Consider the following 144,179-nt stretch of genomic DNA (forward strand, 5'->3'; position numbering starts at 1 on the left):
GAAACCTTTCCCTCAGCTAAGAAAACCACCAGCTGAGCTCTGCACCATGGAAGCAATGGGACACACTCATTAGCACACCAGGAGCATTTTTGAACAAAGCTTTTATACAGAAAGATCTGTCACAGGCAAACTTTTCCCATTAGAACCTAAGGATATTCATCTTGTTTCTGCTACAAGTATTCAACTTTCAAAACTATTTAAATGTAGCTTCAGTGACCTGAACTAATTATTTCTATATTGCTTAATTTACAAAGCACTTACATAATTTATTATCATGGACTCCTAATCTCTCTGTGTATTTCAGTCACACACGAGGAATGAGACAAGAGTCCAAAGGGCATCGGGGAATCATAGAATTTCCGAGCTAAGAGATCATTTATTCCAACCCACTCATTTTACAAACGAAACAAAAATTCAGGAGTGGTTATACAACTCATTCAAGGTCACACAGCTAGTTACTGGCATAGCTGAGATTATAGCTCTGGTCTCCTGAATCCTAGTCCAAACCTCTTTCTATGTCAGCATCAGATGACATAATGTCCTAAAAGGGCTTTGCAAAACTTTAAAGAGCTACATAAACATGATTATTATCACCAAACCTCAATAGCAGTATTAGAACTCAGAATGCTGTTGGCTCAATACTTGGCTTATTACCTTGAACAATGGTGATTTCTGATTCACCCAGTCATAAGCTAGAAGTCAAAGGCATAAGAATCTGTTCATACAACTCACAGCTAGGGTGTCATCCTAAAACAGGGTGTTGAACACACCCTTCATTCTACTGGGAGCTGTCGGCTGGAGTGTTACAAGACAATATATGCACTTGTGCCTGACTACAGCCCAAGGTGATGCTGAACATTTTGCCAATTGTGTTGCCTTGCTATAAACCATAAGAGGTAGCAGAGTGCCACCTACTGCTCTATTTCTTAAATACAGAATTCTTTACTCAATAGTTAATCATACTTTTAAGTCACAGGACAAAAGGACATCAGAGCCAGACAGAATCTTACGAGATGACCTAGGTTGACTCCCTCTCATTTTAGAAATGAGGATACGGATGTTCAGAAAAGTCTGAGGTGCCACAGCAAAACTATTCAGCCTTGAACAATGAAATATTTACAAAATAAACATTGTTGGGGGAATGTGGTTAATGGTCTTCTTTTCTATCCAAAAAAAGAATTTGTTAAAAGCTACTCTATGTTTTTTCTGTGTTTTAGAGACAATACAGGAATCTAAGATATTTGTCATATTGGATATTAAACTGAGAAGTGAAAAATATATTAGTGCTTCACACTGTATCAATAGTGTCAGAACCAGCATCACTTCACAGCACTCCCTAAAATGGTGCAATAGATCAAAATGCAGATACACTTACCTTTGGACAGAGATGGAACAACTGGAACCAACAAGGGCAGACTAACTTTCCCTGACTCTAATGATGGTCTGCAGTTCCCAGTCTCAAAACTGCCACCTGCAGGACAGCAGCTAGAAAGTTAACACTCCCTTTGAAGTATACCTGAGAAAGCATTCCCAATAATCTTTTCTCTGTAAGAGTTGAAAGGCGATCTTCCCTTCTAATTTGCAGACACATACAAATATGCCCAGAGGCTTGTATGATGAGCACAGCCTTATAAATATTAATATAAAACAAGCAGCTTCCCTCAGGCTAGATACACAGTACTGCAGAAGCCAATGACAAACCACAAAAACATTTGTCTTTGTTTTTTATTTATGTTTTTGAGAAAAAGTAGAAGGAAAATATACATAGTAGGGTCTGAATTCATCACAGTGAATTAATGATGGTCCGATTCCGAAGCTCCTGAACATATTCCTTGGCATGGGCAAAACTCGTCTTTGGTTGCTCAGGCGGAGGAGGGGGTCCTTCTACCAGTTTCACAAAGTAATGGCAATAAACCTTCTCCATAATGCCATGAAAACCTCGGCCATGGTAGCGAATGCGTTTCAGACACTGGCCTCGTCCAGAGGTGGATTCAGCTAAAAAGGGGAAGAAAAAGAGTCAACTTTAGAAGATGCTACTGTCTTCTATTCGGCAGCAGCATAGGGTTCAATGTCCTTATCTCAGCTTGACTAGAAAATGAATGTTTACAAGACACCAGAACTGAGACAAGATATCTGTGTGCCCATGGCAAGGTTTGAAAATCTGCCCCAAGATGAGTTATTCTCCTCCAGATCATCTGAACCTTCACTCTTAATCTAAGTAACTTAACACAAACCAAATACCAACATGCCATGAAGATTTTGATTTTTTTGGTATTAAGGATATGTGCACTTAGAACAATAAGTTATTTAAACATCCCCTGTCAAGCCACCCTTTCCTGCCCCTTCTTTCCTCCACATGGCCTTCTCCAAAACATGACCTGGGAATGGGGCAGCTGGGTGGCTGATTGAAAGCCAGGCCTAGAGACAAAAGATCCTAGGTTCAAATACGGCCTCAGACACTTCCTAGCTATGTGACACTGAGGAAGTAATTTAACCCCTTTGGCCTAGCCCTTACTATCTACTGCCTTGGAATCCACAGTATTATTGGTTCTAAGATGGAAGATAAGGGTTTGGTTTTGTTTTTTTAATGATCAGTGCCCAAATCAGTTTATCAACACACAGATTGCTTTTAACTGTGTTTGTAAGCCCAGCACTTAGCACAGTGCCTGGCACATAGTAAACACTTAAATTCTTGTTGACTGAAAAACTACCAAATCTGAAAGAACTATAAGCTGATTGGTCATTCATTGCAGAATATGTCCATGAATGCTACTATGGATATTCAAATATATTCACAAATAAATTACACAGTTCCCTAAATTAGAAAAGAAGATATTAGAGCTGAAAGAGATATCTTAAAAGATATCTAATTGAATCAACTGACTTAATATTAATGGATGGGAAAATTTAGTCCCATAATGATTTACCAAGGTGACAAGCTGAAACTATTATTTCCCAGGTCTCCTGACTCATGCCTGGCATGGTACTCTTTCAATAAACATTTGTTATGTATCTACTGTGTCCCACTATACCACAATGCCTCTCACATGCTACATCCTGTTCAGAGTTGTAAAATGCATGAGTCTCTTAATAGTGTACAATTCTATTAGTTTAGTTCAATTTTCTGAAGCAATCCAGTCACCCAAAATACTGGCCTTCTCTTAGTTCCCTTTCCAAACTAATACATTAAAATATAATTTCTTTTTCAAAAATATAATTGCCTCTTGGAACTATGCCCAAAGGGTGCTAAAAGACTGCCTGCCCTTTGATCCAGCTATACCACTGCTGGGTTTGTACCCCAAAGAGATAATAAGGAAAAAGATTTGTATGAAAATATTTGTAGCCTCAGTCTTTGTGGTGGCAAAAAATTGGAAAATGAGGGGATGCCCATCAGTTGGGGAATGGCTGAACAAATTGTGGTATCTGTTGGTGACAGAATACTATTGTGCTAAAAGGAATCACGAACTGGAGGGAATTCCATGTGAACCAGAACAACCTCCAGGAATTGATGCAGAGTGAAATGAGCAGAACCAGGAGAACATTGTACACAGAGACTGATTCACTGTGGCACAATCAATTGTAATGGACTTCTCTACTAGCAGCAATGCAATGATCCAGGACAATTCTGAGGGAGTTATGAGAAAGAACACTATCCACATCTAAAGAAAGAACTATGAGAGCACAAAAACAGAAGAAAAACAACTGCTTGATCACATTTGTTCGATGGGGATATGATTAGGGATGTACACTCTAAATGATCACCCTAGTGCAAATATTAATAATATAAAAATAGGTCTTGATCAATGACACTTGTAAAACCCAGTGGAGGGGGCAGCTGGGTAGCTCAGTGGAGTGAGAGTCAGGCCTAGAGACAGGAGGTCCTGGGTTCAAATCCGTCCTCAGCCACTTCCCAGCTGTGTGACCCTGGGCAAGTCACTTGACCCCCATTGCCCACCCTTACCACTCTTCCACCTATGAGACAATACACCGAAGTACAAGGGTTTAAAAAAAAAAATCAGTAGCAAAAAAAAACCCAGTGGAATTGCTCATTGGCTACGGGAGAGGGGTGAGAGGAGGGAAGGGAAAGAACATGAATTATGTAACCATGGAAACATATTCTTAATTAATTAAATGAACTTTTAAGAAAATACAATTGCCTCAACTCAGGTTTCTCTTTTCCTTTGAAACCACAAAATCTATAGTTCAATTAAGGAATTTTAAGTAATTCAACTCATATCAATATTCAAAGCTCTCATGTTTTTATTGTGACATAATTCAGCATCATGTGAATTTAGTTTATGGTAGGAAAAAGAGATACTCTCTCAAAGTATCAAAGACACTTCCCTAGCCACAACTATCTCATGAGACAGATTTCAGAAGTAGTATTTCCACTTTGCAAAAGAAAAAGCTAAAGAAGAGTCTGAGTATAATAATAAAGGAGTTTCTGCCCTGTAGATCTAAATTCGAATTTCCTACTGGGTCTTCACAAATTTGTTTAAAGGTTCCAGAAAGAAAGCTGTACTACACAAATCTTTATAAAATAGCACAAATGGGAACACTGGGGCTCAAATATAGCCTGGGAAATCCAGTATCAGAATCTGCCCAATGCTTATAAAAATAGTGGTTTCTTTAACCTAGAGTCCCTATTCTAATCTACTTCTGCACTTACTACAAAATAAATGATGGATAAGTACACTATGTCTAGCCTCAAACCAAATCACTAAGCTACTCGTCAAAATAGAGTGGGGGCAGAGGAGGTAGGTATTAGAGAATGTGTTCACTATTTCCCTTCCATATCCCCAAAGTACCTAATTCAAACTTTTGTGTGTATGTGTAGTACTAGCTACTACTATTGTGTAGTAGCTCAGATGCAGTCACCTAATGACTCAATTTTACCCTCAAGTCATGAAATATCATCTGTAACTGCAAAACTTTAACCATTGCTTTCTTATAACAAAAAAGGACAAATCCTTTCAAAAGGAAGTTGCTTCAAAATACTAAAGGTCTTATTTGGCACATGAGAACAATAGCACACTATATACATCAGAGATCTAAAAGAGTCCTGAACTATTATAATATCCTCATAACTGGTCTTTCAACCTCCAGTGTCTCATCAGCAATCCTGAACTTTGGGGCCAGATTAATCTTCCTAACGCAGTGACCCTGCTCAAAAACTTTCCAAGGCTCCTCAGTGTCTCAAGGAATAAGATCAAATTTCAAGACTTGATAGTCAAAGTCCTCTACAACCTGATCCCCAATATTTCCAACACCAAATCTAACATGAATTCTATACTTTAGGCCAGTGATGGCGAACCTTTTAGAGACTGAATGCACAAAATACAACTCTCATGCCACATGTGAGCCACCCTCCATACCCCAGACAGGGGAGGGAGGAAGGGCTTCCATTGGGCTGATGGGCAGAGGGGTGGGTGATGTGAGAAATGTCCTCAGGCATGCATGGAGAGGAGGAAGAGAGCAGACCCCTCCAGCACACGTGCCATAAGGTTCACCAACATGGCTCTAGGCAAACCAATTGTCTCATTGTTCCTAGACCTGGCAGGGGGGAGAAGTGCTCACTTCTATCTTCGCTTACGTTGTCGGGGAGTGGGAGACCCCTACCCAGAATATCTCCCAAGTTCTTCCTGACAGACCATCCAAATGTTACTTGTCCTATAAGATCCAATTCCAGCACTTAAGCCTACACTACCCATTACAATCTACAGGGATGAACTCTTACAATTCTGCTAAGTATTATTCAATTTAGTACACTATCCTATTATCCTGTATTGTTATGCTTTATCTCCCCAAGTGGATTATAAATTCCTTGAAGGTAGACAACATATCATATCTATTTTGTCAACTATGTCATATTTCACCAGTGCCTAAATCTGTGCTAGATATTCACTATATATATGACAATGTATAAATAAGAGTTAAGATCCCTCAAAAAGTGAGGAACATGAAGATTTTAGATCCTGGATTCTAATAAATAACCACTTTCAAATACAAACTTTTCATAGCATTTTACCTTAGTAGCTCTCTTTTCATCATTTTCTGCCAAGAAGATTAACTCACAAAGTTAATCACTACAAAACTCATCACTTCAGATGCCATGAATCATTAAAAAGTGACATTTGATTCATCCTTGTCCACTTGTTATGAGCTATTACCAATGCCTTTGGTCATCATTGTAAGTTTGGATAAGAAATGAACTTTCTAAGTCTGTGGTCATGCAAGTCTAAAGTTCTTCCTGACAGACCATCTAGATGTTACTTGTCCTATAAGATCCAGTTCCAGCACTTTAGCCTACCTCATTACAATCTACAGGGATGAACTCTTACAATTCTGCTAAGTATTATTCAATTTAGCACATTATCCTATTATCCTATATTGCTATGCTTTATCTCCCCAAGTGGATTATAAATTATAAATAAATATTTATAAAATGCATTTATCAGACTGATGACAGCCATCTGAAGAAATTAGGTTATATTAGTCCAAACCCCTCATTTTTATAAAACTGAGAATCAAGACAGCTAACCAGGTCACTGATAAACTTTGGCACAATCAAACGTAATAGACTTCTCTTCTAACAGCAATGCAATGATCCAGGACAATTCTGAGGGCCTTATGAGAAAGAACACTATCCACACCCAGAGAAAGAACTATAGGAGTAGAAACACAGAAGAAAAACACCTGGTTCGATGGGGACATGAATGAGGACATAGGCTCTAAATGTCATTCTATTGCAAATATTAATAATATGGAAATAGGTCTTGATCAATAATACATGTAAAACCAAGTTGAATTGCTTGTTGGCCACGGGAGGGGGAAGGGAAAAAGGAGGGAAAGAATATGAATCGTATAACCACGGAAAAATATTCTAAATTAATTAATTAAAAAATTAAAATAAAATAAAATAAAATCACTCTAGATGATTAAAAAAAGAATTCAATTACCACCTGCTAAGAAACACCAATGGAACTGAATAAAATTATTTCAATCTGGTTTTGTATTCAGATTTGTAAAGCAAAAAAGGTCACTAAGGAGGTTTAAGAAATTCTTTTGCTCCTCATCCACCTCATCTCCTGCTGAGTTTCTGGGCATTCCCTAACATTATTTATTCATGCTGTTCCTATAGGAAACCGCTTATGATTAACTACCACAGCCCTGCAGTCATCTGAGTTGCCATTTTGATTTCCCCGTGCATGTGCCAGAATATAATTAGTAATATGGGAACCTGATTTAAAATAAGATGTTTCAGTGGAAAGTCACAATTTAATTGAATTCCAGAAGTAGGTGTAGTTACCTCTATCAATTCCAGGTTAGCAGAAATCAGATTTCATTTCACCCAGAATAAACAGCTCCTTTAGGAAAGAGGTACTAAGACAAATAAATGGAATTTTAGATTATTTTTCAGTCTATTTTTGAAAAATTCTAACAAAGCTTCTAATTTCCTCATTGTCATTCATTCTATTTTCATGTTGAGAGGACCACACTTTTGGATTATTTTTTTGAAGCTCAAATATCTTTCAATAAAAATTCTTCTTATAGTATAATATAGCCTTGGCAGATTGAGAAATTTTTGCTTAGGCATCAACATCTTTGTTTGATTACAAAACTGCTGAGGTCAGTGGTAACTGTTTGCTGAAGTTAGGGGAAAACAACAGCTTCAACTACTTTACCTAAGAATGGTAGTAAGAGGCCCAGGGCAGCTTTGTAATAAATGTTGGACTCCTTAGAGAGAAGGAGCTTGCTGCAAAACATCCCTTACAATTATATAAGCACTTTATGGTTTTCAAAGCACTTTCACTTACATTATTTCATTTGATATCCATCAAGAACACAAAATCAAAGATGATGCCTGAATATCTGACCTCTTATCATAGCCTCCTGTCTTCCTCATCAATCTACCCTACACGCTACTACTAAAGTAGTGCTCTTATAATATAACTCTTATCATATAACACACCCTAGCTCAAAAACTTTCCACTGGTCCCCTTTATCTACCAAATAAAGTCAGAAATATTAAGCCTTACATTTAAGTTCCTTCAAAATTCGGGGTCAATCTACCTTTCCAACTTTATCTCTCACTATTTTTTTTACAATAGGATCACAGACTCATATTTTTAGAGCTGGAAGGGACCTTAAAGGTCACTAACTGCAAGTCCCTTATTTTACAAATGAGGAAACCAAGGACCAGAGAGATTAAGTACTTGGCTGGTGTCACATAGCTAACAAGTATCTAGGACAGGATATGAATACAAATTTTTCTGACTCCATGCCAATGCTCTATCTACTATATCACACTGCTTCTCCATATCATAAATTCTAGGCAATACTCTAAACATACCAAGTAGGTTTCCCACCTCTGTGCTTTTTTTTATAACCCTCCAGATTTTTGTACATGTTGTTTCTTCCACCTGTCTAATTCTTACCTGTCCTTTGAGGTACTGTTTAGATGCCACTCTCCATGAAAACATCCCTGCTCCCAAGTTAGAGGTTCTTCCTCTAAACCAAACTAGCATTTTGTTTGTCTCTTATTTAAGAAATATTTATCAAATAATTAGTGTATGTAAAAGGTTCTAGGGATACAGTGAAAAATCATAGACCCTATCTTTTGCCCCAGGAAAATTTGAGGAAGTAAAGATCACTTAAAACTGCATAAGCAAAAGGATGAAAGACAACATCAGGAGAAATAACTAGAGGACTAATTTGACAAGAACATGAAATAAGTAGACTAGGAAGAAGCGGCAGTTTGTGGAAGGCTCTTGATATCAGACTAAGCAATCTACAAGTAGTTCTGTCAAATATGAGGATTAAAGAGAGACTGGAGTCAAGGAGACCAGTAAGAAGGCACTAGTTTAAGTAGGTATAGTAAAGGCTACTCTAAGGTAGTACAGTGAGGAAGGAAGGAAGGGGACACATGTGAAGGGTGAATCAAGAGGTCATAGCAATGATGCAGAAGAAGGGATAAAAAAGAAAGCTGGTTTTCAGTTCAGATAATGGGTATGGTAGTGAATTATTGTAATACACCACTAACAGAAACAAGGGAGTCAAGCAAAAGGAATGATCTAAGGGAGAAGATGACTTCAGTTTTGGATATTTTGAATTTCATATACCAGTAAAACATCTAAGTTCCTAATTACATTTTCACATATTTAGAACCTATACTATGTTTTTTATGAAGTGGTTTCTCTCCTCTACTAGACATTAAGTTAATGCCACAGATTCCTTGCTGCCTTTTTATCTCATGTCTTCCACACATCACATGATTAATAAATGTTTCTCAACTGAATAAATGAAGTATCATGATTTGAGAGAAGAAAAATACAAACCTAACTTGTCATTTGGTCATTCCAAGCCACAGTAATATTTAAAATCTAATAGATTTTAATATTCAAATAGTTAAGTTCATTGTGTAAGCTGATGCTGCTAACTGAAAAAATTATAATTAAAAATAAAAAGAACTTTTACCTCTGGTACTATTCCTACTATGGGCCTTATGACAAATTATTTCAAAATAAGTTATGCTTTAACTACCTTTTAAATCACATCACAGTGGAGAGTAGTTATATTAATGGCCAAGAATCAGTCTGAAAGATCTAAATCCTATTTGGTCTCTCTTTACCTTCTTAGTAACAGACAGTCTTGAGTTCTGCTTTCCTATTGATGTTTTTGTTTCTCAGGAATCAGTTTGACCGCAGTCTCTGACTTTCCCAAGAAAAAGAGAAGACATGTACTACTTGTCCTAAGTTCATGTTTCCCTGCTTTCTGCAAATGGCCTATGCAAGACAGGCTAAGGAGGATTTTATCTTGAAACATTAATAAAACATCAAGCTCTGGGTTACTAGCTCAGCGATACTCCTCTATCACATAGGCCTCAATGAAAAAACAAAAATAAAAACAGTAGGGTCACTATTTTTCTACCGAGTCCTTGAAGAGCATAAAACATTTCCTGCCAAGGGGGTAAGGGATCTGGGGGGGGGGGGTCTTTGTGTCACTTAATGTTTAGAATGGTGATTCTTAATGCTACAAGTATATTCCTATTTTATTTCTTCTCTTTTTGTTATTTTTTTTTAATCAGTGGGGCCTATTGTATCTATGTCTAGAATCCAGGGTGATGCACTGCTATTTAGGCTGCTGGTCCACAGCCTGCAATTAACTAGACTCAATACTGATGGGATTGGTCACTAACACTTATTCCTGTTTTTAACTTTCAGTAAAACTTTAAGTCATTTCCTGCATTTAGTTTGATCCTGGGAACTGAAGAGCACATGCACACGAATATGCATGCACTACAAGCCCCTTCCTTCCAGGAGTTTAAAAATAATGGTTCTTAACTTGCGTCCATGAATTATTTTATAAAATATTTCAATAAATTGCATTTCAGAAAAATTGGTTTGCTTTGTAATATTATGTATTTTTCTTTATACACTTAAAAACATTATTCTGAGAAATTTGGAAGCTTCACCAGACTGCCAAAGAGATCCATGACACAAAAAAAGTTAAGACCCCTAGTTTTAAAAAGCAGACCAACTAAAATGGGCATATCCTTTGACCAAATATTACCACTACTAGGCATCTTGGTGGTGCAATGGATAGAGTGCTGGACCTGGAGCCAGAAAGATCTGAGTTCAAATCTTGCCTCAGAGACTCAGCTGTATAATCCTAGGCAAGTCACTTAATTTCTATCAGTCTCAGTTTCTTCATCTGTAAAATGAAGACAACAATAGCACCTATTCCCCCACATTATTATAAGGATCAACAAGATAATATGTAGGGTACTTTTCAAACCTTAATGCACTATATACATGCTAACTATTATTTGTCATTATATATTCTGAGATCACAAATATTTATAACAGCAATTTTTGTTGTAGCAAAGAACTATAAAAAAGCGGGTACCATAATAAGCACTGGGATGTAACTGAACAAATTATAGTACATAAATGTAAAACAATATTATTGTCTGTAATAAATGACAAGAGATGAGTTCATAGGAACCTGGGAGGTATTCTATTAACTGACCCAGAATGAAATAAGCAAAACCAGGAAAAAAATGTAGACAATAGAAACAACTGGAAAATAAGTAAGGACTAAGATCAATTCAATGACTACCCACAGCTCCAGGAGACTGACAATTATTCATGTTTTCTACCTCTTAACAGAGGTGATGGACTAGAGGTAATGAAAGAAAATATATTTTTTAAACACAGTCAACATGTGGATATTCTCTTATTTAACTCTTACTTTTTGTTATTTTTTAAAAGGATTTTTATTGGAGTGAGCATAAGATTTAACAAGGAAAATTGAATGGGAAGTGATACTAATAGCAAAAAGAAGAAAAAAGATTTAATGAATCATTTAATAAATACAAAAAGAGTAGAAGAAATTTCAGAAGTGGACACAATAAGAAGGGTAGGGTTTGGAAACAGTATATTAAATGAAAAAAATACTCCTCCCTATCAAAAAAAAAAAAAACTTCCATTGTACACAGTGGAGATTAATGGTTTCATACATAGTCCTCTTTTTCTGTTCTTCTTTATATGGAAAAATGTTCATGTTTCTTGATATTTGTCAAATGCATAATAATTAAAAGGAAAAATTCTTAAAATACAATCAGCTAATCTACTTAATAGAAATGCCAGACCAGTACTAATTATTTATCATAATTATTGGCTACAGGTTTCATGGCCTTCATTGCCTCAGATTAAAAGAAGAATTATGCATTCTAGTTATTAACATTTATATCTAGGTAACATTGGCATCCTTCTGAGATTAACCCTTAACTACAATTTTCAGTGGCTCTACTCAGTCTTGAGTTACCAGACATAAAAAAAATCCTATTAGAAAAAGCACCTAGAGGGGTAGCTGGGTAGCTCAGTGGATTGAGAGTCAGGCCTAGAGACAGGAGGTCCTAGGTTCAAATCTGGCCTCAGACACTTCCCAGCTGTGTGACCCTGGGCAAGTCACTTGACCCCCATTGCCCATCCTTACCACTCTTCCACCTAGGAGCCAATACACAGAAGTTAAGGGTTTAAAAAAAAAAGGAAAAAAAAGAATAAAAAGAAAAAGCACCTAGAATTACTAGCAGAAGGTATTTTTCAGTAAAAAATATCAAATCATTTACCTATATACAAATTGGATCTGAACTCTACGTTGTGGTCTCTCACTGCCATGTCTTGTGCTTCTAAGAGAACCTACAACAAAGAAAAGAAAAGAGTTAATACTGGTGACCCTTACTTAAAAGAGAATATAGTTTCTTGGCTCCTGTTATCTCTATAATAGCATCATTAATTATGTACTTCCCCAAAGTCAGTTTGAGAAAGGGACTCTAAAATAATAATAAGAGGAGGGGCAAAAGGAACTTTTTTCTTTAGGAAAGATTTGCAAATGCAGGGAATATCAGCTATACTACTTAAATTTTCAGAGGAAAAGACAATCTATGAAGGAAAAGATAGCAGCAACTTCAAGCAGCACTCTTAGGTTCTGAACATTGTGTCTGTAAGTTAGGGACTTACCAGAAAGTTAACACCACAGCTTGAGAAGTCAAAAAACTAAATAATAGCTTTAAATTATTTTACATTCTCCCTTAAACTTTAGGTCCAAAGTAGCCATTAACAGCAGTTCTCAAAAATTATATTTAAGAATTTTTTCTTAAAAGCTTGAAATTAAATAAGAACTGCAGAAATATTTTGAACTGATAATTTTCTATAGAACCAAAATCATAACATAGATCAAATGTGGTGATGAGTCCCACAGCATGATCCTTTGTTCCTTTTAAACATACCACATCTATTTCATGATTTGATGCAGAGAGAAATAAACAAAGTCAAGAAAACAATATACAAAACAATGACAAAGTGGAGACATCACCACAAAACAATCCAGAGTGAATGTTGTAAAATTACAAAGAACCAGCATGGCCCCAAAGGAGCCTGGAAAAAAACACCCCTTCCTCACTTCTCTGCAGAAATAAGAGGTCCATGAGTGGGGGACAACACAAGGATGTGTACTTTTTTTGATGTATCGATGAATTTTGTTGATTTATTTGCTATATAGGATGGCTGTTTGGCAAAGGGGAAGGAGATACTGGGAGAAATTCTGGTGATAAATTCTGGTAAAAACAAGATACCAGGGACAGCTGAGTAGCTCAGTGGGGGCAGCTGGGTAGCTCAGTGGATTGAGAGCCAGGCCTAGAGACAGGAGGTCCTAGGTTCAAATCTGGCCTCAGACACTTCCCAGCTGTGTGACCCTGGGTAGGTCACTTGACCCCCATTGCCCACCCTTACCAATCTTCCACCTATAAGTCAATACACAGAAGTTAAGGGTTTAAAATTTAAAAAAAAAAAACAAGATACCAATAAAAAATTTTTTTTCGAATGATACAACATCCAGTATAGACCTTAGCATAGATAGTACATATTCAATAATATCTTTAATTAATACTACATGTACTCCTCTATGAAGGCAGGAATTATCATTTATTTATTTCAATATCTCCCTCAAGACCTAGCTTGCAAAAATGTGCTTCACAAAGCAAATACTAAATTTCACTGAATAAATAAATAATATAGAAGACAAATACTTTTTAAGTGACTTCTTAAGAGAAGGTGCCTGGTTAACAATGTTCTCAAAACAAAGCAGATGCAAAATCAAAAGAATGAGAACAATTCTGGATTAAAACCAATTAAAGAAGTAGAACTTAATGCTGCAACCTGATGTCTACAGATGGCAAGGAATAAAACTAAGAAGAGTACTTTAATTTCATGGGAACTAGTATGCCAAAGATGACTCAGTACAATTATAATAAGTACTATAAATATAAGTTTCCATTAAAGATACCAATTCTTCATTAAGGAATTTCTAAAAACTGTACCTGTAGAGAAAATGTCAGTAGAATATAAGGATTTTAGCTCTCTCTAATGATTATTGGCATAAAGAAAGGTCAACATGTAATATAAAGAAGGTATATGCAGAAAAATTTACAAGGCACACAGAATAAAAGTCTTCTTAATTCCCACAATTGCCAAATTCATCACCAATTTAGCATTCTTTAAAGCATTTATAGTAAAAAACTTAAGGACCTTAAGACTCAATAGCATTGGTATTAAGATTTCCTTTTTATAAAGGAAAAAGAAAAGCCATATTTACCTCTTTGATTATTTTTTTATTTTTATTATCAATGCAAAACACATTTCTATATCAGTCATTGCTATAAATACCTCTTTGATTATTTTTGCTCCCTTTTTGTCACTGAATTCCATTTGGGCCACCGCCTGGTCAATGGACATTCCTCTTATCTAGAATTGTAAAAAAGCAAAGAAAACAAAAAAGTACAATTAGAAAAGGAAATCATCCCTTCCACCATCATTTACTTCCAAAATCTAATTACTATCTCTGACTGGAACTTTAATTAATCACTCAACAAATGTTTAGTAAGTGCCCAGTCCGTACCTATGAACTCCAATAGAGAACCAATATGGCCTCAAAGAGGAGATATGGGAAGACACCCCAATTTCATTCCTTCAACAAAAATGAACCCAAAAAAGGAAGTTTAAAAGGGGGGTCACAAGCCTTCATTTTATAAACAGGCCCAAGTTGGCCATGTTTTTCTTGCATTTTTACCTCTCTGAACTTCTTTCTCTACCATGACTCAAAAGCCTTCTCACCCTGGAAGATTACTCCAATCCAAGGGCCCCTTCCTCTGGCCAATTTCTCCCAGAACCTCCCATTTAAGGACTACATTCACACCTTCATTCTCTCAGTGCTCTGCTCAAGACTCTCCAGAATTATTTTTCTACCTTGTCTCTCAACTCTACCTTTTCAGCTTCTTTCATGTGTTGTCTTACTCCAATAAGCAACTTGAGGGTAGAAATGTTTTTTCTTTCTGCTAGCATCTGATATAATGTCTGGCACATAGCAGAGATTTAATAAGCCAATTTAATTTAAGCCCTCTCTTCTACCCAGACTGGCTAACTCTAGTTTCTCCCCTCTCCAATCCCTGAACATATCATTTCTCTTCAAAACCCTTCAAAGATTCATTTCCTATTCAATCAAAAATAAACTGGCTTTTTTTAAGGCCTCTATAAGTTGGGAAGACCACACATAAAATGAGCTAGGAGGAGGTAGAAAAGGGAAGAAGGGGGACAGAAAGCAAGGCTAAAAAATCCAGAGTCAGGAGCAGAGCCAGGAGAGAAGTAAGCATGGAAGATGACACCTGGCATTTCCTTAAATGGTGATCCCAGGCAGGAAGATTGGAAGCTCCCTGAGAATTGAGTCAGAGCTTATCTTTGTATCATTAATGCTTACCAAGTATCTTATACACTGTACGTTGCTGCATCAAATTACTGAGTAAAAAGTGAAGGTCTTATTTAATGCTAACAACCCCTAAAAGACAGAGATTTAATCCTCCAAAAAAAGAAAAACAAAAGGAATGAAAAAGGAACATTAGCATCCTTATTTCAAAACTGTTTTACTAGCTTATATATTTTAGGGATAAACTTTGCTAGTATTGCTAAGATATACCTATTAAATACTAAAACAAAATTCATAGACTCTTAGGCAGACAGTGCACACAGCTATCAAAGAATGGCAAAAAATGCTAGGGGTTAAGAAATAAGCTAGTTCCTCTCCTCAAAGAGAAGAGAAACTGCCTATAATTCTTCCTTTAGACACCTTTACACATAATCCTCATTTCTAAGATAACAAATCAGAAGTATTAACTCTGGGAAGATTAACTTCCTAGAAGTGAAGCCTCCTAAAACTGTTTTCAATACTCTCTGCTAACTCACCAGGATCTTCAAATAGTTTTTGCAGATCTTTAGTTTAAATACTAGATCATGTCTGGTTGAATATGTAAAGTCACTGTGGCTTAGTTTTTCATAAGAAAAATCATATCTAATTCTTAATTTTAAGGCATCACTAACAATAAACAAGAATTTTTTTCAATTATCTACATAAAAACTTGTCTGAATAGAACTAAACCTTCATTTCTTCAGGTTTTTTTTAAAGAAATAAATATCATTAAAGAAAAGATATTTTCTTAGGTTAGATTTTTTTTTTAATCGTCTTATTCTAAAGTAGTAATTTTTCAAAACACATGCATTAAAATTCATTGCCTCCTTTCTTAAATACTTCACATTCTAGTTAGTCATTTTTATCTTACCAATTTTGCTAAGTACCACATCTTGTCTTTGCTGTATTTTATTTGTCTTCGACAGTGGTAAATTTCCTGTGGAAAAGATTTTTTAAATCTTGGTAAATTTTTCCAAACAACAATAACATACATAGCTGTTGTTATTATAAGGAAACATGGTGTAAATGAATGGAACATTAATACCATACCTTGTGTTTTAGACATGTCTGACAGAAACATTTTAATTTAACATTAATCCAATATTCAAGCCATTTCTAGCTCAAAGAAAGATGTTGAAATGAAAATAGTCATCCTCCCCCATACCCTCAGACATGTCCCTCTTCCAAGGCAGAGTAAGGTAACATATTATAGAATCTTGAACAAGGAAAAGATGGTAATATGTTAGAATACCATTTGGGGTTAACATTTTAGAAGTCTCCTAACAGTAGTCACACTACCCCATTTCCTTCTGGACTTCTTCTTGTGATCAATTTAATCATTGTGAATGGAGAAGACATCATCTCTAAGGGATATATCCCTCTTCAGGAAAAGGGGGAAAAGGAATTGGCCCTTAGATAAGTCAAGAGTTCAACCACTTGGGGGAACTGGGTGGCTCAATGGATTGAGAGCCAGGCCTAGAGACAGAAGGTTCTAGGTTCAAATCCGGCCTCAGACACTTCCTAACAGGGTGACCCTGGGCAAGTCACTTAACCCCTATTGCCTAGACCTTACCATTCTTCTGCCTTGGAACCAATACACAGTATTAATTCTAAGATGGAAGGTAAGGGTTTATAAAAATAAATTTTTTTTTAAAAAGCTCAATCACTTCAGGAGGTGAGGAAGGCACTAATCTTAACAAGACAAGTTTATTAAATATTTACTTTATTATTATTATTTATTCATAATTATTTTGATATTTATATCTTCATTTTAATCGTTTGTTTGTCTACCTTTATTCTACATTTGGTTACCACATTCATTTCCTAAAGAATGGCCTTTTGTCCCATTATGCACACTTCTAAAATGAGAGAGTGAGAAGTAAGTTGGAAAAGGGCTTCTAGACCAGAATGATATTCAGTTGTATGAAAAGTCACATAACTTTTAAGAAAATATATATATCAAAAATGCTTCTCTACTGCCTTTGAAAGTGTTGTCCTAAAATTAAGAAAAATAAAAAGTATCTTCAATCTAAGAAAAAAGTACACAAGAGGAAATGTAGCATAGGGAATAGAGAAAGGCCTCAGAGTCAGAAAGATCCAGGTTCAAGTTCCTCCTCTGACACATTGTGGCTGTGTGATTGATCCCTGACAATGCACTTGACCACTCAATATTCAATACGCTAAAACTGAACAGTGTGGAAACAACTGATATGCATTGGTGGAAGGCTTTCTTTACCAGAAGTTCCCTATACCTATAAATCCACAAATCTAAACAAATGTAAATAAATATATACCAACAAATACACACACAAATGTGTGTGAAAACTAAATGTAAAAAAAAAAAATACCTATTGTCCAAACTATGACATCAGGTTGGACAGCAAGTCCAATGAGTTGTTCATGAGTATATATAAGATGGTTAGAAATAGCAAGACAGTCCTGGACTGAATAGAATAGAGAGCAGCCTGGATTTCTTTTGGGAAATTGTGGACAACACCAAGGTGGTGGTGCTGCTGCTGTTGCTCCTACTGCTGCTGCCACTACCTTCCACCCATCAAACAACAATCACATTTTTGACAGTTTGTTGATGATACTGTATGATTCTGAATTTTGGAATAAATATGACACTGCAGTTTGGAGGACAAGAAATATGTGATAGGAAAAGTAGTTGGGCTGGTCACATAAGACAAGAGGCAAGGGATACCAGACTACCAGATGGACATCCCATGTGATGAAATGATAATCACAAAATATTAAAAGAGTCCTAGGAAAGAATCATGCATAATAAAAGCTTCTCTACAGTACAAGAATCACATAGGATAAGAGGATACAAGTGGAAAGTATGGGATATACACTGACAGAGGGAATACCTGCATTGAGAAATCATACATAGATCTGTATGTTTAAGTATATATAGTCAAGAGGGGCAGCATAGTATAAAGAATAGAGAGTGAGTAATGGAGTTTGGAAGACAGGTTAATTTTGACTCTGACACATGCTAGTTGTGTGACAGTGGCCCTCAGACAACTAAGACTACATATGACAATAATAATAGTAATGCACTTACTATGTAACAGGCACTGTGCTAATTATTATTTATATTTTTTATTATTATTTCATTTGATTCTCATAATAATCCTGGGAAATAGCTATTGTTATTATTATCCCCATTTTACAGATTAGGAAACTGAGGCAAATAGAGGTTAAATGATCTGCCCAGGGTCACACAGCTAGTAACCGTCTGAGGCCAAATTTGAATTCAAGTCTAACTCCAAGCCTAATGCACTATCCACTGTACTACTCATCTGCCTCAAGTTAGAGATGCTATCTGTATTAGTTGAGGGAATTTCCACACTGGAAGTTCCCCACACAAATAAAATCACAAATTCAACCCCACTAGGGGGAAAATATACGTATACTATATAATAGTATAACATATACACATACATATGTGTGAATATATGTGTATATATACACATATATATATGCACAGGCAACCCTTCACATCACATTTCCCCACAGCAGTTTCGATATAGAAGGCCAGGATAAGAAATTAAATGGAAATTTTGGAGGGGTGTTACAGAAGCTGCAGACAACACAGAAAAAGTTTAGAAACCCAAAAATGGATAAAATATGTGGATATTATTGTATCCACATATTTTATCTTTTAATATCGTAGATATACACAATTTCTTTTTTAAATTTAAAATAAGTAAAAAGTTAAGGTTTACAAAAAGAATGCAAAATTCAGCAGATGGCACACAAAAGCTAGAAATGTAGAGATATCTTTAAAAGTTTAGTAACTCTTCAACTAAGGAATGGCTGAACAAGTCATGGTATATGACTCTAATGGGATAGTAGTGTGCCATAAGAAATGACAAACTAGATAATCACAAAAAACCTGGAAAGACTTACATGAACTGATATGAAGTGAAGTAAACAGAAACAAGAGAAGATTATACACAGTAACAGCAATAATGTACAATGACCAACTGTACATGACTTAACTATTATCAGCAATGCAAGGATCCAGGACAACCCCAAGGGATTCATAACAAAAAAAAAGGATACCCACCACAACAGAAGGAATACACAGTCTAAATGCAGACTGAAGCATACCATTCTTCACATTATTTCCTCCACGAATTTTTCTCTAAGTAATATATTTCTTCTTTCACATTATGATGAACATGGAAATATTTATTGTGTGGTAATACATGTATAAGATATATCTTATTAACTGCCATCTTCATGACAGGCAAGGGTGGAAGGGAGAGAGAGAACAAGGATTGCAAAATGTCAGAATGAAATTATTAAAAATTGTATCAACATGTAATGTGAGAAAAAAATAACTTTTTTAAAATCAACAATAATAACAGCAAAAGTTTAGTCATTCCTAAATGCATATAAGGTACAACACCCCGTGGAATAAAAAGAAACAATTCACACTTCTCTGGTACAAAGGAAAGGCCAAAAAAAGCTTACATAGTGGGACAGCTGGATGGCTCAGTGGATTGAGAGTCAGGCCCAGAGACGGGAGGTCCTAGGTTCAAATCTGGCCTCAGACACTTCCCAGCTGTGTGACCCTGGGTGAGTCACTTAATCCCCATGGCCTAGCTCTTATCACTCTTCTGCCTTAGAAAGGCAGAAGGTAAGGGTTTATTTAAAAAAAAATCTTATACAGATTTTCCAACTAGTGTGGGTGTCTGTAATAATAAAAAAGCCAGTACCAGATGTTATGATAGAGGGGAGATAAAGAGAAGGTCCATGGTGACTCTCTCCTCCAGCTCTCCCCTGGGGCCAAATATATACTGGGAGACTTTAAGGGGGTGTCACCCCGAAACTGGGTGACCTGGATGGTCGTGCTGCCCCACAGGAGTTGGGGGTGAGGCTTCCCTATAAGACAAGGTATGTGGTACCCCAATCCGATTCTGAATAAGGGTGGGGTTCACACAAGCCTCCCCACCTCAGGTCAGTCAACTTCACAGCAGGTGGTCTGATGAGGAGGGGAGCGCATTCCAGGCATGGGAGGCAGCCAGACCAAGCTGTGGTTCTCCTCTCCCTTGTTGTCTCTCAGGCACTCTGGAATGCTATCTGACTAATGAATGGCTTTTATTATTTGCAATTTAGGGGATGGGGAAAGGGGTGAAGGAAAGAGGGATTTTGGGGTGCCCTCTTCTCTATTTCTATGGGTTCCCACTCCCAAGCTTCTTCTCCCCTCCTTCTCCTTCTGATTCTATTTCTATTATTCTATTTCTATCCCTTTCTATAATTGTAAGTTTTGACTGAAAGGGGATCTCTCAGCAAGTTTGGGTAATGGGAGAAGGAGACTAAGAGATCGCTCTCAAAATGGAGTCCAAACACTTAGCTGACTCGATGATTGAAGTCTTGCTGGGTGAGATGCGATGGAATTTTGACCAGGGAATCAAGATTTCAATGTCCAAAGAAAGATCCTCAGGAAGCCCTCAGGAATGGATCTGAGCTGGGATGTCCACCTCCTCCCTCTCTCAGTCCTCCACCAGAAGCCCTCTTCTTCTCCTTCCTCCTCCAGAGAATTACCCAGAATTCTCTCTGGTATCAACTGTCAGTAACTATCACCAACTGACTGCATCTCCTTCTCTGGCTCATTTCATCCCACCCCCCTTGCACAAATCCCATCCTTACATGACACAGTCAACTCCCAAAATGTGGAAGGGACACCTATATATATATGTGTATATGTAGATATATATATATATACACATATATATATACACACACACACATATGTGTGTGTGTATGTGTAGATATATATACAAATAAATATATCTCAGTGTCAATTAACATTTTTCAATTAAACAGTTATATATATATGCCTAGCACTGTACAAAGCACTGAGGATATCAAAAAAATAAGAGGCAAAAGCCAATCCCTGCCCTCAAGAAGCATGCAATATAATGGAGGAGACAATAAGCAAACAATAAATACAAATAAGCTATATATAGGAAAAGTAGAAAATAATTTAAAGATGGTACTAGAAATAAGAGGTATTGGGAAAGCTTTCTGTAAAAGATGGGATTTTAGTTGAGACTTAAAGGAAACCAACAGGTGAAGATGAGGAGGGGAGCGCATTCCAGGCATGGGAGAGAGCCAGAGAAAATGAAAAGATGAAAAATGCAGTGTCCTGTTCAGGACAGTACTACTTGCCTGAAGAGCACTTGGAGGAAATTAAGGTATAAGAAGACTGGAAAGGTTGGAAGGGGGCAAGAGTTCTCAATTATGAAGGACTTTGAATATCAAAAAGAGTATTTGATCCTAGAGAAGATAAGTAGCCACTGGAGTCTACTGCATATGGGGATAACATGGTCAGACCTATGCTTTACAAAAATCTCTTTGGAAGCTGAATGGAGGATGGATTGGAGTGGGGAAAGACTTGAAGCAAGCAGACCCACTCACCAGCTGATTTTTCTAATAGACCACCTATAAGGTTGATGAGAAACTGCGTTAGAGCAATGTGTCAGAAGGGTATATATTCAAGAGATGCTGTAAAGGTAAAATAGACAGGCCTTGACAACAGCTTGGATATGGGGAGTGAGAGTCCAGGATGACTCCTGGGTTCTGAGCCCAAGGGATTGGGAAGATGATGTTGTCCTCAAGTAACAGGGAAGATTTTTCACTTTATTTTCTTCAAGAGTTTTTCCTTAAATGCACAATATGAGTCTTCCTTCATTACATGACAAATATGGAGATATATATTGCATGATAGCACATGTATAACTTATATTACATATGTATTGCATGACAGCACATGTATAACTTATATTACTTGCTGCCTCAGGGAGTGGGGAAGAGGAAGGGAAGGAAAGAATTTGGATAGCAAAATGTCAGAAATTATTTCTGTATGTAACTGGGGGAAAAAATACAATTTTTAAAAAGAATTTTAAAATAGTAACAGGGAAGTTGAGGGCAAAAGGGGGTACAGTTAAGGCGGAAAGAGAATGAGTTCAATTTTGCATGCTTAAAGATGTCTACTGGGTATCCAGTTCAAGATGTTTAGGGAGCAGCTGGGTAGCTCAGTGGATTGAGAGCCAGGACTAGAGACAAGAGGTCCTAGGTTCAAATCTGGCCTCAGACACTTCCCAGCTGCATGACCCTGTGCAAGTCACTTAACTCCCATTGCCTACCCTTACCACTCTTCTGTCTTGGAACCAATATACAGTATAAGGAAGATAAGGGTTTTTTGTTGTTTTTTTTTTTTAATGTTTAAAAGTCATTTGGAGACACAATTCTAGAGGTGAGTAGAGAGGTTGGGGCAGGCTAGGTAGCTCTGAGAATCATCAGAATAGTGTTTATAATTAAATCCACAAGAGTTGATGAGATTATCAAATGTAGTATAAAGAGAAGAAAGTCAAAGGAAGAACCCTAAGGGATTCTTTTGGTTAAAGGATGTGACATGGTTAAGGAACTCATACTATAAATAATAATAAAGAGCAGGGTCCTCATCTCCACAGGGAATATATTCCAATACCTACTGCAAATGGCTAAAACTCTGGATTTAAGTGAACACCTGCTGATCCCCACATATATGTGATCTTTCTGCTCATTCCTGTCCCTCAGCTTAGCACTCTGTGACTCCCATTCCCCTCCTCAAGAAAACCCTTAAAAAAAAAAAAAGTGAAAATGGAATCAGCAGAGATTGCTGCTTGGGAGCAAAGGGCTGCCTCAGGAGGACTTCCAGAACTTCAGGGGCAGACCTCCAGTGCTTTAGGTTGATCTCAGATAACTAAAATCTCAGAAAGCAAAATCTTGGGGTCCTACTGTAATGTGTCATATTATAGCTAGAATTTATTTAATTCTTTAAGGTTTGCAAAATACTTTACATATACCATCTTATTTGACCTTTACAACAGTTTTGAGAAGTAGGGGCTATTATGATTCCCTTTTATACAAAAGGAAACTGAGATTGAGAGAGGTGAAATAACTTGGCCAAGGTCACACAGCTTGTAAACATCTGAGGATGGATTTTAAGTCAGGGCTTCTAAGTGCCAAGACTCAAGTTCTACTCATCCCACTACCCACAGTGGAAAGAATGACGAATCTAGAACTAAAGAACCTTGGTTTGCATCCTGCTGCTGCTATTTACCATCTTGTTACCTTATGCAAGTCATATTTCCTCTCTAAAAAGTTTGACTGATAATTTCAGAAACCAAAGAATCACAACTCAATTTGCTACATGAAGAACTATGGGGAGAGGAGGAGGGAATTTAAAAAAAAAAAGCCCAAAGACTAAAGGAACCACAACTATATAGGGTCCTAAACCTTATCCAAATTTAGCTGTCAATTGCTGCCCTTCCCAAAAGAAGATTTATCAATGGGGCGAGACAATCAAGTACTCCTGAAGTCCTACTCTGATACCTCATGGTGGCACAGAGATGACTATGGGCTCACAAAAGTGATGGCAATAAGTACAAATGGGAGCAGTTCCTTCCAAGATGTTGAAGACAGGTCTGGAATGGTATTTACTGAATGTCTGCTAACACCTACATGAGCTCAGAGAGGTTCATCACTAGGTTGCCCAAGAAGTAAGAAATTTTTTAGCCAATGAAATTCTTGAAGAGCATTACTAAAATGTGCATCAATGGACAGAACAGCCATACTGGTGAACTTAAGAGTTCCTTGAAGTATTTAAATAAGAAGGCTATTAAGTAATTAATATAGCTGGTTTGCTATTTTTAACATATATGGGGCAGCTAAGTGGCACGGTGAAGAGTATCCAATCTGGAATCAAGAAGACCTAAGTTCAAATACTATCTCAGACACTGTATGACCCTGTACAAGTCACTAAACCCTTTTTGCCTCAATTTCCTCATCTGTAAAATGAGCTGGAAAAGGAAAAAAAAAACAAAATATTCCAGTATCTTTGCCAAGGAAATCCCAAACAGGATCATAAAGAATCAGACAGGGCTAAAATAACTAAACAACTAAAGGAATTTATATATGTAAGTATTTTATCCTTCCAAGTAGCCACCTTGACAATTAAAATCAAAGAACCACACAGACTATGGGAGCTAATAAGACATCAAAATAAACTTATCAACCAAAAAACATTTATTAACTGTCTATATGATACCAGACACTGTGCTAAGAAATGAAGATACAAAGTCAAAAGAGTCAGACTCTGGCCTCAAAGAGCTTACATTCTACTGGGGGAGAATCTTTATACAGTAGACAGAATGGTGAATTTGGAATTAAAGGACCAAGTGTCAAATCCTGCCACTTCAATTTATCATTCATGTTATCTTTAGCAAGATATTTTTGTTTTCTAAATCTCAATTTCTTCTTCAATAATATGGTAAGGCTGAAAAGAATGATCTCTAAAGTTCATTCCAGCTCCAAATATAGAATCCAGGGCCATATATAAGTCTACACAGAACAAATACAAGAAAACTATGATAGAAAGGTCACTAGCAGCAGAGATTGAGTTAGAATCAGGAAAGATTTTTTTGTTTAAGCAACATAAGAGAAATATAGGACCTTGGTACAAAACCTAGAAAATGTCAGACCTGAGTTATGTCAGAAATATAAAGAGGTCTTCTAATATAAATGATGCCATATGGAAGGACTCTTAAAGTTCACCTAGTTCTCCTCTCTCAATTTACAGGTAAGGGAATTGAGACCCAGAGAGTTGAAGACCTTTATCTACGAATGTAGAGCAAGATACTAGCAATTGAGGAAGCTGAGAATTAGATAGCCTAATTTTCGATCTATTATTCTTTCCATTACCCCATGTTACTTCTCAAAACACTCTTGGATCTTTCTTTGAGAGGTATCAAGAGAGTCAGCAACAAATTCTTTTAAATACCTTCGATCTTGGCCAATTTTCATCCTTTCTAGGTGAACCTGATTTTTTATGCCTGCCAAAAAGTATTTAGAGACAAATCTAGTGAATAAATTGGAATGACTAATTTGTTTAATACTATGTTTTTTAAACCCTTATTTTCTTCTTAGTAACAATTCTAAGACAGAAGGGCAAGGGCTAAATGAACAAGATTAAATGATTTTCCCAGGGTCATACAGCTTAGAAGATGTCTGAGGCCAAATTTGAACCCAGGTCCTCCTGGCTCCAGGCCTAGCATTCTACCTACTGTGCCATATAGCTACTTCTATAATACCATTTTTTAATAAAACTGATTTTTCTGTGTAGCTTGAAGTGACTCTAAGGCAAGAACCATGTGCAAAAAAAATGATTATAAAAGGACACAAAGAGAAACACTCAAAAACAATGCCAGAACTTAAACCTCCAAGTGCTATTGTCCTATAAAGAACTTAGGAACTTATGAAGGCTCCATTCCAATGGTCATTGCTAAAGTAATTTTTGGAATACCTCTTTTTGAATTAACTTCAGAGCTTATCTATAAGCCACACATGAAAACAGGTCTTATGGGCCTCTGGAAGGGGAAAAGGGATATGATGGAGAAAGCAGGTGATATAAAAATAGTATATTAACAGGTCTTTTTTTAAAGAGTACAGTTTCTGTTGTCCCTCACTAAAAAGAAAAAACAAATCAAATACCTATCTAGTCACATGTCTGTACAGTTATAACACATTTCAGTATCCTTAGAGAATAATGGAAAGAAAACTAGATTTGGAATCAGAAGGCCTGGTTTCAAATCTTTACTATGCCACTCACTGGTCTGTATGGACACATAAGACCCTTAACCTTCATAATTGGTAGCCAGACTATTTGCATTAACTACCTCAAAGCATGGTTGTAAAGAAAGTGACTTGTGAATTAAGTGTGAATTAGTACAATAGTACTATAATAGAAAGGTAGTTTTTCACACTTTCAGTCTACTTTAAAAAAAAAAAAAACAAATATAGGGAAGAACTGAAGGATTTCTAAGTGAACTGGAAAGATCTCCAGGAATTGATGAATGAATGCAGAATGAAATGAGCAGAACCAAGAGAATATTGTACATAGAAACTGAAACACTGTGGCACAATCAAATGTAACAAACTTCTTTACTAGCAGCAATGCAAAGACCCAGGACAATCTTAAGGGACTTATGAGAAAGAATTTAATCCACATCCAGAGAAAAAATTGTGGGAGCAGAAACACAGAAGAAAACCATATGACTGATCACATAGTTTGATGGATATATAACTGGGGTTTTGGCTTTAGAAGAACACTATTACAAATATGAATATTATGTATGGAAATAGGTTTTGAACAATGACATGTACAACCCAGTGGAATTGCTTGTCAGCTTCAGGAGGGAGGAGGGAAGAGGGGAGGGAAAAAACATGAATCTTGTAACCATGAGAAAAATATTCTAAATAAACTATAAATAAATAAATGAATGAATAGATAGACAGAAAAATAAACAAATAAATAAATGAATGAATGAACAAACAAACAAACAAATAAATGAATAAATAAATGAATGAATGAATGAATAAATAAACAAACAAATAAATAAATAAATAAATGGATAAATGAATAAATGGATAAATGAATGAATGAATGGGTTTTAAGAACCTGTTATAGGAAATCTTTTTTAAAAACAATGTTTTTAGCTAAAGGTTAAGGAAGACCTAACATTCTCAATTATAATATTGGAAAATTTAGTTTTTGCTACTCTTTTTGCTACTTTTATGGGGCCAAGCATAAATTAATGCTTCTTCATCTAGAGGCGCTAAAGCAGGAATATTTTTACATTTGCTTATCTAAATACATCAGCATAAAAAGTACAACAATGCAAAAAAAAAACTTCCCTTTTTGCCAAAGGTTTCATGACAAAGCAATTATTTTCCTTTGGAAAGTAATATTCTGATTTGATTGTTTCTATAATGTCAATTAACAAGCATTAATATTAGGCATCTACCACATACCAGAAATTGTGTTGGGTGCTGGGGACACAGATACAAATAAAACAAATCTCCACTCCCAAGGAGCTTACATCCTAACAGGGACAATAAAAACATCTATAAGGATATAAAGAATAAACAGAAAGGAATTTTTTTTAAACCTACAAAGTAGTTAAATACCAGGTTGTTTGAGCCAGACGACTGGAGAAGTTGGCATGAATCAGGAAAGGCTGCATATAAGAAGGGGGCCCCTGAGGTGCATCTTGAAGACAGGGGTCCTATGAGGCAGAAGTGAGATGGGGAGCAGCCTGGACAAAGGCATAAGGGGAACATCTCTTCATAGTGCTAGGCATGTAGTCAGGACTCAAAAAATGCTTTTTGAGGGTTTAATTTCCTTTTTTCTTTTGGAAAATGCTTGCCAGTGAAGATAAAGCTGATGATTCAAAGAACTTTCCTAAACATCCTAGCTAGCCTCTGCTGGAAATTTCAAATGCTTCAGAAGCAGCAGTGGTCTTCTCTCAAGAGGCCGGTCTTTTAATACTGACTATATCTCCTTTCAGTTACAATAGAAGCTGACAGGCTGAAAACTGTAGCAATAGCCTAATTATATTTTCAGAAATAAAGTGTCCTGGGGAGCAGGGGAGAAAGAAAAGAGAACTGTCATGACTGCTAATATTAATCCATAAAAATTAATCCACTAAATACAATTCTTTATATGGAAATATTTCCTTTCTTGATTTCCTTTGGTATGCTATCTTTGAACCTGCAGTATATATGATTAGCTCAGTATTATTTAAATACCATAATCCTAGAAAGAGCATGGAGAAGAGATCAAGTACCACAAAGATAGGGGAACAGCTACTTATCCTCTTCAAAAGTCAAAAGGGAAAGGTCAACATTTACTTAAAGCGGAAAAAGTGATGACTTTTAAAGGATGATGGGAGATTTTTTTAAGAATTCAATGAGATAACTGGATAGTCCAAGACATAATGCACTGAACTACAGGAATACCTGGATGGTAGGAAATTAGGCTGGGTGAAAAATATGAATTATTAAAGAGAAGTGTTTAATAATCTGTTAAGTTGAAATTTTAAAGAAATGCATTCATTTCTTTTTAAAGAATTGCATTCAATTAATTTTACATGTATATAGTAATTAGTACCAGGAAAAAGTGTTACAAGGTATAAGCCCTAAGTCTACCTGAGAAGATTTAATTTAATAAATGGGTATTAATAATTGGGATTTTTAAAAACAGAATAAGATGCAATTGGACTTGTGATTTCATTACTACAAAACTCTCTACCAATGCAAGTCAGCACATTCTCTGCTTTTAAAGACTTTCACAGAGCACTGAGAAGTTAAGCAACTTTCTAAGGATTCACATAGTGTCAGAGAGAAAACTTGAACTCTTCTGGTTTCAAGGTCCACATTCTATCTACAAAGCCATAAGTCTCTCAAACTAATAAGAATGTTTTAAAATTAGTTTGTCGATTGTCTATAAGTAAATTAAATGCTTTTTAAATCCATTGAGATTACTTGAAAAAGCTACAGAATAATGACCGTTCTCCCAATAATGTGGTTACCTTTTTTAAGTATATTAATAATTTGCAGTCCAACCTCTATCTAAATTATCACAAATTACCAATCAGTGGAAACAAAATTAATGACATGTTACTGCATCTACAGAAGTAAAAAGCCATAAAAAAGAAGAGGCCTACAAAGGGATGAAAGAACAAATGTAAAGGGACTTATTAATTGGTCGCTATGTGTTAAATATTGAGGATATAAATATAAAAAGCCACACAGTCCCTGCTCTCAAGCTGACATTATAACTGGGGGGAAAAAGCACATAAAAGATTTCAGCTGCAGGTCAGATGGAAAGGCCTGGAAGTCCAAGGGCAAATGGTGGTCCTCCATCTCAATAGAAGGATTAGAGTTGTTGACTCATTTCATCCAAATGGTGTGAACAGCCATATCTCTTCTCCACTATTAACCCTAATGGGATCTGGGCAGTTTGTGTGATCAGCAGAGCAGAAGAGGAGGTGGCTCCATAATGGGGTAGAGTACCCATAGTGGCAAAGTATTCTGTGAAATGTGGTATAGTAAGATCTGCATTTCTTGGATACTGGTGCTATTTAAATTACATGGGCTGTCCCAATAAGATCAGGAGTGAAACAAGGATGCCCATTATCACCTCTATTATTCAACATAGTACTAAAAACACTAACAGTAGCAATTAGAGAAGAAAAAGAAATTGAAGGTCTCAAAATAGGCAATGAGGAGACTAAGCTATCACTCTTTGCAGATGATATGATGGTCTACTTAAAAAATCCTAGAGAATTAACTAAGAAGCTTATAGAAATAATCAATAACTTTAGCAAAGTTGCAGGATACAAAATAAATGCACATAAATCATCAGCATTTCTATACATTTCCAACACATCACAGCAGCAAGAGGTAGAAAGAGAAACACCATTTAAAATCACCCTAGACAATATAAAATACTTAGGAATCTATCTACCAAAACAAACACAGCAATTATACGAAAACAACTACAAAACACTTTCCAAACAAATAAAACTAGATCTAAACAATTGGAAAAACATTGATTGCTCATGGGTAGGACGAACTAACATAATAAAAATGACCATTCTACTCAAATTAATTTACCTATTTAGTGCCATACCTATCAAGCTACCAAAAAACTTTTTTACTGAATTAGGAAAAACTATAACAAAGTTCATTTGGAACAAAAGATCAAGAATATCAAGGGGAATAATGAAAAAAAATGTGAAGGAAGAGGGCCTAGCAGTACCAGATATTAAACTATACTATAAAGCAGCAGTCATCAAAACAATATGGTACTGGCTAAGAAACAGAAGGGAGGATCAGTGGAATAGACTTGGGGTAAATGACATCAGCAAGATAGTGTATGATAAACCCAAAGAGCCCAATTTTTGGAACATGAATCCACTATTTGACAAAAACTGCTGGGAAATTTGGAAAATATGGGAGAGATTAGGTTTAGATCAACATCTCACATCCTATACCAAGATAAATTCAGAATGGGTGGATGACTTGAATATAAAGAGGGAAACTATAAATAAGTTAAGTGAACACAGAATAGTATATTTGTCAGATCTCTGGGAAAGGAAAGATTTTAAAACCAAGCAAGAGTTAGAGAAAATTACAAAATGTAAATTAAATGGTTTTGATTATATTAAACTAAAAAGCTTTTGTACAAACAAAAACAATGCAGCCAAAATCAGAAGGGAAACAACAAATTGGGAAAAAATCTTTATAACAAAAAACTCAGACAGGGGTCTAATTACTCAAATATACAAAGAGTTAAATCAGTTGTATAAAAAAATCAAGCCATTCCCCAATTGATAAATGGGCAAGAGACATGAATAGGCAATTTTCAGGTAAAGAAACCAAAAGTATCAATAAACACATGAGAAAGTGTTCTAAATCTCTAATAATTAGAGAAATGCAAATCAAAACAACTCTGAGGTATCACCTCACACCTACCAGATTGGCTAAAATGAAAGAAGGGGAGAGTAATGAATGCTGGAGGGGATGTGGCAAAATTGGGACATTAATGCATTGCTGGTGGAGTTGTGAACTGATCCAACCATTCTGGCTGGCAATTTGGAACTATGCTCAAAGGGCGATAAAAGAATGCCTGCCCTTTGATCCAGCCATACCATTGTTGGGTTTGTACCCCAAAGAGATCATAGATAAACAGACTTGTACAAAAATATTTATAGCTGGGCTTTTTGTGGTGGCAAAAAACTGGAAAAGGAGGGAATGCTCTTCAATTGGGGAATGGCTGAACAAATTGTGGTATATGCTGGTGATGGAATACTATTGTGCTAAAAGGAATAATAAACTGGAGGAGTTCCAGGTGAACTGGAAAGACTTCCAGGAACTGATGCAGAGTGAAAGGAGCAGAGCCAGAAGAACACTGTACACAGAGACTGATACACTGTGGTAAAATCGAATGTAATGGACTTCTGTACCAGCAGCAATGCAATGACACAGGACAGCTCTGAGGGATTTATGGTAAAGAATGCTACCCACATTCAGAGGAAGAACTGCAGCAGAGGAAACATATAAGAAAAACAACTGCTTGAATGCATGGGTTGAGGCGGACATGATTGGGGATGTAGACTCAAAACTACCACACCAATGCAACTATCAACAATTTAGAAATAGGTCTTGATCAATGACACATGTTAAAACCAGGGGAAATGCACATCGGCTATGCGGGGGGGGGGGGGGGGGTGGAGGGGAAAGTAGGAGCATGAATCATGTAACCATGTTAAAAATGAATATTAATAAATGTTTAAAAAAAAGAAAAAAAATTACATGGGCTGATCTCAGATACTTCCTAGCTATTTGACCCCGGACAAATCATTTAACCCTAATTACCTATCCCTTGCAACTCTTCTGTCTTACAACTGATACTACAACAGAAGATAAGTGTTTTAAAAAATAAGTAATTAAAATAAAATAAAATAAAATAAACTACAGACACACCTCAGCTAAGACTATCAAAATATAAAAAGCATTGGAGACCAATTTAGATAGACATAGGAGAGTGGGAATGCAAACAGTTCTATATAAAAGATTATGTTTAGTGTGACTTATTATTGTCTTTTTTCCTTTCCATTTTACTGAAATATGTGACTTGAAATGGTTTATTATTACTTGTATAATAACTTGGAAGGTGCCTGTTAAAACTGTAAGCCAAGGCTAGTGAAAATACTTCCAGACTGAGAGTGGAGTGGTTATTTGTCCAAGGCTATATAAAAATGTTGAGAACCATGCAACCTAATGAGAAAGTTATGTCCAAAAATAAATTAGGCACTTGGAAATCATATCAATCTTTTTCAGTTCGATAAGGTATAAGTTTGTCCATCACAAAAAAAAAAAAAACACTTACTCAATGGCACTTAAAGTCAGAAGAAATTATAGAATTTCCCAGTGTAAAAGTGTCAGAACTTGACATCATAGTAAATCTCACTCATTCAGCAAAATCTAATCCACCCAACAAAAGCAAATTGCTCCAGAGTTCCAATACAAAATAAAATCTAATTTCTTTTCTCAGTTATCTAAGGAGCATGGTCAATGTCAAAAAGTCAAGTGAAATAATTTTAATCGACTCACTCTTTCCATAATATTTGGTATTATTCTCATAAACAGAGTACCAGCTATGAATTTTTTCAATTTTACCATTTAGGATGTTTAACGAAAAAAAAAAATCCAGACAACAATTGTAAAATATACTTTACTGACAAATCTTACTCTTGAGAAGTACTGTGGTATTTCAGAGCTAAGAGTTTCAATACTTAATAGTTTATCTATTTCTAGTTAAAGTTTCAACTGTGAAAATCTAAAATGAGAAATAATAAAATTTGTGATTCAGAGAACAATATTTAGATAAGACATTTCAATAATTATTTCTATTTTTTAACTTAGTTATTGGCTTACCAAGCTGTGACATATTTCTTTTTTTTTTTTAACCCTTAACTTCTGTGTATTGGTTCCTTGGTGGAAGAGTGGTAAGGGTGGGCAATGGGGGTCAAGTGACTTGCCCAGGGTCACACATCTGGGAAGTGTCTGAGGCCAGATTTGAACCTAGGACCTCTCGTCTCTAGGCTTAGCTCTCAATCCACTGAGCTATCCAGCTGCCCCTGTGACATATTTCTAATGGCACAAGTGCTACAAAAGATTGAATATATTTAAACATTTAAAAAAAAAGGGAGTGGATTGGTCACATAACAGGAATGAGACACAGCAGAGAGCAAGCAAACTTCTAACATTTTAAAAGGAAGGTCAATTAGAACAGTGAGTAGATAGTCCATAAAAAATGTTGAATAAGTCATGAATGAGAATCACAGAGGAAGAGAAACACTGGATTTGGAGCTAGAAGACACTACCTTTCTGTTTTCAACTAAGTCACTTTATCTCTCTGGACCTCAGTTTCTTCATCTATACATTCAAAGTATTAGATTCTATGTCTTCTGAGGGCTCTTCCAATTCTAAATCCTTTAATTTTTTTTTAAATTTAAACTCTTATCTTCCGTCTTAGAATCAATACTGGGTATTGGTTCTAAGGCAAAAGAGCAGTAAGGGCTAGGCAATAGGGGTTAAGTGACTTGCCCAGGATCACACAGCTAGGAAATGTCTGAGGCCAGATTTGAACCCAGGACCTCTCATCTCTGGGCCTCTCAATCTACTGAACTACCCAGCTGCCCCCAAAATTCGAAATCTTTTAGGTGACACAGTCAGACATTATCATCATAGTAAAAATAATGACTCTACCAAAGTACAATATGATCTTATGACACCAAAGAAGCTTTCAACAGAGTTTATGGAAGAAATCTTGCTTAAAAGAGACCAACCTAAATAAAAGGAGTTATAAAGGTATTTACTGAAACAAATACTGTCTCATTTGTTTTAACTTTCTATAAAAATAAGACATGCAGGGTACAAGATAAACCCACATAAACCATCAGCATTTCTATATATTTCCAACAAAACTCAGCAGCAGGAATTAGAAAGAGAAACTTCACTTAAAATTGCTCTAGACAATATAAAATATTTAGGAATCAATCTGCCAAAAACACAGAATTATATGAACACAACTACAAAACACTTTTCACACAATTAAAACTAGATCTAAACAATTGGAAAAACATTCATTGCTCCTGGGTAGGACAAGCTAATATGATAAAAATGACAATCCTACCCAAATTAATCTACGTATTCAATGACATACCTATCAAACTACCAAAAAACTATTTTATAGAATTAGAAAAAATTATAACGAAGTTCATCTGGAAGAACAAAAGATCAAGAATATCAAGGAAAATAAAAGAAAAAAATGTGAAGGATGGGGGCCTAGCAGTACCAGATCTTAAACTGTATTATAAAATAGTAGTCATCAAAACAATATGGTACTGGCTAAAAGACAGAAGGCTAGATCAATGGAATAGACTTGGGGAAAATGACCTCAGTAAGCTACTGTTCAATAAACCCAAAGACCCCAGATTTGGGGTCAAGAATTCATTATTTGATAAAAAAAAAAAAAAAAAAAAAAGCTGCTGGGAAAATTGGAAAACAGTATGGGAAAAATTAGGTTTCAAGCAACATCTTATATCCTTTGCCAAGATAAATTCAAAATGGGTAAATTACTTAAAAATAGTGAAATCAGAGGGGCAGCTGGGTAGCTCAGTGGAGTGAGAGTCAGGCCTAGAGACAGGAGGGCCTAGGTTCAAACCCAGCCTCAGCCACTTCCCAGCTGTGTGACCCTGGGCAAGTCACTTGACTCCCATTGCCTACCCTTACCACTCTTCTGCCTTGGAGCCAATACACTGTATTGGCTCCAAGACAGAAGGTAAGGGTTTAAAAAAAAAATAGTGAAATCAGTGAACACAGAATAGTATACCTGTCAGATCTGTGGAAAAATAAGGAATTTAAGCTCAAGTAAGAGATAGAGAACATTGCAAAATGTAAAATGAATGACTATGATTACATCAAATTAAAAAGGTTTTGTACAAACAAAACCAATGCAACCAAAATTAGAAGGAAAGCAACAAACTGGAAGAATATTTTTATAGCAAAACTCTGACAAAGGTTTAATTTCCCAAATATATAAGAAACTAAGTCAAATTTACAAAAAAATCAATCCATTCCCCAATTGACAAATGGTCAAGGAACATGAATAGGCAGTTTTCACACGATGAAATCAAAACTACCAATAAGTACATGAAAAAATGTTCTAAATCTCTCCTGATTAGAGAAATGCAAATTAAGACAACTCTGAGGTACCACTTTAAACCTAGCTGACTGGCCAATATGGCAGCAAAAGAAAGTGATATAAATGCTGGAGGGGACTGGCAAAATTGGGACACTAATACACTGCTGGTGGAGTTGTGAATTGGTCCAATCATTCTGGAGGGCAATTTGGAACTATGCCCAAAGGGTTTTAAAAGAATGCCTACCCTTTGACCTAGCCATACCACTGTTGGGTTTGTACCCAAAAAAGATAATAAGGAAAAAAACTTGTACAAAAATATTTATAGCCATGGTCTTTGTGGTGGCAAAAAATTGGAAAATGAGGGGGTGTCCATCAATTGGGAAATGGCTGAATAAATTGTGATTATCTGATGATGATGGAATATTATTGTGCTGAAAGGAAAAATGAACTGGAGGAATTCCATGTGAACTAGAAAGACTTCCAGGAATTGATACAAAGTGAAAGGAGCAGAGCCAGGAGAATGTTGTACATAGAGACTGATTCACTGTGGCACAATCGAATGTAGACTTTACTACTAGCAGCAATCCGGAGGAACTTATGAGAAAGAACACTATACACATCCAGAGAAAGAACTGTGGAAACAGAAATGGAGAAGAAAAACATATGATCAATCACATAGTAGGGTTATGATTAGGGTTTTAATGTTAAAGATCACTCTACTGTAAATATGAATGACATCAAAATAGGTTTTGATCAATGATACATGTATAACCAATGGAATTGCTTGTCAGCTCTGGGAGGGGAGGAAATCATGAATCATGGAACCATGGAAAAATATTCTAAATTTAAAAAAAATTTTTATTTTAAGAATTACATAGCAAGAGGTCAGAGTTGAAACAGATCCAAAGATGCATATCAAAGAATTTGGTTTTAACAAGGAAAAGCTACTTCTTCAATAGACTTTTTTTTAAACTTTTTTAAACCCTAATATCTTTTATATATATCCTCCTATATTAATTTTTTTTATTTGTTACAGGGCTAGGCAATGAGGGTTAAGTGACTTGCCCAGGGTCACACAACTAGGAAGTGTCTGAGGCCAGATTTGAACCTAGGACCTCCTGTCTCTAGGTCTGGCTCTCAATCCACTGAGCCATCCAGCTGCCCCTTCAATAGATTCTTGAGTGAAAGACAAGACAATGAAGGAAGATGTATGAATGATGAAAGATAAAGAAGAAAGGCTTCTTGGCAAATGGTCTCAATCTTTTCAGTGAAATACAAGGCAAGGACCTTGGTTGAGAAGGCCAGGGAAGGGGGTATTGTAAGAAACCTGAGGAAAGAAGAAAAGGTTTAGAAATAGTCACCAAGGAAATTGTGGGGCAGTGAATTAATTAGGAAGGAGTTTTTGTTTGTCTTGCTGTGGTGAGATCCAATAGAAATTAGATAACATAAATTTATAGTGGTTTCATGATTTCTTCTAGTTCCTTTTAGTAGCATGATTTTTTAAAAAGCCTAGAAACTATATTTTAAGAAATTATAAGTGAAAACTGCCCAGATCTATTAGGAGGAGAGTAAAATGAAGGTAAAAGAATATATCAATCACTTCCCAAAAAAACTCCAAAGGGAAAAGTCATAGAAATCAGGAAGTCATAGCCAAAATCCAGAGCTCCCATGTCAAAGCGAAAAATATAAGTATCCAGAAAAAAGCAGAATCCATAGCTAAGACCTGGCAGCTTTTGCTAAAAATCAGAGGAGTTTTTGGAAAATAATACTCCAAAAGGCAAAAAAAAAAAAAAAGGCTTATAATCAAGAATAACACAACTGGCAAAGTTGAGTAAAATCCTGCAGAGGGGAAATAGAATTGAGAATTTTAAAGAAACAGAGAAGTTTTAAGCGTTTCTAATGAAAAGGCCAGAACTGAGTAGAACTTTGAAATATAAACACAAAAGTCAAGCAAAATTTAGAAAGGTAAAAAATCTAATATTAACAAGCATCCATCCCTTTAGAATCTTAATATCTTCAAAGTACACTTGAACATTTCATGAACATTTTCTAGTTGTGTTGTTCCTATTTCTGGACTGCCTAGATTGACTCTGTACCCATTGAGTTTGAAGAGCAAGATTTTTAATCTCTTCCACCTCTTTTTGCTTCCTTGCTTCTTTTAATTGTCTCTTTAGATCTGCAGTGACTGAATCTTTATCAGACTCATTGCTCCTTGCTGCTTTTAAATCTTTCTCCTTAGAGTCTCTCTCAGGTCTTCCACAGATATATTCTCCCAACCAGGACAATGAAGACAAAAGTAAGTCTGTATAGGGACAGCACAACCCTTTACGAACTGTCACTTTATATGTTGAATCGTGTCCTCTGCTTGCAAATCACAAAACCCAAGGGTCATCTCAGCTGCTTCCACGAGACGATCTAGATAAAACACTTGGGCTCAGTGGGGGCAGCTGGGTAGCTCAGTGGATTGAGAGCCAGACCTAGAGACGGGAAGTCCTAGGTTCAAACCCGGCCTCAGCCACTTCCCAGCTGTGTGACCCTGGGCAAGTCACTTGACCCCCATTGCCCACCCTTACACCACTCTTCCACCTATGAGACAATACACCGAAGTTAAGGATTTACCAACACAGACCTACCATATCTCCAAAGGACCTGTTTTGAGGTATGTTGTTCGCCTCCTAACAGAGGTAAACTCATCATGCAAAAAGATATATATAATTTCTGATATGGTAACTGTATATTTGTTTTACTTAAGTAAGCATATCTTAATGAGGATTTTTTCTTTTCATTTTTTAATGGGAAAGAGTGTTAGAAAGAAGAGAGGTAAAAAAAAGAGGGCCACTGAAACACTTTTTAAAAATATACAAAAGAGAACAGAAGTTCTGAGGGAAGAACAAACAAGCAAGTCAATTTTAGAAGTAATATGGAATATCATAATATCATAGCATATATGTCTATATAATATCATACACATATATGCATATATATATTTTTAAAAGTAAACACTGTGAAATAGATGGTTTTATATGCAATCTTTTTTGTGTTCTTCAGTGTGTATAGGAATATTCTTTTGAGGAGGAGCAAAGAATAAATTCAAAAATGAAATTTAAATTTAAAAAAATAGAAGTTACCTTGAGATTTATCACAAGGTTTCTCAAGTTAACAGGATAAAGTTGGAGCTACTAGGCCTGTATCCTAGAGAGATTAAAAAAAAAAAAGAGGAAAGAACCTACTTTTACAAAAATACTTATAGCTGTTCTTTTTATGGTGGCAAAAATTTGGAAATTGAGAGGATGTCCATCAATAGGGGAATGACTGAACAAGCTATGGTATATGATGGTGATAGAATACTGTTGTGATATATGGAGTGAACAGGATGATTTCAGAAAGATCTTCATGGACTGATGCAAAGTAAAATAAGAAGAACTGAGAGAACACTGTATACAGTTACAGCAATATTTTATGATGATCAACTATGAAATACTTAGGTACTCTCAGCAATACAATGATCCAGAATGATTCTGAGGGACTTATGACAAAGAATGCTCTCCACCTCCAGGAAAAGAATTGGTGAAGTTGGAATGCAGATCAAAACATGAGATTTTTCACTTAAGTGTTTTGGGTTTTGGTTTGGGGTTTTGGTTTTATGTGATTATTCTCTTACAAAAATGAATAATATGGAAATATGTTTTGCATGATAATTCATGTCTAACTTAGATCAAAATGCTTGCCAGCTCCAGGGAAGGAGGAAGGAGGAGGGACAATTTGGATCATATAATTTTGGAAAACTTATGTGGAAATCTGTTATTACATGCAATTGTTGAAAATAAGGTATATTTATAATTTTTTTTTAAACCCTTGTACTTCGGTGTATTGTCTCATAGGTGGAAGATTGGTAAGGGTGGGCAATGGGGGTCAAGTGACTTGCCCAGGGTCACACAGCTGGGAAGTGGCTGAGGCCGGGTTTGAACCTAGGACCTCCTGTCTCTAGGCCTGACTCTCACTCCACTGAGCTACCCAGCTGCCCCTATTTATAATTTTTAAAAATTGTAATGCAGTTAAAGAAAGTCAAGCGATGCAAACTATAAAAGGTGCCAACAAGGAAAAAAAAACAATGTATCTATTATCAATTATAGCATTTGTCAATTATAAGATCATGTGAATCAGTACAATTTTTAAAACATTAGTTACTTCACTGCTAATCACCTAAAAGTCGAGAAGTGTTATCAAATTTAAAGGATGGCTTTATCCACAAACTTACTGCAGGTCTCCGAGGCTCTCCTGGCAACTGTGGAGGATAAACTATTTTATTCTTCTTCTCCCACTTCCTTGATATGTCAAGGGAAGCACTTGTGTGGAAATGTGGCAAAGGCAAAACATTGTTTGATGAGAGAAACCTATAAAACAAACATGAAAGCCTTTAGTCCGTTAGCTGTTAGAATCACTGTGTTGATATTATCAATGTAAGCTCTTTAACAATGTGGACTGTTTCAATCATTTTTATGTACCCTCAGAACTTAGCTCAGTACCTGATATACATAGTACAAGCTTAATAAATACTTGCTGATTGATTGGTTGCTACCATCCTGGTTGTCAAGTCTTTCAATCTCCACTGAGAACTCCTACCTCCAATCTATTTTTCACAGATCTGCTAGACACAATGATTCTTTATACAAAAATCTGCTTGTATCCTTCCTTTGCCTAAATCCTTCAATGCCTTCCCACAAATTACTAAATAAATTCCAAACTCCTTAGCCTGGCAATTATGGACTTCCTCTACCCCAGCACTATAAAATTTCAGTTAGAAAAGGCTCAAAAGATAATATGGCCCAATTTGAATCCAAATAGGAATATACTCTAAGTGGTCATCCAGCCTTTATTTAAGACATCAACATCTTATAAAATGTTCTTTAAATTTTGCTTGAGTGTAAATGAAATAAACTTTCATTATTCACTCAAGTATCGGGAATCATGAATATGCTGAAAATAAACATCACTCAAAGAGATGGAGTCATATTTAGCCCTGTTATTGTTTTAAAAAAAAAAGTAATCCTGAATTTCATAGACTTTAATGATAGTATTCAAAAAGTCTACAAGTTAAAGATATTTCTCCAATAATGTAACACAAATTAGGTAGGGAGAGGTTATGTTGAAGCTATTATATTAAAAAGGTTACTTAGGGTGGGAAAAAAATAATAAGATAGTTTTCCCGCATCCAAGAAAACAAGACTATGTCATCTTACTCCAATGTGTTCTCATCATAGTATAGTGGTAGCTGTGGGTTCTTAAAGGCTATGCCAGCTTAGCATGAACTCTGGCAGGTTCTGCCATGCTGGAAGGCCTAGAGCCATGGTGGTAAACCTATGGAATGCATACCAGAGGGGGTTCTCAGAGCCTTCTCTGTGGGCACTCACATCATCACCCCAGCACAGAGTTCACCAGAGTTCATTACTAGAAAGCCAGAGGGATGAAGGGCCAGGCTACTCCCCTTCCCCTCTCCACGTGCACCTTTTTCTCATATCACCCACCCCCCTAAAAGGTTTGCCATCACTGGCCTAGAGTATTGTTCTGGCAATAAAATCTACCTACTTTCTGAGGACCATTCACTATCAGTAGACTGGTCAGTTGGTAAAAAATTCTTTGGTCATTGAGGACCTATGAAAAACTCATGAAACAAACTTTAAAATGTAATGGACATTAGTCCTATACAGCCTCATTCTACTTCTGTAGTGACAGTGGCACTACAGTAGGAAAATCAGCCATAGAATACTAATGAGCACAGTATTTTTAGCTCTATAAATATTAACTCACCAGATGATCAAATGTAAGATTCTTATCCAATGACCAATGAGTAGATATATTACTAAGGGTACTCTTATTATAAATATTGACATTCTCATTAAAAATGAAACCACAAGAAAAAAAAAGGAAGTTACAACTATAAAGAAAGACAGCTAGCGGTCCTCCTTGGAGAAGCAAATAAAGGAGATGGTGGAGTTGGTTTTCTCATGTATACAAAGGAAACAAGGAATATCATTTTGCTGGATACTTAGTCACATGGTATTTTAGTGCTCATGAATAAACATCTACAAAAAGACTAGCACAAAGATTACTGCACCTATGAGAAAGTAGAGAAAGTCTAAGGATAAAAGACCCTTCAAATCAATCAACATACATTTTAATAAGTAACTTCAATGCAAAGGTGGACAAAGGAGAAGTCAGTAAATATATATATGTATATATATACACACTTGAACACATGGGTCAACAGTAAGAAATTAGAATCCAAAGAAAGGTTTTTAGATTATACAGACAGAGGACTCATGATTGTTTTTGAGACTAGTTGGGAAGAGGTAGACATGTCAAACTCCAAAAAGTATCACCAAAAAAAAATAATAAAATTTGTTATCTATTAACAGATAGGAAACAACTAGTTAGTGATATAGGGATTCATTTTTGATTTGGCAGTCTGTGTAAAGTCAGACTGCTGACTTCTTAAAACAAAGGCATATCAATACCAAAGTATGAGAATAAACAAGAAAATAATGTTTGTTTTTATAAGAATATAATCTACATATACACTCAAAGCACCTTCAATAAAGGTTGGAGTATAGAATGGAAGGCTTCACAAATAATCTAGTTCAGAATACATCTTCATAATCACGCAACTAAAGAGATAAAGAAAACACAGGATTCCACTTTCTTTTTTCTTATAATTTAAAAAAAAAAAAACACTTAGGGAGCAGCTAGATGGTTCAGTAGATTCAGAGTCAGGCCCAGAGAAAGGAGGACCTGGGTTCCAATCTGACCTCAGACACTTCCTAAATGTGTGACCCTTAAGTCACTTAACCTTCATTGCCTGAGCCCTTACCACTCTTCTACCTTGGAACCAATAGACAATATTGATTCTAAGATGGAAGATAAGGGTTTCAAAAAAATGCTTTTGGCAAAGACAGATGTTATACAGATAAAGTTAGACTTGGTAGACTTGCTAAACTTAGAGTCATGAAGACAAGTTCAAACTCTACCTCAAGACACTTAGTGATTCTGTGACCTTTGACAAGCCATTTAACCTCTCTTGACCTCAGATTCCTTATCTATAAAATGGAGATAATAACAGTACCCATCTCCAAGGGTTGTTCTGATGATCAAGTAAGATAATATATGTGAAGCACTGTGAATATATACCCAAGACTCTGATCTGGGCCCTCTTCTTTTTTTCTCTTCACTCTCCCTGAGACCTCATCAGTTACCAGGAGATCAATGCATCATTTCTATATAAACTCCCTACATCACCCTAGTCCAGTAACCTTTTAGAGGGATGTCCTCAGGTACACATGGAAAGGAGGAGGGGAGCAGCCTGGCCCAAGTCCCTCTGGCTTTTTAGTAACAAACTCTGGTGAACTCTGTGCTGGGACAACAGTGCACACGCTCACAGAGAGGGCTCTAAGTACTCCCTCTGGCATACATGCCATTGGTTCACCACCACAGCCCTAGTCTCTCTGGACTCTAGTCCACCATCACTATTACACCTATGGAACTAGACGTCACAGGCATCTCAAACTCAACCTGTCTAAAGCAAAATTCATTACCTTCTCTTAATAAGCCCCAGATTTCTCTCACAGGTACCACCATCCATCACCACCTAAAATCATAGTCTTGGCATCATTTTCAACTCCTCATTCTCCTTTACCCAACATAGCCAAAAAGCCATATCTACAACATCTCTTCTCTCTTTTCCCAATGCTCCACTCACTCGGTTCTTGAGAAAGTCATTTATACACAGTGCCTTCACTTCCTTTCCTCTGACTCTATTCTAAATCCTCTTTAATCTGAATTTAAACTTTACCACTCAATTGATACTACTCTCTCCAAAGTTATCAATAATCTCTTAATTGCCAAATCTAATTAACTTTTCTCAATTCACAACCTTCTTAACCTCTACAGCCTTTAATAATGTTAATCCTCTTCTCCTGATTTTAGAACACTACACTAGGAGAATACAAACCCAGGCTAGTGCAACCAAGTTATAAAGGCTTTAAGTACAGACTTAGTGATAAACTTTTGTTTCTGTTGTTTAAAGACTAACCTACCTGAATTTCAAGAAGCTCATCACCAGAAGATAAGCTACTAGGTGATAAATGTTTGTATACACTGTAACTATTACATGCTGACTATTAAAAAAAGCATTCAATTCAGTAAACCAAAATACAACCAAAATTCCAACAAGGTGGAAGGTACCTATGTCAAGCTCTTAAGAGATTCCTAGAAAGATATAACAAGCATCACTGTCTTCTGTAGTCTCTGATTACTAATAGCCAGGGAAGCACAAAAGAATAAGTATGCTCACCAAAACAATTGTGTTTCCACTATCATAGAGATTTCTAGCAGAATCTTAACTGAAGAATGTTATAATGATCCTGGTGTTATGAGGAGCTGAAGCTGAGTATGTGGGTGATTCCTGAGTGTAACAGTTAAGTTATGATAGTGAAAAACAAAGGACCCCACAGCAATAGTTGTTGTGAATATGCTGAACCCAACTTCAGATATAACAATGTCTCAGAATAGCCAGCCAGATAAAGAATCTGTGATTAGAATTATACAGCTACTTCTAACTGACTATCCTGGCCTAGATAGCATAACTCTAATTGGACTATGAATTATATTTTACTATAGCTGATACAATTCTCCTTTCCCTCAACTGTCCCAAGGATATAATCACTAAGCCCTAAGATAGAGATGACACCAAATCTAGGTAAGTTTGAAGATTTAATGTTAATAGGCTTAGGAGGGAAAGCAGGGTAATGATTGGGAAAGAGGGAAACAGGAAGTCCTCGAACTAAGCTAATGATAATGATGGTATTGGATTGATGATAGTCAGGCTTGTCAGATGCCAGTTGCCAGTTGCCAATCTGGCTGGGCCAGACTGGTTTCAACCTAAATCAGATTGCTTTGCTATTAGATGTTGTTGCTTCTTCTTGGTGATTAAATCAGGATCAGGTATTCAATATAAGGATAACACAGGATCTGGGACTGTGAAATTGGTTGGTGCAGGTTGCTGGTAATTCAAGTTGACCTATGGCCTACCCTCACCACAACCTCCCACTACCCCAAAATCCAATCTCAGATTGAGATGGATCTCCAGTTCAAATCCTTCTTTCTATACTTGAGCTTCAACTGTCCTGGCTCACGCCACCTCCTGCCAGGCTCAGTTCATTCTATGTTCTAATCAGGTAACTGTCCATCATATTGCTTTCCATATTGCTGTGCAAATTATCATTACAAGAGGAATTCCCCCTAAATAGTAAAATATCTCAGGTGCTACCAATTCTAAATGACATTGTGCAAACTACATTTAGCTCCAAGATATACAAAGTCTCAGGAATAAGATCCAAAAACACTCAAAAGAATTTGGCCTAATTATTCACTGGAGGAAAAAAAACAATTGGATGAAAAATGCCTATAAATAATAATAAGAAATAAGCAAATTGGATTAAATTTGGAAAATTAAATATTTTCAATGGTCCCAAAAGTCTCCCTGAAATAAAAAAAAATCTTTTAAACACCAACATTGTTCTGGTGATAGCTATGTGATTAAAAATTATATAGAGCATCACAATATGTGAAAACAAAATTACAGATCACTCAAAGTGCCAGGAAAAGATAAATAAACTATGGCATATAATTAACAGCAAATTATACCCTAAAATGGCATGAGATCAGATGATAAGGAAAAACAGTTAAAAAATCATACAGCAAATTGGTACCCTCTATGAGAGATTCATGAGGGGGCATGGACAAGAGCAGCATAGAATGAGAAAGGCATGGAAGGGTTACATTTTGTAGAAATACCTACATTGATAAGAAGATAAATCCACTGAAGTAATGAATATGTAAAGTCTATTAAAGTGGGGCAGGGAGAGAGGGACAGTGAGTTGCAATCCAGGCAAAAAGAGTAAAGACACCAATGAAAATACATGTCTTTGAATTATTGAATAATGATTTCTAGAGATGAACAGAGAAAAGTCTCTTAAATTTCTAACCCAACCACACAAGATAATAGATATTTTCTTTCAAATTAAGGTAAAAAATTTTCTCAGAATCCTATCAAGATATTACCTATATCAAGGTGGAAAATTTTTGCTCCAAATGTATTTCTGATAACAATTAAAACAGTGCTATACCTAAATTTGCACATGAAACCAAATAAAAGAAAATGAGGGAGCAGCTGGATGGCTCAGTGGATTGAGAGGCAGGCCTAGAGATGGGAGGTCCTAGGTTCAAATCTGGTCTCAGAAACTTTCTAGCTGTGTGTCCCTGGTCAAGTCACTTGACCCCCATTGCCTAGCCTTTACCACTCTTCTGCCTTGGAGCTGATAAAAAGTATTGACTCCAAGACAGAAGGTAAGGGTTCAAAAACAAACAAATTAATTAACTGATTGCTTGATTGATTGATGAAAGTTAAATGAAAGGGCTACAGTGTCAGGCATATTCTCATGATTCATATAACTTTTATTTTCTGAAAGTTAATGGCAAATAAGGGGAGGGAGAAATATAGGAAATAAAACACTGAGGCTCCTAACTTAGTTTTTTTGTTGTTGTTGTTTGTTTGTTTGTTTTTTAAAACCCTTAACTTCTGTGTATTGGCTCTTTGGTGGAAGAGTAGTAAGGGTGGGCAATGGGGGTCAAGTGACTTGCCCAGGGTCACACAGCTGGGAAGGGTCTGAGACCAGATTTGAACCTAGGACCTCCTGTCTCTAGGCCTGACTCTCAATCCACTGAGCTACCCAGCTGCCCCCCACCTAACTTAGTTTTAAGAAGAGATATCCCAAAACTTTTAAGTCAAATGCAAACTGCAATAGAGCTAAGGCTATAACAAACTAGTTTCCTAAGGTTAAAAATCAAAAAAGGAAGATGAGGTCTCAGGTGTCATCTAGTCCAATTTATACCCCACTGAAAGATGGTTTTCCAAACTGTGCTTGAACACTTCAATTAACAACTGAATTCTGAAAAGTACCTATTATTATGTATTATCTAAAGTAGATGTTCAATAAGACAAAGGCTCATATGAAATAAAATAACCCCAAAGATAAGCCTTCAAGGAGGCTCAAAGCTTTCCCTTGGCTCTGTGTACCTCTTTCTATTATATACATCAACAAAGGGAATCAAGGTGAGAGGATAAGAAGAAAAAGGAAAAAATATATCATTACAACCCAGAAGAATATAATAAAATTGTATCCTGATGCGTGATATGTCTTCTTTTATGGCATGAGGAATATGGAAATATGCGTTGCAAGATAGCACTGGTATAAATTATATCAGATTAATGCATTTACCACCTCAGGGAGCAGGGTAGGGAAGGAGAGAAAGAATCTGAAACACAAAACATCAGATAATGATTGTCAAAAATTGTTTCTACATGTATCTGAAAAAAAATTTTTAAAGTTAAAAAAACTGAACCTTGAAAATGACCTATTGTAGAGACTATTTTATAAACTATAAAAAATATATACCTTTTGATTACTTGTCTATTTCAAAGATCTAAAGGTGGCCTTCAGAGATATTCAAGTAAGTGTGATAATGAGATTAAATTTACCCTGCCCATCTTTAGATTTAATCACCACAGGTGAAAACATCTCCACTTACCTCACAAGTTGGGAGGTCTGTAACGCACATGTGCTAGAGTGAGTGACAAATCAGAATTTACTGACTGCCTCCTGGGCAATCCTAAGAAAAGCATCTGTTATGATTGGACACGTAAACTAAGAGGAAGGCACAAGAAGTGATGCAAAAGAGGCCCCTTTAAAAAGAGAGTTCAGTGAGCTGAGGGCTCTTCCGGTTCATGAATAGGACCTGGGACCTGAAGACCTTGGTGAGACTGCTCTTAAATCTCTGTCTTAGAACTACACGTGGTGTGTGAAAAAGGCTGACTCCTTTAACCTCCCAGAAAGTAATGGCCTCCGGGAGGCTCCCTTGATTGGGAGAAGTCCTTGTGGCTAAAACCCTTGTTAATTGACTTTAAGGCTCTGGTTAAGCCTCTGGAGCCCTGCTGGAGTAAAGCCCAGACTTGAATACAAATCTCTTATTCTACCCTCTTCTCATCTCTCTACTTCCACTCTCTCCTATATTTCGTAAATAAACTTCCATAAAAGTCATTTTGACTTGAGGTTATTCTTTAACTGGGAACTGATAATTATTCAATTCCCTGGCAATCGACCCTTTTAAAATATTCCACCAATCAAAACCCCTTTTTACCCCAAACATAAGTTAATTATCTACTTAACATAAGTGAGTCACTTCTAGATGCCAAATGAACCCTTCCAGGCCATTCCAGTACACATGCAGAGCTAATCAATGGAGCAGAAATTTCCTAATTGGTATCACCAGTGGCCTCAAAGATTTCAGGCACCTTCAAGAATATTCCATTACGCTGAAAATGTAACTTACACAGTCAGAAGATCTGGCTGAATGCATGCAGACCTGCTGTAGTTGGACAACCAGCACAAGCTCTATAGACAATATAGTGCTATATAAATGTGGAAACCTGCTGTTAAAAATTTGACTTTAGGGGGGCAGCTAGGTGGTTCAATGGATCAAGAGCCAGGCCCAGAGACGAGAGGCCCTGGGTTCAAATCTGGCCTCAGACACTTCCTAGGTGTGTGACCCTGGGCAAGTCATTTAACCCCCATTGTCTAGCCCTTACCATTCTTCTGCCTTGGAACAATACACAGTATTGATTCTAAGACATAAGTTAAGGGTTTAAAAAAAAAAAAAAAAGAATTTGACTTTAGGAAAACCTAAAGCTGGATACTTAAAAATGAAAAAACGGGAATATCATTCCTGGAAATCTTTCAAACTAGAACAATCATCTATCTGTGATGGCTTTTCCTCAACAAAGGTTCATCTAATCTCATAGCTCTCTGTCCTTATGTATTTGTCTTAACTCAATTTGTATTCATTTCTGCATGTATCTAATTTTCCTTAATACATCATAAATTCTTTGAGACCAGGGACCAAAATCTTGTTTATAATCGTATCTCCCCTAGGTAAGCACAGTGTATCCCAAATAGAAGATAATAAAAAAAAAATTAAAAAAATAATAATAAAAGTACTGTGTGCCTATTAAAGGTAGGGACAGACTTATAAAGATATAAATAATATAAAGTAGTATTATAGAAGGCAGCTAGGTGGCTCAGTGGATTCAGAGCCAGGCCTACAAATGAGAGGTCCTGGGTCCAAATGTAGCCTCAGATATTTACTACCTATATGACTCTGGGCAAGTCACTTAACCTCCACTGCCTAGCCCTTACCACTTTTCTGCCCTGGAAGCAATACACAGTATTGATTCTAAGATGGAAGATAAGGGATTTTTTTTAAGTGGCATATACAGTTATCCCTTCCACATAGGATATGGTACCCCCAAGAACTGGAAAAGCAATGCAAAAATTTTTGGCCCTCTCTTCATATTGGAGAAGTCTATTTTTTTTTTCCTTTTATAGAGGGCTTGTAGTACCTTATTGTCAATTTTGGGTAAAGAAGGCATTTTTGAGTTTCTAAACCTCTTCTATGTCATCTGCTGACCTTTGTATGTCATTTGCAAAACTGCCCCAAAATTCCCATTTAATTTCTTATAACAACCAAGATATATCAAAACCACAATGAGGAAAGTCACAATGTGGAAAGGTACTTATAATATAAGAAGAAGGCCCAGGACAGAACCCTGAAAGACATCTAGAGTTAGAAGATGTGATCTGGAAGAGAATCCAGCAAGAGTAACAGAAACAGTAGCAGTCAAACAGGCAGGAAGCAGGAGAACCAAGAGAAAGTAGTGAAAATCTAGAGAAAAGAAAGAATGGAGAAGGGTGACCAACAGTATGAAAGGCTACAGAGTAGTCAAGAAGAATAAGAATTGAGAAAGACATTATTAGATTCATCCAAGCAAAATAAAAAAGCCAAAAACCTATATTCCCTATAAACAAAACCAGTTTGAAAACAATGATCATGTTCCCCTTCAAGTCTCCTCTTTTCTAAGCTAAATGTAAAAGGTCCTATAACTTAACTAGTTTTCTTCCACCTAAAATGTGTAGCAATTTGTTTTATCCACTTGTGAGATCCTTGAGGGCAGGGATGTCTTTCTTTATAATGTCGTTTAGCACAAGGCTTTGCACAAAGCAAGAACTTAAATGTTTGTTGACTTGAATAGGAAATGAATAGTGAAGAACTTGGCTTATAGTCTCAGAAAGATGTCTGAAGCACAGACATTCTTGTCAAGGGACCAACAGCTAGCTTGAACTTGTAAAGTTGACTTGAACCACAGGTTCTCAATGAGTACAGCTCTCTGTAGCTACTACATTATGCAGATTTTCACATAATTAACTCTCCTAAACATACAAGCAAAAGGCACTCTCTCATACAGTAATCAGTGTACTAAAGATAACCAGTCATTGTTTATTACCCACTATATACCAAGTTTTGTGTCTCATATTTTAAGGGTTAAATTGGAGTTTTGACTAAATAAGAGTTGTAAATTAATATTATCCCTTAAACCGGAGAAAAAACTTTTAGCAGCTCTTAATCTAGTTTAATGGGAATATAGTAAAAAGAGAGAAATATAGGAAAGAGGTAGAGAAATAAATTGCCTAACTATCCTATAGCTGCTGTTAACTGCCCTTAGAAGTCCAGCTAATTACCATTCAATTCAGCTCACCAGGCAGAATCAAAATAATAATCCCCTCCTCAGTCCTTGTGCTGACCTTTTATATCCCCTTTCCCACATCACTTACAGTCTCTCTGGTTTCCACTTCCTTTACACATCTCTATAGTAAAAGGACCTCCAGGTCCCTGATTAAATTAGAACAAAAGAAAAAGTCCAAGTTCTTCATTGATTTTCATTAAAATAGAGAAAAGGAATAAAGAGTTCCCTTTCACACCACCTAGTGAGACACAAGCCTAAGTTTGAATAGTGAGGTCCTGGATAGCCTCATTTCAAATTAAAACAACATCAAGTATCTGGTACCAAAGTAAATACAACAGTCAATTCTAATTTATAACCACATCAATCAGGTACAAATGCAGCATGGATTATTAAAAATCATGTATAATCCCATTTAATTTTAGAAAACTCTTTTATCAACATTTTGTACATACATCATTAATGTATATATAAATTCACCTCTTCAAAAAGTTATAATCTAAGCATATTGAAAACAATAAAAGACAATGAAAAGAGTACCAGACTTGGAGTTAAAAAACTCAAGACTGAATCCTGGCACTGCTACTTATTAGGTCTGTGAAAATTTACAAATTACTTAACCTCTCTGATCTTTGGTTACCTCATAAAGGGATTTGGGGAGCCCTTGATTATTTCTAAGGCCCCTTCTAGCCCACTGCTATGATTTTATGATCTCTCTTAAGGGCTCTGTCACCTTATATATCTGTGAGAACACAGGCTTCTTTGTATTTCTATTCTAAGAGTGCCAAGATCATAGTAATAATAAATGCTTGCTTGCTTAACTTAACCTCCTCCATTCTGCCTTAATAGAAGGGATGGCTGAAAAAAGGATTCTTCCTGAAGAATTTAATTATATCACTTCTCAACCATAGGTTCCAGAGTACCAAATAATTACTTCCCAAGCAGATGGTACAGTAAATATGAGTACTAGGTTTGGAGTCTGAAAGACACTTAATAGCTTTATGACTGAGCAAGACATTCATTGCTTTAGTGTCCCCATCTAAAAATTAGAGACAAGGACAATAACTAAGTCACCAGGTTTGTTAAGAAAACCAAATGCGGCAAGATACGTAAATGTTTTGCAAAACTTTCAAGTGATATAAGAATACTTATATGACTACAACTCTAACTTCTTAAGTTTTGCTTCAGGATAAACTTCTATTTGTTCCTTGCCACACTAATTCACACTGGATTCCAATACAATTAAAGAAACATTCATTAAGCATCATATCCACTGTTTATGAGAAGTGCTTATGAAGTTGACAGTACTTGTGCTAGTACAAAGAATAAGAAAACAAAAATAACAGTTCCTGTCCTCAAGGAGCCTGCATTGCCCTGGCCAGGGATCTCAAATGTATATTAATGATAAATGCACCTGATTGTCATTTAAGGAAAGAGGGAAAACTAATAGTAATCAAGTGAGGCAAGTCTTGAGGAATTTAAGAATTCTGACAAGCAGATGAGAAAGGAATGTAGTCCAGATATGGAGGACTTCTACTGTCTTTGCCTGCCAAGTAGCCCTAAATGCAACTTTTTCACTATGACATCCTAATTGTTACAGAGGTCTCTGCTAAAGCAAAACATCCTTTTCCCTCTAAGAATCTTGCTTAAGATCACCGATTAGAGACAAAACCACCCTCAGTTCCAATTATTCTATTCACGTAGCATTCCATTCACTTCCACCACTTGTGATGACGAATGCAAAGTCATCACACTGTGAGTCGGGGGACACTGACTGATTCTAACACTGGTTTGCCACTAACCTCGGACAAATAATTTCGGCCTTCTAAGCCTTAACTTCCCACCTGTACAATGTGGGGAGTTGTTCTACATGACTCTTAAAAGTCCCTTCTGGATCTGATACTCTATATTCCAAGGTCTTTTTAAGTTCTGATACCCTGTGTTCTATGTTCCAAGCAGCCCCCCGGAGAAATCATCCTCTTTGGAAGGATCTATTTCGTTTGTGTGCTTTATAACCACCTCCAATCGTTTAAACAATGTTTTCTGATTTATTGATCATCAATACTGGCTGAAAGGAGTTGAACTAGCATTCAGGGTTCTACAGCTTTTTGCGATTCTGCCATTCCACTTTCTCTGCTCTAAGTCCCCTTCAGACTCTGACATTCCAGGTCCTTCTGGGCTTTCTTCCGCTTAGGACGACTCACCCCAAACCACACGCCCCCTGGCTCCTCAGACTCCTCAGCCAAGCCGAACCTGCAAAAGAAATAGAACCCGTCACCTCCGGTCGGCGCTGGGTCCCAGTCCTGGTCCCGATTCTAGTTTCAGGTCTGACTACTCACCTAGGTCTCTCAGCACGGGCGCAGCCATCTTCCCACTTCGTTCTACAGTGTCTCGGAAGGTTCAAGCTCCGCGGCTGCCGGGAGAGCAGAGCGCATGCGCCACCGTCTATGCTTCCGGGGACTCCCTCTTGGTCCTGAGAAAACAAAAGGACCAGATCCGAAAATACTTCCTCTCTTACTTGACGGAGGCCGACTGTTTAAAAGATAAAGTGCCCCCAAACTACCGGAATTTGAAGTTACAAATAGAATCTCCTCCTCCCATTCCCCACCACCAAAGGATTGTAGAGAGGATAGCAGGTTTATCAGTTGAACTAGTAACTTCATCTCAGTTACCTCCTCCGTAAAATCCAGTTCAATCCAATCCAGTAAATATTATGTGCCTACTATGTGTCAAGCACAGGGTTAAAAACACTGGGGATACAATTAATAAAAAGAAAAAAAGGCAATCCTTGGTCTCAACGAGCTTAAAGGAGGGAAGGAGCCAATATACAAAAAGAGGCAGGAAAGAGGAGCAGGGTGAAACACCAGAGGTACTGGCAGAGGAACATCTTGCTCCAGAGTTGAAACCAGGCAAAAGGAGAAGATGCAAAGTGAAGTGATTTCGTAGTCCAAGAAAAAAGTGGGGAAAGGAGAATAATAATAGCATCTACTTCCCAGGGATGTTGTGAGGATAAACTGAGATATTTACAAAATGCTTTGTAAACCTTAAAACAACTATTAATGCCATTACTATTTCTTTATAATTTTATTTATTTAATTCATTAGTTGAAGACAAAGGCAAATGGATTCTGGAAACTTTAATAAAGGTCTTTAGAAAGTCCTTCAGACATCAGAAGTAGGATCTTAAGGTTAGAACAGCGGGAAATCAAACAAACTCTAAACTCTTTTTGTGTGTATAAAACTAGTAGGTGGTCATGGTCCTGAACTGAATTAAAATTTGCACCTCTATTGATCCTTGTACATTGGACCAACATTATCAACTACCTATTTTCTCAATCCTCTTCCACATAACAGATCATTTGTTCTGATCCATTTTAGTTCTTGCCCATACCTATGATTTAACCACTGTAAGGAACTTTCTCCACTAATACCAACCATACCGTCCTAGTAGAGTACCAGGCCTAGAATCTGTGTGACCCTTGGCAAGTCACTTAACATATTTGCCTCATTTCCCACCTTTGTAAAATGGGGATAATGATAGCACCTACCTTCCAGGATTGTTGGGAAGATCAACAAATATTAATGGCACATAGTAAGAGCTATATAAATGTCAGCTACTGTTCACTAAATTGCAGTTTTGGTTTCCCTATTTCTTTTGTGTTCTTATCGCTCTACCCTCAATACCTAAGACTTCTGTGTGCATGCACGTTGTGCTGTTTATATGAAAACGGATTATAGGTGGATATTTGCGGCCAGTGGAAAAGTTGTGAGGACACCAAGACACTGCAGGATCCATGATTACACCCACAGCAACCCTTTAATTATCATTGCTGTGGGAGGTAAGAAAGATTAACTCTAGGGCTCTACTTAGTCAGCACAAAGAACTAATCCCCAGAAAATTAAAGTAACTATCGCCTAATGGGAATAGCTTCTGGTGGAAAAATTCCTCTCTGAAACCAAGAAGAACCAACTAACAGGAAACCCTCCCACGGTTTTCCTATGGTCAGGAGAACGCGTTCTCTGCGGCCTGGCCCTCCGTGCGAACCGTAGGAGAAGGGGCAAGCGGGGGACATGAGGGGGGCGGGGCCGAAGGAGCTTGCTCTCTTTTCTTTGCGACAGGAGCCGCGGAGCGACACCGCCTCCGCCGCCGGCCGGAGCTAACGGCCTTGGAGAGCGTGGTCTCCACGCTGCTGCCGCAGTCTCCTTCTCCTCCTCCCCGGCTTCGCTGCCATGGGCCCCGAGACGCGGATGCTCACGCCCTCTCCCAACTGGTACTGCTCCCGCTCCAGCGACGCGGGCCCGGGGGGGCTGTTCGGGTTCGCCGCGAGGAACTCGGTCTACCTGCTCCAGATCGGCCTGGGCCAGAGCCCCTTCCACGGTAACCGCCCCCAGCCCCCGTCCCGCACGCGCCCAGCCCCGGGCGGGCCCTTGCCCGTCTCTCCCCGCGGGCCTGTCGCCTCCTCCGGTCCTGGAGATCACGGCGTCCGCCGGGCACCAACCGGCCCTTGCCCCGGGGGCTACTCTGCGGCCGGGTTTCTTAACCCGAGGCCTGGAACTGGGGTCGCGGTTTGGTCCTTCTCTATGATCTGAGTTTCCCTGACTTCCTGGGTAACTTCGTGTAATCCCTGTGTAGTCCTGCATGAGTTACTTTAACATGCATTGAAAAAACCCCTGAAAATGGGTCCTTAGGCTGCCACGGCCATTACATCCAAAAAGTTTAAGAATCCGAGGTGCAAGTAGATAGAACGCAGGACCTGGGGTCAGGAAGAAAGACCCGATTTCCGTTCCTATCCCAGATACTTAGGTTATATGTACCCTAGACAGGTCACTTTAATCTCAGCCTCATTTTCCTCATCTGTAAAATGAGTCTCATTAAAGCACCTACTTCGTGGTAGTGCTGTGAGGATCAAGTGAGATCCAGCTAGCTATTTTTATTGTTATGCACTGGTCATCTGAAGTTGCGGAAATCAGTGGTCAGTCAACTAGCATTTGGTAAGCACCTACACTGTGCCAGACTCTTTACAAATTGCCAGGCCCTACGGCATTAGGAGCCAGCAGATATAACCAGGCATTCCAAAAGCATTGGTGCATTTTTAAGACTTTTGGAGCACAACTATATTGTTGAATGATCGGATCTGCTTCAAGCAGAGCCAGCATAGCATAGTGAATAGAGTGCTGAACTTGGAGTCTGGAAGACTGTAAAAGTCAGTGAAAACCTACCTCATGACTCTCTTATGACCTCAGAAGTCACCCTAAGCCTATTTCAACAATACTTCTCTCGAAGTAGTTTTTAGTTTTGAGCAAGACAATTTAAAGCAGTTTGCAAACATTATAGTGGCACCTAATGACAAGTTATTATTCATTAACATGTTGTTTGTTGTATTGACAATGGAGCCAAATCAGAAAGACTGGAAGGCACTCTTTACCAACAGGATTGCTTGTTTTGTTATTTTTGTTATCAATATCCATACCAATGAAAAAGTAAAATTAACCTGCTTTGAGTAATCTCCATCCTCTGCTTGTGTTTGCCTCCAGTCTGTGGTATAGTGGATTGAGCCTGGGGTCATGAACTTGACTGTATTACTTCACCCACCCTTGTGACCTTAGAATCACTTAATCCATCTGTCTTAAGGTAATTTGAATAGAAAAAAATTATTCTTCCAACTAAAGATTAGAAACTTAAAAAAACAGATCTGAGGCCAATCTCCTTAATGTGTCTCATATACCTATCCCAAGACAAAGCTTCTCCAAGAATCTGGCAAAATAGGGTGTTTTATCAAGGTCGCCCTGGATGTTAATTTTGGTCAGAACCAATAATTCTTATATGCATTTTAAACTGAAGTTTTGTTTGTTTTTTCTATAGTCCTAGGAGAGTTGGTAGGACACACAGAAAGGGTTTCTGGCTTCACATTTTCTCACCATGTGGGTCAGACCAATTTCTGTGCCAGTAGCTCTGATGATGGAACAGTGAAAATCTGGGATGTGGATACCAGAACAGTTGTGACAGAACATACACTCCATCAGGTAATGTAATCCAACACTGTTTCTCAGTGTGTCTTTTTTCATAATGAAAGCTTATCATTGCCTTGATACCAGGGTTCAAATCCTATTTCTGACTGCATAACCATTACCAAAGCTTATATTCTCATTGGTAACTTGGGGAATTAAAATAGTAGTAATAGTAACTATGTCACAAGTTTGTTGTGAGGCTCAAGAGAACATATGTAAAATACTTAGTAAATTTAAATGACAGCGACAAACGTGAACTTGGACAGACTTTGAGAGATAGTGGAGGATAGAAGGGCCAGACATACTTACTATGTATGGCCCATGGGGTCACAAAGAATCAAACATGAATGAACAACAAATAAATGAAAGTCATTATTATGTCTCCCTTTGCTATCTCATTTACCTATTCCAGTTGACTTTCTTATCACATTATTGTTAACTATTAATTGCATTAGGATATCATTTTCCTTGTTCTGGAATTTTAGGAACTTGTTCATCATTTTAGAAATGCTGCCATAATACCTCTGCAACTATAGAAAGAAAGAAAGTTGCCAGGAGCAGAGGTGTTGAACATATGGCCCATAGGTGAATGCAGCCCACAACACTTCCAAGTACACCCAAACCAGATTAAAATGTAGTTCCTCTCTCATTTTAATATGTTGGTGTATTGATTTTTAAAAAGAAATGTTTTGGGGTTTTTTTAAATGCCTCTATAGAATATTCTTTTAGAATTTAGAATTCTTTTTGAGAGAACAAAGAAGGGAACATGGGACCAATAAATCTCAGCAGCACTTTTGTATATAAAATTATATGGAAAAATATTTGAAAGGTAGTTAGAAATGATCCTTAGACATTCTGGGGAGCCTCTATTTATCCCTTCATATGTTCACTATAACCTCTTCAATTTCCTTCACAAAGTTATTAAGCTAATAAGCTTCAAAATTTTTTGTTTTTGTTTTTTTGTCTTAAAGAATACAATATCAGCATTGCATTGGTCACCTAAAGTAAAGGATCTGATTGTATCAGGAGATGAAAAAGGAATAGTCATTTGTTATTGGAATAACAGAAATGACAGCCAGCACTTCTTCCCAGAACCCAGAACCATCTTTTGCATTACTTGTTCACCTCATCATGAAGATTTAGTGGCCATTGGGTAGGTGTTATTACATTGGGGGGAAGAGGGAAGAAAGATACTGAAGCCAAAGTGGAAGGTGTGTTTTTATTTGGAAGCTTCAATTTTTTATAAGAATGGTTTTTTTGTTTTTTTCCATAGATTCTCAGACACAGTAGAGGCAATCCTCTGGTTCAACCATTGGCTTCCAATGGATAAGTCTTTTCTCTAGCATGCTGGAAAAATGATTATCTATTTTTGCCTTAACCTTTTTTTAATGTCATGGACCTCCTTGACAATTTGATAAAGCCTATGGACTATGGGCCCATCCTCAGAATTTTTAAACACAAAATTAAACAAGATTGCAAAAGGAAATTAATTATAATGAAATAAAATTATCAGTAGTTGTTGGTTTTTTTTAACCAAGTTTATAAACCTCAGGTTAGGAAATCCTGCTCTGATAAGGAGCTCATTCTACTCTTTTGAAGAGCTTTAGAAAATTCCTTCATTTTAATATTCTTCTCAGCCATAGCAGAATTTGAAAGATTTTTAAACTAGAAGATTTAAGAATGGTATAGGGAAAGTACATTAGACTGAGTAGAAGTAACTTGACTTGGATCATATACCTCTCTTTTAGTTACCTCCATAAAACAAGGCATTTGGCATTGTTCTCATGGTCTCTTCCTAGCTCTGTTCTGTGACTTTTGTGATTAAACAATCAGAAGTTAATATCAAAAGTCCCTACTAACAATGTCCTTTCAGTGGGAGTAGTGTCAGGGATTAACAGGTATGCTGTATGGTGAACCTTAGTGTGTTAGCCATCACAACTAAATTATAAAAGTTACTGGTTATGTTTATAGCCTAACACAATACTTGAACCTAACCACAGATCTCTCTTGAAGGGAAACAGCTTCACAGTCTTCTGACAGCTTGTTTACTTGAGTCATCTCTCACACAGAATATACTAATGGACAGAGGGGCAGACATCCTGGAACTTTATGCAACTTGAGCTCCATTTGCCTCCTTTTTCAATATACATAATTGTTTTCTCCCAGAAACATCACCAGGAAAAGCCCTGCTTTTCCATGATTCCACATGCCTAGTTGAAGACAACTCCAGAGTGAAAGCTAGCCCAGTGTACTCCTTTTGTGGGTCACAGTTATTCCCTTCCTGCTTATTTTGATTGGATGCTCTATTTTCTCTGTCATATTAACAATACAGCTATAATTGCACTGAGGCTGCTAGGTGGTAAAGTAGATAAAAGTGCAGGCCCTGGAGTCAGGAAAACCTAAGTTTTAATTTGACTAGACAATAGCTTTGTGGCCCTGGGCAAGTCACTAAGTCTGTTTACATTAGTTTTCTCAACTGCAAAATGGGGGTAATAAAAGCACCTTCCTCAAAGGAGTGTTGTGAGGAACAAGTGAAATAGTATTTGTAAAGCAGTTAGCACAATGCCAGGCCCTTAGTAAGTGCTATTTAAATGCTTTCCCCCACCCCTACCCCCTCATCCCTCTTCTTTTAGGATGATTTGATGTGTCATATAGCCAGTTAGATGGTCAGAAACTTAATAAATGCTTCTTTGAGACTTCATTGGAGCTATGGTCTCATCAATATAGGTACTACCCATCACTGGTACAGATTGCGCAGCCTATCTGTACCTTACTACAGTGCTTCGTATATGACTTCCCATAAGCCTCTTGTAGAATTTCTCTTTTGTCTATTGGGAAACTTCTGGGTCTACTTGCATTTCATGTATGCAGAGGTCATGTTTGCCTTGATATTCTCATACCCCACTTTTATTAAGTGACCAATCCATCTCCTTTTCTAATCATAAACTTCCTTGATGAAAGATTTTAGACTATTTCTGGTCTGTAAGTCATTGTTAATGTTATGCTACAACCTACCTAGATCCACCCTGTGTCTCTTTTTGAGTTCCTTATGGTTTGGATTTTTCCGGGATCATGGTGTTCCAGGATTAATATCCACATAGTAGCCCTGGGATAATATTGGTATTAAGTGGGTTTTGTATGAAAGAACAGCTTGGAATCACTGAAAGCTTTACAGTTTCCCAAGTGCAACTTAACCCACATTCTTCCTTCAATTTTCAGCCAACTGTGGAGCTACAATTTTTTTAGAAAAGAAATTTCATAAGCCTGTGTAATACCAGATTTTTGTTGTTGTTGTTATTTTAAGGCTGAGTATGATCATATGAGACAGTTTATACTGAGAAATCAGGAAAGTAACATGGGGGAGGGGCAAGCTCTTTGTTACACAAGAAGGGGTTGGGGAGATCCTACCTTTCAGGTTGTTAGAAAAGGATTTTCGTGTCTGAGGATTGGCATTTGGTCTTCTGTTTGATCATTGTGTGAAATGTTTAATTCTTTATTTTCCAGTTATAAGGATGGTATGGTGGTTGTAATTGACATCAGTAGGAAAGGAGATATTCTTCACAGGCTAAGAGGTCATGATGATGAAATTCATTCCATAGCATGGTGTCCATTACTTGGCGAAGATTGCTTAACCATTCGTCCAGAAGAGAACTCAGGTAGAGACAGAGTTTGGAGGGCTGGGGGTTGAAAGGAGGGGAACCCATAGTTGCATGTTGCCTAGCTGGCAAACCGTCTAGGATTTTTTGTACTGTTAAAAGGTTCTGTGGAAGAAATACTTCTCAAGAGAAAAAATTGGGTTTTTGCTTAAAAAGAAAGTCTAAAACAGGGTATTATGTCCTCCCAGATGAACATGAGATTCCTAATGGAAAAGTTGTTCAGCAGACCCCAGTAACAAAAGATTGTTATCTGGCCACTGGAAGCAAAGATCAGACGATACGCATCTGGAGTTGCTCCAGAGGTCGAGGTAAGGCTGTAATGTGTTCGTGAAACAGTCTTTATTTTATCAATTAAGCCAATATCTGCCTCTTTTTGCCTTCTTCCCATTGCTCCTCATTTTTCCCTTGTAGTCTAGAAAAAAAAGCTAATTACCTTCCAAAATATAGCCCTTCAGAGTCTTTCAGATGACCCCAGTTTTACCCTAATTCATCCCTTCTCCATCCTAAATATCCAGTATGCTTCACTTTATTTTTGTATGAAACAATCTCAAAGCCATCAGCCTCCTGGGCACACTGCTCTGTATGTTCTTCATTTATCAGTGCCCTTTCTTAAATGTGGTACCCAAAACTGAACACAGTAAGTACTATGGAAGTAAATGTTCTCTGAAGACCTTTTCAGCTCTCATTCCATAATTATGGCATCCAATGTGTTCTGAAAAGAACACTGCAGGATTATCACCTCTCTAGTCCTATAAACTGCCTCTTAAATTCATTTAAGCTTTAGAGTCCATATCACACAGTACATCAATACTGACCATGTAAACCATTCCAAACTTTTTGAGACAAATTGCTCTTTAACCACACCTTTCCCATTCTATATGTTTAATGTTAATTTTTTAAAAATTGAAAAATGTAAGCCTATACATTGTTATATTAATTTTTGTCCTATTAGGTTTTGCCTGAGTAGATCTTTTTGGATCTAGACTCTGTTATTGAACCAGTTAGCTTTCTTCCCTAGCTTTTTTTTTTAACCTGAGATTTGATATTTCATCTATTCCTTTATCCATAACATAAATGATGATTTTAAATAGCACAAGGCCAAGTACAAATCCCTAACAGCACTCCCCTGGAAACCTATCAAATTCACAATCAAACTATTAATGACTTCTTTACTAAATTCACAGAATTACTCTTGTCTCTAGTCCACTTCTCCATCTTGACTATTATAATAAGATGAGTGATATTGTCAAATTCTTTCCTAAAATTAAAATCGAGGTAAAATTGAACTTGATCGAAGAGAACAAGTTGGAGAAATACACTTCCCTCCTTTCAATAGCAAGTGTTGTGGAGATAAAATGTCACATGTACTATTTGTCATAGCTAGAACTTTAGGATTGGTTATTTGGTGTTTAGTTGCAGAAGGGCAATCAGTAAATCAAGAAATGTCTGGCATAAAAAAGGATCGATAAAATGTTGTTTTAAATAATAAAAAATAAGATTTGGGTATACTTTACAGCATTGCCCTGTTTACCAATCCAGAAACTCTGTCCCAAAAAGATGAGATTTTCCTGGTATGACCTTTTGGTAAAGTCACACCAATTCTTTCTGGCCACTATTTCCATTTCTAAATGTTTACTAATAAGTAATCTCTTTAATAACACATCCTAGAGTTTTTCAATGAATTCATATCAACTTCACTAGCCTATAATTTGTAGAATCCAGTCTTCCATTTTTAAAAAAGGCTTTCAGCCCAGGCTTGCAACCTTGTTGTCATATTAAGTCTCTCACTCACTATCACCCATATGTCCATATGCTGCCAAATATTATCATTTCAAACTTCACGACACCTTCCTTCTATGTCCCCTTCTCTTCATTCACACAGCTACTGCCCTAGTTCAGACTATTATCACTAGGACTATTGCTATAGCCTTCTAATCAGTCTCCCTGCTTCAAGTCTTTACCTATTCCAGTTTATTCTACTTGACTGCCAGAGCAGTTTTTATAAAACTCAAGACTTTCTTTCCACCCTACCGCACCCCCCCAAGTTACCTCCCTGTTACCTCCAATCTCAAATAAAAAGTCTAAACTTTAAAACTCATCAAGCCTGGTCCCTTCTTATTTCCCAATCTTATACTTTAGTCTCCTCTACATATTATAGATCCAGCAATGCTGCTCTTCTTGCTTTGTTCCTAACCCATTACATTCCATCTCTCGGCCCTGGCTTTTCCCTGTCACCTCTGACTCTTAGTTTTCCTGGCTTCCTTTAAGACCCAGATAAAATTCCACATCTTGTAGAGGCTTTTCTCCACTTCCATCACCTTTCCTATGAGGTAAATTTCCATCTACTCTGTAACCTGTTTGTATTCAGTTATTAGCAAGTTGTCTCATTAAAATGTGAGCTTCTTGAGAGTAGTGACTATCTTTACCAGCACTCATTGTGGTATCTGTCACTTAGCACTAAATAAATGCTTACATGATACAATTAACTATTTGGGGACAATATTTTAGTGCTTAGCCATGAATGAACTCTTATCAATAGGAGTGATGACTTTGAAGTTACCCTTTCTGAAGAGGCGAGGAGGAGGTGTAGACCCTACTATTAAAGAGCGCATCTGGCTGACTGTCTTCTGGCCTTCTGGCCAGCCTACTCAGCTGGTATCCAGTTGTTTTGGGTGAGTAGGTTCTGTTGGACTATTTTGTTACATCTTTCAATATCCTTATTTGTTTGCTAAATCATTTTCTAGGGTTATGTTTCTAAGGTAGGGGAGAAAAGAAAGGATTGAACAAAGCTTAGTTTCTGGTTACTTTAGGAATGATGGAAAGTAGCAAATCCCCTAGCAATCATTTGCATATAAATATTTTTATGACTGTGACATAAAGGGAAAATGTAGCATAACCAAACCACTGTTTTTCTCATGAATAGTGAACTAAATCAATCTCTCCCTTCACAGAGGTGAATTGCTGCTTTGGGATCTCACCCACTCTGGGAAACGGAAATGCACCCTCTTTAGCTCCTCATCAGAGGGACAGAATCATTCAAGGATTGTGTTTAATTTATGTTCCGTCCAGTCTGAAGATAAAGAACTTCTGCTTTCCATTTCTATGGATAGGGATGTAAGTTGCTTTTGTGGAATACATATGTAATAAGGAAAAACAGATGGTGAACAAAACATTTCACCAAAGATTTTTTGGTAATGATTCTGTGGCTGGGAATAGCTTTTGTAGTTGAACCCCAAAAGCTTCTCCAAAGAGTTTCTCCCTTCTCTTTTTCATTGCTACCAGCACTTGGAACTTTGGGGGAAAGATTTAAAGTTTGTTTCCGTTTCCTTGGGGTATCTCTTCACAGGAACTCCTTATCATTTAACTTTAAATTTTTCTTTGTTTACAAGTTGGCATGGAACAACCTACTTAAAATAAAATTATTCTGGGAGCAAACTGGCAACAATAGAAGACACTATCTTTGTATCTTTCCTCTTGGCTTGCTTTTAGGCTATATTTACTAGGTGAAATACATGTTTCCTTGAAGGACTTCTTGTCATTTAAAAATCTCCTCTCCTTTCTGTATGGTGTTATAGTGCTACTTTCTAAAGTAGTTCCCTTTCAACCTTATTTCCCTCAGGTGTGTGATTTCTGGAGTTTTATGATCACTGTAGAAAATGCTATAGTTCTATAGAGTGAAAAAGAATATTGTACTTTGGGAATCAAGGAGATAGAGATTTTAATTATTTAATCAAGACTATCTTCATGTCTTCATTTACTCATCCAAAAAATGAAAGAATTGGACTTGGTGGTCTCTAAGATCCCTTAGAGCTAAAAGGTTATTTAAATTGGAGATGTGTTATTTTTAAGAACTTCCCCTAACCTTTCCACAGTCTTAATAAAAGAGTTTAACCAGTTTTTGAAGTATTGACTTTATTCAGTTCCCTCATGTTTTTTTTTTTCCTACCATTTCTTCTCCTTTCCCCTCAACTTTGAACTTTCAGGTTCTTAATTTTGCCTTTTTAGTTTCCTTCCTTAATTGTACCTGCACCTCTTTCCTTCAACTTTGCAGGTGAAATGTTGGGACATGACAACTTTGGAGTGCTGTTGGACATTGCCTTCCCTTGGAGGGTTTGTCTATAGCTTGGCTTTCTCCCCTGTGGATATGGGCTGTTTAGCCATAGGTGTTGGAGATGGCATGATTCGAGTGTGGAATACACTGTCCATAAAAAACAACCATGAAGTGAAAACATTTTGGCAGGGCATCAAATCCAAGGTTACTTCGGTAAGGATGCTTTTAGCTTACTTTTTGCCATTTTCCCCCAGCCTTGTTGTTTGATCAGGTCGGGGGTGGGGGGGGGGGGTAGTGGTATTCTCCTTCTGAATATCCTGTGGTGAATTGGTCTATTAGTCCAAGAATCTTTTCCTGTGGAAATTTTAACTGAAACAGATCAAGGTACTCTACATGAGACCTGTCATCTATGAACCTCAGAATTTGATAATTTAACATAATTCTTAAAATTGAAAGATTAAATTAAAATATTTTAGGATTTATATAATTGCATCTCACTTGTCCTCATCTGGGGACTTTTTTGCAGCTGTCTTGGCATCCAACTAAGGAGGGTTGTTTGGCCTTTGGAACTGATGATGGAAAAGTGGGAATGTATGACACCTACTCCAACAAGTAAGATATGAATGACAAGTTGAGCAATATTCGATGAGTTACTGTCAGAAATTATTTTGGGGACCAAAAGTCAGATTTAGAATGGCGTGGTCACTTCTAAGAGACTGCTGCTTTGTTAGCACTGGAAAGAACTTGAAAATTATCTATCTAAACCAGTGATGAGCAAACTATGGCTGGTGGGCCAGATGCGGCCCCCTGAAATGAATTATCCAGCCATGCGACATTATTCCTAATCTGACAAATACAATGAGTAGGATACAATACAATGAAACTTCAAAAGAGTTGCCTTAGAAACAGACTGACAGATGAGCATTTCTTTTCCTTTGGCCCTCTCTTTAAAAAGTTTGCCCTATCACTGATCTAGACCATCTCTCTCTCTCCTCCCTTTGAAGGGTGAATCATTTTTGTGACCACTAGATCCCAAACTTAACCAATCCATTTATTTTGAGTTCCCTAATTATTAATGATGTTTAAGAATCCTGCCTTTATTGAATAGAATGTACTTTCTTATTTTCAAGAAAAAAATTATACATGCACTAATAATCAGTGCTTAGCAACAAAATCCATAAGGCTCCTAAAGATCCTAAACTGAGATGTTGGAGTTATTATCAGAAAAGATTGGCCTGTTTCAATTAGTCTCCCATATAGATATAGTAGTGTCACTGTGTTTACCTCATGACTGGAAACATTTAATCAGCTCCAGCCACCAATTGAGAAAAACTTGAGAGAAATGGTTCTATTATATATCATGAAGCCAATCAGTAAGAATTACATCTATATCTGCATGTTGCCTATTTGGCACTTAAAGATTTTGGTAATAATTATAGTGATAATGATTTTGAGCTCCTCTGTTTCAGACAGGAAAAGCATTCTCTTAGATGATTACAGGTAAGGGGACCTTTTTGTATTTTAACCCTTGTGATTCTTACTTCTCAGACCACCACAAATTTCTAGTACTTATCATAAGAAGACAGTGTATTCTTTGGCGTGGGGACCTCCCGTGCCCCCAATCTCACTTGGTAAGTTTGGGAGGCATTTGACAATAAGTGACTCGTTTTTAGGAACCCTAGAATGTTGTAAATCAACTATTTCAGCCCTGTCATTTGAAAGAGAAGTACAAAGAGGAGGTGATTTGCTCAGATGTGAACGTGTAACAGTGTAGAACTGTATATAGAGTTGGTATACAGAACATTTTGAAGGTGAGACTGCTAGTCTTGGTTTTTTACTATCTAAATGGTTTATAAGCTGGTCAAATAACTAATGATAGGTATTAGCATTTGTCTAGCTCTTTTGGGTTGCCTGTCCTCTCCATAACAGTATGCTGGACAGATCAAACATTTAAAACTATTTCACTATATCACTTGGAAAGCATCTGTCCTCTTTTGGTTTGCTCTTAAAAATCCAAAATCTATTTCACCTTTATAAAATCGAATCTAAGGACTTTCTTTTTTTTTTTTTTTAAACCCTTACCTTCTATCTTGGAGTCAATACTGTGTATTGGCTCCAAGGCAGAAGAGTGGTATGGGCTAGGCAATGGGGGTTAAGTGACTCGCCCAGGGTCACACAGCTGGGAAGTGTCTGAAGCCAGATTTGAACCTAGGTCCTCCTGTCTCTAGGTCTGGCTCTCAATGCATTGAGCTACCCAGCTGACCCCCTAAGGACTTCTAAAAAGAATCTCCATTGGTGTTTTACTCTAAAGTACCTGCAACTAAACACCTTGTTTCCAATAATTATAATTTCTTGAAATTATCAGATTCATTTATAACATGATTTTTTTTTCTTCTGTCAAAATATACACAGATATAGTTTTGAATTAGAGAAGCTAAATTAAGTACATAACAAAAAAGGTCTAGGTATGATTTCTTTGAGGGGGTTGGGAAAGTAGGTAGGAAGCAAGAGTTGTCATCCATCAATTTTTTTTTAAATTACCTGGTAGTGGCTGCTATAATTCAGATGGTGAGAAAGTAATGTGTTAAAACAGTAATGTTTGACATACTGTTGACTTTCATCAGTATATTCAGTTGGGGAGTATTATTGCTCCCAAGAAGAAAGTCATCTTTATGGGTTTTTAAAAAATATTTAGCCCTTTCAAAGCATACGGTTCTCTTGTGATTGTTTTTGTGCTGCAGAGTCATATTCAGTGAAACAAAATACTATTCCTCCCCTCCTATCTTTCTTCCCTAGGTGGAGATGGTGACAGGCCTGCTCTAACTTTGTACAGTTGTGCAGGAGAAGGGATAATCTTGCAACACAATCCTTGGAAACTCAGTGGAGAGGCCTATGACATCAACAAAGTCATCAGAGACACCAATGCAATAAAAGTAAGTCTTGTAGGACAAAGCTTCCTCATTACTAGCACTACAAATTTTTCTTGAGTTTCCAGCCTTGTGTCATGGATGAGACTGTTGAAATTTATATGTTTTTATTCAGATTTCCTTTGGGAAACCACAGCTAAAATAATTTGTTATTTTCTAAAGGGTATTAAATTGCTTTCCATAATCTACTGAACTTAATTGTTACATTTAATTAGAATTTTAATAACAATGATATTTTATAGTGCTTTAAAGTTTGCAAAGTGCTTATATCCGTTATCTAGTTTGAGCTTTACCAAAACCTGTGAGGTAAACACAATTCATTATTAAGACAGTGTTGTTGGGGTTTGGTTTTTTTTCTTTTGTTTTGTTTCGTTTTTTACTTTTTTTCCTTGCCCACTCACCCACCCAAATGTGCATAGTGAAGGAAAACAAATTCCCATATTTGCCACATCCAAAGTTATGTGTCTCATTATTCACCTTGGGTCCATCACCCAAGAAGTTGGGGAGCATTCTTCATCACTGGTCCTTAAGTCTTTCCACAAGTGCTGTTATTGTTTCTCTGAAGCTTATCGTTTCTTACAGGAAATAGTATTCCATTACATTCATGTACCAAAATTCAAATAGCCATTGCCCTGAGACTAAGAAAGGATCAGTGAACTGACTATAGTCACCCAAAAACAGAGTTTACCAAGTCTTTCTGACTCTTAAGTCCAATATTCTCTCCACTTGCCTTGCTGGCTTTAAAATCCCCATTGCTGAAAAGCAGCATGTCTCTTACAACTTTGTTTCTTTTCCATCTTACATTATGCTTTTTTTTTTTAAAGTAGCCTTGTCGACTCATATCCAGAAATGTTTCCTTGGATCACAGATCTTGAAGTTATATAGGAGTTAAAGATCATACAGTACAAACTCTGTATTTAGGCCAGTGCATATATCAGTAGCTCCATTTTACAAATAAGGCAATTTATGGCTAAGAAAGATCAAATTATTTTTCTCGGTGGCAGCTAGGTGGCATGGTGGATAGAGGGCTAGGCCTGGAGTCAAAAGGACCTGGATTTAAATGTGACCTCAGACACTGCCTAACTGTGTGACCCTGGGCAAGTCACTTAAACCAGTTTGCCTGTTTTAAAGTTGTTACTAAGACAGAAAGTAAAGGTTTAATTGTTTTCTAATTTATTTTTCTCCTGAGGTCATAGCCAATTTGGTTATTTAATCAGCATACACTAATTAGGCACCTACTCTGTACTAAGTCCTGACCTGAGCTCTAGGAATATGAAAGGAAAAGAATAAAATAATTCCTACTCTTGTGTTATGTCATCTGAAAGTAATTTAATGCTAGCTATTCAGTCAATAAATATTTACTAATACTCTTTGCTATGTGTTATATTAGACGAGTTTTCTCACTCTGCCTGAAAATTAAATTAAGCTATACAATCTTTAGTCTTCCAAAAAAATTTCAGCATTGCTTAATTGTATCTTTAATATGACCAACATAAAATGTTAGAACATGCAGTATGTTAAATGGTAACATTGCTGATACCTTTTCATTCAACACATTTATTGGTTCCACTATCAGCAAATTATTGTTATTGTTCTGTTGTTTTCAGATGTGTCTGACTCTCTGACCCATTTGGGGTTTTCCTGTCAAAGATACCGTTTCCTTCACCAGCTTATTTTATAGATGAAGCAAATATGATTTGCCCAGGGTCACACAGCTAGGCAGTATCTGAGGCCAAATTTGAACTTTAGTCTTCCTGACTCCAGGCCTGGCTCTATCCAACTCTGCCACAGAGCTGCCCTTACTATCTATAGCCATTTTCTGCAAAACATTCTGCTTATCTGGAGATATAAAAATAAGGCCACAGCAGTCCTCATTCTAAAGAAGATTAAGTGAATAAAAGATATTTCAAATAAGAAAGAGCTCTAATAGTTGGGAAGAAGGAAAGTTAAACAAAGGCTTCATTATGGGATAGAGAACCTCAACTAAACCTTAAAGACAAGGATTCTGATAGAAATGAAAAAGGAACATTCCTGTGCATTCACAGGGTAGGAAGGCACAAAGACAATGGATAGAATGATGAATTTGAATCAGCTTGCAATACAGTTCTACTAAAACATAGCACGTGAAAAATTTGTAAAAGTAGGTGGGAGCCAGATCATGGGGAGCATTAAGTACTTTGGCAACTAGTTTGTACTTTATCCTAAAAGCTGAAGGGAATCATTGAAGCCCAGGAATAAGATAAACCTATGCTTTAGGAAGATTAGCAATATGGAGGGATTTGAGTTTGGAAGCAAGAAAGCAAATTAAGAGACTGCTGCAATAGTCTAGTAAAAGGCCTTTAGGGAAGATAGTAGGAGTGTGAGTGCTCTGAAAGCAGTAAATATGAGAATTGTAGGAGAACTGATGAAATTTGACATCTGATATAATGTGGAGGAAAAAGGAAGAATGAAAAATAACTTCCTGGTTGTAAACTTGGGATCAAAGGATTCTGAATAAGAACGTCCAAACATAGGAGAAAAACCAAGAGGGAACATTTTGATGGAAGCCAAGGGAAGATATGAACTGAGAAAAGGTGACCAGATTTAAGGATTGCTGGTAATGTTGGAAAGAGCAATTTGAATAATTATTTCAGAAACTAGATTGCAGTGGATTTGGAAATGAGTAAGAGGTAAGAAAATGGAGACAAGTGTAGTTTGGTTTGGGCTTTTCCCCTATGAATTTAGCTATAAAATGGAGAAGGAAAATATGAAAGCTGGAGAGCATAATAGAATAAAGTGAGAACTGGAGTCTTTTTGTTTGGGGAGTATATTGGTTTTTTAAGGATGAGAAGAAAGTAGGCATTAGCTAAGAAGCCAGTGGTTAAGGAGCAACTGAAGATGAAAGAAAGTACCAATGACAGGAGAGTGGCCAATCTCTAGATGCTTTTCATTGGATCAGTAATAGAAATATCTCTGAAGAGAAATGATAGTTAAAACTTTGGGAACTGATGGGATTACATAGGAGAAGAACATAGAGGGAAAAGAGAAGAGGACCTAAGATAAAACTTTAGGCTATATCTTAGGTTGGGAGCATGATAAAGATGATTATCCAACCAGGGAGACTGGATGGTGTTCAGAGAGTTTGGAGGAGAACTAGGACATCAACAGTAAGTAGTGCCATAAAAGCCCAAAGAGGAGGGAGTATCCTGGAGGAGAGAATAGTCACTGGTGTCAGAAAGTCAAGAAGATCAAGAACTGAGAAAAGATTGACTTGGCAGTTAAAAAAGGTATCAGTGGTAACAAGCAGCCAGTGCTATGGTCAAAAACCAAATTTCAGAAATAAGAGAGAAGTATAGAATGAAACTTAAGTAGATGATATGGATCTAGTGACAGTTTTAGACAATAGTAAAGAAGCCAGTAGCTAGAAAGTGTTTGGAAATTGGGAGACTGGTGAAACCTGCTGGAGAAGATGGAAGAGGGTGAGATCAAGGGCCCATGTAGAGGGTTAGTCTTGGCAAAAAGAAAGGCTTTCTCTTTGTCAAAGACAAGAGGAAAGGAGAACTGGGTGCAAAGTGATGTCACAAGGTTTTGAGAAAAAAAAGAAAACAGACATCTCACTTTTCTATGTAAAATAAGAGATAAGAGCTGAGAAAATGGGGAGAGGAAGTAACTGGGAGATCAAAGATGGAATAGAAATTTTAGACTAGCTTCTGTCAGGATGAGCTAGGAAATCAGTTAGTGGAGGAGTAAAAAGACCTTGCTTATTATCTCAATAAGGGTCTAGTTAAGATCCAAGAACATGGCTATTTGTACTATAATCAAACTACATTTTTGTGAGATTTTATGCAGCTGTTTTTTACAGCTCATATGTAGAATCAGAGGAAGATAATGTATTAATCTGAGGCTGAGTGTTTGCGAGAGATAGATGATAAGACAAGAGGACATAGGAGTCAGGCCGAAATGGCTAACTATCCCAATTCAGTTTGGAAAGGGAAGATATGCCTCTGAAGCCAAGTTCAAGTCCATACTCCAAGAAACCGCACAGTTTTCTGAAGACATAGTAACCTCTCTTCCTTCTTATAGCCCATATCAATAATTGAGTCCTTAGTCTCTGCTGTCTTTAAGTTATTTTAAAATTATATCTCCAAATTGTGAATCTGATAATTCCATCCTTGGAAGGAGGCAATACGTACAACTTTGCATATCCTACAAAACTTAACACTTTTGTACCCTATACATGTTTAAAAATATGTGATGATGAAAGGCATCACATGCCCTTCATTTTCAATATTGGATTGATATTTTGTCATGGAAAGTGCCAAGAATCTTTATCTTATATGAGATTTTGTAGAGCAGAATTATCTAAAATCTCATTTACTCATAAGGTCGTGTTACCAAGTAACATTCTCCTTATTTATCTGTACTAGGATAAAGCATATCTCAGAAAACCTCACATTAATTATTTAGCCTTTCTTCTTGAATGAGTTACAAAAATAGCCATCACATAATCTGAATTTTAACATAAAGAATTTTTCCCTCATACTTTCTTCATCATAGGTTTGTAGAATTTATGGTGCAAAATAGCTAGGGTAAAGATGGTTTTGTTTTGTTTTCTAGTACAAACTGCCAGCACACACAGAGATCAGCTGGAAAGCAGATGGCAAAATCATGGCTCTTGGCAATGAAGATGGGTATGTGTGTGTGTGTGTGGTGGTTTTTTTGTTGTTGTTAATTGTCATTTTCATATATATTTCATTACCCGTTGGAGAATGCCATCTGTAATGTTGTTTGGGGAAACCCAGTGTTACTTTGGATCTGCTCTTGCTGCAAGAGGCATCTGACATGTGGGAGAAACCACAAGCAATAATTTGGGCATCTTCCATGGTTATAAAGGAAGAGCAGTATGCCTACAGTATTGCCTGTCCTTCCATAGCTGATAAAGTGTTGTGCCACAATAGTTATTGTTTCTTGCACTGAACCTGATGCTACAAAGTCAAGCACTTTGTTCTGTAAACTTCAGTAAGCTTTCTTGCTATGTTATCTTTCAGGAAAATAGTATTTGATGTCTCTAAAAAACAAATGTTAGCCTTCACCTAAAAGTGACAGAATCAAGAATAATATAATAGAAAGAGGACCATAACCTGAAGATGGAGAACCAGACTAAACCTTCTCTGTCATTTAGGGACTACCTGAATAACCTACCTCAGTTGTTTTGAATTATATGAGGTTTGTTATAAAAGACTTGTTAACAAGAATTTATTATAGGGGTGGGAGGCAGCTGGTTGTCTCAATAGATAGAGAACCAGTCCTGGAGACAGGAGGTCCTGGGTTCAAATGTGACCTCAGCTACTTCCTAGCTATGTGGCCCTGAGTGAGTTATTTTAACCCCCATCTCCCAGCCCTTACCACTCTTCTGCCATGCAACCAATACATAGTATTGATTGTAAGAAAGAAGAGGAGGGTTTAAACCCCTCCTCCCAAAAGGATGTAGTATAAGCTGTATAACAGAGTCACTGATGACCCTCCTTTTTTTAATATGAGAGTTAGTAAAACTTACCAGATTTTGTGGTTTGAACAAAAACCTGCGAGATAATGTATATAAAGCTCTTTGTAAACCTTAAAACTCTCTGAATTTAATTGTTATTTAAGGTGTAAGAAAGCCAATATTTGGGGATGTAGACACTAAATGATAACTCTAGTCCAACTATCAATAATATGGAATTAGGTCTTGATTAGTGATACATGTAAAACCCAGTAGAATTGTGCATCGGCTAAGGGGGGTTAGGGAAGTTTGGGGGAGAGGGAAAGAACATGAAACATGTAACTAGGAGAAAATATTCAAAATTAAAATTGAGAAAAAAAGAAAGCCAATATTGTTTAAGAATCCATGTCATTGCACTCAACTGTTTTTGTTTTTGGTACAGTAAGTAATCTGCAGAATCAGTCATGAGACTCCTTATTTCCACTTTTCCCAATTTGGTAGAATAGGAGAGATACTATTTGAGTGTGATTTTTAATATCACTTATTTTTCTGGTCTTTGTTTTTCATTTCAGATCCATAGAAGTATTTCAGGCTCCTAATTTGAAATTGATTTGCACTATTCAGCAGCACCACAAGCTAGTGAATGCTATTCGTTGGCACCATGAGCATGGAACCAACCCAGAATTAAGCTATCTAATAGCCTCAGGATCCAACAATGCTGTCATTTATGTGCATAACTTGAAGAGTGTGATAGGTAATGGATTTCAACTTCTGTTATCCACCTAAAAAGAATGAGTCAATGATAGTTAAATTACTTTCCGCTCCAGACTTTGTACCATTTTAACTTCTTTTTGGCTTTATAAAACAAACTACTTTGCTCTACCTCTTTAGAATATCTCCACCAGATTTATTTCCCTTAAACACCAAATTGATTGTCTCTCTTTTACTCAAAAATTTTCCATGCATTCCAGTTGCATCATAAGATCAGACACCCTACTTGTCTAGTTCTGTTTTCCATTTCTCACCTACACAAAATAAGCTGATCTGTTTATTGTTACCAAGACTTGCCACCTTCACTTTCACTATCTAGACTTCAAGGTCCAACTTACAGTGCACCTTTATTACGAAGCTTCCTTTTATCACCCTTACAGGAAATAATCCTTTCTTCATCTGAATTTCTACAGTACTTAGCGTCCATGCCACTTATATTTGGCACTTATTTACTATCTAGTATTATTAAATATTTTCCCTATGAAATTATAAGTTTCTTATATTTGTATTCCACTCTCCAGATGGCACAGTGCTAAGCCCACCTAGTAGATATTCAGTAAATACCTGACTCATCTTTTTCCATAGCTATGGAGAAAACAAGTGCTAGCTTTTTTGTTACACAGATAGGATGTGTCTGAGGCCAAATGTGAACCTAGGACCTCTAGGCCTGACTCTCGTTTCACTGAAACTTAGCTGCCCCTGTAATTTTCTTTTTTTTTTTTTTTTAATTTTCAGTGCCAGTCTGATGCATGTGAAGTGGATCTTCAGAATAGCTTTAATTTGAATTTCTATAATTTTTAGTGATTTTGGAGCATTTTTTTTTTCATTAAGAACTGCCTGTTCATATCCTAGATCAGTGGTTCCCAAACTTTTTTGGCCTACCACTCCCTTTCCAGAAAAAATATTACTTAGCACCCCCTGTCACATACTATCACTGCCCCCTTACAGTTATTCACCACCCCCAAATGCACCTGTGGCCATCACCGCACCCCCTGGATCGCTGTAGCACCCACCAGCACTTTGGGAATCACTGTCCTAGATCATCTATCAGTTGGAGAATTAAAGGATGTCTCTGAATTTGAATCACTAATTCATGTATCTTAGAAATGAGACTTCTTCAAAGAAACTTGCTACAAAAATATTTCCCCCTAGTGTTTCCTCTTTGGTTTTAGCTGTATTAGGTTTGTTTGTGCAAAACTAACTAGAATTTGATTTATAGTCAGAAAACCTGAGTTTGAATCTCAGACCTGCCAATTTACTAATTTTATGACTTTATAAAAATAACTAAATCACATAACTGAGATCACATTGGTCATAACACTATAAAGGACAAAGTATAGCTAAAGTGCTTACTTTATGCATTCCAAAAGTATTTCTTAAAGATCTAAAGTAGCTTTCAGAATACTCCACTTTGATTGTACTATGAACTAGGTCCTCCTCTGTACATTGGATTACTTTTTATGATAATGGTGGCATCTGGCTTGCCTTGTAGAGAGTGCCCCAGAATCACCAGTGACAATTACAGAACCCTTCCGAACACTATCTGGACACACAGCTAAAATCACCAGTCTGGCTTGGAGCCCTCATCATGATGGAAGATTAGTATCCGCATGCTATGATGGTACGGCCCAGGTATGTAAAATGCCTTATTTCTATGCCTGCTTAATAAAATCCTGTAATAAGAGTCATTTGCCTTGCCCTGCTCTTCCCAATATTATTCCCTTTGAGCAACATGATTTAAAAGAAAGCTCTGGATTTAGAGTCACATCGGACCTACACTGAATTTTTATAAACTTATTAGCTTTGTATGTTTGAGTAAGTCTCTTATCCACTCTGGAGCTCATTTTCCTTATCTGTAAAATGGATATAATAATACCTACCTTAAAGGTTATTGTGAGAATCAAATAGGAGGTAATATAAAAATACTCAATGAATCCTAAAGTACTTTATAGGATAGCTAGGTGGTGCAATGGATAGAGCACCAGGCCTGGAATCAGGAAGACCCGAGTTCAAAATCTGTCCCCTGACACTTCTTAGGTGTTTGACCCTGGGCAAGTCACTTAACCCTATTTGCCTCAGTTTCCTCATCTGAAAATAAACATGGAAATGGCAAACCACTCCAGTATTTTCCCCAGGAAAACCCCAAATGGGATCATGAAGAATCTGACAGGACTGAAATAACTGAACAACAACAAAGCACTTAAATAAGTGTTAGTATTTACAATTTAAAAAATAAATGGGTGGATTATGTGTAGACCCTGGAAGGCAAAAGGTTTATATATTGTATGACAGTCTTAAAGACTCTTTGGTTTGGTTTGCCTGTCTCGCCTTCTGAGTGAGAAGAATAAACTGGAGGAGTGATGAATATAATGAAGGAACTAAAACAATGCCATTCCCTCTAAGGTTCTGTTCGTGTTGATTTTGTCCAGGTATGGGATGTTCTCAGAGAAGAGCCTCTGTGTAATTACCGAGGACACCGAGGAAGATTACTTTGTGTTCAGTGGTCTCCACTGGATCCAGATTCAGTTTTTTCAGGGGCAGATGATTTTTGTGTGCACAAATGGCTGATTTCAATGCAAGATCATACCCGGCCACCTCAAGGTAATTAAAAAAAAAAAAAAAAAAAAAAAAAAAGGAAGAAAGCTAGTGTGTGTGTGGCTGGCCCAAAGCAAATATCTGTTAGAGAATTGGTGGGTGGTGGGTGAGTGGATATGGATGTGTGTGTACTTTAAAATATTCCTTTAGCTTTTCCCTCAGTGAACATATAAAACAAGTCTAGCATTCGCAAGTGTTTCCCATTTCTGATATATTTCTTCAGCTTAAATTTTTGCTTACTAGTGGATAACGTTGCCCCTGTTTGCTTGTTATTGGGATAATTCAGTAAATTTTTGTTGAGCCTGTATTTCCATCTGATCTGTCCTAGATACCATTCTACTTTGCACTATACTTCATTTGTTGTTTGTTACTTTTATGGATTTTAAGAAATACTTTTGATTGTGCTTTTCCATATTGGTAATTTTCTACTCTCATTTTCTTTTTGTATTCCTTATTTTCCCTTAATTTCTTTTATCTAATTTTATACTGTCCTCCTACTCTTCTTTTATCTGGTTTTAGCATTTTCTTAGCTTTCCCATTGTGAATGTTTTTTATTGTCATTCTTCCTAAAAATTTTAGTCTATTTTGTGTGGCTTCTTTTTTTTTCACTCTAATTCTTTACAGGCTTCCAGATTCTTCAGTTCTGCCAGCTTTTTACATTGTTACCTTTTTTCCCTTGTATGCAGATCTATTTAGCTAAATGGTTTCTCTTTGGCATTTCTCTTTTTCTGTGGGATATGTGAGGATCCTGGTTCCTTCCAGTCCTCCCAAATAAACATCTTAATTCATTCTCTGGAGATGTCTCTGTAAGTTGAGTTATCCCAGGGACTCAGAAGAAAACACATTTTATAATGTTATGTCTACAAAATCAGTACCCCAAGTGGAAAGACTACCCACCTCGGTCCTATGTACTAACAACATTTTTTTCTGATTTGTCATTCCCTCAGGCAAAAAAAGTATTGAGTTAGAGAAGAAAAGGCTCTCTCAGCCTAAACCCAAGATTAAGAAGAAGAAAAAACTTCCAGGAAAAGTAACAACAAAGCAAGAAGTGATTGATGTAGTAAATGGAGAGGAGTGCAAGGATAGTTCTTTACCCATTGAAAATGGAGTTTCAGACCAGGAAGGTGAAGAAGAAGTACAAGAGCCAGAGATTCCCAATGGTATTCCTTCAAATGGTAAGTAGTAATAATATAAGGTTATGGTGGTAAGAGAAGATAAATGGACTATCTCCTAAACAGTAGAAAATGACAAAAAATTAATGTAGAAGAGACTTAATTTTTCATGCATCTTCTAGTTCTTTCTTTGAGGTTTTAATCTGGATTTCAGGGAGTCCATAAGTTTGGAGGTTTTTCCAATATTTTGATAAATATATTTCAATATGATTATTTTCCTTTGTGATCCTACATATTTTATTTTATGCATTTAAAAACATTACTCTGAAAAGTCACCCATAGACTTCATCAGACTGCCAAAGGAGAGATTATAATTCCAAAAAGGTTAAGAATCCCTATTCTATAAGTTGTGTAAGAGGGAGATTTAGGTATTTTATAAATATTTAAAATGTGGCCGCCAGGAATCAACAATTCAGATTGATTCCATAATTAAAATAGACCCAAGTCAGCATCCAGTTTAAGGTAGTTTATTTACAGTTAGGAGGCCAGTCCAGGTCTGGAGAGGCCTGGAACGGAGAGAGAGGCTTAAAAGCCTAATTAAACTAGGTTACAAGCCACAAGACTTTAGAAATCAGAGAGGCTATAAGCTTACTTAAGGCAGAGTTTGGAAACGCCAAGGTAGGCCAAGGAAGTCAGCCTAACTTCCCACATGACAATTCAGAGTAGAAGCATTCTGAGGTCTCAGCCCAGCACCTTCAGCACCAAGTCCAAAGCCTGAACTCCTGAACTCACGAACTCCTGAACTCCTTCCACCCGAACTCACTGAACTAACTGAACTAGGATGTAACCCACGTATTTAAAGAGATAGCGTCTCTTGTCATTTCCTGTGGGCCACCTCTAATTCAAGTGGACCAATGGCAGCCTCTACACTGATTTGGACTGCCCAAAAGTCAGTCTCTTGTTCTTGATTTGATACTTATTGTCATGTGTGGTTAACTTATCTCCACTCCCCTTTTGAGGGAGGTGGGGATGATATAATCTAGATGCCTAGGGTAAGTAGAGTTTTTGACTATGAATGGGCTAGAGTTAATTTCATTTACAGTTGTTTTGCCTCCCACTACATGACCCAGATTTTTCCCAGTGCCTCAGGTTTAACTATACATACATACTCAAGTACTCAAGAGGCATCATCTCTTTCAGAGACCCATTTATTCCTCTAAAGCAGTAATTCTGGTTATTAAGTGATACCTTGATTTGAGGATATCTATTTAAACTTTTGCTATTGTATTGAATTGAAGCTATAAAACAATGTAGGTACTATATCAAATTGGTAGGAAGCAACAGCACTGGGTACAGAAATAACTAGCCCTTTTGGAGGGTTTTATAAGAAGATGATATTATTCAATATTAATATTAGTACATTTTCCTGGGCCTTTAAAAAAAAGGAATTCTTTACTAATCAGCTCTAAAGGATTAAATTATCATCTCTACATAGATGACTTCCATGTCTAAGTATCCAGCCTCTGGATTCTTCATATTCATTATTTCTTAGAGTGTAGTAATATTTTCTTTCTTTCATGTGCCACAATTTCTTCAACTGTATTCCTAATTTGAAGGCCATCTACTTTGTTTTCCTTTCCTTTTTTTAATTCAAGGATATTTTCTTTTTCTAATTACATGTAAAAATAATTTTCAACGTGTTCTCCAAAATTATAAGATCCAAACCATCTCCCTCCCCCCTCAGAGATGGTAAGCAATTGGGTCTGGGCCATATATATATTATCATGCAAAACACCCTTCCATATTGGTCCTTGTTATAAGAACACGCTCATACAAAACCAAAACCCTAAAATAAAATTATAAATATACTGATGTGAACGATAATATGGGAGCAGCTGGGTTGCTCAGTGAATTGAGAGCTAGGCCCAGAGATGGGAGGACCTGGGTTCAAATCTGGCCTCAGACACTTTCTAGCTGTGTGATCCTGGGCAAGTCACTTAACACCCATTGCCTAGAGCCCTTACTGATCTTCTGCCTTAGAACCAATACTTAGTATTGATTCTAAGACAGAAGGTAAGGGTCTAAAAAAAAAAAAGATAGTATGCTTTGATTCACATCCATCTGTGTCCAACAGTTCTTTCTTTGGAGATGGATAGTATTCCCTGTCATAAGTCCTTCAGAATATCTTGCATTTCTGAGAGTAGCCAAGTTTTCTTTCATACAATATTGCTGCTACCATGTCCATTCTCCTGGTTCTGATTCCTTTCTTTTCAGAAGAATTCCAAACTGCTTTCCGAAATCTTTGAAGCAATTCACAGCTTACCCAATAGATTTTTGTTTTTCCACAACCTCTCCAAAATTGATTGTTCTCATCTGTTTCCATCTTTACAAATTTCCTAGATGTGAAGTGTTATAGTTTGTATTTCTCTTATTAGTAATTTGAATCAGTCTTTCAGTCATTAAATAACCAATTAAAAATTAGTCATTAAGGGAACAGAGCTAGATGGGTTAATGGACCAAGAGCTAGGCTCAACGAGACCAAGGTTCTGGGTTCAAATGTGGCCCAGAGACTTCCTAGCTTTATGACCCTGGGCAAGTCACTTAACTCCTTACCCCTTCTACCTTGGAACCAATGCACAGTATTGGTTCTAAGTCAGAAAGTAAGGGTTTAAAAAAAATTAAAAATAAGTCATTAATAGTATGTGTTTTTTGGAGAATGAAACTTTTCCTTTGGAGAATGATTCTTGAATCTTTGTGCTAACTCCACACAATCAATTCCTTAGGAATAGAAGATTTTTGTCCTTTTATCCCCAGCACTTAGCACAATGCCACACATGTAGAAAGTATTTAATAAATATTCATTGGTGTTAAATCTTTATCAGACATATATAATGCAAAGGTTTTTTCCCCTGTAAAGTGCTCCTCTCTTTAGCCTATTTACATGAGTTTTTGTTCATGCAAAATGTTTTTCAGTTTTGCTTTTTGCAAATTGCCTCTAATTCCTTGTTTGGTTAAGAAATTCTTGCATAGGCTACCCAGCAGCCCAGTTTAGTCCAGAATACCTATAAAAGGCAGATCATTCTCATTTGTTGGTGGTATGATCTTTCCCATTTGGGTCATCCATCCATTTTGATTTTATTGTGATTTATTTTATACTTTGAAAGCACTTGGAAGTTTACATATAACCTGTCTATAAATTCTGCTAAGTATCTATTATATTCAAGGCACTGGGAATACAAAGCAACAGTGCTTACTCTCAAGGACCTTATACATATATCTGTAGGGGGAGAGATACATATACACAAATTAAGTATAGAAAGATAAAAATTGCAGAAGACAATGCCTCTAATAATTGAGGGAAGTAATAGAGAAGGTACCATGGAAGTCTGAGCTAAAGGAAGATAAGATTAAAAAGTGTAATGAGTAAGAAATGCATTTTGGTGGGTGGAGGGAATTAAGTTGGCTTGTGGAAATGCATCTAATCAGTCAGTAGGGTATTCATTTCTGGAACATAGAGTTCATGAAGGGAAAAGGCCCATTCCAACTCTAAATCCATGATCCTATAGATTGGGGAAAGGAGAGACTAGAAACGGGAACACCAAGCAGAGGTGGTACAGTTAGAATGGTGATTATTTACATTGAAAGAAGAGAACAGATACAAGATTTTATGGAGGTAAAATCAGCAAGAACTGATTGGCATGAGGATAAGAGGAGAAAGAGTCATGGGTGATTCTGTGCCTTCAAACCTGGGCACCTTTATCAGAATGGAAAGGTTGGGATAAGAGTTGGGTTTTGGAAGGTAGGGACGAGAAGACAGTGAATTGAAAGTATCTAGTTAATTGAGGTTGAAATGCCTATGGTCATCCAGGGGGACAAAGCCAGCAGTTGTCAGTGTAGGAATAGTATCCAAGAAAGAGTTTAGAACACTAGATATAGATATGGGAACAGGTAAGAACCACAAGGGCATAAAGGTAAAGAAAGAATAGGTCCCAGGGCAGGAATTGGATAATGATTCAGATGTTGGGAAGATAAGAGGGAGAACTGGGAAAGAACCATGTCATATGAAGCTAAGGAAGAAAAGTATATCCAGGTTGAGAGACTATTCAAAAGGATCACGTGCATCACAGAAGTCAAGCTGCTTAAGGCCTAAAAAAAAGGCCATCCTAGTTAGTATTGGGAACTAGTTGAAGTAGTCCAGTAGGAAGCAAGACTACAAAGATTTAGAAAATGAGTAAGTGGTAGGCAATAGAGGCAGGGAGTATAGACATTTCTTTCCAAGGAATTGGGCAGTAGACTTTAGTACATTTGTTGGTGGTGGAAAAAAAATTGTAGGATGGAAAGAAGTTGAAGATAAGGGAGGAAATGATCAGTGGAACTGAGCCTTAGAGGAGACAAAAGAGAAGTTTAATTTAGGCATGGGAAAGGCCCACTTCCTCAATAACCAAAAAAAGGAGGGGAGAATTTTTTTTAATTTTATTTTTTTACCAATTACATGTAATAACAAATTTCTACATAAGTTTTCCTAAGTTATGTGATCAAACTTAACTCCCTCCTTTGCTTCCTTTCCCCCTCCCAGTGCTGGCAGGCATTCAGTCTGGATTAAACATATATTATCATGCAGAACATATTTCCATATTGTTCATTTTTTTTTTTTGAGTAATCTTAAACATAAACCCAAACAAGCAAATAATCATATGCTTTCCTCAGCATTCTGACTCCCAACAGTTCTTTCTCTAGAGGTGGATAGCATTCTTTGTCATAAATCCCTCAGAATTATCCTGGATATGGGGTAGCTAGGTGGCTTAGTGGACTGAAAATCAGGCATAGAGAGGGGAGGTCCTAGGTTCAAATATGACCTCAGACACTTCCTAGATGTGTGTCCCTGGGGAACTTAACCCCCCCTATTGCCTAACCCTTACCACTCTTCTACCTTGGAACCAGTATATAGTATTGATTCTAAGATAGACAGTAAAGGTTTAAAGAAAGGAAAAAAAGAATTATCCTGGATCATTGTATTGCTAAGAGTAGCTAAATCTATTGCGTTTGATCACAATATTGCTCTTACTGTATATAATGTTTTCCTGGTTCTGCTTATTTCACTCTGTATCAGTTCATGTAGCTCTTTCCAGATATTTCTGAAATCATCCTGTTCATCATTTCTTAAAGCACAGTATTATTCCATCACCAACATGTACCACAGTTTCTTCAGCCATTCCTCAATTGATGGGCATCCCCTCAGTTTCCAACTCTTTGCCACCACAAAAAGAGGGAGAATATTTTTAAGTATAGAGAGGTTTTTATATGTGGAATATGGAAGATGAAAGAATTTCAGGCTGATAGCTTTCATATTTTTCAGTAAAGTAATGGGAAAGGACCCCAAGGCAGTGGAGGGGTAGACACTGGAAAATTGAGGGGGGGGTGATTATTATAACTCTAGTTATAGTGACTGAACTAAAATTCTTCCATACTAGTACAGTAGACCCCACTGCCCAGGTTTCAGAGCCTGAGACCTTAGGCCTTTCCCCTACAACTAGAGATAGCATAAATCCCATGTAAAGGAATGTGTTCTTGACATGTTATCTTCCCTTAGGAAAAAATAAAATGTTGGCTAGGTTGGTTCAATATTATGTATATATGCTGCATATGTGGGAAAAGAAAGAATACACATATAATACCCCACAGGTTTGTCATGAATAAAATGCTTTGTAAACCTTAAAAATGCATAAATGTGAATTATTCTAGCTGTTCTAAATTAACCTGGAAATCTAACCACCATTTACAACACTGTTCCTATGAAAAACTCTACGTTCTAACCAAATATTAGTAGATATGACTGCCTGTTCTATTTGTTTTTGTTTTTCCAAAGGGATTTTAACCATTCAGAGTTTGTTTGATCTATGGGTCTGTTCTCCTCTCTCTTGATCTGATGACTGGCATTTTTTCCATCCTAGATATGTTTCTTTTCTTGTTGTAGTTTCCAAAGAGCTGCCTTCATACTCACTCATTTCCTCAGGATTTGAAAAACCGAAAATTCCAATGAATCCCAAAGTGATCATGCCTAAAAAAGATCTACCTAAAGAGAAGTCAGGTTTGTGTCCAAAAAGTCAAATGTATTTTGTTACTTTTTTTTTAACACCCATAACTTTTGTGTATTGGCTCTTAGGTGGAAGAGTGGTAAGGGTAGGCAGTGGGGGTCAAGTGACTTGCCCAGGGTCACACAGACGGGAAGTGTCTGAGGCCGGACTTGAACCTAGGACCTCCCGTCTCTAGACCTGACTCTTAATCCACTGAGCTACCTAGCTGCCCCCAAATGTATTTTGTTTCTAAAAGGACCAAATAAGTATGCATTCCTGCAAATTATGGGAGAAAGGCTATGCTTTAAAAAGCAGCCCAGTAACATTTTGGTATAAGGCTGTGAAAGCAAGCATTATAGAATACATCCTTTCCTTCAGTTGCCATGGCCAAAAGAAAGTGATCATTCTTCAGTAATCTGACAATGAGCTTCTTAGAACACAGGGACTAATTACCCATACTCATGGGTGGGTCAGTCACTGGGCCACACAAGGAGTGGAGGGGTATGCAAGAGCACACGTTCCCCAGCTTGGCCATCATAAAGCATTGAGGGAACTGTCCTACCTCAGCTTTGATTTGTTGTGTATCATTGGAGCAGAGTTGCATCATTTGTGTAAGTTCATTATGAACAGAGAGCATCTGCTGCTTTTTTCCCTTTCCACCCCACAATAAGGCCTAGCCTAATACCTGATGCACAGAAAGCACACAATAACTGCTTACTAAGTAATTCAGCAGCATTGCCCGGACAAAACTCATTTTCATTCTATTGCAGATGCCCTTGCAAAGAAGAAAAAGGCACGTTCTATTCTACCTGTCAGCACAGCCTTGGACCACAGATCCAAAGAGGACCTCCATCAGGACTGTTTGGTGCTAGCAACTGTAAAACACTCCAAAGGTACAGAAAAGGATCTCCTAACCACCTTGATCTTCTCAATTCATATTCTTCAGGGACTCTTTACTCTTGAGAATCTGTCTTTCCTTTTCTGTTGCCCTCAAGTTCCCGCTTCTGTCATGGAATATCAAAATGATGGAACTCAACCACGGCCTTTGAGGAATTAAATCAACATTGAGGAATAGAAAGCCATGCCAGGTAGAAAAAAAAAAGTGTGGGGTATAAAGGGTCTTTAGTTCCACACTAAATTTTAGACAGATTTTCTCTTTGAAGAGTTTGGGATACAAGTGCTAATTCTTGCTAGAGAAGAGATAAAATGTATAATTAGTAGATAATCAGCTGACCACTACTTATGGTTTAATCAGTCAGTAAACATTAAGCACTTAACTCTGTGCTAGGCACTGCTAATCTTTGGGAGATATGAAAAGAGGTAAAAGACAGTCCCTGCTTTCAGTCTAATTGGGGGGACAACATACAAAATAAGCAATATATAGGATCAATAAGAACTAAATAACAGAAGGAAGGGAGGACTTCTAGTAAAAGGTGGGATTTTAGTAGGATGTAAAGGAATCCAGGAAAGTCAGTAGTCTGAGCAGAAGAGAGGAAGCTTTCCAGGCATGTGGCACAGCCAGAGCAAACACCTAGAATCAAGAGTATCTTGTTTGTGGAAGAGCCTAGAAGTCCATGTCACTAGATTGAATAGTATATATATCAAGAAGCAAAGTATAAGAAGATTAGAAAGGTGGATGGTAGCTAGACTATAACGGACTTTGAATGTCAAACAGAATTTTGTATTATATCCTGGAGGCCATAGAAAACTGCTGGATTTTATTGCTTGGGGGCATGTTGGCACTATATCACTTAAGGAAAACCACTTTGGTGGCTGAATGGGGAGGATGGATAAAGTGGAGAGACTTGAAGCAGGCAGACTCACTAGGCAACAATTAGCAGTAATCTAAGTGTGAGGTGATAGGGTCTGCACCAGATAGGGTCTGCAGTGTCAGAGGAGAAGCGGGTATATTCAAAAGATGTTGCAAAGGTGAAGTCAGTAGACCTTGACACTGCTTGGGTGAGAGATGGGGAGTAATCAAGAATGACTCCTAGGTTGCCAGTCTGAGAGACTAGAAGTATGTTATTGCCCGTGGTTGAGTTCTTATAGACATTTAGAGCTGGAAGGAATCTCAGAGGCCATCCCTTCCAGTGTTCTCATTTTATAGATAGGGGAAACTGAGGCCCAGAGAGACGAAAGTAATATAATAATAGCTAACACTATATAGTGCTTAATATATGCCGGTCACTGTGTTCAGCACTGTACAAGTATTATCTCTTTTGAGCCTCACAACAACTATGGGAGGTAGTTGCTTTTGTTAACCCCATTTTACAGTAGAGTAAAATGAGGCAAACAGGTTAAGTCACTTCCTTAGGGTAACTCAGGTAGCGAGTGTCTGAGGTGAGATTTGAATTCCACTCTTTTTGACCCCAAACCCAGTACTTTGTCTACTATGCCATCTAGTTGCACCAAATCACACATATATTAGTAGCAGGTATAGGATTAAGGCTCATTTCTTCTGGCTCTGTAACTGCTTTTTTTTTTCCAGTACTTCTAATGTATTGACTCAAAACCTGTTAAGTTAAATTGGCTTAAATAACCTATTTTGATTTTCCATTCACCTGTGTTGTTATGAGAAGTAACTAGTTATTGGACTATATTGCTGCTATGTAACTTTTTTTTTTTTTTTTTTTTTTTAAATTTTAAACCCTGTGTATTGACTTATAGGTGGAAGATTGGTAAGGGTAGGCAATGGGGGTCAAGTGACTTGCCCAGGGTCACACAGCTGGGAAGTGTCTGAGGCCGGATTTGAACCTAGGACCTCCTGTCTCCAGGCCTGGCTCTCAATCCACTGAGCTACCCAGCTGCCCCTATGTAACATTTTAAAACCATTCCCTATATGTATGTATGTATGTGTGATATATGTATCAAAGTTATTTTTGTCCTTTTGGGCTCTTGCTACTTTTTCGGGGTGTCCCAGGGTACTATCAGACAGCAGAAGTAGAAGCCAAATTTGATGTGTCTGTCTGTGGCAGATAGCTTCTATAGTTTTCAGTCATACATGGGAAGGAGTAGCACATATCTGGTTTTTCTTTCCTTTGAAAAGAGCATATGGATCCCTTTCAAGTATGTCAGGATGGATGGATTTGGATTAATGTTAGATTCCTGAATCTGAAATAGAATATTGGTCAAAATTTGTGACTTCTAAATATTAGACACTCCTAAAATGAGATGTTTTTGACAGGAGTACTTTGTATATGTGCACACACAGAAGAAAAACTAACAGCATTTATAGGTCACTTTCATTTTTGACAAATCTGAGTTTAAAGGAAAGAATTATTATATGGTATAAAGTAGCTGAAAATCAAACTTTAGGTATTAATAAAATAAATGTAAACTTTTAGTTTTAAGCCTGGTAAACCTTTTTTGAGTCCCTATCATATAGATCAGTATCCTCTTTCTGAGATTTGAAGCAGGACTTAGAAATGCATGTTTGAACCTTAAAATGAGAGGTTGACAGTAGCCTGTCCTAGCATCCTTGGTTCCCTGCCAAGTAGATAAATCAGTATGACCTAAATACATAGCAAATCATCATATGATTTTCCCCCCCCTTACCTACAGAGCTAAATGAGGATTTGGCTGCTAGTCTAAATGAGCGGATTCACTTGGGACTCTTCACAGACAGGACTGCCCTATACAGGATGATTGAGGCAGAAGGTGAGATTTCACAAACCCTGATTTCTACCCCCTTTGTAATTGCTCAGGTATAAACAGCTAAGTATATGTGAGAGGTGTTTCCTCTCCATTCCTCTAAATAATGAACAATTTCCCTTTCTTTTATACTCTTCCAAATAGGAAAAAGTCATTTGGAAAATGGACACCCTGACTTATTCCATCAGTTGATGCTATGGAAAGGAGATCTAAAGGGAGTACTTCAGGCTGCTGCAGAAAGGGGGGAACTAACTGATCAGCTGGTAGCTATGGCACCAGTAGGTATGTACCTTAAGAAATGCCTACCCCAATCTGAGATGCTATCCATAAACATCAATTATGTATAGTACCAGCTCATCTCGAAATCAGTTAAAAACCAAAGCTTATTATCTTTTAGTATTAGCCCTTCTCATAAGCAGAACATAAAGAAATAGGACAACTGAAAGGGATGCTGTGAAGGGTCACATTTAACTTATTGGTCCCAATCTAGGTCTTCCCCCAAATAGTTTATATGAAGTCTTAGTGCAACCTATAATTAGTCTTCTCCTTAAATCCTTCCTTTCTTCCTACCTCCCTTTCCTGAAACAGCAATGTGACATAGTAGAGATTGTGATATTTATAACCACAGTGGTTGTTCGGTCACCTCCAACTCTTTTTGACCCCATTTTAGAGTATTCCTGGTAAAGATGATGAAGTGATTTGCCATTTTCTTCTCCAGCTTATTTTATAAATGAGGAAACTGAGGCAAACAGGATTAAGTGACTTGCCCAGTTTCATACAGCTAGTGTCCGAGGCCAGATTTGAACTCAGGGAGATGAATGTTCCTGGCTTCAAGGCTAGCACCCTATCCACTGTGCCACCTAAAACCAGAGAACCTGGTTTCAGATCTCATCTTGGCTAAGGTCATGGAACTTGGGCAAATTACTTCTCCTCTTATGCCTTACTTTCTCTCTTATAATTTAAAGGAATTTGTGTCTTTCCCTCTGGATTTCATTTAATACTCTGCCTTGACATTCCTCATCATTTTTGCCCCTATTGGATGACAAGTTCCTTGAGAGAAAGGAACTCTCTGGCATCTACCTTTGTATTGCCAGAGTCAGACACAATATATTACATATAAGTCAATTAATAAATGTTTATTACATTGAATTTTAGTGCGGGTGGAAAGAAGATAGGTAGGAGAGATGTTGTAGTAGAAGCAACAGAAACTGACTAATTCAGTTAGATATTACAAGTAAGGAAGAGTCAAGGATGATCCCTTAAGGTCTTACTTCAGAGAGGTCTTAGTCTAGTGATATAAGGGAGAATTTAAACAGTACAGTAAAAAGTAAAATCTGAGCACTTTCCCAAGTTAGTACTTACATGCTTGCTGACCACAATATCTTCTGTTTTCTAGCCGGCTACCAGATGTGGCTTTGGACAGTAGAAGCCTTTGCCAAACAGCTATGTTTCCAGGACCAGTATGTTAAAGCTGCCTCTCACCTCCTTTCTATCCATAAGGTTTATGAAGCTGTGGAACTGCTCAAGTCAAACCACTTCTATAGGTCAGCACAGACTTTGGTTAACCTTTCTGGGTGGTGGAGCTGCTGGCCATAGGGTCATAGATTCAGAGCCAGAAGGGACCTTCCCAGGTACCTGTTGTAAACCTTTTCATTATGTTGATGAGGAAAGCAAAGAAAATTCAAACAGCTAGTAAGTGACAGCACCAGGATTTGAGATCTGGTAGTCAGATGCTCCAAAGCACACTGTGTCTGGGCATAGATCCACCCACATTCCAATCACATCAGTAAAGGTATTTTTCATTTCTCTGCTATCAGCTGTACTAGCTAGTGAGGACACAAAGACAAGATGAGAGCCCCTGCCCTCAAGAAGTTCATATTCTGCTGGTGGGGATATAGCATTTACATAGATAAGTAAATATTAGGTAATTTGAGGAGAGGGAAGAAACATAACAACTAGATGGGTCAGGGAAAGTTGGGGCTACAAAGAGATATCGGTATCAGAATTGAGTTTTGAAAGAAGGCTTCTAAGAGTCAGGGATGAGAAGGGAGGGAATGCATTCCAAGCACAAAGGAACAATTTGTTGAAGGTAGATGTAAAACTCAGGGCAAGGTTTTCTGCAGCATAGAGTTTGCGAGGGGATTTAGTAATGTGACCTAGGTAAGAGTGAGACTTAAGAGCTTTAAATGCCAAGCTGACAGGTTTGGTAAAAAGAAGCCAATAAAGATTACTGAGAAAGGGAGTATGTATGTCAAACCTATGCTTTAGGAGCCCTGGCACAGGCTGGCTGGGAGAGAGGCAAGGCTAGAAGTAATGGGGAGTTTATTGGGCAAGTGGGAATTAGGTAGGTGTTGCCATGTGGGTGAAGAGAAGACAAGTAGAAGAGATGTTTTGGAGATAAAAGCTAACGTGTGTTGATTAGATATAAGAGGTAAGAGAATAGAGGTATAAAGAGTCAAGGATGACTTCTACTTGCTGGAAGCCAACCAGCAGTTTCCAGTTATCTTGAGAGATGTGATGGTTAGCCGAGAGGGAGGAAGAGAGAGTCAGGGACACAGTGGGTTTCCAGAAGTTGTTCTCTCAGACTTCCTGTGAATCTTTATTTTTATACCTTTCTTTCATAGTCACACAAATGCTGGGAAAATTTACATTTCAAATTCAAAACAGAGAAAAGAAAATCAAGATTATACTTGGTTACATAAAATTTTGGCACACAAAACGTATTTCTGCATATCGATTATATCTGGTCTAAACAATTCCCAAGACTACCAAAACTACTTTATCTAAAGTTTTATTTTTTTTTTTAAAAAACCTTCAACATATTTCAGAAGTAGATTAGATGTGAGAACCCTCAAATTCGGGAGGGACAAGTCTGATGTGGGAAAGTGGGAGAATATTTTGGTTTCGTGGGGTTAAATTTGGCATGAGAAAGGATTTGAGGCAAAAAAGGTGTTTTTATTTTGCCAATCTGTGACCTTCAAACTCTTGAGACAGAGAAAAGAGCAGCTTCTGCTTCACTGAGAATGTAATTATTAACTCATTAAATGCTGGTTTATTATAAAGTCTTAAAGGGAATTCTATAAGGAAATTCTATAGATTTCTATAAAAAAATTTTATATCTATACTACAAAACTTGAGGCTATCCTAAAATATATATTGTAGTAATTCTAATAATAAATAATAAAAATGTTGCTCAGAAGAGTCACACAGAGTCACTAATTGGGTATCCACCCATCCTGTGGCCTGATTTTCACACGATAAGAGATCAATGTAAGGCTCTGCCGTCTGCATTGACTCAATGGCCCCTGATGGAGACCCTTATTTCTCTGAGGGGCTCCCGGCATCTACTGTTGCATCTGTCTCTAATTCCAGAGGCAGTTTAGGGAGGCTTTGGAAGAAAAATATTTGAAAAGAAAACTAACAGTTTGGCACAAGAGGTATGAAACCAACCCAAGCAGCAACCTACTGAATGGACAAAATAGAAAATATTGATTCCATGAGGCAGCAAGAAAATTAAAGTCGGGGGGGGGGGGGAGGGGGGAGGGGGATAGAAGAAAATATAAGATATCTCACAGCAAGAACCACTGCCTTAAAAAGCAGATCTAGGAGTGATAACTTAAAATCAGTGGCCTGCTTGAAAGCTATGACCCCAAAAAGAGTCTACATCATGTTTCAAGAAATCTTAAAAAGATATGTTCAGATCTCTTAGAACTAAGGGCAGAAAGAAGTCAGATCCACTGATGACGTTCTGAAAAAAGCCCCAAAGTGAATTTTCCAAAGAACATTATTACTGAAATCCTAGACCTGCAGATCAAAGGAAAATTACAACAGATAGCCAGAAAGAAGTTAAATATCAGACAGGTCCCATATGATTTAGCACCTTCTATACAGAAGCAGGTGTTTGGAAAACAGTATTCCAGAAAGCAAAGGATATAGGTTTATAACCAAGAATAATTTAGCAAAACTCAATGAGGGAAAAAATGACATTAATAAAAAGAGAACTTCTAAGAATTTCTGGTGAAAAGACCAAAACTACAATAGAAACTTTGGAGTTCAAACAGTTTGAAAAAAAAATGACAAAATGAACAAGCAGTCATAAGACTAAAAAGGATAAACTTTACATTCTGATACGGAGAAATGACACTCTGAACCCTATCACATGTCTTAGAGAAAAGTCTTAATTTAGAAGGCCTGGAAGTAATTCTATTGTATCTTGAAAGAAAAATGGAAAGAAGAGAGAAACACTAGGATGGGGGAGAAGGGTAGGGTAAAAGAATTATTTCCTAATTGAGGTATGCATGAAGTCTATACAAACAAAGAAGGGGTTAGGGTAATAGCTGACACTTGATGAACCTCATCTGAACTGGTCACTTGTGCAGAATGAAAGAGGGCGTGTGTTGACAGAAGCTGTATGAATGAAATGAGAGAGCAAATGTCCTCATTTTTTTCAGTAGAATATATGGCAAGGTTCTCAGCCAAGAAGTTTGGAGGGAGAAGGAACCAACATGACTTTAAGATAACAGAGTAGGACACTCAGATCCAGCTTTTTTGACACCACATCCAAAGGTCTTTATCTGTCAGACATCAATAACATGAATGAATATGTTTATTACCGTCTATTCATAAGTAAATGGCAGTGTGGGGTATTCTATTATGTATATATGCTTTTTTAGCTACCTTGTAACATCCATAGTCTATTAAATATAGTAGATTGATTTTTTTTTTAAACCCTTGTACTTCGGTGTATTGTCTCATAGGTAAGGGTGGGCAATGGGGGTCAAGTGACTTGCCCAGGGTCACACAGCTGGGAAGTGGCTGAGGCCGGGTTTTAACCTAGGACCTCCTGTCTCTAGGCCTGACTCTCACTCCACTGAGCTACCCAGCTACCCCAGTAGATTGATTTTTGTTTCTTTTCTTACCCTAGGGAAGCTATTGCAATTGCCAAGGCCCGGCTACGACCAGAGGACCCAGTATTGAAAGACCTGTACAGCAGTTGGGGAGCAATCCTAGAAAGAGATGGCCATTATGCCATGGCAGCCAAATGGTAGGAATCAGGGACTCTAAAGAGAATTCAGAGTCCAAAACCTTCTACAAGCATTATTGAATAGGACCACTTCATAAGGGCAAGGAAAACAGCCATAAAGAGATATCTATCTAGAATTGTCCACTCACACTTGATGAAAAAAACTAACTTCTCTCCTTGTGGCATACTAAAAGCCCTTGGAACTATTCAGCAAGTACAGCTAGAGTCTTGCCATCCCAATGACACTGTCTCAACAAGTGGAGAAAATGGCAAGGAATTCCCACTTTGGAGTTCAATAAGTATATTGTTGCTCTTAAAAAACAGAGTGTTTAGAACCCTTTAGATGAAATCCCCTTTGAAAGGGAAAAAACACAGGCATAGAAAAAAAAAAATTACCTATTCTGGACTGCAGTGAGGTTTACATAAGACAGATTAGGGAAGGAAAGGGATATCTGTATTGAATACAGGTCTTTATTGACCATATTTATTGAGCTCTTGATCTGTTTCCTAGTTTTCCATTTACTAAGCTTCACCAAAAAACAATCCAAGGAAAATCGGTATACTTGAAAACACCATGAAGGAAAAATAAGTTATTAATAGAATTGGGAATGTCAGATTTGTTCTAGAATCTATCCAACCTGAGAGTTCACTGTTTTTGTCATTTCTATATCAATATTCTTTTTCTGTTTATATGTTGTAGCTACTTAGGGGCTACCTCTGCCTACGATGCAGCCAAAGTACTTGCCAAAAAGGGGGATGTGGCTTCTCTCAGAACAGCTGCAGAGTTGGCACTTATTGCCGAAGAGAAGGAGCTGTCTTCATCATTCTCTTTCAGATGTGCCCAAGAGCTGCTATCAGTCAGGAACTGGATGGGAGCTCAGGAAGTTCTCCAGCAACAAGAATGTCTGCTAGTAAGTCTTCATTGCACTCTTGATAGTAAAAAGCCAAATCCTACAGAATTTTTTCTTAGTGAAATATCACTGAAATAGAAAATAAGGTGCCTGTGCTAATGTGACTAAATATCCAAGTTTCATTAAAATTGTCCTAATTCTTTATGAATTGTATCCCATAAAAATCCAAGGATAGTTCTTGACCATCCTTCCTATCTATAAGCAAGATATGAAATAAGATGAATTTTTGAATTCTTATAACTAAAGTTTAAATGTATGAAACTGCCTTACAGTTTGACCACAGCTTGGAGTTTAGGGCCCACTCTTTCAGCCCACACTTTTGCTGCTAAGAGGAAACCTATGTTCATATTCTACCATTTGTATTTTATAATCATTATCTGATCCATTTTTTCCCATTGATGATGAATTAAGTTTTTTTTACTGCAATCATAACTCTGACTATAACAATCCTTTGGCCAGAAGCTTTATGTTTCTCTCTTCCTTTTTTTGGAAACATGGTCACAGCTTGTTTCATTATTCTGAAATAGTAGCAATTCACTCATTTTTTTACAAGCACCATTCACAATGAGCAAGAAACCCCCCTGACAGCAGTATCTGTAGGCTGTCATTAAATGCCATCTTCTCTTCCCCCAACTGACAGCCAGTGAGACCTCTAGAGACAACAGGAAGGACATTCCCAATACAGATCCCAGATAAATCCGCTACAAGTTGAAAGTGGGAAGACATAAATAAGGGACATAGTTCCTTGGATATGATCACCAGCCACTGAAACAAGTTCTTCCCTTGACTCTTTTTTTTTTAAACTCATACCTTCCATCTTGTAGCCAATACTGTGTATTGGTAAGAGCTAGGCAATGGGGGTTAAGTGACTTGCACAGGGTCACACAGCTAGGAAGTGTCTGAGGCCAGATTTGAATCTAGGACTTCCCGTCTCTAGGCCTGGCTCTCAAACCACTGGGCTACCCAGCTGCCCCTCTTCCCTTGACTCTTAAACAAAAGGTCCTTTCTGGTTGATTGTGTTCCAGGGTCAGCGTTTGGTGTTTTGCCTTCATGAATTGCTGTCCAAGCACCTAGAAGAAAGGCAGCCACCAGAATGGAAAAGTTCCTCTTTTCCTGCCTACCACTGCTGGGCCATTAAGACTGAGAGTGCCTTCACAGAAAGGGTGACCACAATATGGAAGAGCACATTTGGTTTGGAGACCACTGAACAGTACCAGGCTGCATTTCAGCAGCTACGTGGTATCGAGTATCCACCTGCCACAGGCCATACCCTTTCCAAACAGGTAATAGATGTATCTTTTATAGCTACTGTCCCTACTCAGGAATAAGAATCTGTCCTACATATAAACTGGCAGAATAGGGATTTATCTGAGTTCCACAATTTATTTCTTTAAATGGAAACACGTATCTTCTTTAAAGAACACTGAAGTTGGAGTCAGAAGACCTGGATTCCGGTTCTTCCACCTACTAGTTAAGGGTCCTCTGAGCCTCAGAGGCCTCATGTATAAAATGAGTAGGTTGAATTAAATTATCTCTATTGTCCCTTCAAGCTCTAATGTGCTAACATTCTGAAGTTCTTATGAATAGAATTAGTAACTCAGTTGACATTTTCAGGAGGAATTTAAAACAGACAGACCAGCCAGTACTCAACCTATCTTCTATATCAGTGAAGCCTAGTCATTTTTGGCTTAGTGTGTTTTGCCATCCATTTGTAAAGAGATAATAAATTTAGGGGGACCAGAAATAACCTGGTAAGTAGGTAAAACAAAGCTTAGAAAATGCAACTTTTGGTTTCAAAAATTCTAATTATTAATTAAAATGTCAGTGTTCTCCTTAGACCCCTTTGCTTCTGATACTTGTACATGTGAATTGCTGTAAGACTGAAAGCTTTTCTTGAAAGCAAGACAGGCCCTTGATGATAAGCATTATGTGTTGGGAAGTTACTGGTCCCCGCTTGCCCAAAGGACCCTGTGACAGGATATTCCACCTTAATGTTGCTGATACCATTCTTTGTCCCTTAGGTGGAAAAAAACTAACTGGGACTTTGGCTTCTTGCTCTAGCTCCTGTTCCACATCTCCCATGATCTGACCTTAGCAGTGCTGAGCCAGCAGGCCGCCTCCTGGCATGAAGCTGTTAGAGCTCTCCTTGCAGCTGTGACACGGAGTTATGACTCGGGGAACTTCACTCTAATGCAAGAAATCTGTACTCTCTTTCTTCCTGAAGGTAGGAGAACCATAAATAATCCAAACATTTTCTTTTCATCAGAAACTTCAGCTTGTCCATCAGGATTGAAGGGTACCAAAATGTACTGAGTTGAGTGGTTTTCTTCTTTAAATGTTCTTATCCCATTCTGCAAAGGAAAAAATTCTGCAGAACCAGAAGGGAGAACCACAAGGAATCAACTTTAAAAAAGTTGATAAGTCTCCAGGCTTCAATTAGCTACTTCAGGATGGAGATCTGACTGGATTGCCTTGGTTCTGCACCCACACAGTGTAGAAATTGCTTTTGTGTGGCCTATTGCCATCACTTCCAAGGGAAGATGGGAGTCCTTAGAGTTGTAAAATGTTTTTTTTTTCTTCTTACTTTTAACATGCATGCTCCTGTCTATAGAAGACCAGCTCATTTCTAGGAGTAGGAAATGCTTGGGTCTTTAGCCACTAGCTTTCAGTGTACAATTTGACAGATATATCCTGTTCCCTCGAGGCTTACTCTTAAGCCTCCAGAATTATAACAGTCTGTCTTTACTTGGGATATCCTCAAGATCTCTTCCATCTCTAACACTGGAAACTACATTGTTTCCTTTATAGGGTTGTAAGGATCAAAATGAGAGAGAGAATTGTAAGACATATGGGGAAATAAACCCTCAGGAGCAGTAGGACATTTTAGACAAATAAGCAGTTGGAAAAGTCACATCTCACTTCCTCTCCCTTAGGCTGTGATCATTTAAAAGAGAAACTGGGTGAAGAACCAGCTTTCAAAAGCTTAGAGGCCTTTTTCTCATATGGACAGCTCTATGAGCTCTGGTGGAATCTGCCCAGGACTCCCCTCATCCAAATACAACACGTGGCAGGTCCAGTGCCCTTTATTGACACCACCTCTGGTGGTGAGCAAAATGGTCTGTCTAATATATCCAGTCCAGAAGTAAATGACCCTGAAGCCCTTGCCCAGCCGAACAATGGTTTTCCCCAAGAACCCACACTAAGTACGGCTGTGGACCGAGATCAGAGAACAACAGAGAAAAAACCACCTACACTGAGTGCATGTGAGGTTCTCATTTCTCAAATGCACGCTGATCTCCAGGGCACCCAAAAAGCTATCGCTGAGGTCCAAGAAACTTTAGCAGAAATGATCCGCCAGCATCAGAAAAGCCAGCTCTGTAAAGCTACAATGAATAGTGCTGAAGAAGGAGATCCTCCCATGAAGCCTCATCTATATTCTGAAAATCCCGACAACCAAAGGTACGAAATCATCCAAAATGAGGTCGAAGAGTATTGGATAGAGGTCACAGACTTTCTCAGTTGTTTAAAAACTGGGGGCTTTGGGGATAGAGCAAAACCTGAAAAAGTTTAAAATAGTGACATTTCCAAGTTTAAAATTCCATGGGGAAGCCATATAACTAACTCACCCTCCCTAAAGCTCATCAGACCAGCCCTCTGGGTAGGGCAGAAAGGTGTGCTGCATTATGGTCAGATACTTAGTACAACAAAATATATTTTCCCACCTACACAAACAAAACTGCAGACACCAGGAATTTCTCACAAACTGTTGTGGAATAGCTAAATTATGAATCAGTATAATGAGGCAGTGCTACGCTGTAGATGCAGAAGACCAGCCTCAAGAGTCAAAACCAACCTTATGTTCGAGGCAGAATTGTAGAGGCAATGAGTTGCAAAATAGTTGCCCATCTATAGTGGATGGCGTTTCTTCCGTTTTCCTTACATCAATAAAATCATAAATCCAAGAGATAAATATAAAATGTTATTCATCTCCTGTTTTTATATTTATATCATATTTATTATATATTTTTGTTTAGTATTTAATTTACATGTTGGTATATATTAAAAATGTGTAGGTATGCAACTGAAATATTATGCTTTGAGTTGATATATATATAAGGAAATTAAGGAAATCCAGAACAACTTGTGTGAAATAATGAAGCAGCAGAACCAGAAAAACTGAATCCACACACTTTTTTTTTTAAGAATGTCTATACGGAGAGATGAATTAAACAAAAAAAAAAGGAAGAAGAAAGCTTTTTAAAAGGAAAATGGAGTGACTAGTAATATGTTAGGAACATTTTGTGTGTTGAAATTTTGAACTTCAACCCTACTACTTGATACTTGTCTTTTTTCCTCACTTTCCTCATCTATAAAATGAGGTTTTGCTACATGATTGGGTTCCTTACAACTCTAACACAGAATTCACATTTTCCTTAACTCCTGTTGTCTTCAACTCTTTATGTGTGTCCTTTATTTTAGAAACTTTTTTTTTAATTTGAGCTGCCTCTCTTGGAATAATCCTAAAGGAGAAGTCCCAAATAAGGTATCTCTAGGAATCGATGCTAATTTTTATGTTCTGAAAGGTTTCATCATACACTTTTAAAGCTAAGGAGAATGGAGGAGGGAACTAGAATTTGTCTGAAAAGGAAAAGAGAAATTCTTATTTTAAAAATAGGTATTAGAAATGGCACAGGGAATGTTGATCATAGTTAAATAGTTAAAAGTTTGTTAAAGAGAAGTTTTTTAAACTATTGCTCTAATAGAGTTCTTTTATATCAAAAGAATTGTGTTCGTTATTCGATTTTATAAACCATTTTATGTTAAATATTACTCTTCTTTGGCCCTTATCTGCACGAGACAAATAATGATTAATCAGCAATGATAAAGATTTAAAGAAATCTTTTAACAGAAAAAATATGGTTACTTGAACAAAATATGACAGTGGCTCTGTTCTGTTAATAGTAAAGAACAAGTAAATGAACCAGTTTCTTTGGCTGAACTGACAAAACGACTTACAGAAGCAAATAAGAAAATGGCTGAATTTCCTGAGAGTATTAAGGTAAGATCTACAGCTATTCTTTGCTAAAAAGCTACATCTTAGTCTACACCAAGTTAAGATTCATTTATAGGGTAGGCCCATTTAGGTATCTGAGTTAACATTATGTAGTCTCAAATGCTATTATTCTGGACAAAACCTTGCTTTACAAAGAAATTCAATATTCATATTGGTGAATGGCCAGAGTAATTTGGCAATTGTGGATAGGCATGATGATACAAATCAAGATGGGAAAAGGCCAGCTACGGTTAATTATTTAATAGGGGAAAATGCTAGACTTAAAAGTCAAAAGACTTGTGTCAGTCTTAGATCTACCTGCAATTTACTTAGCATGAGCTAAAACTGACAACAAAAGTTCTTGCATTACCAGATTCACATGGTTATTATAAATTTCAGAGACACTTCATGTAAAGCACTTTGTAATCATAAATTACTACATGAAGCTCAAATTAAAAAATAAAACTTGACTTAACATGTTCTAAATTTTTAATTCCCCCTTTAAGAGCAATAGTCTTAACTGTTATTAAGCAATCCACATCCTTCTTCCCATACTTTTGTCTTTGAAATTTGTGTTTTGAGTTTTACCCTTTGAGGAATCCATTGGTTATCCTGATTTATACTGACCTCTTGCCTTTCAGACCTTTCCCTTTCCTGATGTGCTAGAATGCTGTCTTGTAATGCTTCATATTGGATCCCAGTGTTCTGGGTATTTGAGTCCAGAGATGCAACAACAAGCCTTAGAACTCCTTCAGAAATATGGCAGAAACAAAGTTTACAAAAGAAGTTGTCAGATTTTCTGCACGTGAATTTAAGGCCCTTCAACCGAAGACTATCACATCTAGGTCGAGACATAGGACATCTTTTTATTTCTGCAATTTGCTCCTCGTTGGCCTTTTTCCGAGCTGTGTGGATACTTCTGAAGACTGGTCCACAAAACTAACAAAGGGCCAAATGTGCTCAGACTAACTGGTCCATAATGGACCCAACTCTGCTTGTGAAATTAAAAAAGACTTTCACCTCAACTATTGTTTTCTGTTGAGGGAAGAATGATGGCAGGCCAGCAGTTGTTGCTCAGAAATTACCCAGCATAGCAATCTTGGTGACCTTCAAAACCTGTAGGTTTTACCCAAATAGGAGAAACTTGTGTTTTTTTCTATTGTGATAAATGTGTTTTATTCTTAAGTACACAGGCTGCCTTTAAGTAAAATTTTAAACAACATGCTTCAGTGAAGATGGGAGTTATTTGCCAACCTGCATCATGCATGAATGAATGTCTTTATCTGGTCTCTTCTCTCTCTCAACATTCAGGTTTGACAAGGAAAGTCAAAATACCAACTTTTCCTGAATGCTCTCAATATAAGTATTTCTCACATAACCCCTGCCTGCCCCATCCACCCAAAAAAAAAAAAAAAAAGTGTGAAATCACATTGCTGAATGTAAAGAACCAGAACCTGGCATCTGATTATGAAAAGTGTAAATTTCTTAATAGAAATGAATCTCACACAACAGTTAGATATCTTTTTTCCCTTTCACTGTTTTTAAAAATGGCCTCTTGGGGGCAGCTGGATGGCTCAGTGAATTGAGAGCCAGGCCTAAAGACGGGAGGGTCCTAGGTTCAAATATGACCTCTCGGACACTTCCTAGCTGTGTGACCCTGGGCAAGTCACTTAACCCCCATTGCTTAGCCTTGTAACAAATAAAATTAATATATAAGGATATATATAAAAGATATTAGGGTTGTTTTTTTTTTAATGGCCTCTTTTCAAACCAGTGGCACAAAATTATTTGACAGTTCAGTTGCTAAAGGTACCAAATGCCTCATGACTATTTGGGCAACCACTCTTACCACCCACTCAATATAATTGAGACCCTAAGGAAAGGCACCTTGACATCTGTAGTTTACATTTGTAATAGCTCTGTTTTTGCTCATGCTTTTTATAATCATTTCTGCAAAATACTTATTTTGGTTGCAATCTAAAAATGGTCTTAGAATTCAGAATAAAGGTCAGCCATTTAAGCCAGTTATTAGAAGAGTCCACTATATAAAGATTTCAGTGCTCGCCCAGTAGAATTGCATTTCTTTAGCTCTTGAGGGAAGAGCTAGAAGACTAACGAAGAGAATTATAGAGAGGTAGACTTCAACTCGAAAAAAAAAATCCCTCAAATCACAGCTAACAAAGAAATGAACTACCTTAGAAGGAAGGGAGTTTTCCATCACTGCTGGCTTTATACATAGGATTCCTATGCAACTTAAACTATCGGTGTTGAGGTGAGGTGCCTTCCAACTCTTTTTTTCTTATTCCTTTTTAAAAATAAAATAAAAATCACTCGGGCAGAGATGAATTCAGTCAACTAGCACTTCATGTCAGTAACAGGATATAAGAGGAAGGAGAAAAAACTATTTTGACTAGGTGTGCCCAACAATAAAAGTAGGACTTCCATTTTGTTAAAATAAATATCTCCCTTGCATATAGAGGGTACATTATAAACCAGACCATTTGATGATGTTTACCATGTACTTAAGTGACACCATTCTCCAGTGAAAAGGATAATCTTAAGTGGTAACAACAAGATAGCCACGGCTGAAACATTGCCATTGGAGGTATTCCAAAATGGAAAGAAAATCATGTTGTGGTAGGAACTTGAGAAAAATATTATTTTTTTTTTTATTTTAAACCCTTAACTTATGTGTATTGACTTATAGGTGGAAGATTGGTAAGGGTAGGCAATGGGGGTCAAGTGACTTGCCCAGGGTCACACAGCTGGGAAGTGTCTGAGGCCGGATTTGAACCTAGGACCTCCTGTCTCTAGGCCTGGCTCTCAATCCACTGAGCTACCCAGCTGCCCCCTTGAGAAAATATTCTTAAAATAGTTGTTAAATAAATGAATGTCTGAGGACTTGCAATAAATTGCATAGCAGGTATAGCAGTCATTCATGTTGAAAAGAAGAATGCTGGTTGAGAGAGAGAGCCCCTTTCTCACAAGAGTGGGTTCAAAAAGCCTGTTGATGGATCAGTTGCTGAGTTGGAAGGGAATTTAGTCATGACTCATATAACTTGGCCCAATTATATTCTGTGATTCCAGTGAGGACTACTCTTATTAAAACATTTTAAAATTACATTTCTAATAAGTCTTCAGTGATTGTCCGAAATGTTATAACATTTTACCTGGGGATAAAGGAATCATGGAGACTCAATTACTTCTTTGGCAGGAACAAGAAAACCAGGCAGTTGAAACTGAGAGATCTAAGCAGAATTCTAACAAGACTGGGGATACCATAAAAGGAGAGCAAATTCTGATTTTCTTTTTTAACCCTTACCTTCTATCTGAGAAGCAATACTGTGTATTGGTTCCAAGACAGAAGATTGGTAAGGGCTAGGCAATGGAGGTTAAATGATTTGCCCAGTGTCACATATCTAAAAAGTGTCTGAGGCCAGATTTGAACTCCTGTCTCTAGGCCGGGCTCTCAATCCACCGAACCACCCAGCTGCCCCCTAGCAATTCTGGTTCTTTGCTGCATACTTGAACATGACTGGTATTCAAATCTAAAAGATCAATTGTCATGTATCATCTTCAGCCCCATTGTTGGTTTATCAAAAATCAGTTCAGCCAGGGACTTGTAATGAAATTGAATGATCATATCACTTTATAGTTGGGATGGGACTTCATAGGTTCATGAAATGTTTCTCTTCCTGTCCCTTCTGTCATACTCCCTAACTCAGAGTACTTGCTCTGTTTTTACATTTCCAGAATGAGGATGGCATAAGACTGAAGTCTTCTAGCCCTAAAAGTCTGCCCCTAAACAAGCTAAAGGTGAGGAAAGCTATAACCTTAGAATCAAGGCCAGAATACAATAAACCATTCACATGCCAACTCTTAAAGAATATCATAATTCCTTGTAGAAAGTATATCAACAATTTGCCAAGGAAAGAAAGGCCCCTACAATTGGCAGAGGAGGTCCAATCATAACAGGCAACTATAAATATAATCAGTTTATGAAAACTGGGATAATTGGGCAATGGCAAAAGGCAACTGGAATTGTTCTCACATAAACAGAAGTCAAAGTGTAATGCTCCACGGCCATATAGATTTACGTATATTTTCAACTGGAAAAGACAAAACCTTCATACCGATGGTTAAAAACAAATCTTTATTTTACAAAATTAAAAACATAAATATTTACAATCATTTTAAATACCAGCTTTTAATACTTGCGACATGTTCAGAGCACTGCAAATTGAATCTTCCATAAGCTTGCAAGGCTATCTATTTCAGTGAGTCATTCCCTCCACTGCAATAGGGATTATGATCTCCAAAAAGAGCTCACACTGCAGCCATTCAAGAAATAGAAAACAATTTCTAAATGACCAGATTTTAAAACGAACAAAAAAAAAGCATTATCCTGAGCTTTATACCCCAGGTTAAGAGATATTTTTACTTCAGAAGAACTCTAAACAAAAGCTGAATCCCTTGACTGCCCTTTTTACATTTAACCACTCTGCTTTTGAAAAAGAGGAGGGAGGGAACATGGAACAGATGCTGAGTACTCACCTTCATCCACCTCCTCACCTTATATCTTCAGTCTCACTGAAAGAAAAACAGGAGAGTGAAGAGAAAGCGAAGTGGTAGAATCCCAAATGCCCATCTGAAACTATATTCTTAAAGATTATTGGTCCAAAGTTACACTTCAGTCTAGCATGTTTTATCATAAAAAGATGTCAGATGAAGCACACCTGATATAACAAATCTCAAGCATGATGGAACAATGCACTTACGATATTTGAGGGACCAAATACTAAGTTCTAGAGCAATGACTTAATTTTTTGCTTTTCAAGTTTCCATTTTAGCAGTGAGCAGTTCATTTTCATGTAATATGAAGAAAAACTAACTAGTAGGTATAAGGAAAATTCCCTCAGGAAAATGAAAAAACCAAGCATCTACAAAGCAGTCCACAAGTACACCATTTTGTCATGTTTTCATTAGTAGCTCTCAGCTCAGCTGAGTTATCAGAGGCAAGTCTTCATTCTCAAGAGATTAGCAACAAATTTTTAAATGAAAAGAGTGACAACAGATAAGAGTTATATACATTTTACTTGTTTCTGACTTGTCCCTGATATTAAAAAGGTGTCAAGTGAGCTATAGATGCTGGTGGTAGGTGGCAACTAGAGGACTGGGGGAAAGACTTGTTTACAAATTCAGAGTGAACTTCTTTCATCTGGATCTAAAATGAAGACATCACTTGTCTTCAACAAAATGAAAGTCTTTCTGCTTAATGCAGACTGTAGGAACAATTCACTCAATAGAAGCTCTTTCTGTTGGAGAAGGAGAGAAAGATCCACATATACAGAGACCAGTCAGGACAGCAAGTACCAGTATGGAATTGGGCACGTCCTGCAGAGCTGTACCCTGTCATCATTGTTGCATGTTATTGATAATAGCCAGTATGCTCATTTTCTCCTGAGCGGAGTCCACGTCCTCATTCTGCTTCTGTGCCACTCCTGTGCCAAGGCCGTAGAGCCGTCCACAGTACTTAGCATCATCAATACTGTCCTCAAAAAATAACTGCAGACAGGACAAAAAAGCCACCATGAGAACAACAGTGAGCTGAAACCTAAAAGAACGATGCACTCCACCACCCACCTTTCTCAGAACCCTTGTGCATGCTAAACTAACATGATGTCAACATAAAGCTGCAGCATGAGTGCCCACCTTGAAAACTGACTACGGGTTTCAAGCATCCATATTCAGACCCTCAGAAGCCTTCCAATCCTTTAATATTCGTTTCCTTGAATAATGTCTACTCCCTAACTAGAACAGGAAGGACTCAGCCTATTTTGTTAACATTTATCTGTACAAATCAGCTCTAAAGGAGGTGGGAAGATTATTGCCATTTTAGAAAAATTATTTAATAATAAGACTGACACCAGAGCTTCAGATCTCAACTCCAGGGCTCTTTCCAGCACAGCATGCTGTCCCCATATCCAGAATTTATCAGGACTGGGGGAAGCTCAGAAGACACAGCTTCAAATCCCACCTCTAACACTTGCTAGCAAGTTCCAGTCTCTCTGAGCCTCAGGTACCTCATCTGTAAAAAGGGGATGGCACCTTTCTACTATCTAGTATCTACTATCTGCTATCACAGGACTTTTGGAAATATCAAACACAAAACCACATGTAAAAGCCTTGTGTAAACTTTACAAACATGGTATTTATTCCTGCCAGGCTTTTTCCTTCTCTATTGTTATTCCCTTTGTCATACTTCTAACTCAGACAATAGTCAGTTCCAAATTAATTTGACATGATGACCTAACAGTTCATAAAGTCAGTGCTTCAAAAACTTCAACATTTCAACTTCCAAGGTAAATACTGACACTCCAGAAAGGAATCTGGTGCAGTAGAAAGAATATTTTGCTAGGGAATCAATAGTTCTATATTCTAGCCCAACTCAAGACTGTGATTTTTGTGGTAAGGAATTTAAAGGAAAAAAGCAGGCTGGCAGCAAAGGGGAACGAACTTACACAATCAGGGGTAAACCTGTTTGGAACTCTAGAAGGAGGGGGCCTAGAGTACTCCCAACAGTCAAACCGAGAGTTGGTTGGAGGCTGGAAAGCTGAAGACTCAGGTCTGAGCTGGGGATCCTGAACCTTCCCAAACTCCATTCCTGATCAGTTCCTGTCATCAACTGCAGCTGCTTCCTGATTCCTCTCATCACTAAATTACTACCAGATTTCCCTCTCCCTAGTGCTGCATATAGACTAATTTGAGAGAAGTAAAACTGCATTTGGAACCTCTGAGGGGGTTTTCTCTCAGAGGTGAATGAACTAGATCATTTCAACTCCAGGTTTCCTGAGCTACAAAAGTTCATTCCTAACAAACTCGATCTCCTGGGGTAGTTAGGCCAGACAGTTAGCAAAAAGGATCCAGACTTAGAGAGAGCAGTGTAAAGTAGGCTTAGCTTGCTAAGCAAAGAAGAGTCTTCACTGAAAAGACCAAAAGGGATATCTAGGTAGCCATTTAGATAGGAATTCTCCTCTACCCACTTTCCTAATAGCCTTCCCTTTCATCCTGAATAAACCCCTGTTCTAACTTGCAGTCAGATCTGTTGATATAGGCCCTAGACTGAGGACAAGCCATTCCTGTCCTCAGGTAGTGGAGAGAACAGCCCTGTTTGGCAAGGTCTGTCAAATCCTTGCAACCTATTACATTCAGCACCACAGAGTCTCTCTCCCACATAATTGTGTTACTTTGCCCACCCGATTACACTGGCCTAAAGACTGAGAGTAGTCACCTTGCTCTCTTTGTCACAGAGGGAATCTCCCTATGGGATCAGGTTATAGAAACCCCTGATCAACCATTTATCCAAATACCACAGGCTTCCCAATTCACATTTAACATTTTGGATGAATCACTTTACTTCAGTTTCTCCATTTGTACAAAGAGGTTGGACTAGATTATCTCTAATCTTATTTTCCAGTTCTAACATTCTCTGTTGTTTTCTTTTTAACACTTTCCTTCTATCTTAGAATCAATATTGCGTATTGATTCCAAGGCAGAAGAGTGCTAAGGGATAGGCAACAGGAGTTAAGTGACTTGCCCACCATCGCGTAACTAGAAAATGTCTGAATCCAGATTTGAACTCAGGAGCCCTTTCCCTACCCCCTCTTTCCCCTTGCCCCCAGTCTCTAGGCCTGGCTCTCAATCCACTGAGCCACCTAGCTACCTCTTCTTAACATTCTTAGATTCTAATTCAAATGATATATTAGGAGAGTAGGGCTAAAAGGTATCTTTTTAGACTTAGGGGGCTCCAAGCTTCTCTCAGATTCTTAATTAGTTGGCTGTAGAGGGCTCTTAATACATTTTGCAATTAAAAGGCTTCCACAAAATAAACTGGTGGTCTAACAAATTTTCTTAAATCACAACAAAACACTGGATTACCATTCCTCTCACCATCTACAATATTTCCAGATTAAAAGACATTGAGCTACTACCACAGTTTTATTTCATTTGTCCCTCAGTCTGAACTAAACTATTTGAGTTCCAGAATATGTTTTGCTTATCATAGAAGGAGAAATGGACTGGGGAATCAAAAGGTCAGATCTTATCACTCCATCACTCCTCATTCCTACAGTTGAAGACTAGACACTTCCCTTCTCTGAGATTTAGCTTCTAGCCCTGTAAAATGGGAATATAGTTACCCCACATGATTGCTGTGAAAAGTGCTCTAAAAGTTATAAAAGACTATAGCTATGTGAAATATGAAAAATTAGGCAAAATGTGAACTGCTGGTACTATTATTACCAAACTACCCTCAAACTCTAATGGAAACCATGAAATCATGACCTCTTGAAACTTCAGAGGCCTAGAAGATGACACAAAAGGATCTCATTTGCTTGCTTATTAATTTCTTTGGCTCTGACTTATTTTTAAAGAGCCAGGTGGTATTTCCTATCAGACTGTTTTTGATGACTTTTATGCCCATCATCATGATGTGAGCCCCAGTATCTGAAGGCAGCGCTTGTCACCTGAGCTGGACCCCACCTCTTTCATCCTGAAGAAAGCCATTCCCGTGAGCAGTGAGTCTGAGCCTGCCTGATGTTGCCTGCCAATTCGCTGCAAATCCAACTGATCAGCAACTTCCTGAAGACCTCCCTGTGGCAGGAAGGAGAAAAAAATATTACTGAACCAAAACTTTTATCTGAATAAATCAATTCCATTCTTTTAATAATGCATATCTGGAACCTGCCTCACTCGATGTGCCCTTGGCTTCATGCTAGAGGCATCTCCTTCCTAAAGTTTCTAAAGCTCTTTTCCTCCCCCAATAGTATTATGCTCCAACTTTTTTCTCATCATTCTTTACAGTTACCCTGCCTGTCTGGTGGAGCCCTCTCTTACTTTGTAAGACAGACAGCTATAAAATACCAATATAAAAAAAATGACAACTAGCTTTATGTAGAGGCTAGGATAAAAAAAGCAAGTGGCTCCAAAGATAGGTTAAAAGTAATACCAATATATCTCACCAGTCCCCCTACGCTTAATTTTACTGCCTCAGACTTAAAAGAATCACATAAAAGTAAAGAATGCTCTGACAAAATTTTAAATGGACAGATATCTACCTACCTGTGCAAACAAGGGCATCAAGATATAAAGCAAAAAAAAAAAAAAAAAAAAAAAAAACACTCTAAAGAAATGGTGAAATCAGACATGGAAAAAAAATGCCACCCAAATCACTAATAACTAGAGAAATGCAAAAACAACCCAACTCTGAGGTATATTTCACACCCATCAAAATGGCAAAGATGATAATTTTAAAAAAAGTATATTGTAGGAAGGGCTAAGGAATAATAATAAAGCACACTGATTCACTAATGGTTGAACTGAGAGTTAGTCCAGCCACTCCGCAAAGTAATATGGAACCATGCCCCAAAAGTCACTTTTGTGCCTCTGACAACCAGCAAAACCATTATTAAACATAGTTAATACCACTAACTTGGTAATATAAACCCCCCCAAAAAAAATTATAGCTTCTCTTTTGATGGCAAAGAATTGGAAGTTAAAGGGATGTCCATCAATTAGGAAGTGGCTAAACAAGTTGTGGTATATGATGGTGATGGAATACTATTGTGCTATAAGAAATAATGAAGGAGGCAGCTGGGTAGCTCAGTAGATTGTGAGCCAAGCCTGGAGACAGGAGGTCCTGGGTTCAAATATGGCCTCAGATACTTCCTGTCTATGTGACCCTGGGCAAGTCATTAGCCTCCATTGCCTAGCCCTTGCCACTCTTCTGCCTTGAAACCAATACACAGTACTGACTCTAAGGTGGAAAGTAAGGTTTTTTAAAAAAAAGATTAACTGCTTTATTTCTATAAGAACTGGAAAGATCTCCATGAACTGAAGCAGAGTGAAATAAGCAGAACCAGGAAATATTATATACAGTAACAGCAATATTATGAATGATCAACTGTGATTCAAGATACTATCTCAGCAACAAAATGATCCATAAAAAGTCTAAGGGACTTACAAAGAAGAATGCCATCCACCTCCGAGAATGAACTGTTGCAGAATGAAGATGAAAGCATGCAATGTTTCACTTCTTTACTTGGTTTTTGTTTGGGGGCTTTGGTTTTATATGATTATTCCCTTACAAAAATGAACAAAATGGAAATGCATTTTGCATGATAATATTAAATAAATAAATAAATAAATAAAGCAGATTGAAGTAGGTGGTGTAGTAGATAGGGCACTAGACCTAGGGTCAAAAAATGTCAGTTCAAATCCAGCCTCAAATATTTACAAGCTATATGGCCCTAGGCAAGTCTCTTAACTTTTTGTCTGCCTCATTTCTTCATATCTAAAATTGGGACAATAATAGCACCTATTTCCCAAGGTGGTTGTGCAGATCAAACAAGATAATATTTGTATGAAGTATTTTGCAAACCTTAAAGCAATACATAAATGCTAGCTATTGTTGTCTCATAGAAATTTGTTGTTTCATATACAATCTTTTCTGTCCTATTTTGTGCATGGAAATTCCCTCTTGGTGTCACATGCAGAATTAAAAAGAAATTTACAAAACATCATTATTGGACTAAGAACCACAACATCTAAATATGAGTCTGCGTCTGTCACTAAAGGGAAATATGGGGAGCAGCTGGGTGGCTCGGTGGATTGAGAGAGATGGGAGGGCCTAGGTTCAAATCTGGCCTCAGACACTTCCCAGCTGTGTGACCGTGAGCAAGCCACTTGACCCCTGCCATTGCCTAGCCTTACCACTCTTCTGCCCTATAACCAATACACAGTATTGATTCTAAGATGGAAAGTAGGGGTTTAAACAAATAGATATGTGATCCCAAACAAGTTATTTCCTCTCTCTGAAATTCAATTTGCTCATCTGAAAAATGAGGGAGAGTTAAGACTATATCATCTCTCAGAGGCTCACCCTGATAGATGGTTAAATAAAATGGCTTTAGAGTCCAATTTTGGTAAGAAAAGCTTGAATTTTTCAGGTTAAGGATTCAAAGTAGAGAAAACACTTAGCAAATTTATGTACTATTCTTCAGTTTACACTTAAAATCCATAGCAATACTGAGGAAAAAAGTAGGAGCAATAGGTAGAAATAGTAAAGAGGCAATTTTAGGCCTGGTGAAAGGGAAAATGTCCTAATTACCAGAACCATACAAAAGTGAAGGGGACTGTGTCAGTTCTCCCTCACTTAGAGGTCTTCGAGAAAAGACTGGACAACCACTTCTTAGGCATGTTATAAAGGAAACACACCCATTCAAATATAAACTGGATGAAATGGTCTGCCACAATCCCTTCCAACTCAGATTCTATGACTATCTTAGTTAAATGTCATATAAGACATATCCCAGGCTATGTGTTCCCTTGACCAAAAACATTTCCCAATAATAAGATTAATATATTATTCAAGTCAATAAACATTTATTAAATGCCTGTGTGGAATGCTAGATGCCAGAATAGATGTGGAGTTGAGATGAACTTCTCCTTGCTTGCCTGGAGCTGACGTTCTACTAGAGAATAGAATGCATCCAGAAATAGCAGTGAGACAAAATCTACAACTACATAATTGCATGCAATCTATATGTGAGAAATAGAAGCAATGGTCAGGTCCAATTAGTGTGATAGCAGCTAGAAAAGAAAAAAGATACATATGAAAGATGTCAATAAGGGAGAACTGAGAAAATTTAGCAATAATTATGAAAGATAAAGGAGATGTAAGAGAAAAGGAGAATTCTTCAGGTTTCAAGTAGTAACAAATGGGTGCCACTGAAGACAAATGGGTGTTATGACTTGTGCAGAGTGAAAAGTTGGATTTTTGACATACTGATGATGTATCTCAAGTAGAGATGTCCTATAAACAGCTGACAAGTAAATTATGAAGGAAAAATACAGGATTCATCTGCATATAAAGAGCAGCATGAAAGAAACGGAGGAGAGAAAAATGGCCTTGGAGCCAGGAAGACCCTGAATCCTACCTCTGGCTCCTACTGGTTTAAATAAACAAGCCATTTTATTTCCTGGTACCACCAGCAAATTCTCTACGAATATAAGGTATGTAAAAAGTGCCTAACCTGTGTTGACAGAGGGAGTTTCATCAACTGCAGTTTTTTTTTAAATCAATGAAATTACAAGGCTAAAGAACACGAACTTTGAGCACAGACCTTGGGCATGGACCTAGAGAGGAGGGGTGAGAGACTGTGGAAGCAGCTCGCTGAGACTCGTAAAGGAGCCTCGGGCAGAGGAGCAAGCAAGGGGACCACCAGTAGGCTTGACCCTAAGAACAGCTAGACTTGAGACCCCAGAAGCCTAAAGAGCGCACGAGGATAAAGCTGAGAGGGGCGGCACTACGCTGTGACTCAGGCAAAAACTGCTCCACAGTTCTATACACAGAGAGGCAGACTTCTGACTGAGAAGGAAAAACCAACATAATAATGGCAAACAATGCCCAAGAACTAACCAAGAGAAAAAACAAGAGGAAAGCATTAACACTCGATAACTTTTACACAGAAAAAATCCAGACAATAGAACAGACAATGGAGGACAAACAAATAAACACATCCAAACCTTCCTAAAAAATGAAAATTGGTCACAAGCTCTTGAAGAGTTCAAATGCAAGATCATGAGAAAGATGGAAGAGATTTGGCAAGAAAAGTGGGAAATAGCTCAAAAGGAAATTAACAGGTTAAAAGACAGAAATTCCCGGGGGCAGCTGGGTAGCTCAGTGGAGTGAGAGTCAGGCCCAGAGACAGGAGGTCCTAGGTTCAAACCCGGCCTCAGCCACTTCCCAGCTGTGTGACCCTGGGCAGGTCACTTGACCCCCATTGCCCACCCTTACCAATCTTCCACCTATGAGACAATACACCGAAGTACAAGGGTTTAAAAAAAAAAAAAAAAAAAGACAGAAATTCCCAATTGGAAAAAGATGCCCAAAAATCAAACAAAATGATAAGCAAATTAGAGACCCAAATTAACAGCAGGAAACCATGAAAAACAAGATAGACCAAATCAAAAAGGAAAATCAAAAGATTATAGCAGAAAACCAGTCTCTAAAGACCAGAATTGGGCAAGTAGAAGCCAATGATCTTGCAAGACAGCAAGAACCAATAAAGCAAAGTCAAAAGAATGACAAAATAGAAGGAAACATGAAATAATCTCACTGAGAGAATGACAGATCAAGAAAACAGGTCTAGAAGAGACAATTTGAGAATTATTGGTCTTCCTACTTCAGCAAAGACCTGAAATTCACACCAGACAAGTATAATGATCAAGAAATATGATGAAAAACTACAGTATATGATTTCTTCTACTGCAGAACTAAAAAAGTCAAAAGTAGACAGCTCGGTGGATGGCGAGTAAGGCCTAGAGAAAGGAAGTTCTGGGTTCAAATCTGGCCTTAGACACTTCCTACCTGTGTGACCTTGCACAAGTCACGTAACCCCCCATTGCCTAGCCCTTACTGCTCTTCTGTCTTGGAACCAATACACAGTATTAATTCTAAGATGGAAGGTAAGGGTTTAAGGAAAAAAACAATTTTTTTAAGTCCACAGGTAAAAGAAAAGGGACAAACAACGAAGTTAATGCGCACAAACTGAAGTAAGCTGAAAACCCTGCTAAGTAGCTGTACACAATCAAAAGCACATAGAAACAATACCTAATTGGTTAGAGTGGGGCCACCTTTCATATAAGACATGTGAATTGCTTAGATTCAGTTATGAGAAAACTCCTCACATCAATCTTTAGATATAACCTATGGTTCTGGTTTGGGGGGTTTCTGAACAGCAAGCACAGGTGGCTCAGTTTCCCAGGCACAGAGGACTCAATGCTCAGTTTCTGTACTCATTGGTTTTCTTAGTCTACACAGAATCGGGGAAAAAGTGATATCAGTTCACTGGAGGTAAAGGGCAATAACTGCCCAAATAAATGACCCCTTTTCTTTGGTAACTAAGCAAAAGAAAAACATTCCTGAGAAGCCTCTCTCTTATATCACATACTCTTTACTCTGTCACTACCTTTACTAACCACCTCTCACCCTCAACTTACCTTAATTACTTACATAATATACTAGCTCCTCTAGTACTATATTCTCTTACAATAAAGCTTGTTTCATTGGAATGGAGTCAGGTGAGTCATCAATCAATTCTTTGAACAAGACTCAAAAAGCATTAACCCCATCACTTCTGGCACCTATCATGTAGCAATTATTTTCAGCCATCCATGGCTCAATTAACTCCATCCCAAAGTAAGTTTGTTTCAGTCCCCTCTGCTTACTCCTTGCTTTGGGGCTTTTTCCTTTCATCTCTGAGTACACCAGGTTGGACCTTTAAGGCTGGCAAGTTCCAACAGACAGAGCTCCACTGGAACTCTGAATTTGGGACCACGGCAAAACTCTCTATACTGCTGCACCTAGGGCCAAGGCAGACTGCGTCTGTGCCCATTTTAACCAGGCAGAACTCATTCCATGGCACCTAGGCTTTTTTCTTTGGGGCTTTGGCAAATAGCCCCTGCGTCCATCTCCCTGTCCTTCACTATGGGATAGGCTTCTTCAATCCCACAGGACGCCCTGATGTGCTACCCCCTTTCCAAATGGAAAAAGTAGGATCTATAACATCTAAAAAAGAAGCTCCTTATATTTTATGCAACAACATAGGGCCTCAATATCCACTATAATTTGGAGAAGTATGACCAATAAATGGGACCCTAACTTTTAATACTGTCCTACAATTGGTGTTGTTTTGCAAGAGTGGAAATGGGCAGAAATCCTTTATATTCTAGCCTTCATGGCACTGGCACTGGCACATAGGACTCAAAACTCAGACAACAGTACAGGATATGCTTTGCCAGGATGGAGTTCTTCCCAGACAAAACCACTCTTCCCCCAATCATCTAGAAGACCCCTTCCTAAAACCCTCAGCAAAGAGAGCACTCAGCCCTGGACGGCCCAGACACCCAGAGCTATAATCCAAGGTTACAAGTGGTCTGTCCTGAGATGCCTCAGAGAGCCCTGAAAGTTCAGTACTCTGAACCTCAAAGATACACAGGAACCTAATACCAGGAAGTAAGGGCCAGCACAAGAATCCTTGGGACCCAGGACATAACAACAAATGGGGTAAAATACGTCATCCAAAAGAACAGGAGGGATGAAGCCTGGCCCTAGCACAAAGTCCCATTTCAAAAACTAAAGGAAGAGATGAGTAAATCAAAGCAAACAGTGGCCACTATCAAAAATTATTATAGATATAAAGATCCCTAAGGACACCCAGGTGACACAGCATGCCAAATATGCAGTCAAGAAGAGTCATTTCACTAAGGTCAAATCTGGCCTCAGACACACTTACTAGCTAAGTGACCCTGGGCAAGTCACTTAACATGTTTGCCTCAGTTTCCTCATCTGTAAATCGAAGTAGAGAAAGAAATAGCAAATCACTCCACTATCTTTGCCAAGAAAATCCCAATGGTGTCACAAAATTGGGCATAACTAAAACCAATGAACAAAAAATGATCTTTAAAAGTGAAAGAACAACTCTCAGCAAATGCAAGCACAAACCAAAAGGAAAATAATATACATTTCCCAAGGAACACATGAATACCTCAAAATTTAAAAAAAGCTCAGGTCAAAAGCTGGAAGAAAAATAAAAAACTTAGAAGAGAAAGTGGTAAAAACCCAAGTAACAGACTTCCTGAAAACAAAAGAAGACCTAAGAGTAATCTATGACATCATGAGACAAAAATATTAGATCAAAATCAAAGACTGAAAAGAAAGAAGAAAATAAAAAATATTTTATATCAAAAACAAGTGACCTGGAAAAACTATGGTCAAGAATACATCATTTTAGGGGGCAGCTGGGTAGCCCAGTGGTTTGAGAGCCAGGCCTAGAGACGGGAGGTCCTAAGTTCAAATCTGGACTCAGACACTTCCTAGCTGTGTGACCCTGGGCAAGTCACTTAACCCCCCATTGCCTACCCTTACCACTCTTCTGCCTTGGAGCCAATACACAGTATTGACTCCAAGACGGAAGGTAGGGGATTAAAAAAAAGAATAGATCATTTTAAATTACTGAATTCCCTAAAAACAATAATTTTTTTTGGTCTGAACACCATATTTTAAAAAATCACAAAGAGTGTCTAGATCTATTTAGCAACAGAAAGTAAAGATTTAAAGAATATCCTGCTGACCTCCTAAGGGAAAAAAAGGAAAAGGAAAAATACTAGGAATATCCTATTACAAAATCTAAAGTTCTTTCATCAAAGATAAATACTACAAGGACCTAGAAAGAAACAAATCAAGTAGCAAAGAACCAGCCATGATAACAGAGCATCTGACAAATTCCACTATACATCAGAAGACCCTGGAGTATTGTATTCTGAAAGTCAAAAGAGTTTTACAACAAAGAATAAAAAGCAACCTACACAACAATGTAAATGAAAAGAACAATTACACACCAAAAATTCATTATTTTAGTTGAATTTTTATTCGTTTTTTAAACATTTCCTAATTTTTATTGCATGGGACACATTGTGGAGTACTAGGCTGGGGCTTCAATTCAGACACCTTTGATGTAAGAAAAAAGCCATCAATAAAAATGTATTAAATAACTATAAATAAAAAAATAAAAGTAGATAGCAAGTGTCAAAAAAATTATCCTACAGTCTTCCAGGTTAAGATAGCTACAGAGTAGAAGCAGGGTGATTTTCTCTCCTTACTAACTGATATAGCGTACCTCCAAAGGACAAAAAACCAAATCCAGATGAAAGAAGGGACCCCACAATAGGGCGCGGTATCGAAGGTACATGGGACTTGGACACTTCGACTCTATAAAGGTGGGGAAATAGCTACCATAAAAACGCAAGGGGATCAACCCTCCCCCACCCCACCCACAATACCAGAGTCAGAGGCTACGCTCCAGAGTTGGAGCGAGAGGGGGCACAAAATCCAGCTCCTTGGCAGTTAACTGGCACCACTAGGAGCTTGCCCCTGAGAGCAGCAAAACCTGAGACCCCAGGAGACTGGAAAACTCAGACTTTGGACAAAGGAGTGACGCTGAGAGGCAGCAGAAAAACACAGCATGCTCAGACTCAGGGGAAAACCTCAGATGGAGGAGCAAGCATGGGCCAATTTCCAGGATCTGGGTAGCCGGCTAGGACCACGGGGTTTTAAAGTCTTTCCTTTCCCATAGATCTGACAAGTAAACTATTCTGTGTTCACTTAACTTGTTTATAGTTTCCCTCTTTATATTCAAGTCGTTCACCCATTCTGAATTTATCTTGGTGTAGGGTGTGAGATGTTGATCTAGACCTAATCTCCCATATTGTTTTCCAAATTTCCCAGCAGTTTTTGTCAAATAGTGGATTCATGTCCCAAAAGTTGGGCTCTTTGGGTTTATCATACACTGTCTTGCTGATGTCATTTATACCAAGTCTATTCCATTGATCCTCCTCTCTATCTCTTAGCCAGTACCATATTGTTTTGATGACTGCTGCTTTATAGTATAGTTTAATATCTGGTACTGTTAGGCCCCCTTCCTTCACATTTTTTTTCATTATTTCCCTGAAAGCACAGTTTTTTTTTAAACCCTTGTACTTCGGTGTATTGTCTCATAGGTGCAAGATTGGTAAGGGTAGGCAATGGGGGTCAAGTGACTTGCCCAGGGTCACACAGCTGGGAAGTGTCTGAGGCCAGATTTGAACCTAGGACCTCCCGTCTCTAGGCCTGGCTCTCAATCCACTGAGCTACCCAGCTGCCCCTCACAAATTTATTAATTGCCCTTTCCTATTAGAGCAATTAGCTATCTTTAGTTTCATAATATTTTTTATTTTAGTGGATAAATAGCATCTGGTGATATTACGAAAAATCATTCTTACCTTAAGATTTTTGCAACTCTTCATCAAGTATTTCACATCATAGATAGATGGGAAGAAGAGGTTCAGAATATGGAAGAATTCATGCTCTTCTTCTGGCAATCGGGAATCAGTGAGCAGCTTTACCATGTAGCCAAAATCATAACCACTGTATGGAAGGAATTAAGTCACTGCAGTTAAAACAAATGGTAGAATGTTACTCTGCCTCTCAACGCCAAGGCCTACTTTTTCAAATGCAATTTTTAAACTAACTGAACTCAAAAGTGATTAATCACAGAACAGGTCATAAGAAAGAATTAAGGAAAAATATAAAAATGTGTCATAAGTGTGGGGTTTTAATGCATAATATCAGAAAGAGTACTAAAAATACTCTCTAATAAAGTTGACAAATATCTTCACAGTTTATTAAAATAATGGCAAATACAACATAATAATATACTACCTTAGACTGAGCAATGCCCTGACTTTTTCATTCTCCTGGAATTATACAAACTGATGGTCAAATGCCTCGGGAAATCACCTATAATGGGCCCGGTTTTTCCTTAAACTGACAAAAGCAAAGGAACTGCAACAAATCAATAGCTGAATTTAATCATTGTTACTAATGACTGAAACAGACCATGTGTCAAATTCATTTTTATGCTGAGACCTAGTGAGGTCATTATTTATTTATGCTCTTTCTAGAACTGACCTGTGAAATGAAAGCCATTTGACGTTGTCACAGAGAACCACCCCTGAGGTCATGAGCAGTTCTGCAAAGTGCAAAGTGTCAATACCTTCCTCTTCATGCTTCTGGAACTGTAACCCTGAGTTAGCAAGGAGATCTATGGAATCCTGGGAATACATGTCCTCTCTAAAAAAGTAAGGCATTAGTTTATTAGGTGAGGTAAAATAACAGTAATTTTTAATTATTATTAATTTATTTATTTTCAGGTGTTTTTCCATGGTTACATGATTCATGTTCTCCCTCTCCCCTTTTCCTTCTCCCCTTCCCAGAGCTGACAAGCAATTCCACTGGGTTATACATGTATTATCCTATTTCCATATTGTTAATTTTTGTAATAATCTTTTAAAACCAAAACCCCAAATCATATACTCATATAAATAAGTGATAAATCTTAAGTTTTTCTTCTGCGTTTCTACTCTCACAATTCTTTCTCTAGATGTAAATAGCATTCTTTCTCATAAATCCCTCAGGATTGTTCCTGATCTTTGCATTACTAGTCACAAAGTCCATTACATTTGATCATCCCCCAATGTTTCAGAGTCTCTGTTCAATGTTCTCCTGGTTCTGCTCATTTCACTCCACATCAATTCATAGAAGTCTTTCTAGTTCACATAGAAATCAAGCAGTTCATCATTCCTTACAGCATAATAGTATTCCATCACATTCCACAATTTGTTCAGCCATTCCCCAATCGAGGATACCCCTCATTTTCCAATTTTTTGCCACCACAAAGAACATGGCTATGAATATTTTTGTACAAACTTTTTTTTTTCATCTCTTTTGGGGTACAAAGTAGTGGTATTGTTGGATCAAAGGGCAGGCATTTTTTTAAAGTCCTTTGGGCATAATTCCAAATTGTCCTCCAGAATGGTTGGATCAATTCACAACTCCAACAGCCCCTTTTTATTTTATTTTTATTTTTATTTATTTATTTTTTATATTATTTCCTTTATTGTCATATTTGCATTTCTCTAATCAGAAAATATTTAGAATACTTTTTCATGTGATTATTAATAGTTTTGATTTCTTCATCTGAAAACTACCTATTCTTATCCCTGGACCATTTGTCAATTGGGGAATGACTTGATTTCTTGTACATTTGCCTTAGTATCTTATAAATTTGAGAAATTAGACCTTTGTCAGAGATTTATATTATAAAAACTTTTGTTATAAAAATTTTGTTATAAAAAATTGCTTCCCTTCTAATTTTGGTTGCATTGGTTTTGTTTGTACAAAAACTAATAATCAAAACTATTCATCTTATATCTTGTAATGTTCTGACTCTTGTTTGGTCTTAAATTCTTTCCTTTCCCATAGATCTGACAAATATACTCTTCTATGGTGCCCTAATTTACTCATAATTTCCCTCTTTATATTTAAGTCATTTACTCATTTTGAATTTATCTTGGTATAGGGTGCAAGGTGTTAAACAGCAGTAATTTTAAAATATCAACAGTATCATATTCATTGAAGAAATTTTTTCTAAAATGATTTTTGGAGAACTGATTTTATTTAAAGGTAAAATCAACCTCCCCAACAATCCTGATGTACACAACAATAATTCTCTCTGAGAGAATAGGTATATTCACAAACAATTTGTCCATCTACATAACAAGAGGCAGCTAGGGGCTCAATGGATAGTGTCAGTCCTAAAATAAGGAAGTCCTGGATTCAAATCTGGCCTCAAGATACTTCCAAGCTGTATGGGACCCTCGTGAACTCACTTAACCACAATTGTCTAATCCTTATTGTACCTCTGCCTTGGAACCAATGCTTATCTAAGACAGCGCATGCGCACGCACACACACACACATACACACATCCAGGAATGGTTTAAACTGTGCAATACATTGTAATTAAGGGCTATGGAACCAAGAAAAATGGAAAATATGATGGGAAGTTCTTATATGAAGACCTGCTTCAATGCTTTATCCTGGCATAAGGGTGAATGTGACGCTTTAAAGGATATGTCAGCATTAGCTCTGTCACCCTCCACCTCTCTGAACGTCGGCATCAAGAACCAGCCCAATGGCATATAGTTATTATCATTAAAATACCATAGTAAATCCAGAGAAATTCATCATCAGATTGGCTCCAAGTTAATGAAATTTTTTGATCACAGAAGCTCATGAAGATTACCTACACTAAAGATTATAAAAATATAAATATTATAATCTGCCACTGGTAGAGAAAACAACTCACACCAATAAATTCTTAGTTTCACTGAAGTATTAAATTTTAATATAGGTCTTGTAGGTCCAAGTATATCTTATTTTATCCAGTTTTTTTAAAACCCTTATCTTCTCTGTATTATTATCAATTCTAAGACAAAAATAAAAGCAAGAAGGGCTAGGCAATCACAGTTAAGTAACTTGCCTAGGATCACACTGCTAGGAAGTATGAGGCCAGATTTGAACTCAGAGTCTCCCAACTCTAGGCCTAGAGTTCTAGCTCTATTTAGGGATACCTATATATCTATAGTTATCTATGCCCTTTCTATCTTATTTTAAATAAGTCTGAATGTCATAGTCAATAAATTATATAAAGTTCAAAGTAAAAAATTGGTTCAAAAACAAGAAAACCAAATGAAATCATTGCTAATCAGTTTAGCAGATGAGACTAAAACCACAAGCAACTTACGTAAGGTTAAATTTGAAGTTGAACTGCCAGGTATTGATCCCAGAAGGATATTCTCCTTTTTCATTTGTGAATGTGAGGCCCAGCTGTATAATTTTAAGGAGGTCAACATTACATCGAAGAAGCTGATACTGGTAATCAATGGAGCTTCGAAATTCCCCAATTGGTCTTACTACAACACCTGGAAATTCTGTGTCCTAGAAAAGAAGATTAGAAATGCATCTCTCAATGCAAAGCTCTGTCAAGTAATGATTACTAAAAAGCTAACTCATCCATATCCTAAAGGGTTTGTAAAACTGACCTCAGAGGCAACTAGAAGGCACAGTGGATAGAGAACCAGGCCTGAAGTCAGGAGGACCTGGATTCAAATCTGGCCTTAGACAATTTCCAGCTGTATGATCCTGGGCAAATCACTTAAAACTGTTTTCCTAGCCCTTGCCCTTCAGTCCTAGTTATTACTAAGACAGGAAGTAAGTTCTTGGGGTTTTTTAAAATAAGCAAAATAAAACCATGACTTCAGCTTATAAAATCATTTAATGAGCCAACCTAATACCACTTAAAATGAGGCAACATCATTATCAAATCTGGAAATACTTATCTATCATGAGATCCCAAGAGCTTGTGAAACTCTTCTAACATTAAAAGTGAGCAAAAATGACTTCAGATACTCAGTATACATCATGTACAAAATTTGGGTGTTGGGTTAGAAGGGGAAAAGCACTGGAATCAGAAGTGCAAGAGCCTGTGTACAATATAGCTTTGACCCTGGACAAATTCTCTGACTCAGATTCATCTGAAAAACAAGGGAATGGACTAGAAGACTTCTAAAATCCATGATTCTATTTAACAACCAATTCAAAAACAAACATTTATTAAGTACCTGCAAAGGAAAAACAGGGCACTGAGAATACAAAGACAAAAAATGGGATTATTTACATTAAAAAGAGAATGTGATAAAGGAACCCTTTGGGGGGGGGCAGATACAGATACATTTTTTTTAATATACAGGAGAAGTTTCAGGTTTAAGGGGGGAAGAAGAGATTGTTGATCTGCTTGAACACAGTCAGAAGAGTACAGAACACCAATGTCAAAATGAGGTGTATGTCTCTTAATTATATGAAACCCCTGAATACCTTTGAGCACAGGAGTGACTTGGTTAGACTTCTGCTTTAGGAAGATTATTTTAAGAAATTACTTCATTTGGCTGGAGAGATGGAGGAAGGAGAGATGAAGAAAGAAGGGATAGAAATCTAGAAGCTACAACTATAATTCAGAGAAGTGAAAAGGATCAGAACTAGGGTGTCAGAGGGAAAAGTAGAAAGAAAGGGATAGATACAAGAAATATCATATAACACTTTTCGTTTAAACTTGACAACTGAATGGATGTGGAGAAACGGCCAAAGGTATAAAGGTCTGAGCTCATAGGAACAGGTAGATGGTGGTGACAAGCTGCACAGAAGAAACAGGTTTTAAAGAAATAATTAATTCCATTTTGAACATGCTAAATTAGCAGCATCAGAAGGAATTTTAGTAGAAGCAGGCAAGGAAAAACACAGGGTTAGCACTCAGGGATGGATATAGTGGATCTATATCAATACTAATAGTGAACAATAAAGTTGTTATTCCAGGTCAGGAGAACTCCGTGAGAAAAGGAATATGAACAGGAAAATAAATGTATGTCTCTTAATTATATGAAACCCCTGAATTTCAGGGCTGCAGTGAGTAGGATCAATTTGGTCACAAAAAAATTATGTAAAGGAGTCATGGGGAACAAAGACCAAAAAGGTAGGTTGTGAATCACCTGTGAAGTGATTTTTAATATCAAGCAAACGAATTTGGCTATGGGAAGTCCTATTGGCAATGAGAAGTCACTGAGATAGAAGCAGCACTGTGTAGAGGAAATAATAATGGATACATAAGACCTGAGTTCAAGTCTTACCTCTGCCTTTTAATTAGTTTTGTGATCCTGGGCAGGTCACGATTTGATCAAAAGCCTGTTTCCTCCTCAGTAAAACAGGGATAATAAAACTGGTACTACTTGTGTCACAGGGTCGTTGTAAGGAAAGCACTTTGTAAACTGTAAAGAAATAACTTTAGAAATGGGAGCTATTGTTACTGAGTGTTATAAACTGGGGAATGGCAGCAGTGATTAGAAATTTTAACCTGGCAGCATGTGTAGAACAGAATGAAGAGAAGATCCTAGAGAAAGTGAAGGCAGCTAGGGAGCTATTTACAAGCAGTCCAGGCAGGAGGCAATATGTGCCATAACCTGCTGTACTCTATGTCCTAGCTGCTACACTGATGTGTTTCATTAAAACAAAATAATTAGCCACCCAGTATCATCATATACCTTGGTTATACTGTGCAAGAGTCAGAAAACTACAGCTCTTTGACCAAATGGGGCCCAATGCATGTTTTTGTACAACCAGTTAAGAATGTTTTTATATTTTAAAATAAGCTTTATTGTATTTAAAACCATAAAAACCATCCTTAGCAGGCTATATAGGCAGTGCACTACCAGGGCTATGGTATATCAACTCCTGGTCAATCAAACTGATTAACACAGTAAATCTGATTTTCCACATTCCCATAACTAAAAATGATTCAAATATAGTGCAGCACATTTACCATGGCAATGTAACTGTAACTGAGCACAATTTCTCGGATCTTCCTCATCTCTTCTTCTAGGTTGCTGGCCCAGACTTCACAGATAACCTGGCTGTTCTCCACAAGTGCTGCAGGCATCCTGAAGAAACCCGAGAAGACACCTTCAGCTAAGACTGGATGATAGGACAAGCCAGAGAGCTGTAGATCTGATCTAAATACAAAAACATATGCTTTGAAATCACAAATTTATATATACTTCAATAATTCAAGGACCTATAATTTGATTGATGTGAATGTTTCTCTACCAGTGCCAAATCACAACCCCACTATGTTTTTAATACAGGGTCTTCATTACCCCTATAGTCAATATAGGATTAAACCTCTCCAAATTTAGCTATGTTCTTCCCCAGAAAAAAACTTGGCATCAGATAGTCTGAAATATTAGTCCATATATCAGGATAATGACAAGAAATAATAAAACAACACATGTTTTCTCTATGCATTATCACTTTAAGCCAAAAAGTTAGAAAATTCTATTTGTCCTCAATCTGATAAAAAAAAAAAAAAGATACTGACCACTATCAAGAAAAATACCAAAATTTTCTAAATTGAACTGGTTCCTTAATGCAACTTTCTTGGGCCCCTACTTTCACAAAAGGCAAACCATTACCTTAAACTAGTTTTCTAGTCCTCTTAAGTTGCTCTAAACCAATGGTTAAAACCATGGCAGCAAACTTGTACAATTCTAACACCATTCTGTATGACTAAACCATAGAAACAAAATTTAGAAACCTTTTTACAAAGAGATAGTTTCCTACCTTTTAGCATAGATCCAGAAATGATTGAAACCCAGGAAGTTAAACCCAAAATGGGCTGCAACAAGGCAACAAAAATGAATGGGTTTTATAACTACATGTCAAATAATAGGATTATGAAGAGAAGCTATGAAAAGCTAACCCCCTACCATCCAAATGTCAACTGAAATTAAGAAATACCTGACAACTTAAAATGTCCTCTCTTAGAAAGAGAGCAGCACAGCAAAGGATAAAACATTTAGCATCAAAATTTTCTCCTGTTCATTTGAACCTTCCTTCAGCCAAAATGAGGCCGAGTAATATACAACTAACATTTTATTTCTAATACATAAGGAGAAAGAAATAAACATTTTACATAGTGTCTACTATATACACCAGGCTCTGTGCTAGGGATTCTATAAATATTATCTCATGAGATAATACATATTATCATATATATGTATGTATACACACATATACACATAAATATGTAATTACAAAGCAGAAAAAAAAATGGTGACCCAGAAATAAAAAAATTTAAGGCAAAAATAATAAAACTAGAAGTAGAAGGGTTAGTGGAACCAGACATCTGGATGGGGAAAAAACCATTTCAAACTATTTAAACTGTGAAAAAACAGGCATACTAATGTACTATTGTTTACTGAAGCTCTGAACTGGTCCACCATACATGGAAAGCAAGTTAGAACTATGCAGCAAAAGTCACTAAACTTTTAGTTTATTGACTCAACAATACCATTATTAAACCTATACCCCAAAAAGATCAAAGAAAGATGGAAAAGACCACATATATGCAAAAGTATTTATAGTAGATCTATTGTAAAAAAAGAACTGGAAACTCAAAAGATGCCTATTAATTAAGGAATGCCTGAATAATTCATAATTATGAATGTGAGAGAATACCATTGTTATAAGAAATGAGAGGAAAAAATGACCTTGAAGAGATAAAGACTCATATGAACTGATAGGTTAAAGTAGAACCAGAAGAGCAATTTACATAATAACCTATATATTATAAACTGAAGAATGATATGAGCAGAACCAGGACACACGGAAAGACATACTGTACATGTATACACACACAAATAAAACCAATGAAGGAAATTTTTTTGTACATATTTGTGACAAGGAATTTTTCTTTACTTTTTTTTAACCGATAGGGAGGTGGAGTAGAGAAAATAGATTTCTGTTAATTGAAAAACAATTTTAAAATAGAATGGAAGGGTGATACAACTGTAGAATGTTCCATTTTAAAATGGGGTCACTATTATTTTATTTAACTTAATTTTTTATTTTGCTACAAAAGACCTCTAATGGAGTGGGGATAATCTGAAAATGTAATGTAAAAAAAAAAAAACATATAAATGCAAGTTTTAAAAAAAATAAATCTTATCTAAACCTATTCATATATTACAGTATTCATTTTAAGGTAGGTCTATAATGGAATTCAAGGAATTTCATTATTAAAAGTACTAAAAATATCTTATTTGTAAAGCTGATTTGCATAGATACAAATGAAATATTCTAATAAATTTTCATTGTATCAACAAAGTCCCTAGCCTAGTAACATCCAAATTTACATTAGTGCTAAACCAAAATAAGACCAGGCAGATTTTTACTTCATAAATTCAAATTAGATTTATCAATAAAGATTTGAAACACAATAAATGATTATGCTATGAAGTGTCACAGATGGATACTCAAGATTCATCTTCAAGAAAACATGGATTAACCCCAGTGGACTCTAATTAGCCCTTCTACCACACATATATATTCTCTCAATACTTAAAAATACAAGTTATCCAATATCTTATACTTGGAAGTTCTTCCAAAGTTCTTAAATCATTCCTTGGTCACAGCAAATGTGTTGCCTTCCCATTTAGAAATGCTTCTTAAAGATGTTAACATTTCTACTTCCTTTAACATAAGAGTATCACTTAAGGTGCCTAGTCCTAAGCAATACCTACCAAAGCATGTACTCAATAAACTTTGCTTGAATGAACAAATGAAGTGAAAGGAGAGTGGAGAGACAGTCAGCCTGACCGCTAAGAACTGTAATAAATTAAATTGCCCAAATCAGAAAGTGGTTAGTTAACACTAACTAATAGAGGTTCAGATTCTAACAAGTGCTTGTGATGAAACAAGTAGTTATGCCATAGTGGAAAGAACACTGGATTTGGAGATGAGACCTGGATTAGAATTCTAGCACATGCTACATATATCAGCTGTATAACTTTGGGCAAATCAACAATCTCTCAGACTAAATTTCCCCAAATTGTAAAAATAAAATAGCAATAGCTGCTCTGATTTTACAGAACTGTTTGATAATTAAAGACAAAAATAGCTGAAGTTTATATAGCTTACCATCATAATAATCCAACTTTTGTTTCAGGAGTTTCAGAATGTTAAAGTCAAAGCTACACCTTTACAAAAACTACCTCCACTGCCATATTTTTCTAGCGTAATTGAAACAATATATACAACCACTCCTAAGATCACAAAAAGTAAACTGTTTTTGGAGAAAACACACACACCCTCATAGGCCCTGAAGCAGTTCACTTAAGGATAAAGGCTACAAAGAGAGTCAAGCTAAAAATGCCTTTGATATGGCACTCAAATCTGTGAGGAAGCTTAAGAATGGAGGATTAGAAAGCATTTAGTCAGAATTCACACAGCAAGGCTCACACACATTAAGGGGTCAAACGACAAGGGCTCATTAAGGGATGGTTCAGTTCTCAGTTCCTTATTATTTTGTAACTATATTGGGGGGGGGGGAGACTGAGGTTTTCAATGTTACCTCTATGCATTTATTACATTTAGTTGTTTCCTGTGTGTTACTAAAGAAAATAATTTACCATACCAATATCTAGGAAATGCTATATGAGTTTTAAACGGTTCCTTAAAATAGAAACATGAAGTTATTCAGGGACTCTACCCAAAGTCTATTACTAAAAACCGATTACATTCTTCAATGTAACTGATTACATTCTTCAATTCTTTAAAAAAAAAAAAAAAAGTACTTAAATACTTGAATTGAACTCTGATCAATGTGTGTATTTCTTCCCTCAGTGTAGAGGAGGGAAGGAAAATATTCACACCTATCAACCTACCTACAAGTCAGTATTGAAACAATGCAAACAACGATTCATAACTTTCTACTCCATCCACTGACATTATTAGACGTTATAAAATAGGGTCCAGCAATTACATTTTTTTTTTCAAAATAAGGAACCAAATTTGAGTGGAATGAATAAGTAAAGCCCAATCTGTTAAGAGACAGAAAAGGAGGCGGGAGACTGAAAGAGGCCAATTGTATCTTGCCCAACACAAACACACTCACACTCACTCACTGCCCGGGCAGCCCAAATTCTATTCTTCGAGAGCGCCTGTGGGCACCTAACCAGCTTCACAATTGGTGCTCCTCCAAGACAAGGCCTATGTTGGACCAATTTTGCTGTGCCACTGAGAGATTTTTGAGGGAGAAGGGGGCGGAACGGGCCTGACGTAAACAAGAAGGAAAAGGGGGAGGGCTGGAAGCGTGGAACCCATACTCCTCCTCTTCCCCCCTTCCTCCCTTCCTCCCAGCCTTCAACAAGCCCGGCCCCTAGGCTCTCCAGACAACAGTCCATTCTCTCCCAACTCTCCACCTCCTACTTTACACTCCACCGGCGCCCGGATCTAACCACGCTCACCTAGGCCTGCTGGGCCCGCAGCGGGCGGGCGTAGGGGCGGGCAGGTAGGCGGACAGATTCCCCGGGGGGCGGCGGCGGCGGCGCCCCCTGGACCTGCTCCTTCCTCCCGCCCGCGGCCCCTGCCCCGGATCTGCTCCTTGCACCGAGCGCGACAGCGAGAACGGGCTCTCGGCCCAGAGAGGACCGGGACCCTATGCACCACCCACAAACCCCTCCCCGACCGGGCTGCTCTAGCCAGCCCAGTCTTCCGACCTCGCCTGCTCCCAGCTCCCTTCCGCGTCACCCTGGACGCGAGCGCGCCTGATCAGTCATGCCAGCTCCGCCCCCTTGCGCGCCCCAGCGACCTCTCGCGGGGTCGCTGAGCCCGTGCTCTCCGAGGGAGGCGTGCGCAGGCGCAGGGCCACGAGGCCGGCGCGCTGAGAAAGGAGAGGGGGCGTGGGATGGGTGGGGTAGGCATTTGAACGCGCAGGCGGAGGGAAACAGTCCTACGCCTCTTCCCATGAAGACGCGCAGGGGAGGCTGGAGATTTCGTCATAATCCTCTCCACACCCCAGAGAAGCTCTTCTCTCACGGCGCAGGCGCCAAGCTCAGGAACAGAGAGGGGCGTGGCTCTGAGCCAACTAAGCTGGGGTGGGGCGTGGCCTCGAACCTCAGGCGGGCGGACTGGGGTTCCCAGTTACCCTTTTCCCGGTCTACCCTTACTGGTCTCGAGTGACCGTTGTTGCCGTTGGAAAGCTAAGGAATGGACACCTTTTCCAATAACGCTCCAGTTTCGCTGGAAGACAGACTCCTGGACTCGGCTCCATACCCACCTGCCCCCTCCTCCCAGAACAACCCCAAAAAAGCAAAAAATGAATAACAGAAAACCCATTACCCTCCGACTCCCAGCTAAACCTTCTAGAGCTAGAGGCCTGGGCCAGCCTTAGGGAACACCTCTCCCACCCCGCCCAGACTCAGAAGCAGTGTTACCTTGGCAACGGACCTGGGAACATTCCCCCACCACCACCCTTTTCCGCTTTTGGATCGAAGAAAATTATAGGCACAGACAACTGGAGAGAAGGCCTTTTGATGAGAGCCCTCAAACCACCACGGTTGGGCCAGACCTGAGGTCCTTTCATCCAACTCATCCGCCTCGGCCAAGGCAAAGCACAAAAGCAACCTCCCTTAACCCGGGGGGATTCAGGCTCCACGTGAAGACTTGGGGAGCTGGGACAATTCACTCCCCTTCTGAGGCAGCCTCTTCAGTCTGATGGAGAGTGCTAGATTTGGGGAGGTTTGTCCGATTGAGCCAGTATTTGCTTCTGTGTGGCTTCCGTCCCTTGGATCTAATTCTACCCCCACCTTCAGCGGGTCAAGTTAAATAAATTTTATCTCCCTTGCCCTCTGATAGCCCCCCAGAGATCTTAAGACCTTAACCATGTCCCCCTTAACTCCTCTCTTAGTAAAACATCCTCGGTTCTTTTAGTTAACACTAGGAGGGCATGATTTTAAGGCCCAGGACCATTCACCTGGATGTCCTCTAGATTAATTGCAGCTTGTCAATTTACTATGGACCCCCAGGTTGAACACAAAGCCCCTAAGAAATAGAGCAATAAGTCTAGGCACTAGACTAACAAACCCTTAAACCTTTTGCAGTCCTTAGCTAGTGTTTTCCAATTTCAGTTTGGAGAACAGACACTAAGATTGGCAATGCTTAATGAGATCAGGTCACTTGAAAACTGGGCAAAGTATTAAAAAACAGAACCATCCAAAAAAGCCACCTCCTACCAGTGTGGAAATCTGGGATCAGTCCAGTTCTCATCTATTTGTGACCATCCTCTCTGTGACACTCTGAACCTGCAGTTAGTCAAAGGGCCAAAAGTGCTCTTCCTTACTGGTTTTGATCTCTTGAACATGTTTTCTACAGAAATTCCAGTACGGACCACCTTGCAAAGTCCTAGAATATCTCCATGCTTCCTAAACAGATCCCAAACAGCAGTACCTGCAGCAGATCCCCAACAACCTCCACAATGGTTGGACCTGGATCAGTATTTTGTACTTCCTCAATTCCTTCAATCTTACATCAGTTCCTCATACCGAAATTGATCATCCAACTCAGACCTTAAGGTCAGTCCTGACTTCAAAAATTGTGCTCCCATAAACCATTGAAATAGGCTGAAAAATCTCAATATTACAGAATTAATAACTTAATAGAGTAAACATAATAAAAATGTCAGTTGCAAAATAGGTCAAATCACAGGAAATGAATCTACATATATGCGTGGTCTGTTTTGCACATATGTAAATATACAAATGTGTGCATAATATGTGCATGTAGTGGAAGATGGACTGCAAATGTTAGCATTTCTCATCTTAAAGCCCAAGAACATACTATACTGCCTTATGGGTACTAACATAAAAGCTCATACAATGAGTTGTTAATTTAAGTTATAGAAACACCAACCAGAGAAACATTCCCTTTCCCCAGTCAGTTCTATGGCTGTTTGGTATTCTTTCAATCACTTCTAATAAGATACCAAAAACAAATTAGTCTGTGCCAGCCAAGGGCTATTAACAAGAAGGAAGAGACCCTTTCTTAAGGTTTTTATTTTGTTTTGGCCTGCTGGCTACAGCTATCTCAGTGTTAATAGCCTTATTTGGGAGATAGTCAAACAGGAAATTCACCATTCCCCTCTTTCCACCCCCTCACTCAGAACTACTTGTACATTTCTAGATGCATTAAAAACAAACACACAGATATCTTGTTCTTTGGTAGGTGTGGGAGTGTCTTGGTTTTTTGTTTTTGTTTTTTCCAGTTTTAGGTAGTAGATTTTGCAGTCATTTTAATGCACACATAAAAGCAGCTATTTAGATCAGAAGTACTTAACCTTTTTTGGGTCACAGACCCCTTATAGTCTAATGCATAAAATACATAAAATTACAAAGGAAACAAATATACCTAAATACAGTTATCAAAGTATTTTTAAAAGCAATTTAATAAGCCTTAGGTTTAGAACACTAGGTTTAGGTATATTCTTGGGATAAGGGAAAATTGTAAATATTATTCCACAATGGATATTAATAATAGCTCAGTTTCTATAACACTTTACAGTTTACCAAGTGCTTTCCTCATAGCAATTCTTTAGCATAGAATTAGTATATTATTCTTATTTTACAAGTGAGAAAAGTGATTCTGAGAAAGGTAAATGACTTGCCAACAAATAAGTTTCAGATCTGGGACTCAAATCCAAGTCTTTTGACCTCCCCCCCAACTAGGTACAGAACATAGCAAGCAAAAAGAACCCAGAAATGGAAAATAAAAGCCTTAGCTCAAGCTATGTCTACAAGTCCCTTTCCTAAGGTAAATTTGCCAGGAAAGGGTCACTTTATAATATTATTATGTATTATGAAATATGATAGCAAATCCACCTTTCCAGGATGAGAGGCCCCCAAAGATTCTCTGGTTTTCTCCATTATTGATCATAAAAGGTATTAACAACTTGAATGTGCTATATAAGTTTAATTCTTGTTCAAGCTAGTATTTCTTTTTGAAAAAGCAGATGTAAAGAAGTATTAGAAAAAAAGCACTTTGGTTTTGAAATCAGGACATCTAGTTTTGCCTTTGACCTTGACCATGTAGCTTAGCCTCTCAGAAACTCAGTTTCCTCATCTATAAAATGGGCATAATTGAATTCCATTTCAAAAAATATAATTTCTTAAATGTCTGTATATTCAAGACTATAATAGGCACTGGACATATAAAGCCAACAAAATTGTCTTTGCCCTAAAGGAACTTACATCTAGCCCACTGGGGAAGATATACAACATATAGACAAAACCACTATAGTACAATGCAAATTGAGGAAGGAGAGAGATTGTGAGAGTTAAAGATGAGGTGGGAGTCCAGTAAAAACAATGGTGAGGGAGCAGCTAGGTGGCTCAGTGGATTGAAAGCTAGGCCTAGAGATGGGAGGTACTAGGTTCAAATCTGACCTCAGACACTCCCAGCTGTGTGACCCTGGACAAGTCACTTGACCCCCAATGCCTAGCCCTTACCATTCTTCTGTCTTAGAATTGCTACTAGGACAGAAGGTAAGGGATTTTTTTAAGACCTTTTTTATCTGTATAAAAACCATGGTTTGAGCCTATTTTGTTCTTGATTTGGGAAATGTACTGCCCTTATGTTCCCTGAAGTGAGGACTCTCCTAGTACATGTGTTGGACTAGTTTTATTCCCAAAACTAGGGTTGGCATGCTAGATGTGGAAGAGATGAAGAAGGATTTTCCTTCTCTTTATGCCTGAAACAGAGACATTTCTCATCCCAAAGCCTAATGATCTCTCTGTTGTATAAGGCTTTCTTATGCCCTTGCCTCACTCTCAGTTTACTAGCCTTTGGATATACTCTTAAACTTCAAGCCATTCCTTGTATGAGTTAAAGAACACCAAATAAAACCGTCTTGCTATCAACAAAACTCTTTTGTGAAATAACCCTAAAAGAATAATGGACAGGACAGAGATCAAGGAAAACTTTCTGAAGGAAGTAGCATAAAGAGAGCTTAGAGAATGGATAAAATTCTGTACGAAAAGATGGGGATGCGTTGATCCTGTAATACCACTGCTGGGTTTTTACCCCAAAGAGAGAATAAGGAAAAATACTTGTACGAAAATATTTACAGTCTATGCTCTTGTGGTGGCAAAAAAACTGGAAAATGAGAATGTCCATCAATTGAAGAATGGCCGAACAAATTGTGGTATCTGATGATGATGGAATACTATTGTGCAGAAAGGAATGATGAACAGGAAGAACTCCATGTGAACTGGAATGAACTCCAGGAATTGATGCAGAGGAGAACATTGTACACAGAGACTGATACACTGTGGTACAATCAAATGTAGGGGACTTTTCTACTAGCAGCAATGCAATGACCCAGGACAATTCTGAGGGACTTATGAGAAAGAACACTATCCACATCCAGAGAAAGAACTGTGGAAGCAGAAATGCAGAAGAAAAACATATGATCAATAGATCACATGGTTCAATGGGGATATGATTGGGGATTTTTATTTTAATGATCACTCTATTGCAAATATTAACATGGAAAAAGTTTTTAACAATGATACATGTATAACCCAGTGGAATTGCTTCTCAGCTCCAGGAGGGGGGAGGGAAAAGAGGAGGAGGGAAAGAACATGAATCATGTAAACATGGAAAAATATTCTTAATTAATTTTGAAAAAAAAGAAAAGATGGGGATGGTGTAGACCCCAGATATAGCAAACAATGTGAGTAAAGAATTGAGTTAGGAGACTGCAGGAAGAAATAGAAGTCAAGTTTGGATAAGGAATTGAATACAAAAAGGACTTCCTTATAAAATAAGTCTAGAATCATAGTTTGGGAGAGAGATTATGTCAAGCCTCAAATGCCAAGGTAAAGGAATTTAAACTTTACTGGGGGGGGGGGGGGAATAGGAAACCACTTGTAAATTTTTCGAGCATGAGATTACATGACCAAATCTATTAATTAGTAAAATTAGCCTGACAAAAGGGGAGAACATGGAAGCAGGAAGGCTTGTCAGGATGTTATTGAAACCATTTGCAATTAAGACCCCTACTAGTGAGTGGTTGTGGTTAATTGGGGGAGGAATTTTACAGAAATAGAATTTACAGGACTTAGTAACCAGATAAAGTCGAGAAAGAAGGAGTGGATGATAACAATGTTTCAAAGTTGGCAGATTGAGTTCACGTAGAACCATGGGGCAGACCTAATAAGAAAAAGGAAGTGATTTGAGGGGATTTAGTAAACTCAGCTTTTGGTATGATGAGTTTGAATTGTTGTAGGACAGAGATATCCTATTAGCTTGAGATGTAGTTCAGGGGTCATGAGAAGGGTTCCTTGCATATTAGAAATAAAAATGCTAACAATTAAATTCTGTATAGAGGTGATAGATTAGATGAAGCTGTAGAAGTAAATGAGTTGATGACACTGGAGGAAATATAATGAGAAAAGAGAACCAAGAACAGAACTGTAGGGAACACATATTCTAAGTGGTCAGGAAAACAAAGGGTCAATGAAGCTGTTAGGGGAACATGGAGCAGGAGGGAGAACCAAGAGAGTGGCTTTAAAGGCAAAAGACCTCATCTCTAGGAAGGAAAGAAGTGTGTTAAAAATGGCAAATACCTAAAAAATTATTCAGAAAAATAAGGACTATAAAGATCATTAGATGTGGTAAATAGGAGGGTTAACCTTTGAGGGAGCAAATAAAATCAAATTTTTATTGAGCATTTACTAGGTTAAGTCAGGTTAACAAACGTGTGTTTAAGCACTTACCATGTGTCAGGCAGCTCAGCTAGGTAGCATAGTATATGGGCATTAGGTCTAGAATCAGAAAGACCGGTACTTCAAATATGACCTCAGATACTTTCTCTTTAACCCTGGGCAAGTCACTTAACTCCTTGTCTACATAAAACTGGAGGAGGAAATAGCAAAGTACGCTAGTATCTTTGCCAAGAAAATCTCGTAGACAATTGGTCAAGAGATCGTGAAGAGTTGGACACAACTGAATAACAACAAATATGACAGGCCCTGTGTTGTTGTTTTGTCTAACTTTTCATGTTTGCAGTATCCTTGGCAAAGAGAGTGGAATGGTTTCCTTTTTCTTCTCTAACTCATTTTGCAGTTGAGGAAACGGAGCTAAATTGACTTGCCTAGAGGGATATAGCTAGTATCTGAGACCAGATTTGAACTCGGGAAGATTAGTCTTCCTGACTCTAGCCCTACTATGCTAAACTCCAGGAATACAAGTAGAAAGAATACAAGGGGTTGTGGAAGGACTGAAAGGCTGTAGTAGAAACATGTGACATAGAAAACTCCTTCAAGTAGTTAATAGTAATTATATGTCATATAAAGTATACATAAATACATATATAGAATAATTAACTTCGAGGGAAATAGAACAACATTTTCTAATTCCTAACACCTAAAGTAATTAACAATTAAGTGCTAAACCAGATTATATTGACTAGATGATAGTGGCTCTTTACCACTAAAGTTCAGAGAATAGGGAGATTGATCTGAGGTAAAGAGTAAAGGCTTTAAGAAGCTGAGACTTAGATTAGGCCTTGAAGGATGAGAAGGGGGTGAGAGGGTATTTCAGTTGAAGGGAAAAGCCTGAAGATAAATGTGGGAAGATTCAGAGGGAACTGAATGCAGGGCCCTGAACCTGTATTGTTATTGTTCTTCATCCCTCATCCTGGAAGAGGACCAAGGACATCATGGTATGGGCGATATCTTGATTTGCCCAAGAATTAGATTTGAGTGAGATAAAATTGCAGGAAGTGTTAATCTCACTCTCTCTTCCAGAATCGTTGAAGTTCAGGGGCAAGGCAAAAGACAAGATGACTGGTGATGGCCCAGGGGATGGAGTGAATGACCTCAGCATCTTTAGTGTCTGATCAAGCTCTAAGCTATCCATAGCATCTGCTTTAGCCACCTTTATGGCTGTTGAATGAATTATTCTCAGCCACCAAGGCAAGTAGACATTAAGTAGACATTCCCTTAACTTACCGACAGGTTTGAGGCCCATCCGTTAACCCTCAACCTGGTTCTTATACAGTTGGTAGGTCAAAAAGCATTTATTCATTGATTACTATTGTTCCAGATTGAATGATAAGCTGGTAATAGAAATAGACAGTTCCTGCCCTCAAGGAGCTTACATTCTAATATGGAAAGGTAACACATAAAAAAGAAAGGAATGAGATAGAGAGAGGGAACAAAGGTACTCTACTGCCAGGGTATGATAGAGAAAGTTCAAAGTGTAGCCTGAAAAAGAATGAGATATAGATAGCTTAGGCATCCCTTTTTTTTTTTTTAAACTCTTACCTTCTGTCTTGGAATCAATACTGTGTATTGGCTCCAAGGCAGAAGAGTGGTAAGGGTAGGCAATGGGGGTCAAGTGACTTGCCCAGGGTCACACAGCTGGGAAGTGTTTGAGGCCAGATTTGAACCTAGGACCTCCCATCTCTAGTCTGACTCTCAGTCCACTGAGCTACCCAGCTGCCCCTTAGGCATCCTTTTTAATGAAGTCAATGTTAGAGGTTGAAGAAATAGAAGGTACTTCCTATGAGAATTTCAGAGCTAGGCTTCATAATGAAGAACTGGGGACATGGTAGAAAAGGTTTCTCTGTACAGTTTGGAGAATTACATTTGTTGAGTGGAGGAAGTGGTGGGGAATTAACACATGCAGCCAGAGTTTAAAGGATCTTGAAAGTCAGGCAGAGAAATCTAGATTCAACATATTAGATAATGTCAAGATTGGTGGTGATGGCTGAAGATCAAAGTCTCCCTCATAACTTCAGTAGATTTTTTTTTAGAGTTTCTATGGCTAAAAAGTTCCTCATCCTTCAGTTAACCAGATGATAAGCATAATACACAACTAGGCATGAAATCTAGCACCAGACCCTATTCTCTTAACCTTTTCATTTGGTGAGAACTGTCAGAGCTTATACTTTGTCAGCCCAGCCTTGAGAATCTAGGATCATTCCACATGGTGAGAAGGTGAAACACAAGGCCCACCTTTTTTTACAATAGTATTTTTAATCTCCAAAAAATTAAGGTTGAGTTCAACCAAAGGGCAATGGGGAAAATTCAAGGTGAATATGAATTAGGTATATAACATATTATTAACCAAAAATATAAATATCACCAATTATGTCACAAGTATTATTCAGGATCTTAAAAAAAAAAATGTGGGCCATCGATGTATCAGGAGCAGAGCAAGGGATGTCCCTGGCATATGAAATGGTCTTCCTATGGAGGATTTATGCAACTCGTAGACAAAAGTCACAAACATAAGCTATAGGTGGGCCATAATCAGGATCAATGGATAGAATACGTATATTAATAAGATCACTAATCCATTTTATTTAATAAGGTGGTTATAGGAATGAAAAATAGATGAATCTGGCACATTTCAGAGGATATCTCTAGTACACAGAGGAAGATGGAGAAAGGGTCAAAGATAACGTCATATTTTCTAGACTGAGAAACATGAAGAGGTAAAAGGAATAATATGGAAAGGGAACTAGTTTGATGTTTATAATATTTAAAAATTATATACATGTATATGTGTATACATATCTATATATATTTATTTGCACAAATATGTGGAAATTAATTTCTGGGAGAGTAGAGTAATGATTTGTGTTTCTTATCCACCCAGCCTCAAAAAATAGCTCCCATTTCTATGGGAGTTTACCAAATGATTTCCATGTAAGGAAATGAGCTAAGGCCTACCCTGAGTTGAATTCTTCTCTGTGTATTGTTTCTACACCCCACCCACATCTACCTGAATTATAATGTGCACTCAAAACAGTGCTTGGCACATAGTGCCTAATACTTTGCCATTCAATACATACTTTGTCATATGTCATTTGTCATGATTGCTCTAGGAACTTCCTCCATCGTGATTGCCTAGCAGCTATTCTGCCTCTCTTCACTTTTGCTCGAATAACTCACATTCCATTGCTTTTCAATTAGAACACCAAGTAGTTTAAAAATCATAAAGAGTATCTTTTCATCTGTTACATCCAGCCTGGGCTGCCTGTTCCTCTGCCTTTAACATGGGTGGGCATGAAATATCAGTGTGGCAGAAAGAACATTGGTGTTTAGAAGTTGGAAGGCCTGATTCAAGAGAACAAAAGTTCAGGCTCTGCCACTTCTTAGCTCTGTGATGTTGTGCCAGCTAGACACTACCTCCTTTTGAGCTCAGTTTTCTTATTTGTAAAATGAGGGGAGTGATACTGTACTTCCTCCTTCTCCCAGGACTATTTTGGGGAAAATACTTTAAAAACTCATCAGTTAATCTCCCCAGAATTAATGGCTGCAGTTGCTATGTTACTTAAGTACCCTTTCAAGGAGGGAACAAAACTCAACTCGGTCCCAAAGTTTCTAAGCTCCCATCAGAATGGCCTACTTTCTTCTGGGCTGAGAAAATCAAACCCCACCTCCTTCTCCCCACCCTCCACCCCCAGTCCCTCTGCCCTACTAGAAGAAGGGAATTTTTGTCTGCAGTCATGAGTGAGTGACCCAACTCATTTTGCATCACGTGCCTGAGATGAGCCAGTTGACTGCTCAGTAACATAACTAACACACCCAGGCAGCCTCTCCACTCGAGGTTAGCAGCAGCAGAAGCTGGACGGGGCTAGGAAAGGGAGGTGACTGAAAAGTGAGTTGTGACCGGGAGTAGCCCAGAGACTGTTTGGAAGCCCGACATTTCAGCATCGAGCAGAGGTAAGCAGTTGGGAGAGTTGGAAGTGGGCAGATTTAATTAGGAATCCTGGCCAGAAAGTTTCAGCTTAGGTCCTCAATCAAGACTCTGCAAACTTATTGTATAAGCGTACTCCTTAAAAATATTCTCTAGGGCATATTCTTCAGTACATCCCCAGCCTCCCCATCTCCTTTTATTATTGTCTGTATCCTGTGTCCTATAGTAGCTTCAGAGTCTCCTCCTTCATTTTGTTTTTTCCTAACAATTGACAGTTTGTTCTGATTGCTTCTGAAGTTAAGACAATGTTAGCCAGCAGCATCAGGACTGGAATCAGACAAAATAAGGAGAAGAAAACCCAGGCTCTTAGGGATTCAGTGTTGGGGAGCAACTTCTGCCTAGGGTGATCAAGAGGGGAGAAGAATAGCTCTCCTTTCTTTTGAGCCTAATAATTTACAAAAGGCACCTTCCTTCTGACAATCCTGAGAAAGAGGCAGTAAAAGTATGATTTGTCCCACTTTGCAGATAAGAAATTTGAAATTCAGAGAAGTGATCCACTTAGGACCACAAGTTACAACCTGAAGCCAGGTCTTTGGAATCTAAAGTTATTTTCACTAATTCAAATGGCCATAATGGTGGTTTTAACTTTAAGTTTGAGGAATAAAGTGATCACCTTAAGTATGAGCTTAATAAACAAAGGCTGTTTTGAAGCAATATATCAAATCTTAATTGAGCTAATTATATCTGGAACCTGTTAGTCTATCAGGTATTACTGGGGGTAGGAGATGGAGGTGCTGTTGAGACAGATAGTGGTGGGTCAGTTTTTCAGAAAGCAGTTTTTAAAAAATTAAAATCTACATTGTTCTGTGGACTCAGCTTCTCAGTTGAGAAAAATGGAGACCACAACTGTTATCTTCTTCTCTTTACACACACAACACAGAATTTAATCCTACCTTGTAACAGAAAAAGAAACAAAACTAAATGATGTTAACAAACGGCATATGTAATTCTCCACTGGTAATCCTCACCTCTCTACCTAGATAGAAAGGCTGGTTTTATTATCTATTCTTTATATATGTGACATCCAAGTTGTTAAAATTGATCAGAGTTGCCTAGTGCAAATTCCTTTTTATTGATTATTGTTCTCCTAATTCTGTATACTTATTGACATCAGCTCACATAAGCATTACCAAGTTTCTCAAAATTCCTCATATTTTTCATTTTTTATGATGTATTAACAATCTCATTACAATTACACAACCCAATTCGTTCAGCCATTTTTCTAATCCATAGAGAAATTTTTTCTAGTATATATGTAGGTGAAGCACATATATTTTCCGTGATGGGCTCTCTGAGTCAAAGGATATATGAGCAGTTAAGTGACTTCTATCATTCCAACTTGTTTCCCAGTATTCAGTGTACCATTCTGATCTAAGAAAAGGGAGCCCAAGATTCACTCTCCAGTGTCAGAATACCCTACAGGGGAAGAAAAGAGTAGTGGAAGAATAATTTCAAAAGAAGTCTGGGTTTGAGTTCTGGCTTTTACACTAACTAGCAATGTCACCTCAGGCAAATTACTTCCAATTTTCTGAGCATGTTTCCATATATGGAAAACCAAATTACTTCATTGGGTTATAGTGAGAAAAATATTTTGTAAGTCTTGAGTTCTCCATATATACAAGTTGCTACTATTAGCAAAAGAAATTGTAGCAAAAATATTAAATCGCTTCATTAAGCATCTATTACATGCTCTTCCGTAGATAACCCTATGATTTGTTTACTGACTGTAAAATCCTTGGAACTTACTCGTCTAATACATAGCTGAATCATTGGTGCCACAATTCAGTTCCTTATTAATTAAAAAATTATCACTGGTGGCCTCAGACACTTCCCAGCTGTGTGACCCTGGGCAAGTCACTTGACCTCCATTGCCTACCCTTACCACTCTTCTGCCTTGGAGCACAGTATTGACTCCAAGATGGAAGGTAAGGGTTTAGAAAAAATAAAAAATTATCACTGGAATTGTACTATCATGAAAATTATCTTCAGATGAATCTTTTTGCTTTTACACCTGTTTTATGAAAATGAAATGGAACAGTTCCTGCTATGAAGGAGTGTGCTCATTTACTGGGAGCACTGTGGCAACTGAAGATATCATGGTAACAATGAAGGTCAAGAAACAACTCATACTCTAAGGAATTTCTTGACATGAGATTTTAAGGTGAAAAAAGCAACAAAAGAGAAGAGAAAGCTCCTCAAAACCTAGTCTAGTATTTTAACAAGGGAACAGACCCAGTAGGAAAAAAAAAAAAAAAAGCCTGGATTCAGAGTTAGGAGATATAGGAATCTCACTTATTATTTGGGTGACCTTAAGCAAGTCACTGTCTCTTTCTGAGCTTTAGTTGCCTCCTTCATAAAACAGATTGTTGGACTTGAAGACTTAGGTTTCCAGGTCTGATTTTAATGTATTGTTAAGTTCCTTCCACTTGTAACATTCTCTTCCAGGAAAAATAATCTGTGACTTCTATGGCCCTTACTTTCCTTGGACCTCAATGACCCATCTATAAAATTAAAATCATACTTCCATTTACTTATGTCATGGGAGTTTCTTGAGGTATAAATAAGGCAAGACACAAGAAAATGCTATATTATTCTATCTTCAGGGGTGGGATCACAGAAACATTTCAGGTGAAAAAAAAGTTGTGTTTAGTTTCCTGTCACAACGCCTCTTTTCCTTTTTGTAATATAATCCTGAGATAGGGTTAATAACTCTTTTTATATCAGGTTTTGCTGATCTTCCTAGAAATGTCCCAGTTAAATGGGTCTATTTCAAAGCAAATATGACAAAGCAAAACACCTATAAAATTCAGACAGTATGAGTCTGGGGCTAATCTTCCAGGAACCAGAAACAGAATAGCTAAGGAGTCCTAATCCTAGCATTAATGTTAATAACTAGCAAAAGATTTGGGCCAAAGACTTCCGCTTTTTGTGTCTTGTTTCTCATTGGTGACAATGAAAACTCACAAAATACATCCTGATGATAAAGTGAGATAATGGAAGGAGCATTGGACCAAGAGTCAGGAGACCCATGTTCTAGATGTGGCTTTGCCACTAACTAGTTGTGTAGATTTGGGCAAGAGATTACTCCTCTCTGGGCTTCACTTTTCTTCTCTGTAAAATGAAGAGATTAGGCTTAATGGTCTGTCCCTAAAGCCCCTTCCAACATTTTATTATTCTCTATTCTAGAGTCACTTCCAGATAAAACATTCTTTATTAAAGATCATTTAATACAACCTTCTCAAAGGAGGAAACTAAGGCATAGAGAGGGACAATTTATCCAAGATGTAAAGATCTAACTAGAACCAAGATTCCCTTAGTCCTAGTTCAATGTTCTTGCCACTTGGATATTCCTGAAACATCACATATAGTGTCACTGTCAATGATCTTGTTTGTTTTTCCTTCGTAAACCCTGGTGCCTAGGGTATAGTGGGTTCATAATAAACATCTGTTATTGTTGGTGTGAAGCAAGGAGAGATGGAAGACTGTTAGGAAATTCAATGGACTGACTTATTCATCTTTTAACCCTTATGATAAGACTGAAAAACATTTCTTATCTAACCTCTTCTACTTCCCACTTTCCTAGAATTGGTCATTATCTAAAACATTTACAGGCTTGACAGACATCTCATTCAACCCCATCATGTCCCCAAGAGGTAGAAAAGGGGGTAGTTTATATAGAAGAAATCTGGGATAAAAAAATTTTGGCCATTCTTTTTCAGAAGGTCACAAAGAAATTTGGTGGTAGTATCAAAGAATAGACTAATGGTCTTTATCTGAACTGGAGAAAATGAATCAGACAAGAGAGATGCTTAATCAGGCCCAAGGAGATGAGGGTAGCAAAGTTGGGCAGTGGCAAACTTCTGGGAATTGGATCAATGTGATATTTGTGGATTTAAGTGTATTCTCAAAGGCACATAGAGACCTGGAATTTTGCTTGTAATCCTAGGTCTGCCGTTGTGGTGTCCTTAAGTGGTCACATTCCTAATTCAGGCCTGGGTTTCCTTCTTTGTAAAATGAGACTGTACTAGTCGATCTCTCAAATTTCTTCTACATTTAATATGCTATTTTCTAGGCTTTAACATTTTTCTTTTTCCAAGTTTCCTTATAATTTTAACATTCTGTTTAAAGTCAAGATTTAACAAATACTTATTAGATACTTATATTTGAGATATTGTATTAATAAAGATCAGAACAAGACTGTCCCTGCCTTCAAAGAACTTAAGTCTACCAGACGTAGAATATTTTATGTTCTGAGATCCCTCTATTCTATATCATTCTATGGTTCTATAACATAGGAGAATTCTAAAAGGTATAGAAGAAATTTCTTTAATGTGCTGATTATCTAGATGGAGAGAAGAAAGAACAGATACTTTATCATACATTGATCGTGTTATGTACATAAACACCTTTTTTACAAATAGGTTCATGTCTTATACATAGTATCAGTCTCTCAATAAATACTTTCTGATTTGATTTGTCAAGATCCTTATCCTGAACCACACTGTGGACTTAGCCTCAAGACCCTCTTTGGGTGAAGTTATATTTGGTCCCTCTCTAAGCTGAGGTCACAAAAGTACAGAATGTTAAAGCTAGAAAGTCCTTGAAAATTGTTTAATTCAAACATCTAATCTTTCAGATGAGGGAACTGAGGCCAGAGAAAATAAATAAAAACTTGGCCAAGTCACACCAGCTAGTCAGGGGCAGAGCCAGGCTCAAGACCCAAATTCTCTTTGATCCTGGCTGCCACTTAAACAGAGCTTTGGTTCAGCAGCATCTGTATTTGGGGAATGAAAGTGCCAAAAGAAACATATTTGGACATAATATATTCAGCAGACAATTTCTTAGATCACAGAGGGCATCTGACGAAATTAATATCTCAATGGATGGCATATGGATGTATTGGCAATTGCGGGATCATAAATAGCACTTTATAAAAGACTGTGATTCTTCCACTGAAGCCAGATGTTGCTGGCACAGCAGGCAAAGCATCTCTTTTAAAGATATTTTTCCTTTGGTCAGAGAGAGTAAGTGGAGCAGAATTGGTCCTGTCTTTCCAAAGCCGATTAGCAAAGTGTTATTATTACTAGCCCCATTTTACAGATGATAAAACGGGCTCAGAGATTTTGGCCTGACTACATCACTAATATATGTTGAAGCTCAGGTCTGAGGCCAAACTGGAACCCAGGACCTCCCATCTCCAGGCCTGGCTCTCTGTCTACTGAGTCACCTAGCTGCCTCAGAAAGATTCAGTTATGTAGTTTATCTATATCCAAAAGGGACAATGTGAATATCCATCTCTCTCTCTCTCTCTCTCTCTCTCTCTCTCTCTCTCTCTCTCTCAAAACATTGATGTTCTCTTGACTATGAACAGAAATCTATTTTCTCTCAGTGGATAGAGCACCAGGCCTGGAATCTGGAGGACCTGGGGTTCAAATGTGACCTCAGATACTTTCTAGCTATATGACTTTGGGCAAGTCACATAATCCTGTTTACCTAGCCCCTTGCCCTTGTCTTAGAAAGTAAAGGGTTAAAAAAAAGAAAGAAAAAAAAAAGGAAAAAAATCTGTTTTCTAAATGTTCCTTCATGGTTTGGGTATATTTTGAACTTAATGATGGCAGTTAGTGTCCTGCGTAATAGTTTGAACATAAATGAATGTTTAATGAGTTAGGATACAATGGGGGGGAGGGGACCTGTGATTTTGATGGTAAGCTTGGTAAGGAAATTCCCTCTATCACTGCATGTCATCACCTTCTACTCCTACCTGCAATTTGAGAGAGTATTATGAGATTAAATGAATAAGGTTGGACAATTATGAGATAAGACTGTTCAAAATATGTTTGGATGAATATAGGAGTATTTAATGAGGAAATGGTAGTGGGAGAGGTTCTCAGAGAGGGATGAGACTCTGAATGCCCAGAGCTGTGGGCCCAATAGAACAGAAGAGTTACAGGAGATTTAATAAATAAGCAAAAAAAGAAAGAAAAACCCAGTTTTAGCTTGTCTGACAGGAAAAGTTAACATTCAATATGGTATAATGAGCTCTTGGAGACTAGTAGACCTGGGTTCTAATTCCATCTTTGTCAGTATCTCTCCATGTGCCATCCCAGGCAAGTTGTATTTCTTCTCTGGGTTTCTTAACTATGTAAAATGAGAAATTAAAGTAAAATCAGAGATTTCTAAGGTGCAGCTCTATCATCCCTGAACAACTAATGCTGGCTCCCCATTAAACATTGACATGGAGGCTATGCCTAGTTACAAAAGCCTTACAGCTATTTTATTTTATTTATCTCCCAAAGGGCCAGTGTTCCTTTGACACTTGGTTCCTTGGCTGTGAGGCAAAGGACAGTACTATTAACTCCCACAAAGTAACCCACACCATTAACCCCACCCCCTCAGCCCTTAATGATTTATGCTTTTCAGTCTTCAGCTGGCAGCTTACCTGCCAGGTGGAAAAAAGAGCCTGCCTTAATGTAGGATGCTTAATCTAGCTCTTTTGGGGGAGGGGAAAACCTCCATCATGGAAATAGTCAGACTCAACACTTGGCATGAGATCGTGAAGGGCGTATTTGAAGACCCCATCAACCCTCATTTGATCCTTCCATCCCCGCTGTTGTCCTCTATCTTTCCTTTCTTTTAGAGCTAAACTCTGTGCCTTCACTTTCTTCTCTTCTCATTTTCTCCTTAATTCTTTACAATCTGGCTTTATCATTCCACCAAACTGCTCTCTCCAAAGTTATTAATGATCTCTTAGTTGCCAGATTCAATGGTCTTTTCTCAAATCTCATTCTCTTTGATCTCTCAGTAGCTTTTGACACTGTTGACCACTCTCTCTCCTCTTTAATACTATCTTTTCTCCAGGTTTTAGGAGACCACTGTCTCCTGGTTTTCCTCCTATCTATTTTACTGCCCTATCTTAATCTTTGTGAAACTTCTTCTAGGTCACACACTCTAAAAATTGTAAGTGTCCCTCAAGACTTATGAGAAAGAAAACTAGCCACATTCAGAGGAAGAACTGTGGGAGGAGAAACACAGAAGAAAAACAACTGCTTGAACACATGGGCTATTGGTGATATTATTGGGGATGTAGATACTAAACAATAACTCTAGTCCAACTATCAATAATATGGAATTAGGTCTTGATCAATGATACATGTAAAACCCTGTGGAATTGTGCATTGGCTAAGGGGTGGTTGGGGGAGAGAGAAAGAACATGAAATATGTAACTAGGGGAAAATATTCAAAATTAAAATTAAAAAAATTTTTTTAGAAAATAAGTCTCCCTCAAGTATTTTGTCCTGGGCTCCCTTCTTTTCTCCCTCTATACTACTTCATGTAAATGTAGTTGAATATTATTAAATCATAAAAAATAACAGTTTTGGAAAAAGCTGGAAAGACTTTCACAGAGTAACGTATGAACCAGGTGGATAATTTATACACTGACAACATTATAAATAAAAACAACTTTGAAACTCTTAAAAACTCTGATCAAAGCAATAACCAACCATGATTCCACATTATCAATGTTAAAATTCATGTCCTATCACCTGACTTAAAATACATGAGATACATATTTGGAAATGGCCAACACAGGACTTTGTTTTGCAGACCTGAATATTTATTCTAAGCATTTATCTGGTTTGTTTTTGTTGTTGTTTTTCATTTGTAAGGGAATTAAGTGTGAAACACAGAAAGGTGGCTCAGGGATAAAGGCCTCACCTTCCACCTCCTCCAAAATGAGGACAGAAGTAAGGTTTTAAGGAATCACAGAGAAGCAGGTCAACTTTGAAACTTCCAACTTGAATTAATGATATATTTAGAAAGAAAAGTAAACTTGACATAATGAGATTTCTGGTTTCATATATAATCCTCTGCTCTTGTTTTATATACATAATATATATCTCATATCTACCTGTATACTATATATTCAAATTCAAATTTATTATAAACATACATAGCAGGTTTATAAATCATGTTTATAAGCATTTATATGTAATACCCATACACAGAAATAGCTATTTTATTTGGTATTTGTTAAGTTCAAAATTTTTTTAAATGAGAAAAAAGAAAAAAATTTGTCTACTCAGAGAAATGTATTTTCCTAAGAGAATTACATTTCTAGGGGTCTTTAAAGTCCCTCTGATCCTCACAACAACCATCTGAGGTAGATAAAATAAGTAGTATGGTTCCGATTTTGCAGATCAAAGAAAGTGAGATGCAGGGCAGAGAAGTGATTTGCCCCAAATCATATAGAACTGAGACTTATACCCAAGTCTTTTTTTTTTTTTTTTTTTTTGAGAATGTAAGCTTCTTTGGAACAACGCAAACTTTACCTATGTCTTCAGACTTGTGCTCCTTAATTGGTTCACCCACTAAGTTCAGTACTCAGGCTAATGCTATACTGCCTTTCCTTGGGGCTCTAAAATGAGTATCAGAGAAATTAGTGAAGAAGGGCAGGGCCCAAAGTAAGTTCTTATAGTGAAGTAATAAAAAAGAACACACTGTCCTTCTCTAGGTCAAAGTTATAACTTGCCTTTAAAAAAAATATGTATTGCATTAAAGTTCCCAGGTATCTCCCTCCCTCCTCTTCCCTCCTTGCACTAGAGAAGGGATCATTTGACAAATATGTGTGC

The 144,179-nt window shown here is 37.6% G+C and overlaps 3 protein-coding genes across 7 annotated transcripts; 1 reads left to right on the top strand and 2 right to left on the bottom strand.

Moving 5' to 3' along the window:
• Positions 1-1,711: 1,711 nt before the first annotated feature.
• On the bottom strand, positions 1,712-51,971 carry MRPL22 (mitochondrial ribosomal protein L22). 2 transcript variants are annotated; one of them, XM_044661759.1, is made up of 7 exons: positions 51,944-51,971; positions 51,809-51,857; positions 39,174-39,309; positions 16,172-16,237; positions 14,229-14,306; positions 12,134-12,203; positions 1,712-1,995 (listed from the first exon to the last, which is right to left on the bottom strand). In XM_044661759.1, exons 1-7 carry the CDS (start codon positions 51,969-51,971, stop codon positions 1,784-1,786), a joined length of 639 nt encoding a protein of 212 aa, XP_044517694.1. In that variant the 3' UTR covers positions 1,712-1,783. The 2 variants fall into 2 exon arrangements, with proteins under 2 accessions (XP_044517694.1, XP_044517695.1); XM_044661760.1 differs by lacking the exons at positions 39,174-39,309; positions 51,944-51,971.
• A 1,862-nt stretch (positions 51,972-53,833) lies between these two features.
• GEMIN5 (gem nuclear organelle associated protein 5) lies at positions 53,834-98,443 on the top strand. Its single transcript, XM_044664476.1, has 28 exons — positions 53,834-53,981; positions 55,467-55,627; positions 56,584-56,765; positions 59,117-59,268; positions 59,457-59,576; positions 61,808-61,940; positions 62,220-62,382; positions 63,320-63,532; positions 63,846-63,931; positions 64,868-64,950; positions 66,116-66,252; positions 70,843-70,916; positions 72,280-72,461; positions 73,971-74,110; positions 74,908-75,079; positions 76,021-76,248; positions 82,160-82,273; positions 83,030-83,152; positions 85,821-85,916; positions 86,055-86,192; positions 87,307-87,454; positions 90,835-90,954; positions 91,634-91,844; positions 92,870-93,127; positions 93,906-94,068; positions 94,778-95,303; positions 96,807-96,903; positions 97,539-98,443. Exons 1-28 carry the CDS (start codon positions 53,834-53,836, stop codon positions 97,704-97,706), a joined length of 4,536 nt encoding a protein of 1,511 aa, XP_044520411.1. The 3' UTR covers positions 97,707-98,443.
• Positions 98,444-101,029: 2,586 nt separating this feature from the next.
• Positions 101,030-120,888, bottom strand: CNOT8 (CCR4-NOT transcription complex subunit 8). 4 transcript variants are annotated; one of them, XM_044661761.1, is made up of 7 exons: positions 120,767-120,888; positions 118,142-118,335; positions 115,970-115,984; positions 115,466-115,660; positions 114,778-114,922; positions 105,439-105,549; positions 101,030-102,462 (listed from the first exon to the last, which is right to left on the bottom strand). In XM_044661761.1, the coding sequence occupies exons 1-7, from the start codon at positions 120,881-120,883 to the stop codon at positions 102,313-102,315; spliced, it is 927 nt and encodes a 308-aa protein (XP_044517696.1). In that variant the 5' UTR covers positions 120,884-120,888; the 3' UTR covers positions 101,030-102,312. The 4 variants fall into 4 exon arrangements, with proteins under 4 accessions (XP_044517696.1, XP_044517697.1, XP_044517699.1 ...); XM_044661762.1 differs by lacking the exon at positions 115,970-115,984 and having other exon boundaries at positions 115,466-115,627; XM_044661764.1 differs by lacking the exons at positions 115,466-115,660; positions 115,970-115,984.
• Between the last annotated feature and the right edge of the window lie 23,291 nt (positions 120,889-144,179).

Source organism: Gracilinanus agilis, chromosome 2 (assembly GCF_016433145.1).
Source record: "Gracilinanus agilis isolate LMUSP501 chromosome 2, AgileGrace, whole genome shotgun sequence".
Taxonomy (NCBI): Eukaryota; Metazoa; Chordata; class Mammalia; order Didelphimorphia; family Didelphidae; genus Gracilinanus; species Gracilinanus agilis.

Coding starts and splice junctions, on each gene's coding strand:
- MRPL22 (XM_044661759.1), bottom strand. CDS start 51,971: ATGGCTGCGCCCGTGCTGAGAGACCTAG. Junction 14,307..16,171: donor TGTGGTACTTAGCAAAATTG/GTAAGATAAAAA, acceptor TTACAATTCTAG/ATAAGAGGAATGTCCATTGA. Junction 1,996..12,133: donor CAGATCCAATTTGTATATAG/GTAAATGATTTG, acceptor TCCCCTTTTTAG/CTGAATCCACCTCTGGACGA.
- CNOT8 (XM_044661761.1), bottom strand. CDS start 120,883: ATGCCTGCAGCACTTGTGGAGAACAGCCAGGTTATCTGTGAAGTCTGG. Junction 114,923..115,465: donor AAATGGCTTTCATTTCACAG/GTCAGTTCTAGA, acceptor CCTTCCATACAG/TGGTTATGATTTTGGCTACA. Junction 102,463..105,438: donor CTTTCTTCAGGATGAAAGAG/GTGGGGTCCAGC, acceptor TCCTGTCTGCAG/TTATTTTTTGAGGACAGTAT.
- GEMIN5 (XM_044664476.1), top strand. CDS start 53,834: ATGGGCCCCGAGACGCGGATGCTCACGCCCTCTCCCAACTGGTACTGC. Junction 59,577..61,807: donor GAGTTGCTCCAGAGGTCGAG/GTAAGGCTGTAA, acceptor TCTTATCAATAG/GAGTGATGACTTTGAAGTTA. Junction 82,274..83,029: donor TCTACCTAAAGAGAAGTCAG/GTTTGTGTCCAA, acceptor ATTCTATTGCAG/ATGCCCTTGCAAAGAAGAAA.